The following is a 121,896-nucleotide window of genomic DNA, read 5'->3' as shown; positions in this document are numbered from 1 at the left end:
GAATCAGACATTCATTGACCTATCCAGGGACATCTACATAATTGATGCTTCCTTTACTCCCTTATTTTATGTAAAATGTAGGTTTCTTGGGCCTCAGAAGAATGTAGCCACTACCTCATCAGACCACCCTCCTCCCTGCCTTTTTCCTTCTCTGTATGCCTTTAAAATGCCTAAGGTTTCAGTCTCCCTTTTGGAAAAACAGCCACAGCTTGTCTACAATTTGTGTTTTCCTGGGCGTGTCCTCAAAATCATGGCTTAATAAACCTCTGTTGATTGTGATGTTTTGCCTCAGTCATTTATTTGGAATGATAGGGGATTTGGGGTCTTTAAATTTTTTTTTAATTTCAAAATATTATGGGGGTACAAATGTTTCTGGTTGCATGTTTCAATTTTGTTACGCTTAGTCAGAGTTATAAGTGTGCCCAGCACCTAGATAGTGTTCATTGTACCTGTTAAGTAGGTTTTTTCCCCATCTCCTCCTTCTCCCCCTCCATGCTTGATTTTCGCTGAGTTTTACTTCACTCTATGCACATGTGTGCTCATCCATTAGTTGTAACTTAATAGAAAGTACATGTGGTGTTTGTTTTTCCATTCTTTAGATACTTCACTTACGAAATGGTCTCCAGTTTCATCCTAATTGTTGCAAATGGCATTAAGTCATACTTCTTCATGGCTGAGTAGTACTCCATGGTATACATATACCACATTTTGCTAATCCACTCATGAATTGATGGGCATTCATATTGACTCCACATCTTTGCAATTGTGAATTGTGCTACAATAAATATTCCAGTACAGGTATCTTTTTGATAAAATGACTTATTTTCCTAAATACCCAGTAGTGGGATCACTGGACCAAATGGTAGGTCAACTTGTACTTCTTTGAGGAATTTCCATACTGTTTTCCATAGAGGTTGTACTAATATGCAGTCCCACCAATAGTGTATAAGTGTTCTTTGCTCTCTGCATCCATGGCAGCATCTATTTTTTTTTTTTGGACTTTTTAATAATTGCCATTCTGACAAGGTTAAGGTGGTGTCTCATTGTGGTTTTAATTTGCACTTCCTTGATGATTAGTGATGTTGAGATGTTTTTCATGATTGTTGGCCATTTGTCTATCCTCTCTTGAGAAGCTTCTGTTCATGTCTTTTGCCCACTTTTTAATGGAGTTAGTTTTTTCTTGATTTGCTTAAGTTCTTTGTAGATTCTAGTTGTTAGCACTTTATAAGATATATAGCTTGAGAATATTTTCTCCCATTCAGTAGGTTGTGTTTGCTGTGGTATTTCCTTAGCTGTGCAGAAACTTTTTAATCAAATCCCATTTATTTCATTGTTGCTGTAATTGCCATTGGGGTCTTCTTCATATTAATAAATACTTTGCCTAGGTTGATATCTAGAAGAGTTTTCCCAACATTTTCTTCTAGAATTCTTAGTTTCATGCCTTACATTTAAGTCTTTAATACATCTTGAATTAATTTTTGTGAGTGGTGAGAGATATGGATCCTGTTTCATTCTTCTGCATATGGCTATCTTATTCTCCCAGCACCATTTATTGAATAGAGCTTTTCCCCCCGTGTATATTATTGTCTGCTTTTTCAAAGACCAGTTAGCTGTATGTGGATGGTTTTATATCTGGGTTCTCTGTTCCACTGGTCTGTCTCTATTTTTTGCCAGTATCATGTTATCTTAGTTACTATAGCCTTGCAGTATAGTAACATAGTAGTCTAGTCTGATAATGTGATGCCTCCAGATTCATTCTTTTTGCTTAAGATTGCTTTGGCTAGTCAGGTTCTTCTCTGGTTCCAAACTAAACATGGAATTATTTTTTCTAGATCTGTGAGATATGACATTGGTATTTTGATAGGGATTGCATTGAATCTGTAAATCTCTTTGGGTATTATGGATATTTTAAACAATGTTGATTCTACCAATCCATGAGCATGGTATGTTTTACCATTTGTTTGTGTTGTCGGAAACTCTTTCCTCAGTGTTTTTGTAGTTCTCTTTGTGGAGATCTTTCACCTCCTTGGTTAAGTATATTCCTAGGTATTTTATTTTCTTTGTAGCTATTGTGACTAGTATTGAGTCTTTGATTTGCCTCTCAGCTTGACTTACTGGTGTATAGGAATGCTACTGATTTGTATACATTGATTTTGTAGCCTGAGATTTGGCTGAATTTATCATTTCCAGGAGTCTCTTGATGGAGTCATTGGGGTTTTCTGATGTAAGATCACATCGTCAGCTAAAAGCAACAGTTTGACCTCCTTTTTTCCAATTTGGATACCACTTATTTCTTTCTCTTGCCTGATTGCTCTGGCTAGGACTTCTAGCACTTTGTTTATTCCACTTAATTCTCTATTCTTTTTGACTGATTTTAATTCAAAAGAGTTGTCTTTAAGCTCCGAGATTCTTTCTTTTGCCTGGTTTAGTCCATTCTTAAAACTTCCCACTGTGTTTTGTATACCTTTAAATGAGTATTTCATTTCCAGTTCTATTTTTTTTTTAATATGTCAATCTCTTCAGATAAGTTTTCATGCATTTCCTGAATTGGTTTTCTGGTTTGAGTTGGTTTTCAATTTTCTCTTGGATTTCACTGATTTTCCTTACAAATCATATTTAGAATTCTTTATCTGTCATTTCAATATTTTCATTTTGGTTGATATCCATTGCTAGAGAGCTGGTGTTCCCTTTTGCGGTGCCCTTTTTGATTTTTTATACTTCTGGGAGTTCCTTCACTGATTCCTTTTTATCTGGAGTAGCTGTTGCTTCTAATTTTGGATTTTGTTTAGATGGGGCTTTCCCACCCAATCCCTCACTTGCAAGGGTCTGTAGTATATTCTGGGTAAGAACCTTTCAGCTTGCTTGTGGGTGCTTTGATGGTCATCTAGGTTCTGGATGGATGCCTTGGTTATAGATATCTTTAGTATGGTGGTTTTCTTACTTGCTGGTTGTTTATAGGCTGCAGCAGTGGTGAGCTATGTGTGTGGGGTGATTCTCTGTCTTTGATAAGGTAGAATGGAGGCCTTTGAAATTCTCTTTTCCCAGCCCTTTGTTCTGCCCCTCAAACAGAATTTCTCTTTTCCCCCTTCCCATAAACCATTTTACCAGAAAAAAATATAAGCTTTTCAACCCCACTGGGGAGTGGAATCGTCATTTTCTGGGGGTTCCTGTCTATACATGTTAAATAAATTTGATAACTCTTATTAGTCTATTTTATTGTAAGGTGATTTTTCAGTATACCTTTTGAGGGCAAAGGAGAACTTTTGCCTTCACCCCAACAGTCCCATGCAATAAATGCCCCTTTCTCCCACTGCGAATCTCAGTGTCAGGCTTTAACTGTGCCAGGCACATGGAGCCCAGTTTGGTTTGTTAACAATTGATGTATGGGCACTTATGACACTCCTCGCACTATGTAAGTTTATATAGTAAGCACTCTATAAAACATTAAGCTATCATCATTTTTATGGCCAGTCCGTACCTGGAGGTGCTCCCAGAATACTACTCAGTACAGCATGGAGGAGGGTAACCTGTAAAGTGAAGAAAACCCTGATAGCAGTAAATATTGAGAACTCTTGTTTTTCACACATTATTACATCTGTTAAGTCTCAAAGAGCCAAGCAGAGGTAGGTGAATGATCTGGTCTTAAGTCTGTTCAAGTTGCTATAACAAAGCATCTGAGACTGGGTAATTTATAAAGAATAGACATTTATTTCTCAAAGTTCTGGAGACTGGAAGCCCAAGGTCAAGCCAAGGTTCTGGCAAGTTTGATGTCTGGTGAGAGCCTAGCCTCTGCATCCAAGGTGGCAATTTGTTGCTGCATCCTCACATGACAGAAGGCAGAATGGCAAAAACAGCCTAGCTAGTTCCCTTTTATAAGGGAGTGGGGCAGGTAGGATGGTCAAAAGTTTTAGTTTACAGTTTTCTTGGTCTGAAATAACTCACCCGTAAGTCCATCTGAGACTGATGTTTCTTTGTGAGGAGATTTTAAACTTACCAAATTTCTTGGATTAGCTAAAATATCCTTAGAGGATATGGTCAAGGGAATTCACCCTCTTGCCCTAACCAGGCAGCGGGACTTATTAAGAAGTTATAATGATGACAGTGTGGTACTAACATAGAAATAAAGGAAATGACAGATGAATAACATAGCCCAGAAACACTCAATACTTGATATACAGAGAAGCCTGATTATCTCTAGATAGAGAACTGTGGAAATCACTAAAGCAAAGAACTATTCAATAAATGGGGCTTGAGTAACTGATTATCCACAGGGGAGAAAATTAGATTCTTACCTTACATCTTGTACAAATGCACATAATTCTCAATAAATTAAACACCTAAATGTGAAAAGCAATACAGTTATAACAGGCAAATTTTACAGTGGTGGGAAATGAATGGCAAGCACGAAAAATTACTGACATCATGAGAGGTCAAGAAAATGCAAGTTAAAACTATGAAATACTGTTTTATATATGCTAGAATGACAGTAAGAACACTGTCAAGGGAAATCCTGCTCAAGAGAATATGATCATTTTGGAAAATAACTTGGCATCATTTTGCAAAGTTAAAAATGATAAACCCTATGACCTGACAAGTCGACACATATGTATAAACTCTCTTGCATATGTGTAGCAGGGCACATTCAAGAATGTTTATGGCAGTACAGTTGCTAACAACCAAAATTAAGAAACAAATGTCAACTGACAGGAAAATGAATAAATTGTGGTATACTCACACAGAATACTATACAGGAACTAAACCATACACATAAGCACAAGAATAAATTTTAAACACAAACTCAAAAAAGTAAGTTGAATAAGACTTTTGCATTAAGATACTGTATGTACAAAGCTTTAAAAGTACAACGTGAAACAGTATGTTTGGAGAATATACATGTGTGATACAGGCAAAAAAAATAGTAAAATAATGGTGGGGGAGAAAGGCAAGGAGAGAAAATAGAAAAGAACACACATGTATATGTAACTGGCAATTTTCTAAGTCGTTAGTTGGGTGATAAGTTTATGAGTGTTAATTTTATTATGCTTCATACCTTACATGTTTTATGCAATTTTTCTATGTGTCAATTACTATATAATATAAAAAATTCCTTATTAGAAGCCTATCTCCTAGTGACTCACTGGAATGGTGGGAAAAGTTCATTTTCTGTAGTCTAAGGCAGGGGGTCAGCATACATTTTCTGTGAGGGGCCAGACCGTAAATATGTTAGGCTTATGGGCCATACAGTTTCTGTTGTAATTATTCAACTCTGGGGTTGTACTAGAGAGCAGCCATAGCTAACATGTAAACAAATAGGTATGACAGTGCTCTAATACAACTCTATGAAAACAGGTGGCCACTGGATTTGGCCCATCAGGTATATTTGCAGATGTGAACTAAAAATAAAACCCCAAGAGCTCTGCTAACTGAATGGACTCCTCTTGGTCAATGTGTCCCCAGAAATACCTTAAAACTGAGTTCCCAGACAGGCTGGGATGGAAGAGAGAAAGCACAATTACATGTGTATGATTTCTCTTCATACACATTCCTGGCTCCTCCTATAGATACTTGTTAAATATGTTCATTTGATCACCATGCTCAGTATAAAATACTGTTGTCTTTTGCCTCTCCTTGAAAGTACATGTGCCTGGCTTCTGGCCCAGGATCTGCTTCCCAACCTGTTGGAATGGCCACTCGGCAGGTCGCTAACCTTCATAAGAAATAAAGCTCTCCTTTATTATAAATCTTGTTAATTAATTTTTTTTAGTTAACAATGACCTCTGGTCAAAGGTAACTTTTCTAAAATTTAGGCTCCACTATCTGCCATTCCATTTTGTAAATTTGGCAAAGCAGAAACTGACTGGAAGCTGTTTACCAATTCATTTTTATTTCAATTTTAATAACTAGTACATCATCCATGGCCTTAGGAGAAAGCTCTACCAATTCTATGTGTTCCCAAAATACAAACCCATGGATATATGTGAGGCCAAGCAATTCAGTTTTTTATTCACAAAGTGCATTCTTCAGACAGTTTCAAATAAAGTCTAATAAACTAACAGCCACTAGAGGTTCAGAAATGATTAGAATGGACTACAGCTATCAAAACTAATACCAATTTAATAAAAAAAAGTAAAATGCCATTAGGTATTTACTTACACATATGTAGGTTAAAGGTCTGTGAATATCCTGTCTTCTGCCAAAGTAGAAACTATTATGCTTACCCACCATGGATTAACCTATAGTTTTCACATTCTTTACTTGGATAATGAATAGAACCTTTCCTTTTTAATAACTTATTTGCTTTTAGTATAAATTCCAATGACTGAATCCCAAAAGAAAAATATATTTACCATCAGAAAACGCAATTCTGTTTATGCGTTAGTTTTCACAAAGTTTTAGCCTTTTGGAAAAGGTTACAGAAGCAGATACAGCAAAATAATCTCTTAAAGTATTTTTTTGTCCAATTAAGCTGATAACAAAATCACTTAAAATTTTAGTACCAATCATGCCACCAAATTTCCTAGCTTCTAACAGATCAATACCAGTCTCAATATAAAATCCTTAAAAATCTATTGCATTCATTTTAAATCAAAAAAACCATCTCATTTCCTAATAGGTAAGCTACCAAATAATTTTATAGACTCTCACTGTATTCCTTACCAGTCTCCTCCCTGTTTTTAAGTCTTTTAAAATGTTATCTGAGAATTCTTAAGATCCTAAAGGATTACAGTTTTTGTTTAGCTTATACACTGAAAATTTTGACAAGCATCTAAAAAAAAATCCACAATTAGTGCAAAAAGAGAAGACAATACTTTAAATCATTCCTTCCCAGTATAAATAGAACTAATGTTCCTAAATGCCAAATTTTAAGTAAATATATAATTTCCTACTTGGCTTTCTGAAAGATAGCAGATACAAAAATAGTTTAACATTAGGTTTAATGAGGTTTATAGCACATTGTTAGCTTTAACTGCAAAAATATTTTAGCTACATTTGGAAAAAAATAAACATATTGAGAACATAACTTCATATTTCTAAAAGCTAGATGCAAGAATACCAATTCTTTTCCTTTTAAGTAGAATACATGCCATAAAATTTATAAGTCACTTTGTAGGAATGAATACATTTAAAAAACACTGGTTATATCTGTGGATATTTTCCACATTTGCCTATTTAACAAAATTTCGTCCATCTTATAAGGCTTTGGTATAGGCGATTCCCAAAATTTCCATCATTTATCTTTCTTCTTTGCCTCATTCTTCTTTCTTTCCTTCGTCTGCTCATCCTTCTCCCCTATCACATTTGCATTTGCTGCTCCTTGATTTTCCCTCTTAGAGTTATCAACTATTTGATAGTCCTCAAGAAGAGTGTGTCCTGTTTGCGTTGCAGTTTTCTTCACCATCGCTTTGATACCAATGTTGTTAATGTTATAGGCAGTGACGCCAACATTGACAGCAGAATCCACTGCATTGTGTGTAGCTTCTCCAGCAGTATGCCCATATCTTTAAAACAAATTAAAGAATGTACAATAAAAATACAAATATAAAATGAGGTATTCTTAATTAGTGTTAATTAAGTCAAATGATTACTGTGTTATCCCTGAGAACGAAATCAAAGTTTAGGTTTCAATTTAATTAATAACTTAAAACATAGTAGAGAATGAAGTAACACTGTGACAAAGCTGTATTTTCTCCTTTAGTAAAAACAATGTGAAACTAAATTTAGATTAGCTAAGAATGATATAATAAAGACTGATGAATAAAAATAAAATGTAAATTATAATAAAGATTGTTAATCAGTCATTTCTTTATCTTCTCCTTCCAGAAATATAAGGAAATATAAGGGAAAATAATCACTGAAGCAACTGTAGGACACAAAGAAGCTAGTCATTATACAATAAATGGTTTCAAGCTCTACCTTAACTAGTCTTTTAAACTATGGGAATCTGAGTTTGTCATAAGCAGAGATTCTACGACATTCTCCTCCATATCCCACTCCACTGCAGATTCACTGGCCTCCTTATTGTTCCTTAAGCACACAAAGGCCTTAAGACTTTATACTGGCTGGTTTCTGCCTGAACTTTCAAAGTTCATTGCCTTACCTTCCTCAAGTTGGCTCAACTATTCTCTTCTCAGTTATCTGTTTAAATTGCCTTATCCCACATGCCCCACAACACTGCCAATAAATCCCCCCTTAAATTGCTCTTTCTTCTATAACTTGCTTCTTTCTATGTACTACAGAACTTATTAATGATCATTCTTTATGTCTTGCTGTCTCACTAGAATATAAACCCCACTGGGGAGGGGAATCTTTTGTTTATTAATTTATTAATGTATCCTAAGTATTTAGAACAGTGCCTGTTCTAAATATTTATTGAATGAATGAAATCAGTAATTTCTACCCTATCTACCTTAGAGTTTTCTGAATATCAAATGTATGGCAAAGTGCTTGGCAGTTATACAGCATACACAAAAGTAGTTATTATTGAAAATAAATATCAGTATCTGTATTTAATACTATTTCTACGAGAAAATGTAATTTGAGGTCCTATCTAAGGATACCAAAATATATCTCCCTGTTTTGTTTTACTCTTTACCCCTTTTCTGGTACCAGGCTTTTAAAGCTTTTCTTGCCCACAGTTTTTCCCAACTAGAGAACTGCTAAAACAATAGAGAAAATTTTACATTTTCTCCAGGACACACTGAAGCTTCCTAGGTGCTTTGTGACCTATATCTGGATATCTTATGCTAACACTGGATCTGTCTTATGGATTAACAAGTCCTCTATTACTATTGGCCTGGCCTAGAACAATGGTTTGTGACCCCACTGGCTTGTTTGTGCTTGGCATTTTTCAACCCCAGTGCTTCAAATGTGAAGTAATCTTATTGTGCCCCTGAATGATGATTCTCTTCTGTCTTCTGCCTAATGTTAATAATTATATTAGAGCCAGCACATAGCAGAACCCTTAAGGCTGTACTATTCTTGATTGGGGCCTTCTCACCAGTCATGAGACAGATAAGCCTCCTACAACTGCTTTCTGCCAGTCCCTGTTGTTTTGCAATCCCACAGCACTGCACAGGATTTTCTGATGATGCAGAAGACAGGGGGCCCTAGTCACCATTATCAACCACGCCCTAGTCACAAATACTATTATCAGGTGGCAATGGCTATGGCTGAACTAAAAGAAAGGGGTAACAGCAGTTTCAGCACTGAAAGAATGACCATAACTCTTGGTGTAACAAGTTTCTCTTTGGGTTTACTTCTCTAGGACTATGTGAGCTACAATGAAGTGACATGGTAACTCAAGACTTCTGCCATAGTTATGTTTTCCAGTATAGGAAATCCTCTATATTTATAAACTTCCACCTCTGAGTACATGTAATGTTCCTTTTTCTACTGATATAGTTTGTTACCTCTAACTGCACTCATGATATTTCTATATTTAACACAATTCTAAAAACTACACTGTCTTTAACAATGTACTAGACATGAATTTGTTTTGGAACTCTGTTGACTTTGTTCTTCCATGTTATCTCCACATTTGGCACCAACTCCTATTAATTTGGGGAAAACAGTACCAAACTAGGAGTCAGAAAACTAGATTCTAATACCAACTCTGTCATATGACCTTAGTCAAGTCTCCACCTCTCTGCCTCTCATCAACTTCCTCCTCTTTATCTCATAAAATGATGTGTACATGTGAAAGCAGTCTGAAAGTTCTAAAGTACTAAATATATATTTTAAAAGATCCTAAAAATGGCTTGTTTTCAATTGTGTTTATTTTTTAATATATCCTCACTTACTACCTCTGCTTTCTAATATGCCTTAGAACCAGTTTCCCTAGTAGGCATCTGTTCTTCTCTTCCTAGATAAGTAACTGCTCAGTCCTTTTCTTCAAACTGCACTGCTAAAAACTCCTAGAAAGCATATCTCTGGCAAGAAGATAAAGTTTATTTTTGATCTCTTACTTTTAAATAAATTAACTTTAACTAGAGCTAATTAAGTTGTTTTTTATATACTAACACTACCAATTGAAGAATAAAAAATGAACATGAAGTACACCCTAAATAAGTCAATGGGATTCAATCTCCAATTTGAACCAGACTTTTCTGAAATTTCCCCAGTGTGTTCAGTGATGTCCACAAAGACAACATGCTGGCAGTGATTCTAGAGTTCACTAATTATAGCAGCATTTCCACCATAACAAGTTTCAAATAAATCTGCCTGAAAATCAATTTATAGGCAACCTTCAAAATTATACTCAGAAATATTAACCTGAAATACTTAAGGTAGAAACAGCCTTTTATTAATCTATCCATCAAAGGCAGATGGGTTCTGGCCAATTTATGAAGGACCTTGTAGGTGAAACTAAGGAGTTTAAACCTTACCTTGAAATGAATGAGAAATAAAAAAAAAATTAAGCAAAGGAATGACATGACCAAATTTGTTTTTCAGAAAGATTCCTCTAACTGAAGTTGCACTGTGAACTTTAAGAGTCTCAGACTGGAGGCAAAGGAACCAGGTAGGAAAGCAGCTGTGAGAGGGATGAAAAATGATAAGGGTCTACTCTAAGGTAGTGATAACAAGGCTTAAGGGAAAGGAATGAATATATAAATCAACAGGACATGGTAGCAGATCGTCTATAGCAGTATGAAGTTGGGACGTATGAGCCTAAAGATTAAGACAAAAATTAAAAGAAAACATAGATTTGAGAGTTACTGGTATATAAATCCTAATTGTAGCTACAGGTATAGATGAGATTATCCATGAAGAGATGAGACTAGAACACCAAAAGAGAAAACTGACAGGACACCTTACAAATAATCAATATTTAGCAAATGAATGTGGAAGACAGTAACACTGAGAAATAGTCTGATAAGACAAAATAGAAAGGTGAGTTAAATGAGAATAATGTTAGGAAATTATGTAGACAGCTAAGCCACCAATTTTAATAAGCATGAAATACTGGAACAAGATCAATCAGGAGGAGAGGCTCCAGCAGCCATGTGATTAGACTTTATCCATGAAAATTTCTGGAAAAAAATCTACTCATAAAAAAGACAGGTCTTTCAAATCTATGGATAACACAAACCCGAAGAGTGGCTAATATGACACACTAAGATCAAAAGCACAAATAAAGGACTGATTTAATGACAGGTCAAAAACAACAAAGTGAAGTTAAGCAAGTACCAATGAAAGTTCTTAATTTTATGTACAAATATCAATTGTCCAAAGACAAGATGAAGGTCCAGATTTTAAAGGTTTATTTTTTAAAAGATCAAGTTTGTCCAGGCACAGTGGCTCACCTCTATAATCCCAGTACTTTGGGAAGCTGATGCAGGGCTGCTTGAGGCTAGGAGCTCAAGACCAGCCTGCAACATAGCAAGACTGTCTCTTAAAAAAAAAAAAAAAATCAGTCGGGCATGGTGGCACCAGCCTATAGTCCCAGCTATTTGGAAGGCTGAGGTAAGAGGAATGCTTGAGCCCAGGAGTTTGAGGCTCCTACAATGAGCTATGATTGCACCACTGTACTCCAGCCTGGGCAACAGTGAGACCCTGTCTCCAAAAACAAAAAGTCAAGTTTGATATCACTTAATAAAGAGGATATACTCTTTGTCTTGTGTGTCATATTTATCAAGTGCAAATATGACTAAAACATGGGAGGCAAATCCCACTATATTCAATCTGATCACAACACATCTGGAACATGAGATTCAATGCCAGATGCCATGTATTCAGAAGGGCACTGATAAACTTTAATTTGTCCCAATCAAAATAAAAATAGAGATGACCAGGATGAAGGAACTGGAAACAATACGCTATATAGAATTGATAAAGCAACTGACAGTACTTAGGAGACAAGAAAAAAACCAAGTGATGGTCATAATGATGACTAAATATTTAACTCCTGAGTAGATGTTACATAGAACTAGTTTGGGGTAATATTACATTTGCCAATGGAGTTACCCTTTCATCCAATGCAAATTTAAGGAGAATTTTACTTAAATTTCACTATACAAACCAATAAAATACTGTACCATAAAACAGTACATTTCTGACAGGAAAATATCTATTATTAAGCTTATTTTCCACAAAGATATATTCAAAGATACAATATTGCTAGGGGAAAATAAAAATGGATCTAGTTTACTGAAGTTATATTCTTCTTTAAACAATTTAAAGTGGAACAAAGAAGCTTAAAGGTGAAATTTAGAAGCTATGTAGAAGGGTGATGAATTATTTAATAGGTACTATACTAAAATTAAGTGTAGCAGGTTTAAATTTACATGTTGTTTTTCATTGTTCCTGCAGGCCTTCACGTTTCTAAATCTAAAATAAGACAAAATGGCCGGGCGCTGTGGCTCACGCCTGTAATCCTAGCTCTTGGGAGGCCGAGGCGGGCGGATTGCTCAAGGTCAGGAGTTCAAAACCAGCCTGAACAAGAGCGAGACCCCGTCTCTACTATAAATAGAAAGAAATTAATTGGCCAACTGATATATATATATAAAATTAGCCGGGCATGGTGGCACATGCCTGTAGTCCCAGCTACCTGGGAGGCTGAGGCAGAAGGATCACTCGAGCCCGGGAGTTTGAGGTTGCTGTGAGCTAGGCTGATGCCACGGCACTCACTCTAGCCTGGGCAACAAAGTGAGACTCTGTCTCAAAAAAAAAAAAATAAAAAAAAATAAAATAAAATAAAATAAGACAAAAGCTTTATTGTAACTGACAAAAATAAACTGAGTCCTAACAAATAGTTCTTACACATTGACCTGACAATGTTAAGAGTATAGTTATTTAATCCTCTGTATTAGGTTATACTACCAGAAATCAGATAAGGAATTTTATATAATGCATTTGTTTTTCTCCTTGGCATAATGCATATAATTAATTCAGATTTAAAATAACTACTTTGGAGAGCAATATATCATAGGTAATAAGATCACAAATTTTCTTTCTTTTTTATTCTTTTGGACAGTCCCACTCTGTCATCCCAGCTACACAGCTGTCTGCAATCTCAAACCCTTAGGTCAAGTGATCCTTCTGCTTTAACACGAGTAGCTGTGACTACAGGTGCTCACAGGTGCGTACCACCACACCCAGCTCATTTTTTCTATTTTCAGTAGAGGCAGGGGTCTCGTTCTTGCTCAGGCTGGTCTCAAACTCCTAAGCTCAAGTGATCCTCCTGCCTCGGCCTACCAGAGTGCTAGGATTATAGGTGTGAACTACCACACCTGGCCCCAAATTTTCTTCATTATACCACGATCAGTTGGATTAGTGTAGAACACCACCAATGCTCACTATATCAAATACTTTTTGATAGTATAATAAGTGCAAACAACTAAGAACGTAAATAAATATATTAATAAATGTACATAAATAACTAAATTAAACAAAGGTACAACTATCTTTTCCATTTCTTCAGTTCTGCGACTAAGTTACTACTGGTTCAATACTTTTAGTTTCTTTTCTTAAAGGATACTTTCTATTTCTGGGCCAGATTATCTCCACAGATGAGAAAACAGTATTACCTGGGAAAAATCCTTTATTCCCTGCTGCCTCTCCCATCTTTCCAAGTCTCTAACAGTAGAAATTAAATTACTGCTAAGACAATCATCCTCATGGTTAAAAATACAAAACTACTTTAAATTCTCACTTACATGATTTTTATTTATTCCATGAATCTTTGGAGGAAAGGATAAAAACAGCAATGCATACCATAATAGAAATAAATTAGCTCAGAATCACTGTTAAAATATCCTATTCATCACATTAACTTCTCCTTGCTAAGGACCAGAAATACAAAATTTACATCAAAACCCAGTACTCCCTAGTTATGTGGATCTCAAACTTTTAATATACCCATTGTAGTTAAGTATTTTTTTCATTAGAATAGGTAAAGGGCAAATCCAACTAAGTACTTCCTACTTTCTAATATGATTGCCTAATTATCTGTGCTAACAACAAATGATAATGACAATCTAAAAATAATTCACTTTTGGCCTAAAGGCACTTCTGACTTCCTCCTGCTCTTGCTACAAATAAAGAAACTATTTTTCTAATTATCACTGATCCATCCAGTAACCTCAAGGGCAGAAAAAAATTAATGAATCTCAAACACAGGTCAATGCCACAAGTGGCAAGAAGTGCACTGGAAGACTTGGTTTTACATTTCCATTAAAAGAATTTCAGACATACTCTATATTCTCATTTTCAACTGTTATTGGTAAGACTGACAACTCAAGAAGATGTGCCATGTTGCTTTGATTCAAAGATATGCATACCCAAGCAGAGCAGGTCAAACTAATTTAGGATGGAAATTAAGTCAGTATTTCCTAAGTTAAAGGTAATTTACTGTGGTGGAAGGGAATCTAAAAACATGTTAGATACTGCTGGAAAGTATTAAGCCTGCACAGATTACCCACTATCGGCAGTGGTGGCCCAGCACTTTTCTCTGCACTTCAGAGCACAGGTTCTAATGACAGAAACACCTGGTTTACATGCCAGCTCTACTTCTTACTAGGGGCACAATCTTTAGTAAGTTATTTAAGTCTCTATGCCTTGGTTTCCACATCTATAAAATAGAAATAATAACAGTATTAAAAATTAAATAACATATATGAAAGCATTGAACATAGTCCCTGACACATAAATATGAACTCAGATAAATGTTATCAGTAAGTGGATAATTAACACAAATAACAAAGAATTGTGAACACCAGTAACGTTGCTCTTCTTTTTTCTTTCTAAAGAAACAGTAAGACCCAAACTAAATCAAAGCTAAGAAAGCAACTCAGGTCCATCACACTAGATTTAGTTTTTAGACCTTGATTCTTTTAATACTGTGTAAAGACAGTATTGTTAGGTAGAAAGAACAAAGAGCTAAAAGCAGAAGATCCTATTTTAAATCTCATCTTTAATACTACTTGTCATAAATTTGTATGATATAGTTGCTGCTTAAGCATTCACTTTTTAGGCCTGACATAAATTGTCTCAAACCCAGTTGTATCCCATCACCTTTGGCTTTGTTAAAACTTCCCCCTCCCCATGTGGTTGTTTGCAATAGAACTCACTTGTTCCTCATCTCACTGACTCAAAACTCAACACACCCCACAGCTGCTGATCACGAGAACAGCCAACACCAGAGTCAAGTAAATTAGTTCTTCCCTTCACATGTTTTCTTTAAACTAGTCAATCCACATCTCCCACTGGCAAACCAAAGGGATAACACCCATGGACCTTACTGAGGGCACAGTCCCAACAGTTCCACAGGGCCCCTTCTCCCTCTCATCCATGTATGCTCACTCCCTCCTTCCCCCACTTGCTGACTGAGCACCCTGCTATCTCCAGGAAGTTCCATCGGCCCTCAGTAGGATACCCCTCTTCTCTCATGGATTTTTGTGCTGCTTCCTGTGTTTCACCTGACCAACACACCCAAACCTAACTCTCCTTCTAGTTAGGGGTCTCCTTTAGAATGACTTAGTAGGAACAAACTGGACACAAGTCAGATAACAGCCATAAGAGTGTATTCCAGTATAAACAAATTTCCTGAAAGAGGGACACCTGGTCACAGGTTAGACACTTAGGCATTAGGCTGTCCACCAAGATAAAGAAGTATCCCATGAAAGGCATACTGTAAATATCCACAACCATCTTCTCTAGGGACTCGTAAGGGCAGGACTAGAATTTATAGCCACTCTCTAGAGAGATCTTAAGGCCAAATTAGAAAGAAATCAACACCACTGATCATGTAAGCTTGTGCAATGCATTCATTTACACACCTGTCCATTTCTTAATATATGAAGAAGACATACCATTTGTCCATCCCAATACAAATGTACAGTGGTAATTAGAGTCAAGTAAGATTTGACAAAGTTTTACAATCTTTGTATACAGAACAGGTTAACAGGGGGTATAATAAATTATAATTCAAGTTTTTCAGGCAGATATCACCCACCAAGAACATGTAGTTCAATAAGGTATACAGAAATTCCAGGCTTTTAAAAAAAGTCAAACCTATCCTTTACATTAATGATGAACATTTATAATAATTACTAATACAAAGCCAAGTCACAAGAATTCTGTTTTACCAAAAATATTATTTTCACTATTGAAGAAAAACAATGAGTGAAAAAATTGTTTTATCAGATACCTAATAAAAATAACTACATAATTACCTTTATTTTTAAGATGGGATCTTGCTATGTTGCTCAGGCTGGTCTAGAACTCCTGGCCTCAAGTGATCCTCCCACCTAGGCCTCCCAAAGTGTAGAATCACAGGTGTGAGCCATCCTACTCAGCTTACATAATTATCTTAACTGTCATGAATTTTTACAAATGCTGTAAAAGATTCAGTTATTAAAACGATAAAATTCAACTTACTTGTATTTGACAGTTTGTACAGTTTCTGCTGAGACGTTGTTAACAATGCATCTGGCTGCGCATTCCAATCCCTGCCAGACAGTTGAAAATCCTGAAAATATATTTAAAAGTAAGTAAATCTAGCCAAAAGCAAACAGATCTTTCTAGTTAAAATTCTGGGCCCTTTTGTTACCTTGAACACTACTTGCTGCTACAACCATAGCACCATCCAGGGGAGATTTCCCATCTTTGTCTTTTTTAAGAGATTCTGGAACAAGTTTGCTTCCATGCTTCTTGACATGTGGAGCTAGTTCCTTTCCAACACAATTTGCTACGGTGCAAACTCCATCAACTAATATAATAAAAAAAAGAAAATTTAGAAAAAAATATATTCTTCCCTTGATTTTACCATCCATTGCAAAATTGTTAAGTGAGGATCTAAAATTGTTTTACTCCATAATGTTACCATTTCTACTGAAGGATGAGAAGCTAGACTGGGGCTTTTGTTTTTTGTTTTAAATAGGAGAATCCCACTATGTTGTCCAGCCTGGCCTTGAACTCCTGGGCCCAAGTGATCTTCCTGCCTCAGCCTTCCAAGTAGCTGAAACTACTGGCACATACCACAGACAGGCTATTTTTTTTTAAACAAAGGCTATTGTTTGCTTTAAACATGTGTTTCCAGAGCCTCCTGACAGTTCTAACTTCGCCTCTTAGATGTACATGTTCTTCTTGGCACTTCTGTTTGAGAAAACCATCCACTTTTTCTATCTGACTGCTGCAATGCAAGATTGGTAGGTACACCTTTAGCATTTTCTAGTTATGTGTATTTGTATTTTTCTATCAGTAAATATCTCAGTGAAATAATAAGGTATTTAAGTCTGTAAAAGTAAATAACCCCAAATGTGCTTCAACACATACTAAAAAAGGTAATCTTACTAAATATAATGGTAATCCATTAAGGTCCTATCTGACCATCTTAAAACAGTAAACTTTAGCGCTCTTGATTCTCAAAGGACAAGGGGTTAGAAGTATATTGCTTAGGAATCACTAAGTCAGCTTTTCTCAAACAATACATCCCTCCCTCTTGACCATCAACTTCTATGCAGAGAATTGCTGTTCTTAAAAGAATATGTCATATCCCTCAGATGGATTCAAGAATAACAAATTCAGTCATGCCACATGATGGCATTTTGGTCATGGTCATTTTGTTGTGTATATGACGGTGGTCCCATACGATTAAAATGGAGCTGAAATATTCCTATACCCTAGTGACATCACACTGTAACACTGTAGCACAATTACTTTTTCAAAAAAATAAATTTAGTTTGGCCCAAGTGTACAGTAGTATACAGTAATGTCCCAGGCCTTCACATACACTCCCCACTTACTGACTTCCCAGAACAACTTTGAGTCCTGCAAGCAACATTCACGGTAAGTACCTATACAGGTGTACCATTTTTTCTCTCTCATACTGATTTTCTACTATACCTTTTCCATGTTTGGATACATAAATACTTACCATTATATTCTAATTGCCTACAGTATTTAGTACAGTATCTTGTTGTATAGGTTTGCAGCCTAGAAGCAATAGGCTATACTATATAGTTTGTATAAGTATACTCTAGGATGTTCGCGTAATGATGAAATCACCTAATGAAACATCTCTCAGAATGTATCATTATCATTAGGTGCCACAAGACTGTACATTCTGAACTTCTCTTGCAAGATATACACTGTTCTCTCCGACTAATCAAAACCACCCTTTAACCAGAGTTTCTCAAACTTTAATATGCAAATAACAATCACCTAGGGATCTTGTAAAAATGCAGATTCTGAATCAGCAGGTATGTCTGGGGCCTGAAATTCTGCATTTTTAAGGCTCCCAGATAGCCTGATGTTGCTGGTCTGTCTATAGTTCTCACTGTATGAAGGAGAAACCACTTTGTTTTAGTTCTTTATTCTTGAGATTAAATCATCTAAATAAATATTTGGATTAAGAGATTATTTTAAATTTAACTTTAAAGAAGTCATCTAAAATTACTTTACCCAGGAATTGACTGACTTTTGCTGCTCCTCCTGTAGCCTGCTTCGCTATATAAAGTCCCTTGGTGACAGCTGGACTAACTTCCACTGGTTTTTCTTCTGGTTGAATCCGTTCTCGGAGTTTAGAAGCACCTTTCTGGATTGCTTTGCCAGTAAATTCAGCACCTTTGACTAAACCCCAGCTCACCCAGGAAGCACCTTTTAAAAATAAAATTCAAAATTACACAATATTAGGGCCAACTCTTTGATAAATAACATCAAGAGAAAAATAAAAGGAGTTTGATATTCAGAGCCAAACATGCCATGTCATCAACTTTCATGATAACTTCATACCTATAGTTCCTTCCTGGAATATATACTTTTTCTAACTAAACTCATCTTTCAATACTTAGGGCATATATCACTCAGTGACAGTTCTGCATTACTCTATGCTGACACTGTAACTTATAGGTATCTCTATGTTACTTATCACACTATATTAGTGTTAGGCATTAATTTTGAGTTTTGGTACCTTTAAGATAGTATTTGCCTAGAGGACCCAGATATCCTTATTCTTTTAGCCTCAGTCCAGGAATCACTTTCCCTCATGACATCTTGAGGGAGAAAAACAGAAACAACACAAAATGGAAACCAAAGAACTTATATCTCAAACACTAAGGCAGAAGTAACTCTTGCTTGCTTTAGGCTAAGGTATTAGTCAGGGGGTCCTCTTCCTTCTTCGATTCTAAACTCAAACTCCTGAATCTCAGCACCTTTTAGCTTGCTACATAAACATGAATGACAAAATCATGAGACCCATCAAAGAACACATGACAAAAAAAAAAATCTAAAACAGAAGAGAGGTGTAGATGATTTAGCCATTTCTCATGACAGTAGGCCCTAGCCCTTTGCTCTGCTCATACTTCTTGTAGCATGAATGACAGCAGCAGTTGCCAGAGGAAAAGCAGAATGGCAGGGCCATTTCTAGTGAGGAGAAAAACATCCTTAGCCAGTATGCATGTGAAGAAAAGAGGAGGAGGAAAGATGGGAAAAGCAAGAAAACATACACAAGAGCAGAGTCCCAAAGATAGGAAGGAAAGTGTTATCATCCTCTGTAGAGAGCTCACAATCTAAAATATTTCCTTTTTGGTTAACCCTAAAACAAGGAACTTTTAAGGCTGGACATGTAATACTTAAATATGTTCTCTCAAGGTCTGTGCCATAGTTTTACATAACTCCAGCCCACAAGTAAGCATCCAGCAATCATGCCAAAAACAAGGTTATTTAAAACTGTTAAGTTCCAAGTAATAACTGGTTAGAAAATTTTATGCTTCTTCTCTTATTTCAGGCAATACCTCCACCTCCAGCTCTAATCCTATCCCCCTGTCTTACCAATAACCAACTTTGGGGGATGATCAGGTTTCAAACTCAGGCAAACAGGCTCCCATAAAAATAAAAGTCCTGAAGATGTCCATTTAAAAAAATTATGTTTTTAGAGTTTATTAACTTAATAGTTGAAAAGTTTTTAGTAAAAAACAGCTGAATTTGAAGAAGGAAATCTGAGAAATCATAAAATAAACGATAATGAAACAAAGGAGACTATAATCCCACAATGAAACTCTACAAGAAACAAAATGGATGGAGTCCATTAATGACTAAGAAAAATAAATGGAAATGAGATAAATCAAAAGTCATAGGACTAATAAAGAGAAATACTAGATGCAAATTATTGACAATAAGATATCACCACAGAAGTGCATAGTACAGGTAAATACATTAAAACTGTAGAAATTGTACATAAAAATGTAGTATTTCATCGATAACCATTTAGATTTTTTAAATGGCATGTGCAGGCCAGATATAGATTGATTCTGTTCCCATTTGTGTGCTATGCACTCAGTTAATGCTGAAAAATGGCAGTCAATGAATGTTTGCTGAATAAACAAGAGGCTGGCAGATAACTTATAATTATCTAACGCAAACCTAACCACTGTAGTTTATGGGACACTGTCCACTTTTATTGAACTAAAGAAACTTAGCATTTATATTTGTTATTAAAAATAGAAGCCCCAAATTACAACTTTCCTTCCAGGTAAAAGGCCAGCTGAAATCTAAGATGATATAGATCCTGGCCTTTCTAGTAAGTTTTAATAATTTTATCATAAGAAATATGAAGTTTAGAACATTGGTCTTTCTATATTCAGCTTTTGATATTCTTTACCTCTGCTTCTTTGTGGCTATTCTTTAACAGACTGAATTAACCAAAATGGAAAATTCCTTACCAGAGCCTACCAGCACAGAATGGTAATGAAAAACATATAATCTTGGAGAAACTTTATGGGTACATCATAGTTAGCTCCCTTTTGCTAACTCAGCCTTAGGATGGTATGTTGGAATGGGTGGCCAGAAAGTGGTCATTTCCTCTCACTGCATATCAACTGTTTGCACAGAGACCCTGAGTCTATCTCTACATTAAATTAGAAAGATCTGGGTGTTGAGAAGCTAAGTGAAATGTTAACCAACTAAAGCAGAAAGACATATATCAGTAATGATCATTCTGGTTTTAGAATAATTTATCTGAAGCCCTTTCTCTCTTATTTATTTTTGAGACAGAGTTTCACTATGTTGCCTGGGCTAGAGTGCCATGGCATCAGCCTAGCTCACAGCAACCTCAAACTCCTGGACTCCCACATCCTTCTGTCTCAGCCTCCCGAGTAGTTGGGACTACAGGCATGTGCCACCACACCCGGCTAATTTTTTCTATATATATATTTTTAGTTGTCCAATTAATTTCTTTCTATTTTTAGTAGAGACGGGGTCTTGCTCAGGCTGGTTTCAAACTCCTGACCTTGAGCGATCCTCCCGCCTTGGCCTCCCAGAGTGCTAGGATTATAGGCGTGAGCCACCACACCCAGCCTGAAGCCCTTTCTAACTATACCTAAATAGCAGGGCTTACTTCCCCAAAAGCTTGGCTATAACCCTTAGATCTTCTCATGCCTGCATTGCTGTGTGGTTAGGGAGTGCTGACTTGCTTCCAAAATTGGATAAACATCTCTCTCTTTTTTTTTTTTTTTGATGGGTGTCTTCGTCTATTGATGCTGCTATAACAAAATACCATAAATTGCTGTCTTACAAACAACAAAAATTTATTTCTCACAGTTTTGGAAGCTGGAAGTCCAAGATCAAGGTGCTAGCATATCTGGTGTCTGGAAAGGACCCACTTCCTGGTTCACAGAACGGCTCCTGCTTACTGCCTCCTCACATGATGGAAGGGGCAAGGCAGCTCCCTGGGGCCTCTTTTATAAGGGATTTCAAAGGGGGAAAGGAAAGTAATTTTATGTTCAGAGCCATTCTGACAGGTTAGGGATTCCTGAAGCTTTTTACTACTCACTTTCTCGAAAGTAAAACAGAGACTAGGCCAGGAAGCATTACCTATTATATGACAGTATGTGATGTTTTAAGAGACTAGTTCCTTCTACTTTTGAGTATTTCTAAATTGATTATTTAAAACAAAAATACAAAGTATTATCTTTCTAGGTATCCCTTTATCAGCAGTACCTTTATTGGGTTCCAAGGCTTCCATTATAGTGGGAAAATTTAACATTACTATAATACCTGACAAAATGTTTTGAGCCACTTTCTCACTCCATTCAGGTAATTCTTTTGCTTTTTCTTCTGAAACTGGCTCACAGGGTACGATGTGACTCAGATTAAGTTCTTCACTTGAAGTATCTTTAACCTAAATGGTAAAAATGTTTGAAAATATCAAAGAGTTAGTTAAGTACTAAGAAAGGGTTAAATAGAAGCTTTATATAATAAAATACTAAGCCAATACTAAGCCAAATATTAGATATAATTAATGAAAAATATCTCTAGCCAACCTAGTTATAAATATATCTTATAAAATACAATACCAGAACTTCTATAAAGCTGAATATTGTTCTGGCCTATATAAACCCTCACTGGTAAAATTTAAACATCAACATAAGTCCAATGTAGCATTTATCAAATCATATTTAAATTGACAAACTTTTTTCTTTACTTGACTAGACTATGAGTTCTTTTCATACATATATCATACCTAGAATTAGTATGTGCACTTTACCCAGTAAGGTTAAAAAAGATTTCTGTTAAATGATTCAATCAGTAAGGAAAGCTGTATCCAAAGAAACTGGTTTTGACAGAGATTAAGTAAACATCTAATTTGAAACATGAAAATACAAACACAGAACAATCTGCCATTCCATGGAAATAGAGAACATGGAAATACCTGTACTTTGCTAATTTAACAGTTGCTATGAGAGAGCTAGGGCCAACACACAAACACTCAAAGCTAAATGAATTCATTCTAAGAACTCAGGAGCAGGCTCGGATCTCATAGTATTAAAAATTACTTCAAAACCAAAGTGCCCAACAGAAACACAAAGAACCACTTAAAATATAAAAGCAACATTAAATAAAACAAAAATGTCTACATGGGGAGAAAAGCCACCAACCAATAAGTGAAATCTAAAGACAAACTGGACACATTTTTTGCAATGTTCATCTATGACCATGGGCCAACGCCCCTAATATATAAAGAGCTCCTAGAAACTGAGATGAAAAAGACTCACAGCTCAATAATAAAAATGGACAAAGTGACATTTAACTCAGTGACAAGTTAAAAAAAAAATGGACAAAGGGCATGAATAGACAATATATAGGAAACAAAATTCAAGAGACCATTAAGCCTAGCTACTCAACATTACTCAAAATAAAACCAATGCAACTAAGATTCTATATTCTCATATACCATTTCTCATCTATTAGACTGCCAAAATCCCAAAAAACTGATCACCCACTTTGTTGACCAAGATATGGGGAAATAGGTACTCTTATACACTGCTGGTGGGAGTACTAAATAGTGTAATCCTTAGGAGGGCAATTTAAGAAAATCTATCAATATTACAAATGCACTGATCTTTTATTTAGTAATCCTACTTTTGAGAACTTATCTGATTATCTTCACATGTATAAATCAATGGATCTACAAAGTTATTCATTGATGCATTATTTGTAATAGCAAACAATTTCAATCATGCCAAGTACCTCTCAATAAGAAAATGGTTAAAGAAACTATGACATAGTCACAGAATGAAATACCAGGGTAGCTGCAAAAAAGTCTGAGGAAGTTCTCTATTTATTCACATGTAAAGATCCCCAAAATTTATTATCAAATGAAAAAAAAAAATACAAGACACTCTATATTGTACATTATCTTTTGTATAAGGAAAGCAATTTATATTTGCTTTTGTCTGCCTCAAGAAACCCAGGAAAGTTACACAATGTCCTAATAAAAGTAATTAACTACAGTGGCAGAGGGAATGGTGTGGAAAGGGACAAAGGTAGGAATAAAGCTTTTCACTGTATATACCTTTTAATATAATTTCATTTTTTAAACCAAGAAATAAAATTTCTTGATTCTAGAAGTCAAAATTCTAAATGATATAGAATTTTCAGATATATTAATAAAAAGCCAAGGAGCAAAACAGTATGTTTTATATGCCACCATTTATGTTAAAAATCATATATATGTATGTATATTTGACTATGCATAAAATGTACCTGAAAGGACAATAAGAAGCTAATAACAATGTGTCTGAAGAGGGGAGCTAGATGGCTAGTGGACAAGAAGGGAAGGCAGACTTACTTTTCACCATATTTCTTTTGTACCCTTTGAATTTCATTTTTTATAATTAACTTTTTAAAAATCTTTTAAAATAAAATATATTTATTAGAACCATTTTGGAATCCCAGTGTCCTCATAAAGCTGGTCTAAGATGTTCAACATAAACCACAGTGGCACTTTCCAAGTAAATATAGAATATTCATGTGATACTATTCCAAAGACAATTATTGAGCATTTAACATGTGGAATACAGCAATGAACAATACTGAACTTGAAGTGCCTGTAATATAATACTCACACAATGCTATTTTCTTCATACACCTGCTTATATTACTATTGCCTAAAATCTCCTTCAATTTGTTATTCACATGACCAACTCTTTATCCTTCAAGACTCATCTTAGTCATAATGTCCTCTAGGAGGAGGCTTTTTACTGCTTCCCATACCACCTATCCACCCACACTTACCTATTATATTAGGCTAGGCTGTATCTTCTAATTATCCACCACATTAGATAGAAATTATCTCTTTGCTAATATATCCTTTCCACTAGACAATAAATGCCTTGAGACAAGAAATTTAAACTTTTTCTACTATGTATGCACAATATTCTAGTACTCAATAAAATATATACTGAACTATAATCCAAATTTACCATTTACAGTATATTACATACTCAGAGCTTAAGAAATGAAAGAAACTACTAAATCTATTTTTAAAAAACTACGTCTCTGTCCTGTTGCCCAACCATGAAAAATCAAGGAACTGAATAAAAATGGCAGTGTAAGAAAAAGACAGGAGTATATTTAGCTCCAAGCTCTCGGTGCATATAGGAAGGTGGAGACCACCACAAAGCAAGCAAGAAAGGATGTGCATCATTTAGGTAAACATAAAAATCTTTCAAATGCTTGGGAAAAAATATATTCCCCAAATACAGAATATCTTTAAAATAGTTTAAGAAACAAACACTTAAAAGGGAACTATTAAAGCTGATTCTAGTTGTTTTTACCAGTGTTCACTCTGTCACTCTGTACAATCATATACATACATGAAACTGGTGAAAAGTACCATTAGAAGAGAACACACCTTATTTTATTACTTATTACCTTTTTTCCACGTTTTCCTTTATGACGAACATCCTTATTGCCTTGGTCCAAAGAAGGACCCAACTGTGTCACATCAGTGCCAGAGGCTTCCCTCAATTGGTCAGAGGGGTGTCTAGTTCTTCCAGGGATTTGGAATTCATTTTCTTCTTCTGCTCTGTGCCAGTTGGCCTAAGGAGTAAAGGACTACACTTAAATCAGAATTTGTTTTATATGACTTTCCTCCAGGTACATTATACCATGTTCTAATGATAAACTTGTTTAAATGTCTGTGTTTGACAGTCTATAAATAAAAATTACTTTTGCTGTTCTCTATACTTTTATTTTATCTCATCACCAAACCTCAAACCTCTAAGTTCTTTGGTTTATAACACATGGTCTACAGTAAATTTCAAAAGACAGCAGTTGTTGGTATAAGTTATCTTTAAATCAGATGCAGCTACATTTAAATTTGATAATGAATAAATTTTAGGAAATATATACAAGACAAAATGAGTTTAAAGGCAAATTAACAAAACTCATGTCCACTTTACTAAGCATTGTTGGAAGCCTGATTTTTTTGTTTGTTTTCTGCACTTAATACTAAAGGTATTTTGCTAGTATACACTTTGCTGAATGAATGCTTAAGAGTAAAGGCAATTAAAATTGTGACTAGTAACGAGCTTTTGTTTACGGTTGAAGTTCTGGGACTGTAAAGCCATACAACCAAAAAATAAAACTGAACAGAGAAAATAAGCATATAACCTAAAAGTCCATTTAGTTTCTTTCCTAAAGCCCAGTTATGTATGTCCACTGAATGTAGGAGGTAAGGGAGAAATAGCTCCATATTATTAATAGGTTTGTGAATACTTAGGAGTGTCATTTCAGATAGTAAACAGCAAAGCCAAGCAGAACCTAGATCCATTTGATCAGGTTCCTGCTTTTGTAAACTTTTTCCCATGAGCATATTGACGCTACACACTTCTGTATGGCAAGCATGGGATTTGTTAATATAGCTTAAATAATTGCTGAGTATGCTAAATTGTGTGTTGATCACCAGGTCATTCTCAGGGCTTGGGAACCGGGGCTTTTTTTTTTTTTTTAATCTATCTATCTATCTATCTATCTATCTATCTATCTATCTATCTATCTATCTATCTATCTATCTATCTATCTAGTCTCCTGTTCTCATGCTCTTCCCATCCTATCATTTAACACAGTACACGGGTAAATAATGGATTCTAAAAATCTGCTGGCTGAAGAAAATAAAAGACTATGCTATCATACTGTCAGCCTCATTCGACCCCAGGTAACTGTCAACATCCTTAATCAAAAATATTTTTCCCCTCTTGCCATATATTAGGATGGGCAAGAACACTGGACACCTTTTTAAGCCTCTCCATAATATTCTATTTCAACTCCTTATTAAACAGAAATACTCTACTTCAACAGGTAAGTGTGTAGGCAGAGGAAACAAACTAAATAAGTTCACAGGATGATCACGTTTTAAATCACATTTTATTTTCTATTTGGCCTTCATATACCAAGAGAACAAAGATGACTGTTTCAGAATCAGTTTTTTCCTCAAAATGCCAATCTTGAGGAAGATTAGAATCTTCAACACAAAACTGGAACTAAAGCTAAAATTATCTTCACTTCACCATTTAGTCCCAATAGTCCACTTTCCACCTGAGTAGTAAAACAGTGAAAACAATAGCTAACATTTACAAAGCATTAACCATTTGCTAGTATTGATATAAGTGCTTTAATGTATTAACGTTTAATCTTCACTGTAGCCTAATGAAATGGACATTATTATCATCATCCCCATTTTATGATAACGAAACTAATGTATAGAGGAGCTCAATAACTAATGTATAGAGTGACTTAAGCACTATTATGTGGAAGAGTTCAAATTCAAATCCAGGCCATTTGACTCCACAGTCCATAATCTTAACCAGAATTTACAGCAAATTCTCAAGATGTAGCTGTGAACATACAAATTATATACTTACAGTCTTCTAACTTTGATCACTTAGAGGTTATTGGAATTTCTTTAAAAGCAGAAGTGCTTATGTTAAAGGAGATTTTCATCCTAAAGATGATCATACACATTACCTGGAGACGAAGGTCAGACATTTGTCTTAACAGATCCTCAAAGAGTTCTCTATCATCTTCTGGTAACTCAGAGGACAAGACGACTCCCACAAAGCATCCTGCTGCCTGTAACATTGTATCAGGAAACATGTAGGCTCCCACAGTACATTTCAGAACTGGAGATCTATCAGGAACTAGAGGATATAACCAGTCACAAACCTGAAAGGATTAGACAGAAGAAAAAAAATATATGTATCAATGAATGGAGCTACACTTTCATCTACATTTTAATAAAATGGTTATACCAGAAAATAAACACTCTGAAGTTTGAAATGTATTTTACATGGCTTTATAGAACCATCAACAAATTCCCAATGAAAATTAATCATTTGCCTGTTTGATCTTCCCTTTTTGACACCAGGGACCAGTTTCATGTGGTGGGGTGGGGGAGGGAGTCAAGCTCAGGCCTTGATGCTAGTGATGAGGAGCAGAAGTAAACGCAGATGACTGGTCTGGGGCCACAGTATACAATCTTAAAGTTTATGGCCTTAAATACCCCAGTGTTTACCTACATGATTCTAGCTTTAAATAAATAATGATCAAAGTAAATTAAGGTTTTCTTTATTTTTCAATTTAGATATTCCCTTTGCAGTAATAAACAAACTCAAACTGTTTCCAAGTACTATACATGTATTTACTAATTTAATCCTCACAACAATCCTAGAATTGGTTAGTATTATTGTCATTTTGTGTACAAGAAAACTGATGCACAGAGGTGTCAATTAAGTTGCTTAGGGTCAACAACTAAAAAGTGGGGCTAGGATATGAGCACATGTAGACTGTACCAGAAAAGCCAAACAATTATTTTAATTAGAAATTCAACACTAATGATGTGGAATAATTTTTTTTCACTAAACCCAAGAGAATCTGACATGACATAGCTACTACAACAGATTAAGTTATGTTTATGGATTGACTGTCTATTGTGAAGTCAAAGCAAAATGACGCAAAGTTCTTTTTTTTTTTTTTTGCCAAGTTCTTTTGCAATGTCATCTGAGGTCAGTTTGTCAGTACACGCAGACTTAAACTCACATTCTGGCTATCTAAATTCAGAAAACACTAAATTTAAATGAGAATTTTCAAATGTATTAATTTCTAATGTGATACACATTCTCTGAGTAACCAAAATATAACTATGTCCATCACCCAGAGCATTGTCTTACCGAGAACCATGGGAGGCCAATCTATTAACATAACATTGCATGGTAAATAAGAGTCAAAGAGCATGAGATATTTCATATAAACCACAGAAAATTCTCATATATTTAATACTACAATCATCTTTGACTAGCAGAATATAAATGTTAAAGGATTGAAATACGAAAGTCTGACTTCTTCTTGGAAAGCACTTAGTAAACATTATCAAATTCTTTTTCCTTTAAGGATTCTCTGTTCCATTTGTCTCAACCACTCTACCTTATATAAAAGTCTAACTTCTGACAGGTTACAATAAAACTGATTACTGTGTTTTCCAAAGTATAATAAATACATAAACCATTTGTGGTATGTGAAATGATGTCTGATAATCCACAACTTTTCAAATTTGAGTAGTTATGTATTTTAATATATTAGGGTAAAAATACATTTTCTTTTAATTTCACAGCTGTCACTGGATATAATTAACAAGTGAGAATTTAATAAAAATATGACGAAAGTAACAGTAGGGGGTATAGATTTGACAAAAAAATTGTAAAGGTTATTTTAAATGATTAAAGCTTAGGAAAGTTTTTTTTTTAAACTTTTTTTAAAAAGTTTTTTTTTTCCCCGTGATTTAAGATTAAGTATATTCTGATAACCTTAATTGAACATTCCCAAATCTTCTCAAAAAACCCACAAATATTTATAGACCTTTCTTATCACAGGTTCTTACAGATTAGTGAGCTCATCCACGATAGGCTTATTTCTTCCAGTTTCACTTTCACAGGGTAATTGAATGTCCAAGTTCTATATAAACTGACTATAGATTTTAAGGCGTTTAAAAAGTATATTGAAACTAAAACCAAAAGAAAAATAGTGTTCTGAAGGCCTAGAATTCCAAATCTGCCTATCTAAAACCAAATAATCTTACTTTAATTTCCTAAATAGACTAACAGTGATTTCTGCAGCATAGAAAATTATACATAATTTCTAATATTTAGTTGGTTATTGCCTTTTTTTATGATAAAAACTCAGTAAGTGCATATGATAATTCTTTTTGAGGTCACTTTGCTACAAATACCTGAAAACATGGACATGAAAACCTATTAAAGAGACTCCAGTTAAATTTTGGGTGTAATTTTACTTTTCATTTAGGACCAAAACAGAAGGAATGAGATAGATTAAAAACAAAATTAAAAGCCCTAACGACAAATTTCTACTACAGTACAAATCATTTTAATGGCTGAGTACAAGTCACCAGGTACAGTGTTTCTGACATTCATTGCTCACATCTCCAGTTGCTGAGGACCCAAAGATTTTTGAATTCCACCTTTAGAATGCAACACTGTAACAGATCAGCAGATGCTGTTATAGCTTTTATCAGCCCCTCCCCCAAGCCTACCCTTTTTAACCTTAAGGCTTCTTCCCTAAAATAACCTACAGAATTCACAATAGTCTTCCTGTCCAATAGCAAATCTTTCCTTTCAACAATCCCTTCAAAGTAACTCCTTCACACATCCCTGGTAAGTCTCTGTCTTTCAACAACTTTCAAGCTGACTTCATGTAAAAGCTGCATAACAACTGATGGTAGAGTATACATTAAGAGAAAATGAACATAGATAGCCAGTGCTGTAACTAAACTACATTATCTGGACTTTGGACAAAAGCATCTACTTTGCTTGAACAGTGGTCTCTCTTCAAAGCAAATTCCTTTGTCCAATGAGTCTCAATGTCTAATGAGTCCTCCTTTCAAGAACTCATCTCCCCATACTTACAACCAGCTTTTTAAAACGAGATTTGTCATTAGACCACCACCTTTAGAATATCTCACTAAATCCACAGGAATGGCCTGATGCCAGCATTTTGTTAGCACCAGTTTTTACTCTTAGACCAAGTGCATTCTGATAAATTTTTCTGCTTGAAATGTTGAAATTACATCTTAAATTATCATCATGTCTACTTCTAGAGAGACTTCTAGACTTCAACCCTGGCAGAGTTGAGATTTTGGGCTGGATAAATTTTTCATTGATGAGGGCTGTCCTTGGCAGCATCCCTGGCCTCTACGCAGTATGCCAGGAACAACCAACCCCCAGCTGTGATAACCAAAAATGACTTCAGACATTGTCAAGTGTTCTAAGGGGTAGGGGAGGGTGGTGGTACAAAATTGCACCTGGTTGAGAACTACTGTTCTGGATGGTGGGAATGGGTCTAGCTCAGTTTAGACTCTCAGCTGGGTTGTCACAACATTTGTGGATATTTACAGTTATATATCCACATGAATTACACAAAACCTTTAAAAAATTAAAGCTATTAGGCTTCTTCTTCAGATAAAGAATTAAAAATTTAAGGATGATCACTCTGATCTCCCTCAGGTTCTTTCATCACAAACTTAATACCAAAATACGACTTTGTATCTCAAAAAAAAAGACTATTAAACACAAATATAGATGTTCAAGGCTCATGGATTCCACGGAATATACCTAAAAAGGACATAGTCATCTTTTTGCACTTATTATACTGGACACATTATAAATAGTAACAAATAAAAATGATGTATTCTACACATATTTTAAATTATGTTTACATCTTCCTTTGGCTTACCTGAAGAAACCCAGGAGGACGGTTTAGAACTGTATCAAGAGAATTATCCAAGAATCTCACGATTCGAAGGTACCCAGGATACGAAGGTGCACTAACCTCCCCTGCAGGATTTACAAAAAAAATCTGTACTCCATTTGGTATTAAAATCAACTCGTCTGCATCTAACCCTAAAGTCTCAAGAGGAGGTGGCTGAGAATGATTCCTATAAAAGTCTTCTCCAACTGATGAAAACTCCCCAGAATCTGTTCCATAGGATACAGTGTAGTGACCCTCAGCAGCCTGAGGAGTATAAGCAGGAGGTGCTTCTGCTGGACAACTCTGAGATGGTAAAGACAGAGAAGTAGATGCAACTGCCTCTGCACTTGTAGTTGGAGTGTTTCCATTTATTTCAGCGTGCTGAGGTGGTGAACTAAAGGACTGAGGTTCTGGTGACTTTTCACACGTGTCTTTTGGTGGAAATTCTGGATATAACTTGGGCACCTCCTGAAGATCATTCTGTAGAGAAGTGGCAAGACCTTTCTCTAGAATTTCCAATCTCGTGCGTACATTCTGTAGTGTTTCTTTCATCTTCTGTTGCATCTGTCTGGCAGATTCCCACCCAGGGCCTGTTTGTTCAGGGTCTGTTGATGAAATGCTGATTCCTCTGAGCAGGTGTCCTATTCCTTGCTTATAGTAGTTCTTTGCTTCTTCCTTCTGACCTAATTCATCTGTATTCAGTCCTTTATTAACAAATAAAAAGGCCTTCTTGTATGCTTCCCTGATAAGCTTAATTTCAGCAGGTTCTCCATTTTGTGGCTCTTGCTCCATTTCTGCAAAACAAGAAATATTATCTTTAATTAATCTGTTTAGGTGTTTATTTTACTTATTTATTATTCATCTTTCCTACCTGAATATATTTCAAGAAAACATAAGCCTTACTTGTTTCTGTTTTGTTTACTATGGTACAATTCCCTAAGCCTATTAGGTCTGTCACAAAGTACTACTATGTATTTGATAAATGAATAAATAAAAGAAAACTTTTGGTCCTAAACATCTTGTTAATTACATAAGAGACTAAATCAGAATACAGCTATCAGAATACAGCTAATTTTCTTGTTCCAGTTTCTTGTAATAATTTCCTATATCAATCCTTATGGTCGAAACAAGAGTCTCATTCTAAATTTCATTAAATATAAATCCCGATTATATCCAGCTAATAAAAATGAGTTGATTCACACACCAGAGAGAACAGAAATGAGAAAAAAAAAGTGGATGAAACTGTAACATTACCTGACTTCCATTTAAAGGTAGGAGGTTACCCATAGGCAATTAGCCCTGTTCCCTCCTCAAACCCCACTAAAACGACTTTAGAAAGATTATTAAAAAGGCATAACCATTTATTCTTAATGAGTAAAAGACATGAATAGACACTTCACAAGAGAATATTTAAATGGCATGTGAAAAGATGTTCAACACACTATTCCCTCAGAAAAATGAAACAAAAATCTATAGTGATAGCAACTGTACAGTTATCAGATGGCTAAAATTCAAAAGACTGATCAGTGTAAGAGAAGACAAAAACTAGAACTCTCATACTTTGCTGGTGAAAGCTGAAAGAGGGTACAGCCCTTTTAAAAAACTGACAGTTTCTAGTAAACAGTCACCCACTTGATGACTCAGCAATTCTGATGTATGTAACCAACAGAAATAGATGCATACACATACCAAAAACATGTATAGCAATATTCACAGCAGCTTAGTCACAAAAGCCAAAAACTCAAAACAACCCAAATGCCTACTCATAAGAGAATGGATAAACATTAATATATTCACACATTGCAATAATACACAATTGTTTTTAAATCCTGATGCCTACAACATCAATGAATCCCATCGTTTGAGCAAAAGCCAGATTACAAAAGACTTCATATGGAGAATATGTGATTCTATATAAATGAACTAAAAAACAGGCAAAGTTAGTCTATTATAACAGAAATTAAAGTACTGCTTATAGGTTGAGGGTATAGATTTGAAAGGGACAGGAGCAAAGCATATGGCCTTTGGAAATGTTCTCTCTTCATCTGGGTGATTATCACATGGATGTACAGTAGTCCTCCCTTATCTGCAGTTTCACTTTCTCTGGTTTTAATTACCCATAGTCAGCTGTGATCCAAAAATATTAAATGGAAAATTCTAGAAACAAACAATTCATAAGTTTTAAATGGTATGCCATTCTGAATAATGTGATGAAATCTTGTGTCATTCTGCTGCATCCTACCTGGGGTGTGAACCAATTCTTTGTCCTGGGTCTCCAGCTATGTCCATCAGTCACTTAGTTGGTTATTAGATCTGCTGTTGCAGTTATCTCAGTGCTAAGGTTCAAGTAACCCTTTTTTTCCTTAATAATGGCCTCAAAGTGCAAGAGCAGTGATGCTGGCAATTGAGATATGCCAAAGAGAAGCAGTTAAGTCCTTCCTTTAACATACTGACTGCCACACAAGAAAAAGTTTTTTTTCCTTGGGGCCACAGTGTTTTATTACAAAAATAGAATAAAAACTTCTAAAACAAAACAATCCTTTCTAATTTAATGAAAAATTTGTTACTTTTTGTTTTCTGTGCATGAGTCATATGCAACATGAAAAATAGTTCTCGTGGTTCCCAAGGTGAAAAGACATGTGAGTTACATATGATTCACGAGGCCTTGGGCTCAAAACTAGTGTGAGTTAAATACAACTCATGTGGCAGTTAATGTCTTAAGTGAAACATAAATTCTCGACTTAATAACAAAAAAATCATATGCTGAGGTTGCTAAGATCTATGATAAGAATGAATTTTCTATTTGTGCAATTGTGAGGAAAGAAAAAGAATTGGTGCTCGTTTTGCTATTGCCCTTCAAACTGCAAAACTTACAGCCACAGTGCATGGTAAGTGCTTAGTTAAGATGGAAAAGGCATTAAATTTGTTGGCAGAAAATATGAACAGAAACGTGTTCTGATTGACAGCAATATGGTTCTGTACTATTCTAGGTTTCAGGCATCCACTAGGGTCTTGAACGTATTACGTATTCCCCAAAGATAAGGGAGGACCACTCTGTATTTGTGAGTACATACACAAATCATTAAGCTGTAAATTTAAGATCAGGGTACTATATGTGCTTTATGTTATTGCTCAAAAGATAAATAATAAACCCATAATTCACAAGGACAAAGGAGGATGAAGAGTCAACAGTGCTTTGGTACAAAAAAAAAAAAAAGAGGCAGACAAGATTCCTAAAACAGACTTGAGAAAACAAAAGCCTTTAACTGTCAATGGGGAAATCAGGGAAGCATCCCCATTTATATCACATCACAAAACCTTCAAAGGTATGGGAATGCATGGAATTCAATTTTCCTCTAGAAAGGGAGTAGAGGTGGAGCTGGAAAAAAGAGGACTAGTTGAAAACCTATTTACAAATTAGCATCCTCAGATCTCTCCTACACCAAGTACCCAGGACACTATTTCTCTACGGCCCAAAAGAAGACTGGGTGCTTTAATCTAGAAGAATGTAAAATCAATTCTCTCTGGATAGGGAACTATCGGGTATGATTAAGGGTAAATAACAAAAGCAGGGGATTAAATAAAATATTACATGCCGAATATTAAGACCTTCAGCCTTCTTCCCCACAACCTGGTTCTTAAGAGTACTGACAGCCAGGTACCTCTCCAGAAAGGAGACTGAAGTATCTGGATAATCTGATCATGGCCAAGACAAAAGACTCAAGAGTTTCCTAAGGAAAACTGTCCAAGCAATTCACCCTTGAGAAGCCACAGTTGATAGGTTCTACCCCACAGTCTTAAATCAGCTTTCTAATGCCTAATTCCTAATTCTCTCTCCCTCTTTCACTCTCTCACATACACATGCACACACACACACATGCAAACAGCCAAGGATCACAAAACCTGAGGAAAACATCTAGTATGAAAGATAAAAATAAAAGCAATGTAATTTGGTTGAAATGCACAATACACAGGAAAAATAAAACTTTTAGAAAAACCCTACATTTATATCAACATAAAGAAAAAGAAAATACTGCATCTATAAAATAAAAATAAGATGACACACACTCAAAAAAAGACAAAGAACAGAGCTTTTACAAATTAAATTTAAAAAGCTGGAAAGAAAAAAATTTGAGAAGGATGATAAAGTTGGGAGATTACAAAAATGCCCAGAAAGCAGAGCAAAAAGACAAAGATGACAAATAGTAAAGAATAAATAAGGAGGACCCAATCTATAAGGTATACCATAATAAAACTTCTAGAAATAATAAAACTTCTAGAAATAGAGAATAGAGAAAAAATAAGAAAAGAACTGAAGAAATAATTCACTAGATTTCCTAGAACTATAAAACATGAATATCCAGATTTAAAAAGACCAATGGATGAAAGATGAAAAAAGTCACCAAGGAACACACCATGAAATTTCAGAACACTAGCCTAAAAGGGACCATCTTAAAAGTGCTTATACAAAAAATGAGAAATTTAAGTGCCAAGGAACTTCATAAAGGCCACAGTAGAAATGAGAAGAACATAATATTCAAATTAATAATTCTAAGTAAAATAACTTCTAAACTCAGCCAAGTGACTGCTAGGGTATTAAACTCTCCACCTGCTAGATCCCATATTTAGTGAAAGGAATCCCAAGGCTGATAATGACTTCCCAAGATAACAATTATGAAACCACTCCAGACTGGAACAGGAGGCAGAACTCCAGAAAAGATCTCTTTAAAAAAGTAAAATTGATAGAATACCTAATGTTTTTAAATTTTGAGAAAAGATCTACACAGCTGGAGAATTCAGGATTTAATTAGTGATAAATGTATGGAAAACTAAGGAAATAAAATCAAGACAATTATTAACTCCAGGGAAAACAAGATGCTGAGCCTAGAAACAAAAACTAATCATAATGCACTGCATCTTTCGGTTTTGATTAGCATTACAATAATATATATATTGAATTTTGGTATAAGCAAAATTTTTATATAGCCATATTGAGAAGATAGAAAGATGAATAAAAAGTTTATGTGCATGTGGTATAGGACTAAAGAGTTTAAAAGTTCATCTTTCCTACTAAGAAATTAATGGACAATGCCTAAAACTGAAAAATACAAAGTAGCAATATAAGCGTACTATTTAGAGATATAGAGAGAAAGACCAAAAGAATTGGGTAAGAAAATTGATCCAAGCTGACTTTGGGAGGAAGGGTGAGGTTGGAGTGGTGGGACCTCTGATTTTCACTGCAAGTATTGTAAAAATATTTAACTCTTAAATCTATGTGCATGATAAAAAATGTAATTACTAACTTTAACAAAATAAATGGGAGCTTTAGAGCAGCCATGTTCAATAGAATTATAATGCATGCCACATGTATAATTTCAAATTTTCTAATAACCATATTAGAAAGGTAAAAACCAGGTAAAATTAATTTCAATGATAGTATTTTATTCATCCAAATACATCAAAGATATTATTTCAACATGTAATCAATATAAATATTATTAGTGAAGTATTTTACCTTTTTTTGTATTAAGTTTCTGAAACGCACAGTGTGTTTTACACAGGATTTTTCAATTCCAACTAGCCCTATTGCAAGTGCTCAATAGCTATGTGTGCCTAGTGGCTACCATTATTAGACACTGCAGTTTTTAGAGAATCTCTTCTTGTCATCTCATTAAAACTTATGACAGAGTAATTTAAGTGACACAAGACTGTTTTAGCAGCAGTCTAAACTATAAAGGCATCACAGCAACTGTGGTCTAGCTTCAGATTAAGTAATAATATAACCATACTTTCTAACTTGAAAAATAAAAAAGTAGGCCTTATCATGGTAGCAACTTCATGGTAGTCAACAGAACATATACAGTCTCCAATTTAAAAAATACCATATACAATTGATCACATACAGACCCACCTTATTTGCCCTACCTCAAGTACCCTATCAAAATTGACAATCCCTTTCCCTGGAATTCTATCCTGTTATTGTGTCATTAGAATTCCTCGCCTTTCCAGAGATCCCAATCCCCTTTCCCTCAGACACCATGGGATAGACATTCTGCACTCCACCTTCCTTAGGGTAGAAGAAGGCTCAAAGTTAGACAGTAAAAAGACAGTAGAGGTTAAACAGGCTTTTATGAGCTGATGGGGAACTTAACCAGCATCAAGTTTATCCCGTTCACTTGAACAACACTGTGACTTGGCACCCACTTCTGTACTACATGCTATAGGACACCACTATCACCTGGCACCATTTAAAGTGCTTAACTTATGCTGGACACACCATGCTGGGTATTTATGTCATTATATCCTTACAAACAATTATTGAGGCATTATTGCTATTAGTACTTTAGAGAGAAGAAAATTGAGGTTTGAAGGCATTAACTGCCTTAGATCATCTGTTTCTTGAAAGATCCTGGAGCTAGGATTTTTACATTTTTAAAGGATTATAAAAATAAAGAAGAAATGTGCAACAGAGATCGTGTGTATGGCCCACAAAGCCTAACACACTTACTATCTGAAAAAAAAGTTTACTGAACTCTGTCCTGGATCACAGAATTAAATAGTCTGATTTCAAAACAAATCAAAAAATCAGGGTTTCTCAACCTTGGCATGGTTGACATTTTGGGCTGAATAATTATGTTATTTTAGCGGCATCTCTGATCTCTGTCCACTAGATGCAGTAGCAGCACCCCCAACCCCTAACCCCCAAAATGTCTACAGACATTGACAAAAGTACCTTGGGCAGTAATATTGTCCTCCGCTGAGAATCACTGCTCTAAATGGTCTTCGAACTTCAGGATGTGGATCCCTGGAACACATGAAATCTCCCGTGAGACATGTACCAACAACATGTGTAATTTCAAGATAAAAGCTTCCAGATCCTCTACTTCCATTAGTATTCCTTACTAAAACTGATCTGCATGGGCACATGTCTGCAGTCCAGTTATGCTGGTTTTTCTCTCCCAGGCTCCTTTCATAATCTTCCCACTTTACAAAATAAAGGCATACCTTTCACCCATTCCTATTCTTGTATGGTACATTTCCCCAGGATGGAAAAGCCTCCCTACCGCCAAACAGTAAGTCAAAGGTGTCAAAGAACCTCTTTCAATTTAGGCACAACTCCCACTATCCATCTCATTAAGATATATATCTCCACTGAACTACTCTTCATACTTATTATTTATCAAAATCCACCAGGTATTTATGATGTTCTGATCAACTATTACTACATGCAGTAACTCAATAAAAAGAAATTATAACTCCTAGAATTACAATCATAGGAAATTTTTAAAACTTAGTTTCAATTTATATACATATTTTTATTAAAGAGATGTATGACAGATTAATAAAAAGCTTTTCAAGCATTAAAATAAACTGCATTAAGACAACATTTAATGGTGTTTGGGTGATAAAAATCAAAGTAAAATTTCCAGAAAAAGGAACTGTATAAAATACAATGTTTTTAAAAAATTGAAGGTAAAGGACATAAAACAGCAAACATATGCTCCTTTGGATAAAATTAAAAGAATACCTGTTTTATATTAAAATGTCAATATCAATACCAGGTGGGAAAATGCATCCTTTTCAACTACCTAAAAGTATGATGTAAAATGTTATATAAGGCCGGGCGCTGTGGCTCACGCCTGTAATCCTAGCTCTTGGGAGGCCGAGGCGGGCGGATTGCTCAAGGTCAGGAGTTCAAAACCAGCCTGAGCAAGAGCGAGACCCCGTCTCTACTATAAATAGAAAGAAATTAATTGGCCAACTGATATATATATAAAAAAAAAAAAATTAGCCGGGCATGGTGGCGCATGCCTGTAGTCCCAGCTACTCGGGAGGCTGAGGCAGGAGGATAGCTTGAGCCCAGGAGTTTGAGGTTGCTGTGAGCTAGGCTGACGCCACGGCACTCACTCTAGCCTGGACAACAAAGTGAGACTCTGTCTCAAAAAAAAAAAAAAAAAAAAAAATGTTATATAAGTCAACCTTTAAAGCAGGGGTCCTCAAACTTTTTAAACAGGGGGCCAAGTTCACTGTCCCTCAGACAGACCGCTGGAGGGGCGGACTATTGTTTAAAAAAACTATGAACAAATTCCTATGCACAGTACACATATCTTATTTTGAAGTAAAAAAAACCAAATAGGCAAAAAAACACACGTGGCACGCGGGCCGTAGTTTGAGAATGCCTGCTTTAAAGTGTCCAAAAGGAACAGTTTTACAAAAATTATTTTGGGGGATAAGCAAATTATTAATAAACGTGTTGCTCTAAAACCACTTGCTATTATAATATATTGAAAGATAAAATGCACATGGTCTCTGGCCCTTAGCTAATTCACTACCTTCTATTAAGCTCGATCTATATATGTGTTTGGCAGCCTTCTAACGTTTATCCAATCCTCATAACTCTTGGAAGTTGATATTTGATTTAAAAAATGTTTTACAATATTGAGCAACTTGTCCAAGGACAGAACTAGTCAACAGTAGGGTCATATTCAAATTAATGCATGGCTCAAAAGACATGTCAAGAAAATTAAGTGAAATGTTTGATTGCAAAGCTAAAGCTCCTAGTATGCATACAAGTCAGCAGAGTGAAGAAAGGAGGAAGGAAACCTGGAGTGTTTCGTGGTAGAAAGGCATGTAGCCAAAGCCTTAAAGAACTGGGAGCATCTGAAGGTAGACGGCATAACGAAGGGACTCTTGATAGAAGCAATATTTACCTAGAGTATAATTTATTTCAAAGCTTATATTACATATAGTGTGATGAAAGATTTCCTAAATAATATGTCATTGGAGCAAATGAGCTGGCCATTAGAAAGAAAGAGCTGTATGTGTGTCTGTGTGTCTGTTGTATGTGTGTATTATACAACAGCCCTGTGAGATGTTGTATAATAATTCCACAGGGCTGCTGCTGCTGAATTCAGCCTTCCTTGTTGCATCGCCATCTTGAAGACAAAAAAAAAAAAAGTTTAGCAAGAAGAGCCTGGAAATCTAGCAGGTGAAAAGTAGGTCTAATCGTCAATTTTACTTTATTATGGGAATCACAACACAGGAAAAAAGTTTATATTAAAATATCACATTTGATTTTGTGACGAGGGTTTGCTATATTCTCAGCAGTCAATTTACAGAGATAGTGACTTTAGGGTGGTGACTTTAAAAATAATGCCTATCATACTCCTAAGCACAATTAAGTGCTTATTAAGTGTCTGGAGAAAATAAAAACCGTTATTACATGACTTCAATCTTTTAATTTTCAACTTTGAAAACGAAGTCTTTGAAATGTCAATCTGAAGTATTTAAATAAACATTACCCACACCAACATTATAGTCTTAAATCACAAACCAACGCCTGTTTCCAGATACCATGGTACACTTAAAGTGATAATTTTTTAAACGTTCTAACAAAAGAAAACACGCTTATTTCAAACTATATGTATGTTTTAAAAAAATATTCAGGAGCAAAGGGAAAATTCGGAATCAAAACACTTGGCAAATTAGTTCAGTCCCATAAACACCAAAAGTAGTAACAATCACGCTTACTGGTCAACATCACAAGGAGTCTTGTTAGGGAAACTACATACAACAGAGTTTCAGAAAGTGCCACAGGTGAGAAGCAGACCACAAAGAAAGCATTCCTTTTACAAACGGATCAAGTAAAGCCATCAAATTCAGTCTATTATACAGGAGCGCGACTCATCAAAAGAGTTCCATTTATAACTGGGGACATTCTTATATCCCCTTTTCTTTGGCTTTCGGAAATCTCAAAGAAAAATTGTTAAATTCCCAATTATCTGAGGCCGTTATTTCAGAGGCAAAAACAATCTCGAACACAACAAGTTCATTACATTACAATACAATAAAGCAAACCTGAGGATCCTCAAGCCACTACTAGAGTAGTTCATTACAAAGCACAGAGTGGAAAACTGGGTCAACCCCATGGTAACGCAATAATGCCCGGTCACGGAACTGCGCATTCCAAGACAAACTTTTCTCAGACGGAGAATTAGGCCGGAGCTCAATCCCTAGCAAACATTAACAAAAGTATTCGAGAGAATAAAATCAAACGCTGTCCAACCCAATATAACTGCAGCTGGTCGTGGCCCTTTTTGCAAAGAAAGACTATCGAAGCTGTGCGCGCCGGGGGAGGGCGGGCAGTCGCGGCGACTGTGGAAGCCAAAACAGACAGCGGGGGTGGGGCAGCCAGAGACGCTCCCACCCGAGCGCGACCGCGAGGGGACCGGAGGGTCGCGCGCTCCCTCCCAGAAGTAACCGGGCGTCAGGGGGAGGCCGAAGGGTCCCTACATAAGACATGGAGTTAACTAGAAACAACTTCTCGAAACTCTTCCCTGGTGACAAAGCTCCCGTCAACGAAAACTCCATCTCTGAGATTCGGATGAGGGCCGGCGCCCTTTATCCCGCTCGCCTGCCCGCCCGCCCCGCCAAGTCCGCGGGGCCCGGCGCGCTCCCACCGCCCGCCCGCCCGCCAGAGGGCCGCGCAGGGGCGAGCTACTCCCCGCCACCGCCGGCCCACCTGTGCTGTGCCTTCCGCCGCTCGGGCGCTTCGGCGTCGCCCCGGGACCTCCCCGCCCAGCCGCAGCGCCCAGGACCGGCTCCCTCACGCGCCGCGCTCCGCCTGGGGTGCCCAGTGCCCGCCAGCCAGCCGGCGGCTCCCAAGGCGCGTTCCAGGCCGCGCGCTCCCGAGCGCGCCACGTCACGCGGCCCCGGCGCCCGGGACTGCGCAGAGGCGCGCCCCCGCCGAGCCTCGGGAGAGTGTGCCCACCCAGGCGTCGTCCCCACGGACTCGTCCCGGGCCCGCGCGGCCTGGGTTCTGTCCACGCTGACCTTCTGAATGGATTGTGGGTGGACGTCACTCCGCTTCGAACCCAGGAGTCACTGTAAAACTCTGTAGGGGTAGAAAAGGAGCTAGGGCGGGAGGCCCGAAAAAACTTCGCCAGTCAGCGGCTCCGCGCAGACCCCTTACCAGGGCCTCCGGGGTGGGGGCCAAGGCCACCGCCCCGCGCCTGCGCAATCTTTCTCTCCTCCGCGAAACCCGAGGCCTCAGGAGGGGAGAGAGCGTGGGCCGTGAGAGCCTGTGGCCTCTAGAGGGCGCCCTGGGCGCAATGCACGAGGGAGAACAAAGGCTGACTCTCCCAACTCTTCTGGAACTAACCATTGTGACTACTGTATTTGGAGGACAGTTAGCCTCGAGAAGCCCGCTGACACCGTGTGCTTTAAGTTTCAGTGGTGTGTGAGTGTTAACGATATCGACCGATATCGTAAAAAGTGTTAAAAGTAAGTATGCCTATACCATTTGAGATTATTAAAGGCTAAAAGGGGAACATCAAAGGGAACATAGTTTTCTTCAAAAGTTCTTTAAAATTAGTAAAGTACTATAGATGAGAAATGTATACTCTTAAAGATGCCAGCCTTAAAAGAAAAAAAAAGCTTTATGTAGTGCTCTAAGCATTTCTGACCAGTTAAATGACTTATGTAAGTATCACGTGACTTATTCCAGATGAATTTTTACTTTCCTCAGTCAAAATTAGTTAAAGATGGGGACTGTTGGTCTAGGAGTGAGTCTTACATTCAAAATTGGGAACCATTTGGTAATTCCCTCAATTCTCAGAATGGTAGATCCTCTTAAAAGAGCAAAACCTATTAGGGAGGAATACATTAGGACAGTTGCTTCAAAAACTTTTGCTTTTATACACCCTAAAGCTGTGGTCCCCCAGCCCCGGGCCACAGGAACCTGGCACATCACCGTGTGAGCTCTCAGATAAATCCCCCTTCTCTCCCCCTTCCCCCTCACCCCTCCTTGGCCATGGAAAAATTGTCTTCCATGAAACCAGTCCCTGGTGCCAAAAAGGTTGGGGACCACTGCCCTAAAGAAGTACCCCCAGAACTGTGTACCTTCTCCCACATTTTTAGATTGACTATCAAAATTTTTTACTTGACTTAGTTTTGCAAAAGATGCAATCTCTGTTATATTGTAAATTGACATTTTAAAATGAAACAGTTACATAACTTTTAAATGTAGCCAGTGGAATCTAAATACCAGACAGTTTTACATCCATCATCATCAAGTTTTAAAACCACATGAACAAGCTTTTCTTTAACAGGAGGAATTTTTACATCATCCCTTTACTTCTTGAACTCATATTTCCATTTCATATTGTGAAATTTTATCCCAGTGTATTATTTCTTTATTCTTAAAAATCTTTTATTGATCACCTGTGAGTCTACATAAAAAGAAAAACATAAATTTGAATATAATTTTAACAATTTTCAATAGCCATAAAGATTAAAGTGTTTAGAAATGTAAAATTTCTATAAGCAAAATTATTATATAGAGAAAACTCTAAAGAATTTACTACAAAGCATTAGAACTAATAAATGAGTTCATCAGGGTTGTCCAGCCTGAGCAAGAGTGAGACCTGTCTCTACTAAAAATAGAAAAAATTAGCTGGGCATGGTGGGGTGTGCCTGTAGTCTCAGCTAATCAGGAGGCTGAGGCAGGAGGATCACTTGAGCCCAGGAGTTTGAGGTTACTGTGAGCTAGGCTGATGCCATGGCACTCTAGCCCGGGCAATGGAGTGAGACTCTGTCTCAAGAAAACAAAACAAAACAAAAGGTTGTAGGACAAAATATCAATATACAAAAGTCAATACTATTTCTATACATTAGCAATGAACACTGAAAATGAAATTAAGAATTCCATTCATAATACTATAAAGAAGAATAAATACTTGTGAATAAATTTAACAAAATAAGTGCAAGACTGTACACTAAAAAGTATACAACATTGCTGAAAGAATTAAAAAATCTAAATAAATGGAAAGCCATTCCATGTTCACAGATTGAAGGATTGACTCTTACTCAGATGGCAATACTTCTCAAATGGATCTACAGATTCAACACAATCGCTGTTAAAATCCAAGATGACTTTTTGCAGAAATTGGAAAGTTGATCCTAAAGTTCATAAAATTTGCGGAATACAAAGAACCCAGAATAGCCAAAACAGTCTTTAAAAAGAACAAAGTTGTAGGAATTACACTTGCCAATTTCAAAACTTATTACAAAGCTGCAGTAATCAAGTAAGTGTGGTACTGGCATAAGGACAGACATATATGGAATAGAATTGATCAGTGAAATATAATTAAGAGCCCAGAAATATTCCCTTACATTTACAGTCAACTAACTTTTAGCAAAGGCATGAAGAATATTCAATGGGGAAAAGGTCTTTTCAACAAATGGGACAATTGGATATCCATGCAAAAAAAAAAAAGAGAATTTGGACACCTACAATACACCATACACAAATATGGATCACAGACCTAAACACAAGAGCTAAAACTATAAAACTCTTAGAAGAAAATGTGAGTAAATCTTCATGAACATGGGTAAAGCAATGATTTCTAAGAGCTGACCCCAAAAGCATAAGCAGTAAAAGAAAAAATTGGTAAATTGAACTTCAAGATTAAAACCTTTTGCTCTTCAAAAAATACCATCAGGAAATTGGAAATACAACCCATAGACTGTGAGAAAATATTTTTAAATCAATATATTTAACTTGTATTTAGAATATATAAGGAACTCTCAACACAATAATTAAAAAGTAATATATTTGAAAAAAATGAGCACAAGATTTGAATAGACATTTCTCCAAAGAAGATTTACAAATGTTCAGAAAATACATGAAAATATGATCAATGTCATTAGTCTTTACAGAAATGGAAATCAAACCATTAGGAGATGTGATTTCTTACTCACTAGAATGGCTATAATCCAAAAGATATTAATAGCTATTGGCAAGAATGTGGAGAAACTGGAACTCTCATGCATTGCTGGCAGGAAAAATGATGCAACAATTTTTTGAAAAAAGATTTGGCTTCTTCTTAAAATGTTATACATAGATCTATATCACCTAGCAATTCCACTTCTATGTGGAATTGTGTAGATGCATTTTCATTTCTCTTGATTCAAAGAATTGAATGATGCTGCTGTTAAACTCTTCCAACTCTTATTTATTTTACTTAGGTGGACAGAATTTATTAGCTTTTATAAGTTCTCTCTCTCTCTCTCTCTCTCTCTCTCTCTCTCTCTCTCTCTCTCTCTCTCTCTTTAATTATAACAGGGTCTCTGTTGCTTGGGCTAGAGTACGGTGCATCATCATAGCTCACAGAAATCTCAAACTCCTGGGCTTAAGCGTTTGAAAGAATGAGGATGTACCTTCACACACACACACACACACACAACACACACACCAAAAAAACAAGAAATGTCAAAGTGAAATTTCAGAGATATCAACTGTCAAACTTAGGACTTAGGGAAATTGGACAGACCATACAGTCATGAACTCTCTGCATTTTATACCATATAATTAGATAGCTGGCACTGACATTTTTCAGTGGGCCATTCCATAAAAATCCATAAATTCCAGGTTCATTTACCTTAGGCCATCTGGACAGACAGTAGGTACCCTGCTAAAAGCATTTCATATATAAGGACTATCCATTATCTTTCCACTAGTATCTTGGTCCAATTAGCATGTTTACAAGGAGATTTGACTTGGTTATTTCCACGTAGGCATCTCAGGATAGGAATAATTGGTTACAGACCAGCTGCTAATACTTAACTTCCAATTTGTAATTTGTCTCCCCTGTCTTTTATTCTCACCAGATTCTTCTAAAAAATAATGCATTCTTTAACAACAGTGAAAAATTGGAAGAGGTAGGTGAGATCTTTAAATGGAAATTACTATTATGGTAATGTTACGGTAGTTTAGAGGAGGCTTCACCTCAAATAGTACTTTGAATTGTCCTTTCATTTAGCACTCTTGAGGGTTTCACACCATGGGCAATGCACCAGAATAAAATCTGGAGAGCTGAGGATTATGCATTTCTTATGTAAAGTAGGAAGTATTCTAGTGTGAAAGGAGAACTAGGAAAAGAGATGCTAGGAAATGGCACAAACATAATTAAAGTTCTGGACATTGATTATCTTAAAACTCTTACATCCTTGTAAAGTTTTTGCACACCTCCAGAGGCATGCACACTCCAGTTAAAGGTATGCACACTCCAGTTAGACCCCCATGTACCTGTGGGGGTCTAAGACCACTGGTTCTGGAATTCAAGTGCCTGAGTGTGAATCTACCTTCATCTCAAAGTTGTTATTATTTAACTATTAATACTCTGGGCCTGTTTTCTCATCTGTAATATTGTGATGTGATAATTGAACCTGCCTTTTTTTTTTTTGAGGTATCACTGTGTTGCCCAGGCTAGAGCGATGTGGTATCACCATAGCTCACTGCAGCCTCAAACTTCTGGGCTCAAGGGATCCTCCTGCCTCAGCCTCTCAAGTAGCTGGGACTACAGATGTGTACCACCACTCCTGGATAATTTTTAAAAATTTTTTGTAGAGACAGAGTCTCACTATGTTACTCAGGCTGGTCTCAAACTTCTGGCTTCAGGTGATCTTCCTGCCTCAGCCTCCCAAAGTGCTAGGATTACAGAGATGAGCCACTGTGCCTGGCCAGTTTCCTAAATTAACTGACATAACTCACTTAAAGTCAGTACTCAATAAATATTAATGATTTTTGAATTTCTTCTCTCTTTGATGAAATTTTTTTTTTTTTGAGACAAGAGTCTTACTCTGTTTCCCGGGCTAGAGTGCGGTGGCATTAGCCTAACTCACAGCAACCTCAAACTCCTGGGCTCAAGCAGTCCTTCTGCCTCAGCCTCCCAAGTAGCTGGGACTACAGGCATGTGCCACCATGCCCGACTAATTTTTTTGTGTATATTTTTAGTTGGCCAATTAATTTCTTTCTATTTTTAGTAGAGACGAGGTCTCGTTCTTGCTCAGGCTGGTCTCAAACTCCTGACCTTGAGTGATCTGCCTGCCTCGGCCTCCCAAAGTGCTAGGTTTACAGGTGTGAGCCACCATGCCTGGCCTCTTTGATAACATTTTTAAATATTTGCAAAGAGAAGTTTTGTTCTAAGTAAATCTGAATAATTTTAAGTCTGTCTTCATTAAGATTGATGACATTATTCTTTTAATCAAGAATTTACTTCACAGTACAAAAAAAAGGTAAATGTGAATACTATTTTTAACCCTGTCGTAGTGCCATTAATAAAACAGTAATATTATGTATAACATTATTTTGATAACATAAGTGTCCTCAGAAGAAAAATCTACTTGCTAATGGACTTTAGGAGTGATATATGCCTATTTGGGTATGTGGGCATGTAATCACCATTATAATTACAATTCCTGTGTGATTATGCCAAACACTTTTATGTAGAAGCCTATATTTTAGATGAGTATTCTGAAAGTTTCATTATAAATCATAGATTCAATTTCGTTCAGGTTGTCCAGTTTCTTTTATTCACATGCTGAAAGTATATTGTATCTTTTCCTCTTCATCTATTATATAATATTGTCTATGGGTTTAGAAAACTCAGAGAGTGTATGATATAATGATGAACGCCATTAAAGTGAGAAATGTGTAAATTACTTTAACCATGAATTGAGTTAGATGTCAGGGAATCCATCTCATGACTGATCTAGGTTATCACCAGTGATGTAACTTAATTGCTCCAAGCTCATGTTGAAATCAGTGGGATGACTTGGTGTAAAATAAAACTCCTGGTGAGTACATTATGTTGAAGGCTAATGTGATAATAATGTTCCAAAAGCTCTACATGGGGCAAGGTTTCCGATCTATGATCTTACATTTTTTTTCCCTTGAACTCTTTGTTATGTGAAAAGCATGCATTTGACAAAGATTAATAGTTGTGATGTTCCCTTAGTCCAGTATAATTTTCCTCTTGCAGAGCAAATATCATGGATGATGGACAAATGCAGCTTTTAAAAAAAATTGAATAAAAATAGAAAAAAAATAATTTCTGCCTCATAGAATTAGAGATACATATGTATTTCTATATGAAGTATCCAGTCTTTATTTAAGCAAATGTATATACTCTTTAAAAAAACAATCTATTGTAGAATGTCTTATGCTCTTTTGGGTAGATGCCTAATAATGTTATTGCTGGATCAAATGGTATTTCTATTTTTAGCTCTTTGAGGTATCTCCAAATTCTTTTCCACAAAGATTGCACTAATTTGCAGTCCCACCAGCAGTATAAGAGTGTTCCTGTCTCCATATCCTCGCCAGCATTTCTTGTTTTGGGATTTTTTTGATAGAGGCTAGTTTCACTGGGGTTAGGTGATATCACATTGTGGTTTTGATTTGCATTACTCTAATGATTAGAGATGTTGAGTATTTTTTAATATGTTTGCTGGCCATTATTTTGTCTTGTTTGGAAAAGTTTCTGTTCATTTCCGTTGCCCATTTCTTGATGGGGTTGTTTGATTTTTTCTTATTAATTCTTTTGAGTTCTAGATAGAATCTTGTTATCAGACCTTTATTGGAAGTGTAGAGAGCAAATATTTTCTACCATTGTGTAGGTTGTCTGTCTGCTCTAATGATAGTTTCCTCAGCTGTGCAAAGAGCATAAGACATTCTATAATAATGACATCTGCACCTGAATGTTTATGGCAGCACAATTTACTATTGCAAGGATATGGAAACAACCCAGGTGCCCGTCAATTCATAAGTGGATTTTTAAAATTTGGTATATGTTTACAATGGAATATTTCTCAATTCTAAGAAATGACAGTGATCTAGCACCGCTTATATTATCCTGGATTGAGCTTGAGCCCATTATCCGAAGTGAGGTGACACAAGATCAGAAGAATGGGGGTGACACAAGATCAGAAGAATGGGCTCGACATGTACTCGCCATCAAATTGGTACTGACTGATTAACATTATGGTGCTCAAATGGTGGTGGTGTTCACCAGGGATTTGGGGGTCAGGGGAGTAGACCCACATCTGAGGGATGCGGTGAGAATTGTGGAGGGGAAGGGCATACCTCTAACTCTTGCTAGGGAGAGGCAAAGATATAAAATGCAACCAAAATGTTTGTACTCCCATATTTTCTTAAAATAAAATGAAATTAAAAAACGATCCATTGATTAAAGTATGGAAAACAATTTAATATTATTTTACTCAGCTGATTTGACTTTGTATCAGCCAAATCATGCTTTTTGTATTATGTTAAAAATAGGCTAAGGGCTTAGCTATCTTATGTCCTATTTGTGTGTATAACAGGGTGGTGGGATGGAATTTAAAACCAGACACCCAAATTCTTCTTATAGCAACTGAGTTGCTTTAGGAAAATACTTTCGTAAACCAGCTAGAGTTAAGATGGGTCCCCAAGGACACAGGCAAAAAGAGACAAATAAAGGAAAGAATACCTACAGCATTTTGCATACTGTCACTACATTGCAGATGAGCAAAGATTTGCACAGGTAGAGCAGGGAATGAGGAGCAGTGAAAACAGAGAAGAGAAACCGTGCAACATGACAGATTGACAAAGGACTCAGAACACAGTTTTCAAATTTTGTGTTTAAGGTTGTTTTGCTGTAATAATGTAAGAAGCCTAGACTTCCTGAATTCTTTAGTGCAGTTTGCCAAAAAATGTGGGTTTTTGGTTTTGTTTTGTTTTCTTTTGCTTTGGCTAGAGATTTAGGAAAGAGGCTTGATGTCCATATTTTTTCTGTGATATAGCACAAGACAGATATGTAAGAGGAAGACAAAGAATGATGTTGAGAGAATCCATGAACTGATCTAAATTAGGGAAAGCAAAGGCTCAGAACTAGAGATGTCCTTGAGAATGTAAGCCCCTGGAGAACTTTTGGACATTTTGAAGAGGACATCAGATCTTCTATAGGAGGTAAAGATGGAGGTTCGAAGCAAATGTCAATGCCCTCTGTCAAAGACCACCGAGAATACAGTTGAAGTTTTACTGGATTTATTGCTCATTGAAAGTGAGGGAGAACACATGCCATGGGGAGTTATGAGACATCTCAGTGAAAGGGTGTTAGAAAAGACTCATAGAAGGCCGGGCGCTGTGGCTCACGCCTGTAATCCTAGCTCTTGGGAGGCCGAGGCGGGCGGATTGCTCAAGGTCAGGAGTTCAAAACCAAGCCTGAGCAAGAGCGAGACCCCGTCTCTACTATAAAAACAGAAAGAAATTAATTGGCCAACTGATATATATATATAAAAAAAATTAGCCGGGCATAGTGGCACATGCCTGTAGTCCCAGCTACTCGGGAGGCTGAGGCAGAAGGATCACTCAAGCCCAGGAGTTTGAGGTTGCTGTGAGCTAGGCTGACGCCACGGCACTCACTCTAGCCTGGACAACAAAAGTGAGACTCTGTCTCAAAAAAAAAAAAAAAAAAAGAAAAGACTTGTAGGATTTGGAATTGTGTATGGTGATTTTGGTGTTGGTGTAAGGAAGCGAGGCTTTGCTCTGGATTGGGTACTATCAGGAAGCAGGGGTCATTCTGGGTAGAGGATCTTAAATCTTAGCTAGGAGAGAAGACTAGAGCCACACCAAATCTATAATTAGTAAAGAAGCAGCTCTCCAATTAGCCAGGAGAAGGATGTTTGACCATGTTTTGTGATTTGGACAACAACTATGTTATTTGCAAAAAAGCAAAGTGAATTTACATACATCTGGAAGGAGTGAAATCCTGAGAAGTTTCTGGTAAGCAAGGAAAGGTAAATGGAAGTTAATTGGACAAGTATACATTCTTTACTAAATTGAAATGTGTGAAATATTTTATATGTTATTGATTCAGTATATTAAATGTGTTTTGTTTTATTTGGGGAAGTATAAAAAATATAAATGCTTTTAAAGACTCAGTTTTAATCATCATCACATAAACCTATTTTCCCCACAAACTTTTAAATAATGTAGACTCCTTCTCCTCTAGTTGACGAAGGCAACTGTCCCTTGGTAAAGGCCACGCTTTGCAGGTTCTCAGAGTGTTGATGCTGTTGGGGTCTGAGTCACCATCAAGCTATGATCCGTGTTGCAGTGGGGCAGAGTGTGGACGCTCCTGCTCTTACCACTATGGAGATCTAGTAGTTTTGTTTCCAGGATGGATAGTTGGCCTTATTTGGGACCTGCTTCCTGAGGAGGTAAGTGCATGGATGGGAATTCTGCTATCCAAGCCCGTTGCACAGTGATGGCCATCACTGCTGGGATGACTTGCTGGGAGTGCAGATGAGACCCAACCTGAACAAGTGAGTGTCACCTTTGCTCATACAGAGGTGAGCTGATGAAAGCCTGAGTAGTTTTCTCAGAAGAATGTGAAAGCATGGCCACTTTGAAGAAAGCCCCTCAGCCCCCTGGCAAGGAGATATGCAGCTCTGTAGCAAGTCGCACCCACAGAACTTCTGTTTAAGCACTGCCTGTCTTTTTATAAAAGGAACCTATAAGTGGAATGCGAAAGAACCCCTTGGTAAGACAGCAGAGTGGCTAAGAATTCTACATTATTAAAATGGTGGCTATGTTTAGGTATTCTATGTATACTTGTAAAAGCTTTTGAAGTTCTGTGTAATCAAGGATGACAAGAAGAGAAGAGAATATCTTTAGTGCCAGTTGTCTGCACTACCAGTCAGACAAAAGCCTCTCTCTTTCTCGAGTAGATCACTTGTTGGGACAGCCAAGAAGAAAAACGTGATAAATTGCTGGTAAAATCCACCAAACACCAGAAATTCATTATTGGACATCCTCGATAGTCTTGGGGGGAATTCCCATTCCAGAACAGCTAACATTTTTCTGGCAAGATGCAGGCAGTTTGGATGGAGAGATCAAGGCCCAGAAATTTCATCTGCAGGACTCTTAGTTCTTGGGGCTGGTCCATCCAAGCCTGATTGCCCAAATATACTGCTGTTACAGCTGATGACAAGGAACACAATACTCAACATAACACATGGAAATGCATCTGTTCACAGAGAGTTCATAAGCAAAGACACTATTCCAAAAATAAAAAAGACCCTGCTATTTTATGAAATTTGGTAAAAATACACCAAGAGTCACATATTTACAGTTAAAATTTTCAAACAGTTCTTTCTGGAATTTCCTTTTTATTATTCAATCGTTTTCATTTTCTGAAAAGTCTGTATTTCTTACTCTTTTTTTTTTTTTGCACATTTAGAACTCTAATTGCTATTATTTCTTTTAAAAATAAAGTTCTTTTCCCTGGAGCAATACAAACTTTAATAACTCGTCTCCCTAACACAGCTGCAAAGACTTGTTGTTGCCATGACTAAGATATGAAGATGAGTAATCAAATTTGAATTTGAATTTACCTATTTTTTTCTCATAGTTCCAATTTGGCTTAAACAAACGCTGCTATATTACTATTATCAGCAAAAAGAAGCTATTGGCTATGTAAAAAGTTCACATTTAGGACAGAAGTAGGTCTTGAAAATCTCTGTTTCTTTCAAGAGAGCCAGTTTTCCCTTCCAAAATATTTCCTTAGTTTACTTTATATTAGACACTTGTCAGATCACAGCATAGCTGAGCATCACTGAACTATGTTTAGTTGCAAGTCTTGATTATAACAGCGGGGTGCTTCTTGTGCAGTCTGAAGAAGAAGAAATTAAAATGCTAACAAAATCCAGTTTTAAGCAGCCCACAGAAACTACATATATATTAAGCCTACTTGCCAAGTCCATAAATTACTCCATCAGAATAAGTTGAAGACTTTGGAATTTGATGGACTCCTTCAGATAAAAATAGTTTTCATTAAATTTTCTGAAAAATTAAATTGGGGACAGTAGTAATACATATTATTTTTTGGACCCAAGTGGAAAGTCCTACTGACTGTTTTAACTCATCATTTTATTTCACCCCTCAATGAACGAAAAAGGTAGCTATCTTAGATGAAGAAATGGAAGCTCATAAAGTTTATATAATATGTTCCAAACCACATAGCAAGTACCTGACAAAGGCAAGATTCCCAAAGCTTGTTTTGGGAATTATTATTTTATTGAAATTAACATTCTGTTGAATATTGTATGCTCAGCATGAATAGTTTCCATACCATACATTATTCCCTCCAAAGCCATATGGAATGGGGTTTATTGAAATTAAATAATATGGTCAGGGTCTTGTAGCTAGTAAGTCGTAAAGCTGTAATTTAAATTGAAGTCTTTGACTTTAAAACCTTTACATATTTTTTTAATGTCACAATTGTCTTGTTGTTTATCTAGGTTCCAACAGTTAATATACTGTGGAAAAATCTGAAATATCTTAGAAAAGAGAGTAATTTTGCCAAGGCTAAAGGTGCTTTTTCAGTTTAGCTCTAAAAACAAACATATACTTAACATCATGGACTATCAAATGGAACTGTGTTTGAATCCTAGAAGTCTGATCTACACCTATATGAGCTTAGTAGGTAAGTCACTGATTTTCAAAGCTTCAGTTCTCAACTTTATATAATATAATTGGGATAGCAATAACAACTTCATGGGATTGTGTTTAGGATTAAATAAGATAAGATGTGCAAAGCTCTGAACCCCAGGAGAGAGAGCAGATTGGAGTGGCCAAAAGCACAGTTCCTGGAGCCAGCTGTTCAAATTCAGAGTTCAAGTTCTAGGTCTGCCACTGACCAGCTTACTGAGCTTGAGCACATTTGGTTTATTCATCTGTGCTACCCGGTTCCTCCTGGTAAAACAGAGTAATGATTGTAACTGCTTTATGAGTCAGTATGTATAAAGTACTTAGGGTATTGCTGGCACATTGTACACACTATGTAAGAGGCTTGTTAGATTAAAAAAACCATACTCTTTGAACATAGTAGATGCTGAATTTTACCCTGCAACCACTTGGGTGAATTAAAGATTTTTTTCCCTGAATTTAGATTTTTGATCTTTGAAGAAAATTCCTACATTGCCAATAGGGAAACATGTAAAACTAAATCAGCAGTTCCAGGATGATGAGTCTTACAGCTACCCTAGTAAATTCACTGCAGTTAGGAGGGAGGGAGAGGTACAGAGGAAGATGTTAAGAGTGTCTTTCAGAATCAGGGATTAAGCAAGTGGGTGTGACACTAGGCACTGTTTCCTGAGATGGGAGGATTATGCAAATAGGAAAAGGAAGAAGAAAGAGAACTAACATTTTTTTTGGTATCTTCCAAGTACCAAGCATTGTATGAGTGTTTTTTATACAGAGTACTTTCATTTTACTCTCAGAACCACTCTTTGAGTTTTATTGTCTATGGTTTACAGATGTGCCAGAATCTTTGAAAGTGTGTGTTTTGCCAAATCAAAGTTATTGCATGAATGTGATAAGAATTCTTCTCCTGCCACCTTCCCCTGCCAAATTCTGAATTTTCACATAAGTACTTGTATTGGTTAGTCACCTCTTTCAACAGAAAGTGACTCTTTCCTATTCTTGGTAATCTTTTAATACCTCCATAGACAAAGAACCTTTTGAGATGCCATGCAGGCTCTAAAAGTTCCATAATAACTTGAGAATCTATAATTGTTAGACAATTCTGTCCAGAAATGTCATGGGAGTTGTTGTAATTTCTCTAATACTCACATTAGGCACAGACACACTGTCAACGGAGCTAACTTTCAAATTCACAGTGTAACAATATTGTACATTAATCTAGTAATGCTGCCTATATCAATTTCAACAGTAATATCATGTAACTATTTCCAGTTGGAAACAAACCAAAGTATATACAAAGTATATTCCAATTTTCTGAATAATTCATGCCATTTGTATTACCTCAAACTTTTGGAAACAAAATGCATTAAATTAAAGCAGAACCACAAATAGTGAAATGAATTTGAGTCCTCTGTGAGGATGATATTTCTGAACTCTTTCACACACAAAAAAACAAGTTCTGAATCATAGAACCCATGAATTTTTCAAATAAAATCACTACTAGAAGAAACTGCCATTCATTTTAAAAATTTACTGTTATGCAAATATTAGATGGAACCTTATGAACATACAAGTATCAGCACTTTCATATGGCTCCTCCTAATAGGTCATAAAGAGAGTAGAAGAATGGAAAAACAAACACCACAGGTACTCTCTAATAAGTTGGAACTAATCAATGGGCACATCTGGGCACAGAGGGAAGTAAAAAGTCATTGGAAATCAAGAAGGGGAAGAGGGGGGACAGGGGAGGGGTAAAAACTTACCTAACAGGTACGATGAACACTATTCGGGTGATGGGCCCTGACTCAAGCATTATAAAAGCGATCCATGTAACAATATTTGTATCCCCCTAATATTTTGAAATAAAAACATTTAAAAATTTAAAAAATAAATAAGTAGGTACTACCCCCCCTTCTTAGATCTCCAGTGCCACAGAGAAATGCTGAGGTGCTGCCTCTTGGTTCTCCCTCTTCTCTGAATTTTCCCATCTAGTCTTCTCTGCTTCTATTTGGTTCTTTCTTTCCACCTATAAAGATTTAGGGTTTTTAATTCACCGGAGACTAATAGTAGCATGAATGCCTCACTTGTTTTAGCTTGTGCAGTTGGTCACATTCTTTTGAAATTAGCCTGAAATTAGATCACTGCTCAAGATAGCCATAAAATAATATCAGTACACAGTCTCTGACTCTAAATTATCAGGCAACTTTGAGTCAGCTTTGTCTAACTGGGCATATCCCAGGGTATCAGCAGGAATATTGTTGCAGCCTGGATTTAAAAATTTTTTTATTTTGAAATAAATACTATAAGAAGATGCAAAAATAATATTTTTGTGTACACTTCTTCCGGCTTTACTTAAACATGACATCTTACATAACCATAGTACATTACCGAAACCAGGAAATTTGCCTTGGTAGAGTACTATTAACTAAACTAAAGACCTTATTTGGATCTTACCAGTTTTTACACATACTTGTTTTTTGAGAGGGATGCAGTATACAGCAGTACTGTGAAATTGTATTCATGTAACCACCATCACAATCTGCCTGATTATTAAGGTTAATGTTCCACAGGATTCTTTCATGAGCCCTATTCGGTTTTCACTCTCCACACTTTCCCTGGCCCCTGTCATCCATAATGGTGTCTTTAATTATCTTTTGTATTTGGGTAATTCCCAAATTTATAACCCTAACCTCCCTCTTGAACTTTATACCGAAACCATTTCATGGCCAACCTCTGAATATTTTATCTGCACCTTCAGATTCAACATATCCAAAATTAAACCTGTATTCCTTCATTTTTAAACTAAATAGTCTCTTTTGTGGGGAATAACACTTAGTGGCCCAAACCAGAACACCCAGGGATGCTTCTAGCCCCACATATTATACCCTCACGTAATAAAAACAGCCAACACTCCTAGAGCACATGCCATGTGCTGGATACAGTCCCACACACCACAGTAGATCAGCTCATTTCATGCTAATAGCAATCCTACACTTTGTCAGAAGTGGATCTAAGTTTCATGAGGCCTAAAACTTGTACAGTTTAGGGGCCCTTTTTAAAAAAAAAATAGAAAATCACAGATATCAAAGTTAGTATTTGCAAAAGTAAATGCTTGGACTGGTGCAAGTAAGGGGTCCTGAAAATTGACCTTCACTAGATTAATGATACATCCGCCTTTTAGGTAGATGCTATTTTTCTTGCTGTTTTGCAGAGAAGCGGAGGCACAGACAGGTTGTGATGGGATCTTGACCAAGGTCCTCCTGCCACAGGGGTCCGATTACCTCTGGGCTATGCTTTAATAGAAGCCTCCTATGTGCCCTCTCTGCCACTAACCAGCCCCCTTCAGCTATTCTCTGCCCTGGCCCCAGAGGCATCTGCACATGGGACATGTGTCACTCCTAATCTGAGCCAGCTGTCACTGGTTCCCTCTCACTTTTAACTCTTTCCCAGGACTGCCTAGCTGTCCCCTCTGGCACTTGACACTGTGTGATGCTGAACTGCTAGGGGTTCACACACGCTCCACCCTTCCTATTCCTTTCCACGTGCCAGGACTGCTCTCTTCCCACCCCCTCTCCACTCAGTGCTCTTTATCATTTTTCCCAATGTAGAAATATTATTATTGGTTATTTTTAGCTTATAGGAACAACATATAGTTAAAGTAAAAATATATATACAATATAAAGAAAAGCACAAAGAATTAAGTAAAAACCACTGGCTCTGTAACCTCATTGTCCAGGAAGAACCACTATTTACAGTTTGGTGTGTACACTTCCCTTTTGTCCTGCTGTCAGCATGTGTGTCTGTGTATGTGTTCTAGTTTATAAAAATGGGATATGTTACTATGTTATTATTATTCTCTTTCATTTTTATCAGTCTTCTAGAATCTCCCCTGAAATGTTTTTTTGTTTTGTTTTGTTTTATTTTAATGCCAAGCCTCTCTACATGTATTTCTTCTCCCATAAACTGCCTATTGACATCTACCTACTTCTATGTTGAGCACAAATGAAAGATACTGGTCATACATGTGCAATATTTTCCCACCTTTTTCCAAAGTCTTTTGACTTTGTAATGATGAGTATTTTAATTTGTATGTATACTGTAGGCACCTTTAGAACAATGACCATATCTTTTTATCTCTGTAGCTCCAGAATCCAGTACAGTGCCTACAGTAGAATCAGTGGGCAATGAATGCATGAATGGACTAAAGACATTCCACCTTACTCTAGAGTGCCCAGTGAGTTAGGGGTAAGAGCTCTCTCCTCTGGTCTCCTTACCCCATCTCACACAGACCCAACAGCCAAATCCTGTGAATTTAACCTTCAAAATGTCTTTAAACATCCCACTGCCACCACTCTATCAGACTTGTCATTTCTCACGTGGATTCTTATAGTAGCCTCCTTTCTCTGGACACTCTAAGCTAGTCCTTTGTCTGTGACCAGAGTTTTCTAAAACACTATCTGTTCACTTCACTCACTCCCTTGCTTAAGAATACTTAATGACTCCATATGGCCTGGAGAAAAAATTTAAATGATTTCAAAATGTGTTCAAAGCCCTCCATAAAATCTGATCTGACTTCCCTACTCAGCTTTGTATCTCCTCTTTCTGTCTCTTTATGTCTTCTCTGTTCTAGCCGTGCCACACTTCCAGCTCTTCTGGAACAGACCTTGCATTCTGCAACCCTTTGCTTTCTAGATCCATCTCAAATGCCACAACTTCCATGGAATCTTGTCCTATCTCTCTATCAAAATTATCACACTACTATCACTGCCTCCACCACCACCCTTACCTGGCACACCTCCCTCTAGTTGCTAAGCCTCCTCATTATTTTAAAGATAATCTTATATTTCTCTCCCCATTCCAACTTCTTGCCCACATAGAATGATTTTATGGATCAGCAATTTTAATGAATCCATCAAATATCTGGGTACCTGTTATGTGCAAAGTATTGACTCCATTTATGACACTGAACCTAGTTTCTAGCTGAAATTTTGAGTGCAGCTGAGTTCTGAAAATGTATTAGTTATAAAAGGCTGAAAATATACTGTAAGCTCTTCTTAGAGCAGGGGATCTGAGAGCAGATGGAGAGGTAGATGGCAGTGTATTCCCAGCTTTGTTAGCTATGCAAGCAAAGGAGAAGCAGGGTTTCTCCTTCACCAGTGATTTCTTTTCACTTACGAATGTGATAATAGTCATCTGGTACAGAATTCCACTTCAATTAAGAAATGTCAGAAAGAATTTTTGTTCCAAATGTAATAATACACATAAATATTAAAATTATTTTCCCTAAGCTCTTAAAATAATATATTCTCAGAATAAGGAAGAATAATCATTTGCCTCTGCAAATTTTAAGGCACATAATTTTTTGTGTGTGTTCCCTATTCTCATTGCAACATGCTTTAGGTCTAAATATTATAAACAAGAAAAGTATTCAATACATATATATTAATGTTTGTACACCTTTGCCCCTAGTGAAATGATCATAACTAGAAAACTTTAAGGCTTATTATCACTTTTCTTTCAAGGAAGTGATCAATCAGAAATATTTAACACATGTCAACAAAAAATAAAGACTATTTTTTGTTCTTTCCTTCCCCCTTCCATTTTTCCAACATGTTAGGCACTTTATAAGCTGCTGAGGATACAGGAATAAACAACACAGGCATATCCTCTGCCCTTACCAGGTTTATATGAGCTTCCAATTGAACATAAAACAATTGGGCAAGCTTTTGAGGAAGAAAGATTATCAAAAATGGCACAGAGAGAACGTACTGAGATCATGTTTATCAATCACTGTAACAAAATATTTCTTTTTCACAATTTCCATAATTCTCTGGCCAATATATTTACCACTCCTTACAAAAAACAAAAACAAAAACAAAACAAAAAGGAAACTGCCAGTAGAAAACTGCCTTTCCTAACAGAGTTGCATGCCATAGTGTTAGAACTTAAAACATGGATGTAATGTTGTTGATTTAGTCAGTTAGTTACTGTGTGTTAAATTCAATATTAAGAGAAGTCAAGCTATCTATAATTATATATGTTTGTTTCACGTTTCCAATTAGTCATTACTAAAGGTAAAATTAAAAATCTTAGTACATTACACCATACATTTTTGAGCATATTTTTTATTTAAAAAATAAATTACAGAATATTTTCTTTAAATATTGTTATTTTTCTCAAAATTAAATTGGCTAATGATTTTTTTTCCAAAGTCATTTGCCCCCCATCTTTTGTCCTCCAAGTGTCAACATCTTGTCCACATCTCTCTTTACTAAGGCTTTATACAGCAAAAGGCCCGGGCAGAAAGAAAAAACATACCTTGTATTAATTCATTTGGTCCCTTAAAAGCTACAGCAGAAGCTGTAGTAAAAAAAAAAAAAAAAGTAGAATTATTAGGAGTATTACCATTTACTCCTAAATGTCCTATAACTGACATTTTAGTTTTATGCTCTTCATGATTGCAGGTAATGATCTCTTAGTACTCATGGACACCTGAGTTCTGTGATGCCATGTAACACAATTTTGTCTCCAAATCTTGCTGTGGTTCCGTCAAAGGCTTTTTGTTAGCTCTGAGTTTTAATTTCCATTTGGAACCATAACTGACTTATCCCAACTGCTAGCTGCTGCCTAGATGCTGGTTTGGAGTGTTTCCAAGCCCAACACACTTTGCTCCAAGAAAATATGGGGCTATCTCTCTGCCCAGACTTGGAAATACATAAGGATCTGGTTTGCTATCATTTACTTCAGGGTGACTTTAACATGATTCCATGTCCTCTCACTGTCTTTACTCCTACAAGTAAAATAACAAACAAAACAGTCAACTCTCAGGGAGTTCCTCTTGTCTGACAACCAGCAAACTTTTCCTATGCATTATATTGCCATTTTCCCTCACTGCTCTCTCACATTCTCTCAGTAATTCAGCAAATATTTATGGCGCCCTTGTGTGCAAAGCAGTGAACTCAGCACTGTCGAAAGAACAAAAACATGGACCCAATGAGGACATGACTCTCTAGACCTTTGCCTTCTGCAGACGTTGAGGCCAGGTAGGGGATGGGACAGATAATAAGCCCTCAAAAATGAACCCCACCCCCTGTACCTTCTGAAAGAAGGAGAGCTATAGAGCATACATAAAACAATAATGATTAATAATTATAATAAAGTTTACGCCTTTACTCACTCAAGAGCGATCCTCTTCGGGCAAGTCGTTTACGATTTCCTTCCAGAATTGAAGAAAGTGTTCACAGACGGAAGGTGGGGGTGGGGGCTGGTGCTGAGCCTGGCATGGGGGAGGGAGGAAACGGAGTGAAAAGGCTCTTTCATTTCCCTGGCAAAGGCAGCCTTGCAGCTGGAGCCATGGTCTGCTGTGTTGATCCATCTGTTGGGCCACCGCCCCCTGAGAGAGCATGTGTTCCTCCATCAATTTGTGTCTTAGCACCAGTCTCTAGGAGGAGCCAGGATGATCCATATAATTTCATAAAATGTGGATAAGCACTTTATTCACAACACCCCCCAATCAAGAATATCTACTCAATTTAAACTTACCTGAGATCTCTTCTCCTCAGCTCCGGGATCATAAACTTGCTGTTTTACTTGGGCATGTCAGTAAAACCTCACCCCGTTCAGGTTCCACATCTGTAAAATGAGAAGGTGGCAACAGATGTTCCTAAGATTGCTCCCAAATGAAAACAAATATGATTTTTGCATCAGTAGAATTTCAAGGTACTCACGCTCGACTGTTAAGAAATAGAAAATAAAAAACTACTTGTATATTTTCCACTATTGGCCTTTTTCTGTCATTATAGATTACTTATTGCTGTTTATTGACCACACTTTTGTGTTTATTATTGCCTCCACTAACAACACTGGATTAAAATAAGCAAAAATGTAAAGGTTAATATCCTTTTTAAAATTCTAGACATGCACCATGGATGATGTGGCATGGAAATGAAAGCCTACTTGAAGTGTAACTCCAGCGGTTCTCAAACTTTAGCAGGCGTTAGAATCACCTTGAAGATTTGTTAAAATGTACATTTCTGGACCTCATCCCAGAATTTTTAATTCACTAGTTAAGGCGGAGCCCAAGAGTTAATATTTCTTTTCTTTTTCTTTTCTTTCAAAATATTAAGGGAGTACAAATGTTTTTGTTATGTGGATAGCTTTTGTTATGCTTGAGTCAGGGCTATAAGTGTGCCTATCACCCGAGTAGTGTTCATTGTACCCAGTAGGTAGGCTTTTGCCCCTCCCCTTCCCTCCCTTCCCCCTGCTTGTTTTCCAATGACTTCTATTCCCTCTGTGCCCACGTGTACCCATCAGTTAGTTCCAATTTATTAGAGAGTACATGTGGTGTTTGTTTTTTGATCCTTGAGGTACTTTCCTTAGGATAATAGTCTCCAGTTCCTTCCACATCACTGCAAAAGGCATTAATTAATCCTTTTTTATGGCTGAGTAGTACTCCATAGTGTACATATATATATATATATATATACACATACATATACATACATATATATATACACACATACATATCACATTTTGTTAATCTACTCATGAATTGATGGGCACTTGAGTTGATTCCAGATCTTTGCAGCTGTGAATTGTGCTTCAATAACCAGGTGTCTTTATGATAAAATATGGTTTATTTTCCTTTGGATAGATACCCAGTAGTGGGATTGCTGGATCAAATGGTAGGTCTACTTTTAGCTCTTTGAGAAATCCCCATACTGTTTTCCATAGAGGTGTACTAATTTGCAGTACCACTAACAAGGTATAAGCATTGTTTTCTCTTAGCATTCATGCCAGCATCAACTGTTTTTGGACTTTTAAATAAAAGCCATTCTAATAGGAGTAAGGTGAGATCTCGTGAAGAGTTAGTATTTCTAACAGGTTCCTGTGATACTGATGCTGCTGGTCTGGGACTACACTTTGCAGCCCACTGCTTTTTATCATCATTCCCAAAGGGATGTGTCCTCAGTGTATGCTCTCTTCAAATCCTGAAAGTCATGATGTGCCTCAGGCAATAGTTTCTCCTCTCTATTTGTTAATTGTGAGCAAGTTGTGATTATAATGGTGTTTTGTTCTCTTTTTTTCATGTCAAAGCACTTTCCACATATTCCTAATTGATTACCCACTGATTTCTCTGTTCCCTTGACTATTTCCTTGCAAGGATTTCAAGCCACTGTGAAACTGGCATTTTAATAGCTGGCATGACATTTTCCTCTTTGTTTTGTTTTATTTTTGCAGCAGATTAAGAACTCCCACTGGAACACATTCCCTTTTAATCCCCCAGACATTGTGGTCCAAAACCCTTTGCCAGAAAATTCTGTGTTGCCCAGAACACAAAATAGATGGATAACAGGCAGAACATTTGCAATGCAGTTAGCTAATGCTCATAGAGGTACAGTATTATGTCTGCTGTACAAGTTTTCATCTTTGCCTTAAGCAGGATATGAGCCTAAGATTGTGGAAGGAAGGATTCTGTTAAGAAATTTATTTTGTGGTATTTGGGTAGATGGTTTTTGGTAACATAGAAACACTTTATACCCCTAACTTCAAGAAAGACTCTTCCATTAATGCTCCTTTATAATCAATGTGTTCTTAGGTTTCTGTCTTCTAAGAGGGATCTATGGAGTAAATTATTCTGGAAAGTTTGTGGTATTGCACATAAAGAGGAAGGAGTGGTTTTAAGTATGAAATAAAAACTATAACTGTGTTTTAAAGGTACTTATATGACTTAATTTCTTAAAAGACTGCTATCCCCATGCCAGAGGGAGAGGCATATCCTACTCTCCATCTGCCAATATAAGGAATGAAGCACAATGTTCTATTAGAGTGCCAGCATTATAACTAATTAACAATGCTATAGGCTTATTAGCAGTCCTCTTTTAAGGTGATGAAACAAGATCTGTCCTTGAACACTGCCTTCTGTTACCTGCTTGCCCCTCCTTCCCTACCCAGAAAGAGGGTCTTGGCATTTAGCAGGAAGAGAAATGACTCCAGAGAAAGAGAAACCAAAGGGCTGCTGCTGTTGGTGCTCCTGCTGGTGATTGATGTGTTGGGGTAATATCATCTCTGGTGCTAAAAAGATCTAAATTTCATTTCCAACCAGCTAGCTGAAGCCAGTTACCCATCCCAGTCCCACCAAGTTCATTGCACCCATGGCTCTTCAGGCATTAAAGCATTTCTTTTCCATTCAGGGTGTTTATGATATTTGTAAAGCTTTCCTGTATATTTGTAGTCTGTGCATGTGTGCATCCCTGTGTGTGTGTATCTGTGGTGAGGGTGACTCTGCTTCAGGCCTCACTTACCCTGGATGTTGTCCCCTTCTCAAGGTTCCAATGTGAACATTTGGTTTCTCCCACCAAACCGAGGTGGGAGAATCACCTGAGCTTCAGAGCTTGAGCCCATCCTGAACAAGAGCAAGACCCCGTCTCTACTAAAATAGAAAAAATTAGCTAGTCATGGTGGGGTGTGTCTATAGTCCCAGCTGCTTGGGAGGCAGAGGCAGGAGGATAGCCTGAGCCTGGGAGTTTGAGGTTGCAGTGAGCTAGGTTGACACCAAGGCACTCTTGCCGGGGCAACAAGAGTGAGACTGTCAAAAACAAAACCAAACAAAACCAAACCCCTTCCTTCATTCTCTAATTTTCATGTATGCTCCAGAACCTCTCATATATCAATGTTGTAAAACTATCCCCCTAAATTCTGCCTTATGTGGAACTTTCTCTCTACTTTCCTGTGCTTACTGTGGTAGATACCCTGGCTTTTATTCCAGCAATCAAAAAACATCCTCTTTAAGTGGAAAAGAGATGGGGGAAGTGGAGGATCCGGGAAAGCTCTGGACATCTTACTTGATAACTTTCACTGCAGCACAATAGCTGCCCTTCATTATGCTATGACCACATCGCAACTGCATGTTAGATGCTGTGTTTGTGTTTTCTCATTTGAGACTTATTAGCCTATTCTAAAGAGGCATCTGAGCGTCAGACGAGATAATTAACATTCTCAAGGGCACATTGCCTAAAAGTGTCAAAGTGGGGTTCTGAGCTCAAATCTTTCTTCCTCCAAGGCCTTTACATCTGCCACTAGTCAGCCACCATGCCTGTTATCTCAAAGAATTAATTAAAGGGAAACAAATAAATGGTTTCTATGTGTCATTTAGATTAAATATTGATAAAAGCTCCAAGGTCCAAAAACATGAACATGACTAAGTAAATTATTATCCAGTAACTTCTATGTAGATTACATAGACTTCTGTGTAATCATTTAAAATGATAAAGAAGCATACAAAATAATGATTGGTAAAAAAATCCAATGTTTAATGTGTGCAGAGCGTACTGTATGGGGGATGGGCACACTTGTAGCTATGGATTGGGCCATACAAAGGCATTATATGTAACCAAAATGTTTGTACCCCCATAATATTCTGATTTTTAAAAAAAAAATAAATAAATTTTAAAAATAAAATGTTTAGTATGTATAAAATTATAATCATTTAAAACTAAGCATATACAGAAATAAAAATCAGAAAAGTCATAGTGATAAAAATTATGTCTATTAAGGTGAAAGAGAGGAGTTGCATTTTTCTCTAAAGTTATTTATACTTTGGCTCTTGTTTGTCTTTTGGAAGAAAGAAAGATTGTCAGTCCTGGGAGTACTTGTTCTGCTGACTTCAAGCTTCACAAACCCAAGTTCAAGCTGGTGAACCTAAACTCCCATTAATCTGATAGATTGAGATCATTCATATTCTTCATCTTTTTATCCTGTTTCTGTCAAAATAGTACTACTTACGGCACTTGACAGTAGAACAACTTAAAAGAAAATCAACCAAAATGCTTGCTATCCTGCCCTGCAGGGGGCACGGTGGACTTTTTTAAATCCAAGGCTGGTGGTGCCAGACCCTGCAGAGTGGTGAGTTGGCAGTTTGATGCTCAGGCCCATCCCTCCACGAGCAGACACTGAGCCTTTCTTATTCCCCCTTTCCCTGCTCCGCCCAGCTGCTCCCATGGTCAGTCGCCTACAAATGACTGGTACGGTACCATTTGAAGTGTGGCTTCTCTTGGGGAGATTTGTGTCAAGTCTCTAAGCCTTGCTCTCTGAAGGAAATGGGGACTCCAAGCCAAAGGGAATTTGAGGCACGCTGGGAAGTCAGGGAACACACCCGGAAAGCCAGCCTCACTCTGTAGCTCAAGGTCAGCTTTTGGCTGGTGGTCAGACTGCCTTCTTGAGGGCTGCATCCTTGGAGGAAAGGGTTCTCTTTTATTTCATTTTTAAAGTAACAATTCTGTGTTTATGACTTTCATGAAAAAGTGAATATTTAAAAGGAGACTCACCAGGCACATGTCAGTTCATGCATTTTCTCTGAAGAAGTACTACCCCTTTCTTCTGAAGGTGCACGTGGATTCTCACTAGAAAACTGATGAGAAAGCTCAGTATTGCACAACTCTACCCTTCTCTCTGGGAGATTTATTTTAAATTCCGTTATGTCTTTGATAATTCATCATAGGATGCTTCACTTTGTTCCAAATGTCAGGCTTTGTTTCAGGCTCTGAGCTCCTAGAAGGCAAGCCTTCCTGTATTCCTGCTGAGGGGCTGTGATTGATGGTGTATGATTTGAGGATCTATTTCATAAGCAATACTTTTCCTCTTGTGCTACCCTCTGTGCATTTCTATCTCATTTTTATGCCCCTTGTATTGAAAAAGGTGCCTAACAACAAAGAGCCCATAACCCCGCTCTCCCACCCCATCACTTGCACCTTCTGCTTCATTTCATGCATATGACTTTTGTGCAGAGCCACTGCATGGTCCTGGGTCTACACTTTGGTCCAGATAATGGCTTAGAGATATTTTTCATAATGAATAACTGGTTTATAGTCCAGGGCACTGCACTATACATATGGAATTTAAATTGGGCAGCACTGAGCTCCTATAAATCTGGAAGATAATATAAATCATATTTTACTCCTCTCTTTCTCCTGCTTCCTGACAGGCTGCTGTGGTCTAGAAGGACCTTTTCTCTGAGCTTCTGGAAAAATAAAATAGAACTCCCCTCTGGAACTCATTAGCTGTGTCAGGATCTTGAACAAGTTTCTTATTCATTCTGAGTCTTTTATGCAATGTAGTAATAATAATAGCTATGTTTCAGGGTGCTATAACGATTATAGGAAGTAATTGTGTGGAAACCATTTGTGCTTTGTCAACCACAAATGTCTGTTATTGTTACACCCCAAAGCTGTCCTGGCCCAAGGTTTCCTGGATCCATACTGTTTTAGAGGCTGGCAGCCGACCAAGGTCTCTCAGAATTGTCTCCAACTCTTCTTCTCACTTCTATATCTGTGTCTGTAGAATCCACCTCTCTGTCTTCCTTTCTTCTACCTCTGTTTTCCTTTTCAGGTACTCACGGGTGTTCCAACAGCCCCCTCTTTGTTGGATCTCCTGGAAATCAACAAAGTCAGACTTTCTTACCCTTACCTTCTTTTCTATGTCTTTCTTACTTGTGCATACACCAGTGTCTCTCTTGGATCTAACATGCTGACATTGAAAGGAAAGCCTCCTGGCTTCACTTCCTTCCCCCATATTTCAGACTGTCAATAGTCATCTTTCTAAAACCCATCCATAATCATGCCACGCCTCTGCCTAAGAGCCATCTTTGAATTCCTGCTACCTGAAGATCGAGCGACCAATTTCTTAACATGTCCTACAAAGGCTCTTCACGTCTAGTCCCAGCCAAGCATGATTCAATGCTCACATTCCTATACCCAGTGACTAGCCGCACTGAACTAAGCACATTTCCCTACGTAGGCCATGCATTTCCAACTCTCTTTACTCTTGATCTTTCTCTTTTCTTTGGCCTGGATTTCCTACACACTTCTTATATGCCTGATAGACTCATACTGCTCTTTCAAGACCCAGTTCAGAAATGTCACCTTCTCTGTGACATCTTACTCAATTCTTCCAGACAAACTTCGTCCCTCTCCTTGGTCCACATTCCATGGCTGGCATTTATTAAATGCTTACTATACAGCTCAATGTGCTCAGATTGGTATTACTAGGCCCACTGTAAGAGACATAACTTGTCACATTGCTAGCAAGCGGCCATGCCAAGCCTGCATGTATCTCTGTCTTAATCACTCTGCCATTCTCATACTGTCTGGAATAGGCTTTTATTGTGTATTAATAATTTATCATACTGAGTCTACAACACAGCTATTTATTTCCACATCGTTTTCTTTCAACCTAAGTTCCTGGACTTTTCCATCTCTGTGCCCTCCCCTGGGCTAGTAACTGGCACCCAGTAGGTTCTCAGGAATTGCTCACTGAAATTGAAAGCAGGAAATTGGACTGTAGCCAGCCTCCTCCAAGACAGCAGGGCCCCTGTGAGTGCTCTCATCATTAATGTGGCCAGATCTTTTGCTTACCTAACTTGGCTCTTCAGCACAACTGACACATCCATCACTCTCTCCTGGGCCACTTTCCTTCCTCAGCTTCCATGACATCACACTCACATCACTTTCCTCCTCCCTGTTTTCTCAGTTTCTTTTGTTGATGTTTCAGTCTCTGCTCAATCTCTAAATATTGAAGTGCTCTAGGGCTCTGTCCTGGGTGCTATTCTCTTCTCTAACAACACACTCTCTTGCAGTAACTTCACTTAGACGCCTATGGCTTTGAACACCACCTGTGCAGACCTCCATACTCACATATTCTACTGCCTGATGGATGTGTCCACTTAGTGTCTAACTAGCAACACCATCACAACATGGCTGTGATGAGACTCTTGCTGTCTACCTCAAACCCACTTCTCCCACACACACCCCCATCTCAGTGAATGGTGCCACCCAGCTGCTCAAGCCAAAAATCTTGGTGTCATCCTTGACTCCTCTCTTTCCCACATATCATTTAATTCACCAGCAGAAGCTGTTGCCACAGCCTCTAGGCACATCTTAAGTCTCTCCCTTCTCTGCTGTCATTTCTGCTCTATCCTTGCCCAAGCTGTCAGGATCTCTTTCCTAGACTGCCACACTGGTCTTCCCCTAGGTATCCTTGCCTCTACTCTTGCCTCCTATCTTCTCTAAAGTATCCCCACTTATCTTTTTAAAATGTAAATCAGATCAAGTCCTTTCCTTGCTTAAAACTTTCACCGAGCTTTCCATTATATTCACAGTGAAATCCAAACAACAGAGCTTACATAGGGACCTCCCCTTAGTACCCTACCCAAAGCAGTTACCCTTTTACTCTCTTTTTACACTACCCTGTAATAAAATTTATCACCATCTCATTTTTGATTTATTAAAACAAACATTTTCTATTTTCCTGGTTAAAAATACATTTAACCAGAGCAGGAACTTTGTCTGTCTTGTACATTACTGTGTTTCCTGTACCTAAGACATAGATCTTAGAGATTTGTTGAATGGCTGCATTGGTCTAGTTCAGTCCAAAATTCCTCAGCCACCATGGCCCAGAAGAACAATAATAAGTTCAACTTTTTAAGTCATCAGGTTAGAGAACCAGGCTCCTAAATATTACTAAAATGTATACATATGTGAAATATAACTGAAATTTATATAAGAGTCACAAACGCTTTTAACTCTTAAAATCATTTCTTTTTTAAGACATAAAAAGGAAATAAAGTGAAGCACTCTGTATAGTCCCCCCAAAATATTTGTTACACATCGTCGCCCGGGGAAAAATTGCTTTCATCACCGTCATAGTTAAAATGCTGCAATACCATTCAGTCATAACTCACTTGTTCTGCTTTTCATATTTGAATCATTATCCAGATGGCACACCTGTATCAAACACAAACACAGATCACCACCTTGTTAGGTAGTGCATTCTTGTGTGAAATAATTTTCCCCAAAGTTTAATAAAATCTTCTAGGCATGAGCAGAATACAACAAAACTGTTTTGCTGTCTGGTATAAACCTGAAGTTAGTGCAAATGTTCAAATCCAAATTTTATTTTAAAAATGCTCACAAATTCTGATGATCAAAGTCAGGTATTTAGTTTTCAATTCAGTTAAACAATTATTTACAAATTTATGCCCAATGATGCAGACCTGTTCCTCAAATCCATTTTGAGAGCATCTAATGCAGTCTTTAGGAAAAATGATTTTTTTTGCATCTTTACGTATAAAGATGTATATAAGGAACATATAAGTTCCTTATAGTGAAAGTTTTCCTTTTACTGTCAGGGTGTTACATCCTATAGAAAAATTGTTAAATGTAAGTAAGAAAGACATTGAAAATAAATAAGGCTTATTACATTTTACAAATAGGATCTTTAAAACTTAAAACGTATTGTCTCCTCCTACAATGACCTTTACTTTTTTCCTTTAAGAAGCAGCCTTGGTCAAACTGGAGACTTTCCAGTGTCTGTAGCATCTATTTAGACATCATTCTTAGCAGCAGAAGGATTTTCTCTCGTGATATGGAGCTGTTAGCTAGAGATTAGTGTGGTCACTCACAGAGCACTCAGTTTCAGGCCCGAATGTGATTTCATCCAGTGTACACATTCCATGCAGTTAAGATAGATTTGTTTACCCTCAGTTCTCTCCAGAGATTCTCTAAAGGGTGAAACTGGCAAAAACCAACTCAACACAGATGAGGTTATCAATATGCAGAAATAATTTACTCTATCATCTACGGGTGCAGAAATAATTTACTCTATCATCTACGTTGCTTTGGTTACAAGAAACAGAAACTGACTCTAACTTATGAAAAAGGGAGTTTATTAGAGTGATAGTAGAGGCTCTTAGCATCAGTTAAAACTGGGGGTTAGAAATGGACAAGAACCAAGTTCATTCCAGAGGCTAGGAAGCCAGAAACATAATCATGTCATAACCAAGGTAGACTGGTAAGGATGGAATAGAATGAAACTCCAAGATTTTTTAGTCTATCTCTGCTTAAGAGTCAAATACTTGTGAAAAAAACATCTGCTTGGTGAGCTCCTTGGCTAGGGGATAGTGAAGCCTCTGATTACCTACCTAACGAGGAGGAGGTCCCAGTGAGAAAAGAAACTGGAGGGTGGGCAGCGAATAACAGCAGCATCTAGTACAGCTGCCCTAAAAAATAGTACATTTATTGATTATGAAGACTGGGGAACTGCTCAGGACCGAAAGAGGTGACCAGGTTGAATACCTAGGATTGAAAGAAATCAGTAACAATTTTATTTTATACCATCAATGGATAGTAGTCCATACAACACCCCAAAGTGGAGTGAGGGGAGGGAAAAATTGCTTTTTATGTCTGCATAACTGTCCAGAGGGGAACACTCTAAACATATAATCCTTATGGTATCATTGAAGTTATGAAGTGCTCCATGGCTTTGTTTCGAGCATAGTTGCTGGGGAAAGTACACATGGCCAGCATAATTGATGCTTTTAATTTATTTAACATTGCAATATTCCCTGCACATACTGAAATCTGAGATGCTTACAATTTTGGTTTTTTAATCAGTTTTATATGAATTTGGTTATTGTGAATCAGTTCCTGACTGGGCCTGTAAACTCTAGGAGGCTAGAAATCTGAATTCTTGTACCTGCAAAGCTGAGAGACAACTCTAGGGTTGTGTACTGTGGTCCTTCATCTTCTTCAATACCATTTATTTTGTCTTATAATTATTCCCTGAATGTTGACATTTGTATAATATATAAAACATACACTTCTCAAAGGCAGAGTCCTGTTTTCTCTGTTGCTCTCAAAGTCGAAACTATCATTTATTATAGTTTCTTAAAGAATATTCCAGTGATTTTAATAAACTCAGTGATTTTAATAAGCATGTTGTGGGAGGGAGGAGGAATTTATGGTTAAAGTTGTTTGGGAAGCAAAGATCAGTAAGTTTCTTTGCTGCAAGTCTAGAAACACCGTGGACACTTACTGGGCAATAACTCTGTTGCCCCCTAGTGAGTAAGTGCTTAACTTCCAGCTTTCCTTCCTTTATGGGACTGTTTTAACAGCCTTCTTGTAGTTTTCCCTGCCCTCAGCTCTATCTAAGCCACACTGCTGGTGACTTTATTTACCTTCCTCAAACACAGATCTGATTGTGTTCCTTCTCAGCTCAAAGGATTTTTATGGTCCCATCATAATAAATGACTCAATTAACTCAAGAAGGAAAATGACAAGTATTGCTTGAGTAGTAATTCCTTCTCAGCTAGATATTCTCCTGAAATTTTTATTAGTTATTACTGAAGAAGTAGATGGGGTGTTTGTGCTTGATCTTAAGAAGAGGGGCTACCACATTGCCCACAATGCTAGGACAAGCTGCACAGAGAGTGGAGCTCAATACATGCTTGGAGTTGAATGCAATTTCACGCAACTTACGATGATACCATGTTCTACTTCTCTACGACCAGGCCCTGTCCAATGGGGAGACAAGGTATCAGGGCCGAGTGAGAAATCACTGGGAGTATAAGATACTGTTGCAGCGAGAAAAATCCCCTGGCTTCTATTTAAACCTCAACTTGATCAGATAGCCCAGAATAAATTTTTGTTCTTGCCATTACAATATGCCAGTAGTTTAAAATCAGCAGCAGTTGATCTAGTTTGGAGATATGAGGGTAGATGTAACAGAGTGGAATAAAGAGACATATAGGTGAAGGAGAGGGTGCTGAAAAGGGTGTGTGGGTTGGGGAAGGAATTAAAGGATTGTGAGGTACAGACCAACTGGTTTTTGCTAATTAATACTATAGTTGTGAAATAAGAAAGGAGAGAAAAATGTGATAACATGTTAGTGATTATTTTGGGATGAAAAACTTATTAGTACAATTTATTATTTGTTTTAAACATTGGTTTTTTTTTAAATATCATGCTCATCAACAACTTTAAAAAGTGAGAAGATTCACATACAGTCTAAATCTGATAATTAGTTAGCACCATATAGATCCTGTAATATAACTAAAAAAAAGGGTGAACTTAGCTCTTGAAATGTGATTATTAATACACACAAAGGTTGCAATTTCTTTTGGGAGGTTGTCTTATGGAGTTTAAAATGCTTCCAATCATTTTTAAAAATCTTCTTTTTGATACAATATGACAAGCATGAGGATATTTAAAAGTAAATGTTAAAATTTTTTGAAAATATGGGTCAATGGAAATTTTTAAACTGCTTCATGAACATTTTATTAAAACCTGTGGAACGCTAATGTACGGTTATCCCAGACCATGGTTAATGAACAGACATTATCAAGATGAACCTGGTCCAATTTATTTTAAAGCCATCAGATCCAAAACCCATAGATCTACAACTGACTGTTCAACTAAGCAATATTTGAGCAAAGTACTTTGGGAATGGAAGTTCAGAGAACTACCACTTAATGCTTTTCTTTATGCTATGTAGTTTAATAGAGCCTGGAGGTTCTCATAGTAGGATGAGTGTTTCTTAGGACATTTAGATGATAATACCAAGGCCAAGGAGAAACTTGCTGGCAGATGAGCACCATCTTGGATGAATCCACAGAGTGAGATTTGGTCCTCAGCTCTGTTAGGCTTAGAAATCAATATTACCAGTTCTTTTGAAGTTGATGAAATCCTGGGAGGCTGATTTATTCAAACAAAAAGAGAGACTAATTAATAAACCTGAAAACCAAGCTATTAATTTAAAATGGGAGCAATAACTGACAGGATCATTTGATACCTGCCATTTGTCATGTGCTCAAGGCACTCTGTCCTGGAATCCACTCGAAAGACTGAATCAGAGGCTAAGCAGAGAGGCAAAATCAATGGAGTAAAGTCTTGATGAATGACTAATGGAGAGAAACATCCTTGTCCAAATATTGGCATGTCTTCATTAACCTACTGTTACCTGACACAGCTTAAGGAACTGTCCGGTCTTCTCACTATATGTCCATTAAATCCCTTCATTAAGCTTGTTTGGCTGATTAACAATAAATATTTAAATTACTCTGTCATTCCCATTTAGCTCCCACTTATAAGTGAGAATATGTGGCATTTGTCTTTCCATTCCTGAAATATTTCACTTAGGATAATTGTTTCCAGTTTCATTCAAGTTGCTGCAAAGCCATTATTTCATTCCTTTTTATAGCTGAGTAGTACTTAATTATACATATATATATATATCATGACATATATATATGCACACACACACCACATTTTCTTTATCCATTTATCAGTTGATGGGCACTTAGGTTGATTCCATATCTTTGCAATTGTGAATTGTGCCTCAATAAGCATGGTGGGTGCAGATGTCTTTTTATAAAATGACTTCTTTTCCTTTGGGTAGATACCCAGTAGAGGAATTGCTGGATTGAATGGTAAGTCTACTTTTAGCTCTTTGAGGAATTTCCATACTGTTTTATACAGAGGTTGTATTTGTTTACATCCCTATCAACAATTTTTAAGTATTTCCTTTTCATTTCATCCACACCAACATCTATTGATTTTGACTTTTTAATAGTAGCCATTCTGACAGGGTTAAGGTGGTATCTCATTGTGGTTTTAATTTATATATCCCTGATGATTAATGATGTTGAGCATTTTTTCATGTTTGCTGGCCATTTGTTTATCTTCCTTTGAAAAAAAATCTATTCATGTCTTTTACCCACTTTTTGATAGGGTTATTTGTTTTTTCTTGCTGAATTGAGTTCTTTGTAGATTATGGATACTAGCCCTTTGAGAATATCTTTTCCCATGCTATAGGTTGTCTATTTACTCTGTTGATTATTTCTTTCCATGCAGAAACTTTTAAGTTTAATTAAGTCCCATTTATTTAGTTTTGTTGTTGCTGTATTTGCCTTCAGAGTCTTAGTCATAAATTCTTTGCTAGACCAACCTTCAGAGGAGTTTCTCCTATGTTTTCTTCTAGTATTTTTATGGTTTCAGGTCTTAAATTTAAGTCTTTAATCTATCTTGAGTTAATTTTTGTATGTGATGAGAGATAGGGGTCCTGCTTCATTCTTCTGTATGTGGCTCTCCAGGTTTCCCAGCACCATTTATTGAATAGGGCTTCCTTTCCCCAGTGCATGTTATTGTCTGATTTGTCAAAAATCAGTTTGTTGTAGCGACATGGTTTTATTTCAGGGTTCTTTAGTCTATTCCATTGGTCTATGTGTTTACCTTTATACCAGTTGTTATGCTGTTTTGGTTACGATGGCATTGTAGTAAAATTTGAAGTCAGGTAGTGTAATGCCTCCAGATTTGTTCCTTTTGCTTAGAATTGCTTTGGCTATTCATGCTCTTTTTATTCCTTATGGATTTTAGGATTATTTTTTCTAGATCTGTGAAAAATGATGTTGGCATTTTGATAGGAATTGCATTGAATCTATGAATTACTTTGGGCAGTACGTACATTTTAACAATGTTAATTATTCTAATCTGTGAGCATGGGATATTTTTCCATTTGTTTGTGTCATCTATGATTTCTTTCATTGGTGTTTTGTTAAGATCTTTCACCTCCTTAGGTAAGTATATTCGTAGGTATTTTGTTTTCTTTGGAGCTATTGTAAATGGTGTTGAGTTCTCTCTGATTGACTATTAGTATACAGAAATTTGTGTACTTTAATTTTGTAACCTGAGACTTCCCTGAATTTATTTATCAAATCTAGGAGTCTTTTGGTGGAGTCTTTAGGGTTTTCTAGATATAAGATTATATCATTGGCAAACAGGAATAGTTTGACTTTTTCTTTCCCAAATTTGGATACTCTTTATTTCTTTCTGTTGCCTGATTGCTCTGGCTAGGACTTCCAGCACTATGTTGAATAAAAGTGGTGACTGTGAGCATCCTTGTATTGTTGCAGTTCTTAAGGGGAATGCTTTCAACATTTCCCCATTCAATATGATGGTGGCTATGGGCTTCTCATATATGGCTTTTATTATTTTGAGGTATGTTCCTTCTATGCCTAGCTTATTGAGGGTTTTTATCATGAAAGGGTGTTGGATTTTATTGAATGCTTTTTCAGCACCTATTGAGATGATCATATGGTTTTTAAAATTCTGTTTATGTGATGAATCAAATTTATTTATTTGCATGTGTTGATCCATCCTTACTTCCCTGAGATGAAACCCACTTGATCATGGTGAATTATCTTTCTGATGTGCTGGTGGATTTGGTTTGCTAGTATTTTGTTGAGTGATTTTGCATCTATGTTCATGAGGGATATTGGTCTGTAGTTTTCTTTTTTTGTTGTATCCTTTCCTTGCTTTGGTCTCAGGGTGATACTGGCTTCATAGAAAGAGTTAGGAAGGATTCCTTTCTTCTCGATATTATGGAACAGTTTCTGTAGGATAGATGTCAGTTCTTCTTTGTAGGCCTGGAAGAATTTGGCTGTGAATCCATCTGGTCTGGGGCTTTTTTTGTTGGGAGTTTTTTTTTTAAATTACTGTTTCAATCTCTTGAAACAGTATCCAATAAATTCAGAAAAATCAGATTCAAGGAATTAGATATCTTTTTCTAATTCTTCATTATTGGTCTCTTTAGGATTTCTATTTATTCTCAAATTAAAGCTTGTATTTCAAAATATAGTAGAAAGTTTAAACAACAGACTAGATGAATTAGAAAAAGGAATTTCAGTGTTTGAAGACAAGGCTTTCAAATTAACCCAGTCAATCAAAAATGTAGAAAAAAGAATCAAGTTAGATCATGTAAGGCCACAAAACAAGTCATAGCAAATTCAGAAAAATTGAAGTCATATCGTATATCTTCTCAGATTACAGTGGAATAAAACTAAAATCAGTTACAATAGGAACTCTCAAAACTACACAAATACATGAAAATTGAACAACCTTCTACTATACAATTCTTGAGTCAATGACAAAATCAAGACAGAAATCAAGAGTTTTTGAATTGAACAACAAAGATGACACAAGTTTCCAAAAATCTATGAGATACAGAAAAAGCAGTACTAAGAGGGAAGTCCATAGCCTTAAATGCCTACATCAATAAGACAGAAAGATCACAAATTAATCTAATGTCACACCTAAAGGAAATAGAAAAAGAAGAGGAAACCAAACTCCAAGTTAGCAGAAGAAAAGAAATAAGTATCAGAGAAGAACTAAATGAAATGGAAACCATAAAAACAATAGAAAGGATCAACAAAACAAAAAGTTAGTTCTTTGAAAAGATAAAGAAAATTGATAGAGCAACAGCTAGATTAACCAGAAATAGAAGAGAAAGCATAAGCACGTTCATCTAATCATTGTTAAAAACGAAAGTGGTGAGAGAAATACTATTAGCTTCTTTTCTGAGCAGTGATTTATCCCAAATACACGTGTTTCATTAGCTAACCTTTTTTGTCCATAATATGGCTTTGGGATTTCAAGAAGACCATATACTTAAGAGAAATAATATCAGAACAGCTCTACATATCCTTTTAATTTTCTCTCCAAAGCAAATTAGATAATATGTTACTGTTTGTAACTTGGTACTTTTTCTAGAATGGTTTTCTTTGCCTTAGCAGCAAATAACAAGAAGCCTCTAAATATTCTATTTTTCCTGGAGTTTCTATGAGATCTCCTTGGCATAAGTGAATCTGAAAATCTTTTGCAGATAAGTGTTTAAAAATGAATTTTATATCACTTCTAAAATCTGGCAAGGAAAATTATCTCTAAAGACATTAATCTCATTGATTTGGCAGCTTTATTAAACTTTAATCACCTTTTCAATATTTTCATTGTTGAAGAGTGCATGTTCCCATAAGGTAAAGATTCAGGCACCCAGAGCTTGAAGGATAAATACATAATTGTCACAAAAGTCTTGTGCACCTTAGACATTGGTTGAGTAATGACACACAATTAAATAGGGCTGTCAGCACTGAATCTACCAGCGAGACCAACAAGAATCATAGAGGGTGGGATATTTCAATAAATAGTATCAGCAGAATATCTTAAGATTTGCAATAATTGGGAAGACTAAGCTTCATATCTAATTAATCCTGAAATATTATTTCATTACTGAAATCAACTGTCACATTAATTTGTGTTCCTTGTTTCACAGGGAAAGAAGACCAATTCTAAAGACATCTTAGTCTAGCCTTTTAAAAGTTACAGTCCCAATACCTAAGGAAGTTCCTAGCACACAGTTAGGTACCCAAAAAATGTTTGCTGAAAATGAGAGGATGAACACAAGTAGAAAGGAATAATAAAACTGTATAGCTTCATGTCATTCTCATTCCCATCCTAGAACCTTTCCATGAGTCCAAACTCTACTGCGCTTACAGCATAATGAGAGGAGAGGTCTGAGAATTTGTTAGCAAGAAAATAACAATCATTATTTCACTTTAATTATACATAAGTTTAAAAGAAATGTTATATAGGCATCCCAACATAAATAAATATCAGGTTAATTTTAAAAATCAGATATAAAAATGTAAACCAAAGTGTTTGGTAATATTATTTTCTGAAACATCCTGACAACTATAACAAAATGACAAATTTACAAATTACATTTCAAACTTATCATAGTAAGATATTATATGAAAGAATACAGTGTTTATTCATTCAAACTTTTAAAAAATTCTACAGATAAGCTAAACAACTCAAAGATTGTATTAGGATATAGATTTGGTGGTATTTTAGAGGCATATCCAGAAAGCCATTAGAAAAATCAGAATTTGGGGGGAATTTTATACTTATTTCTGTTTTGAAAAATGGTGTTTAATAACAGTAAAAAAATTCCTATTAATTGTATATAGGGCATAATAAATTTCAATTGTTAAGTTATAAGACTTTCCAAAGATAACATGTAGTGTATGATTTTTTTTTTCCTGGAAGAACATAAGAATGTTCAGAAAAAACTGCTGTACAATTTTGTTTTTATACAATTTAGATCCCTATCTTTCCCCTCAGTGCAAAGTTTCAAAGTTAAAAATGAAGAGAGGGTGATATATGGCTTGTAGAAAAAATGATTAAACAAAGTATTTCTGATTAATGATCTAAGTCAAAGTTTAAATGAATATTTTAAATCAGTTCCTCTTTGAAACACTCTTGGAATACACTGCTACAGATTATTAATTCACTGATATAGCTCAGAAATTGCATTTTACATCACATAGAAATCATTGCCATTGTAGAACTGACAGATGGTTAACCCACAACATATTACATTTTATTAATGTTAGAAGGAGAGCAGAGCATTGCACCCTACCATATTTGGGGGGACGTGCCCAGCCTAAGAAGGTCTTCTGTTTTATTTCTTTTGGTTGAGTTCCATTCTTCTGTAGTGCTTCTCTTTCACTATTGCTGGGGTCTTAGTGTGAAATCAATAGAAACTTTAATTAGGATTTCAGAAGTTTCCATGTTGGTTATTCCTCTTGACTTATCAATAAAGCGAATTTCTACCTTGTTTTTCTCTATTTCTTCAGTAAGAGGATCAAAGTCCAGCTTCTTAAAACACAAAGACAACTTAAACATGGTTCAATATCTGCTTCTGGTGGTATAAAATATTGATTGTGGATTCAAAGCAAGCAAACAGAAACAAAGAAAATATTTATTTTTTGATCATCTCAGATATTGCTCAGAGTATGGCCCTATTTCCAAATCCCATTTGTAAAGTACACATTATTTCATCACAATTTATTTGAACTTATTTTCATTGACTAGGTAAATAAGTTTTCAGATTATTTCCCCAAAGGATTGATATAGCAACAAGCTGTTAAACTGATCTCTCTAGCTCACAAGCTTCCTTCTGCTCCCTCTAGCCTGAATTGCAAACTCTATTTTTCTTCCTCTTTTAGCAAAGATTCCTGCCAGGTTCAGAAAAAAAAAATTGTAATTTGTTCTAAATGAATTCTCTTGGATTTGAAAGGCAAAAAAGTCATAATTCTAACTGTATATCTTCTATATTAATTGTTAAGATTTGTCCCAGAAAATTTATACTTGAAAAACTTATCATCTTAGTAATATACTTAATGTGATTCCCACCACAACTCCAGGATAGTATGCTTGCTTTAGAGATAAACAGACATATGAAGGAAGGCACTCTGGAATATATTAAAAAGCAACCCTACTCAATTAAGGAAACTAGTGATGGAAATTTTTTTCTCATAATTTCAAGGAGTATGATTGTGACCACACTGCTGCATAAATGATCTACTTCATATTTTCTGGAAAGCAGATGGGCAGCTCTTGTCCAGTAAGGTTCATTCATACAGAGAGCAGGTCTCCTTAGTCAATACACAAGAAACAAAGCAATGTATCCTAAATAAGGACTTATCTTGGGTACTTAAAGAATTGGATGAGGGGGTGAGGACTTCACAAACAGGTATCAGTCTGTGAGGTAAATTCTTAAATTAGAGGAAGAGAGTATGAATTTGTTCACAATATTCAACATACGACTTTAGTAACAAAAATGAAGCTTATGCTACAAGTTACATGGACTATTATTAATATATACGTCTAGCATTCAGCAGATCTAAGTAAATAGTATTAATATATTTGCATAATTAAATGATAAAAGTTTGGGTAATTAACCAGCTTAACGGAATCCAACTTGATCTTTCAGTTGTTTTTGTTCTTCTTCTAGATTGTCTGATCCTGGAAAATGATGTGCATTTCTTTTTGTTTTTCTTTTTTTTTGAGACAGAGTCTCACTCTCTTGCCTGGGCTAGAGTGACATGGTGTCAGCCTCGCTCACAGCAACCTGAAACTTCTGGGCTCCAGCCATCCTCTTGCCTCAGCCTCCCAGGGAGCTGGGACTATAGGCATGTGCCACCATGCCCAGTTAATTTTTTCTATTTTTAATTGTTTGGCTAATTTCTTTCTATTTACAGCAGAGACAGGATCTTGCTCTTGCTCAGACTGGTCTCGAACTCTTGAGCTCAAGCAATCCTCCAGCTTCGGCCTCCCAGAGTGCTAGGATTATAGGCATGAGCTACCGCACCCAGCCATGCATTTCTTTTTAACAAGGAAAATGTAACTTCTGTATAAACTCTCCTTGTTCACTTATAAATGGGTTTTCTTTATGAATCACGTGGTGAAGTAATTGTTTCTTAAAGAACCTACACTAAATAGGTGGTTTCATGTCATTTTTTATTGGTTTATTTTATCTCAAATTATGATATGAGAATTACTTAGGAGGAAGCTAGTCAAGAAAAACATGCACATTTGCATACATAGTAGCAGATCTAGACTGATCCATAATCTCTCTTATTGTGCTGACTATTTTCAATCACAATATTCTATCCCGTGCTAACCATATGATAGCTGCTAGCTACATGTGACTACACAAATTAAATAAAAAATTCAGTTATTCAGTTGCACTGGCTACATTTCAAATGTTCAATAGCCATATATGGTCAGTCATCACTGTATTGGACAATGCAGATATAGAAGATTTTTTCCTCATTGCAGAAAGTTCTGTTGAATAACACTGTCAGTATAATCCTATAACTTGCCATAATAATTTACTTCTTTAATAATGTTTTTTTCATAGCAATTGATTTTTTATTATAGAAAATTTAGAAACTATAGATAAGCCAAATAAATTCAACTATAATCAGCTAACCCTATGATGCACAGATAACTACCTAGTATTTGGTATTTATATTTGATGCTTATTCTAAGTACATAAAAATTTTAGATGAAAATGCAACAAACTAAACTTACTATTTTATACTTTATCTCATAAAATACGAACATTTCTGTGTGTCATTTTTTCCTCTACATTATTTTACATGGTTACATGATAGTCAGATTGTTACTGCATGATTGTCAATATATACTATTCCTTCATTTAACAAATTCCTTATTTAAGACTTATCAGTAGATAATTTTTAATTTCTCTATTATAAAAATTCTGTAGGAAAATCTTTGAATCTATTTATAATTACTTTCTTAGTAAAAATCCTAAAATTAGAATTCATGAGTCTTAATTTACTTTGGAAACGTCACTTTTGGGAGTTGAATTTGATAGAAGCAAGTCTGAACCCAGGTTTCCTCGCTTATTAGGACAGATTTTAATGAAATGATCTTCAAGCACCCTGCTAGCTTTCCACATCTAAGAATTTTTTCAATGAGTGGCAAAATCTACAGTTACTAAAAAGGAAGATAAAAATAAATAAACACATAGGCTTGAGAATGCAATTTAATACATCAGATTTCCTCTCTTGTCTACAAGAGTAGTTGTAGCGTAGTGTTGTAGTGAAATCCGGAATTTTGAGCTGATCAGTGGAAAGGTAGGACCACCAGGTGGCAGTAGCACACAAAGCGCTTTCTTTGGGTGGTGCTTTGACAGGTTTGTATGCAAAGGTGGAGGTGAAGTTGAGGGTGAGGGTCAAGTCCCTTGACCCATGAGACCTTTCAGAGACCACCCAAAAGGGGAAGAGAGTAAGGGATCTCCCTGGGGATAGGGAAATCAGAGAGAGGAGGTTACCTGGCTAGGTGATGTCAATCAGCCACACCACACTGTGGGGAAGTTTCTGGGTCAGAGAGCTAGGAAAGGCTTGTATAACCTCGAGGTTTGTCTTATCTAAGGCTGACAGATGTCCGGTGCAGTTTCTAGGGTAAACAAAACAGGCGGGCTCTAAATGACTTAAAAAATATGCTTATTTGGGTTGTATTTAAAACCACTGGATGTGCAAGAATTTGGGTTGGGTGCCGCTGAGTTTTTGACAAATAGTCCTGGCCTGCAGTAAAGAAGTAAACATAGGGCCAATATGCAGGGGCCATCTTTGTAACAAGTATAACTTACACCTTATTATTCAATCACTTAATCAACAAACATTTATTACGTGTCTACCATGTCCTGGGCACTGTGCAAGGAAGTGTGCTTACAAAGTCGAGGAAGATGCAGTCCCTGATGTTAAGGGACTTAAGGGAACTGGAAAAGGCTTCTTGAATAGCAGAGTGGGACTCTCAAGCAGTATACCTGAACTTATTGATCTTTTCCTTTCCATGGGTTTTCCTAGACTAGCCATCTAACTGATAATAATTTTACACTGGGGATACTAAACACATTTGAAAAATGTGTTACAATCAACCTACTTTTACCTCCAATTCCATCTCCAATCAACCTCTGAAAACAAGTTCAATTCATTATTATCATAATTAAAACATACACAGGGATGGAGGTGGAGGGAAAAGTTGGCAGTCTTGAGTAGTTATTAGGAAATTAGGATATCATTATGATATCCAAAGTTGAGCTCATTTTTCATTCCCTTTTCCCTCAGAATTTAGCTTAACTTTGGCATTTCTACTTGTTTGTTTGTTTTTGAGACAGGGTCTCGCTCTGTCTCCCAGGCAGGAGTGCAGTGGAGCAGTCACAGCTCTCTGTACCCTCAAACTCCTGGGCTCAAGCCATCCTCCTGCCTCAGCCTCCAAAGTACTGGGATTACAGGTGTGAAGCTTTGCACCTGGCCTGGCATTTCTACTTTTGTTAACTCCACTATTCTCCCACCAAGCCGACGTAGAAATTGTAAAACTATGTTTGTTTCCATCTGCTCCTTCAAACCCACATACAATGGGTTGCCAAGCCATCTAGATTCCATGGTTATAATGCCTTTATTAAGCCTCCTTTCCTTTCTGTGCCCCTGGCATGATCCTGGTTTAAGTCTTCATTTCCTCTAGCAATTATTTCCTAAAGCATCTCCCTCTCCCAAATCTTGCAACACATTGCTCTCTATAAGAGATTGTTCTTCTATAAGCATAATTCTAACTTCATCATTCCTCTGTTCAAAAGTGCCTTAGCAGACTTCTTACTCTGGCATTCAAAAACTCTATAGGACAACCATCCTTCTCTTGGGGTAGCGCTACTGTCCAATGAATGAGTAGTGAGGGCAGTACTGCTAACGCCTACACAACACGCCCGCATCAAAAATAAATAAATTAAAAAAACCAACCCTACAGGCCATTATCCCAATATTCCTAATTGCTCAAAGTGTATCTTATACTATAATCTTAGATGTTATAGAACACTAGCATTCCCCAGCAAGTGTTTTGCAATTTTCTTCTCAGTGTCTTTACTCATAAAGAACTCTTTTCTTAAAATAGGTTCCCCAAATCAGATCCAAATTCAAGGCTACACACATAACCGCCGTTTTCAAAAAACCTTTCCTGATTTCCTTAATTTGCCGAAAATATACCTGTTTTTTAACCAGAACTTTCTCTGGATTTCTTAGTGTTTATCTTACTCTACCTTGTGGCCAATCATTTGTGTGTATTTTTCTTCCTCTATAAGACTGAACTTGGTGTAAGAGTCTTTCATACTCATTTATGCAACTTCTATGGCTACTGTTAGAATGCATTAAAATGTGTTGTGCTCTTTATATGCAGAGCACAATGCTCTTTAGGTGGACACACTTTTGAGTAGGTAAAATGTTCAGTAACTGTAATAAACAATTCTGGTATTATGGACAGAATCATGAAACTGTCTCATGAAGTTACAAAAAATATTAAATTCCAAAAAAGAACAAATACCCATGCACACACTTTTATGATTCATTGTTGCTATTAAAAAGTTATATGTGTTTGTGATTTCTTTTACCCAAATAGAATTTTCACAAGTGAGGACTATATAAATTCTTTAGGTTACATAGCACTGATAGGAATCAAAAAGGCCTAACAAGTCTGCACAACTCTGGGTTAGGATTTTTTTCTTTGTCCTTAGCATCAAAAAAATTTGTATTTTAAAAATCTAAATTTTAGAATGGGAGCTAAATGTTATTTGTTTAACCAATGTTGATATTATTAATTTCTAGATGAAAAATAAAAGTAATGAGGCAGCACAATACAAGTTTTATAAATATTTTGTGACTTAGTGGCAACAGGATTTAGTTAATGAAAAACAGGCAGATAATATCACTTAATAAACAGTTGCTGGAGTTAGCAGGGCATGAGCCTGTTCTTGGATATGGTATTTGTCTATATCTAATCAAAGACACAGGCAGGTGATGTGGAAATTACATAGCATTTTCAATTAGAGATAAACAGAAATACAAAACACAGGAAATCTATTTTATGGAATCAACTTTGTCATAGAACTGATGGCTGAATAATTGATTTTCACAGAAAAACTAGTGAAAACAGGACAATTAGTTAAAAACACATAACCAATGTGTTATGGTTATACATAACCAATGACAGCTAACTTTGAAGATGCCATTACCTCATATCAAGATATGATTCATCAGATAAATTTCAGATCTATGAAAGAATGTGTAAAAATCAAGTTCTTTATTTCCACTGACGATAGATTGATTTTCAGTAAAGGTCTGACAATTAAAATTTTTTTCAATTATTTATAATAGCAAATGGCTTTGTCATCCACTGAAATTATTTTTTCCTTGGTGCAGAATCTTGGAAAGGCCTCAACTCTGCATTATGGGAATCTGATTCTAATGGTATGAATGCATCTCTAGCTGAGCACATTATTAGGGACTAACTCATGGTAACTGGTCACCAAAACCTTCTTCCTTTCACCAAGTTCCTGGGAGGTTGAATTCTTCATGAGATATTAGATAGTTGCTCATGGAGTCTGTACCAGAGCCAGTAGAGACAGCCTTGAGGGATTTGGGGATATCGTAATTTACTCCTCTTTCTTGGAAGGTACTGGATAAGCACTGCCCAAAACCCTGTTCTTTGGGTGCCCCCTTTCTAGGCTATATGTAGACTATTACTCCTTCCTGGTCAGTTATTTTTTTAAACATGCTAATCATCTTAATGATCAGATCTGGATACTGCTTCCAACCCTTCCCAGCAACATGCCTTGTTCCTTTTCTCTAAGCTCCAAATCGATGCCTGTTTATACATCTGTATCCCCCATGATGAAATAAACACTAATTATACCACACCATAGATATCTGATACCTCTCCTTGCCTGGAACAAAAGCTCCTTGAGGACAGGATCATTTTTGATTGTAGTACCCATACCCAGAAACTCCCTGGCATATGATGGGTGCACAAAAAATTGTATGTGAAATGAATGAACAATAGACTTTGTTAAATCTCATGTATGTATTCACACTGTTTTCTCTCAGAGAAGGTGGTCTTTTAAAAGTTTTAATGAAAACTTATTTCACCCATTATGTACCAAGAGATCCACTTTTTATAACCTGATGAAATATGCTTTGTAAAGCTGTAAATTTTTGGCTCTTTCTCATGCTGGACTTGATTCATCCTTTGGTCATCTTCCATGGAGCTGTCACAAATTGCAGCTGGCTCCTTTGTCTTTCATCTCACCATAGAGCTATGTTCTTAAATTAAATATATACCTGAGAATGACAGAAGTATGTCCATGAAGTAGACAAAATATGTCCCTAAATGGACCTCTGTCCTTAAATAAAATTTTCTCTACCTTTCTCATCTCTTTTTCAGGCCCATCAACTTGCTTTCATACAAATTATTAAACTATAATGTTTGAACAGGAAGTTACCGGTAATTACTAGTTACAATGAGCAAATGTAAGAGAAGTAACACCTGCTTCTGAAATGCCAGGTAATTGCTGGCAAACAGAAAAGATTATCTAAACTGTAACTTGGAGGGAGCAGTCAAATGTTAGTAGGACTTTTGGGTTTTAAAAATCTCTAGTAAAGAATTCAGCAGTTATCCTTATTTTGGAAGGTAATCCTACAGTGAAAGCCAGATGAACACTCACTATCAGGAAGTGCTGACCAGTAACTTTTTAAGTTAAAAAAGGTGTTATATTAGTATTTAAGTTATGCCAAATATTTTAGATGTTAATGTTTTATTTAGAATTAAATGCATTTTTTACTTTGCAATAAAATTTATAACCAAATATTGACTTTATGTAAAACAAGGAAAATTTAAAATCTACTTATCTTTGAGTTCTAATGCTGATTTGGCTATAAAAGCAAAATTATAATTATGCTTCTTATTAAAACTGCATAATTTGTGAGAAAGTCTTTTTGATTCCCTCTGCTCCTGTTGTTCTTCATGCTAAGGTCAAATTTTTAGTTTAGATTTTTTACATAAAAATTGTGCGCCTATTCATTAATTGAATGTTTTTATGTCATAAATCATTACTCACTGAACTGCATATTTAGTGAAGATATTTTTGAAAGCCAAGAAAGCCATAAGTATTGCACAAATTAAAGAAGTATCTGAATTTCCACCTACACTACCACACATATGTATAAGTACCAGCTCACCTGGCTCACTCTCCAGTCTAAGATATGACCAGAGGATTATGATTTAATGTGGAATTCTAAGACAGCACAAGAAGAAAATGATCATAAGCTACACAATCATTTCTTTGTCAAGGTTAGCAAAGTGGATGGAGAGTGAAGAAAGGTGGTGTTTACATGTAACAATAGTAATATTTTGGAGGTATTAATGTTGGAGTAGGCTGCAGCCATTCAAATGAACAGAGGCAGTAGGGAAGGGGTATGAAATAATCCGAGGGCACCATTTAGTTGAATTATTTTCTTTTTAAAAGGCGTTTTTCAGGCTAAAGAGGGCTAAGAGACACTAGACACCTCCGTAGCCTTCGTCATCTGGTCTTGACCAGATGTGCAATGACAGCACGCATCCTCAAAGAGCTGCCTCTGCAGAAGCCTCCCTCCCTCCCCCCCCCCCCCCAGCTTCAATCCTAAAAAGGGAGATCAAAACGTCAGGTTCCAGGAACAAACATTACATCAGCTCTTTTGTTCTGGAGTGTGAGGTTTCCGTAATCTTTGTCAGAGGAAATCAGATCAAAAGGGACATACAGAGTTGTGAACACAGCCAATCTTGCCCCCTCCCAAGGGACCCGGGCTCTTGGCTCCTCTTGCAGGCGAGTCTGGGTGGAGTTAATCCCTGAGGCCCTCAGCGTCCCAAGCAATCACAAGTGTGGCCAAGTGGGGAGGGCTCCCCGGGCAGAAATGCTCCTTTCCATCACTGGAAAAAGAGCCACCTTGCAAAACAGAGCATTTGGTCCTCTTTGGCATCTGACTTAACTGTTGCGGCGATCAAGACACTACCAGAGTCCCATTAAGACGGTGCACACCCCGTGCGCTGGGTGGAAACATTAACAACTCATACTTAGGGAGACGGTGGTAACTAATCAGTGGTAACTAATCGTTGCCTGAAGTGGCCATTTGAATGGCCTTCGGATCTGCTTTAGAGATTTAGGGATAGATGTTTAAAAAACAGCGAAAGTGGTAACAGATTATCCTATAGGTATTGTGTGTGTATATGTATGCATACACACACACACACACATATATATATATATATATACATTTTTTCCCAAATAAAGTTATAGGTTCACTTGGCTTGCCAAGTGCCAGTCACCTGTACAGTGCCAGGGGTCCCGGGTGTCCAGGACCCTGCCTCGCCTCGCCCCCGTAGAATGCCGTCTTCTTCCCTCCCTCCCGGGCCGTGGGCCCCCGGCTTTCCCTCCCTCGCGGCCAGGCCACCCGCCCAGGTCCCAGTTCGGAGCCCGGCCACTGTCCCCTCAACGCCCCAAGCCCCATTGCTGCTGCCCACGTTCCTTCCTCTTCCTGGGCCACAAGCTCGGCGTTCCCGGGCCGGATTCCCGCAGTGGCGACAGGAACCCCGTCGGGGAAGGCCTCTCGTGGGGACCTCGAGCACCACGTGCGACCCGAAGAGCCCAGGTCTCTCTCCCGCCTCGCCGGGACACATGCACCGGGAGCAGGGCCGGCCGGGCGCGGCCTGCGGCGCTCCGAGACCCCCGATGACCGAGGGGCCGTCGCCGCTGCGGACCCGCAGGTCCCGCCTCACGCCCGGGACCACCCCGCCGCGCCTCGGCCGCCGCCCGGCGGGAAGCGCAGGTGTGTGGGCCGGGAGGGAGCGAGCCGCGCCCTCGGGCCGGCGTGGCGGGGCGCCGCGGCCTGCGCAGCCCCGAGAGCCCCGCGTCGCCCTCCCGAGCCAGGGTTCTCAGGAGCGGGCCGCGCAGAAGACGTTGGCGGGCAGTTCGCGGCTGTTGGGGAACCGGCTCCGGGGAACAGCCCGGCGCTCTCGGCCGGCCGCCTGCCTCCCTCCCGGGCCGGGCGCCCGCCGCAGGGGCGCGAGTGCCGACGGCGGCCGCCCGCCCTGGCACGCCCGGGCAGGGCCCCGCAGCGGCAGCCGGAGGCCGGGCGGTCGCCCGTTGGCCCCGCCGGGCCCCGAACGCCCGGGGGTCGCGGCGCGTCGGCCCGGAGCGAGTCAGGTGCGGGGGTCGCCATGGCGATGCGCCCCCGGCGCGCACGCCCGCTGCGGTTGGCATGGGAGCGGGCCCGGGGAGCGCCGCTGATTGGCCGATTCAACAGACGCGGGTGGGCGGAAAGAGATTAGAGCGCAGCGCTCAGGCCGCGGCCGCAGGGTGCCGGCGCCCCGGCTGGAATCTCTCGACACCGCGGCCACCTCCCGCCCCGCCCCGCCCGCCCCGCCCCCTCGGCGGCCCCTCGGCCCGTCCTCGAGTGCACTTGCTAGTTGCTGCAGACACACGCAAAGATACAACGCCGAGGGCAGGGGGGCCCGGCTGTGGGCTCCACGCAGGTTTTGGGGCCTTCTGTCTGGTGGGAGGAGGGCCGCGGGCAGCACCCTGACTGTCACTTGGGAAGGGGACATACTCTCCCACAGTAATGTGTCTTGGATCCTTTGTTTGGGGTCAGGGGAGATGACTGTCACAGCAGGGAGAGAGGCTCATAGATTTGAACTCCCAGAGTCAACGTGCGTCTTGGTATCTCTCGGTGGAGGTCTGTCAAGATGTCTCTCTCCTTCCAGCCCTCAAGCAGGTCCTGGACTAGAGATTCCAATCACTGTTCTGGTTCAGAGCAGCTCTGGTCGCTGGTGCTGTCGCTCGCGCCCTCTCAGCCCTAGTAATTACTGGAAAGATCAGCAATTGGTGCTGATCCGGAGGCCTGCTGCTCTCTCCGGCCTAGAGAGTCCTTGGAGCCCCCGTTGGAGGGGGCTTGGCTAACCTGCTTGTCTGTTTGTCTTTCCCTGGTGGCAGCAGCTTCTGGAGTCTGAGACGATGCGTCGCAGCAGCTCCAAGAGCGGAGTCGTCGTGGCCCCAGTGGCTGGAGGTCCCGATGCTTGTCAGATGCTCACCAGAGCCCAGCTGGGCCAGGATCCCCCACAAAGAACAGTGCTAGGGTTGCTAACTGAAAACGGGCAGTTCAGGAAGACCTGTGGCCAGGTAATGATTCAGAAGGACTGGGGAAGATGCTGGCGGAGAATGACTCCCCTGATATGGTGGGAGCCTATGGCTCTTCTCTTTCCGTCGTGGTGTGTGCAGTGCCCCTTAGGTATTAGACCCCTGGAATCTGGACTGTAGGGAAGCCGATTTTTAAAGGTCACCTTGACTGATCCTGTTTTCCACTTAGAAACAGTGATTAATTTTCTTGCTTATTTTTCCAATATCAAGGAAATCGGTATAAGAACTGTTTGGATTAAGCATATGTAAAGTGATTAAAGTGCTGGGCCTAAAGGAAATGTGAATGCCCCCAAATAAACTATGAAACTGAGGTTCCTCCAGGTCAGAGTGCTGTTTAGACTGATGTAGGCCATGCCTGAAGCAATACTGGGTAACCTTCGCTGTGCCCATTGGGTAGAGTGTTAGAATCAGGATTGGGTCAGGCTAGAATAGATTACTCCAAAAAGGATGCTTTGAAAGCAAACATCTCTCCAGTACTAAGCAGCTGGGCTGACGGGTAACGGGCCCTCACATATCAGTTGTATGAGCTTAACTGATCATGGATCCCTTCCCTAACAGATTAAAACTAGTACATTCCCATGTTAGAGGTGAGAAATTTTGAAGGGTTTAAGCCCTCACTGAAAGAAAGTTACGGTGGAAGCTAGATTAGGAGCCCCTCATCTACTGACTCTTCAAGTGATCTCCTAAAAGCTTTGGAGAAAATTGAGTGAAAGTGGTTTTAACAAATGTTTATTTGCTTAGCAATGTTTACTTTGTAAAATTTAAAGCCTAAGACTTGACTCATGAATTTTCAGTTGTGCCTATGCAGAAAGGTCTCATTTTAAATTCCTCTTATGTTGCCTGGCACCACCTCTGCATTTCCTGGCTCCACTCCTCTACAACCTTCTTAGAAATCTGTTTCCTACCTTTCCTTCTCTCTTTAAGCCTCCAAACCCTTCTTCTGCATCCTTACTCTCAGCTGATGACTTTGCATCCTATTTTCTTAAAAATATAGAAGCAACCAGAAGAGCATCTCCACGTGCCCCATATAGTCTGCCATCCCCTTCCTGTTACGTGACTGCTGTGTCCCTGCTCTTAATGCGAGGTGATCCTCCCATGTGTACAGTATACCTCATGTCCTCTTACTTCTTCAAGGATATCAATCTAGCAACTCTTCTCTCATCAGTTTTTCCTTCTCTACTGGGTTAAACCCATAAGCATACAAATATGTTGTATTTTTTTCTATCCTAAAAACCTTTCAACTACATGCTCTTTGTAGCTTCTGTCCCATTTTTTTTTTTTTTTTTGAGACAGAGTCTCGCTTGTTGACCAGGCTAGAGTGAGTGCCGTGGCGTCAGCCTAGCTCACAGCAACCTCAAACTCCTGGGCTCAAGCAATCCTACTGCCTCAGCCTCCCGAGTAGCTGGGACTACAGGCATGCGCCACTATGCCCGGCTAATTTTATATATATATTAGTTGGCCAATTAATTTCTTTCTATTTATAGTAGAGACGGGGTCTTGCTCTTGCTCAGGCTGGTTTCGAACTCCTGACCTCGAGCAATCCGCCCGCCTCAGCCTCCCAAAGTGCTAGGATTACAGGCGTGAGCCACCGCGCCCGGCTCTTCTGTCCCATTTATTGAAACATTCCCTTAAGAGTTTGTCTCCCACTAGCATGTAATCCAGATGAGGATTTGGGATGTTATGTTTTCTTTTGTATGCTCATTGCTTAGAATGATAGGGTACCACGTAAATATTTTTTGGATGAATGTTGTCCATAGTTCTTCTTTTGCTCTCTTTTTACTCAAATCCTATTCCTTTTCTTACTTGACTGATCAGCAGTATTTGACATAGTTAAACATTTTTTATTCCTTAACATGATTTCTTCCCACTCAGCTTGGAGAACACCACTCTCTTGAGGTTTTCTACCTAGCTTATACTCCTCAATATCCTAGTTCTTCTTATAACTATATTCTCTAAAGGTTAGAGTGTCCCAGGGCTTAGTCTTTGGTCTGAATCTTGCACTCACTCCCTTAGTAATCTCTTCAAGTCTCCCAGCATTAAATACCATCTGTTTGTTGATGACTCATTTTTATCTCGGGCCTGGGCCTGCGAGCTGCATTGTGGGTTCACCTACTGGGAGCCTACTTGACACCTCCACTTAGATCTTATAATAGGTACCTCATACTATGCAAAACCAAGCACCAGCCTTTTTCCCTACTCCAAGCCTGCTCTTCACGAAGTCTTCCTTGTCTCAGTAAATGGAATGTCCATCCTTCCTGTGATTCAACCTCAAGACCTTTGTCATCCTTGACTCTTCTTTTTTTCTCGCCCCACATCCAATCTAGTGAGAAATTACTATTGACTCTACTTTTTGAAATGTCTAGAACTTCTTCACTTCTCATTTTTAACTGTTAACTTCCCTGATTCAAAGCCCTGTTATGTCTCACCTAGAATTTACAAGATTCATAATGGTCATCTTACTCTTGCTCTCCATATCTATACACAGCCAGAATGATCCTTTCAGACATAAAAGAATCATTCCACTCTTCTGCCTAAAATCTTTCAGTGGCTTCCATCTCTGAATAAAAGCCAGTCCTTAGATGGCCTTTGGTAAGGCCTGCATAATCTGGGCTCTTCCTTCTTTCTGGCTTATGTACTACACAACTCTGCCTCACTGTGCTCTGTCTGCTCCTACTATATCTTTTCTTCTTTGTTTCCTCTGCCCTGCCCCTCTCCAGGACTAGAATATAAATCCCATGAGGGTAGTCTTTTTTGAACGTTTTGTTCACTGCTAAATTCTGGGCACCTAGAACAGCAACTGGCACATTAGTTCAGTAAATGTTTGTTTAATGAATATGTGTTTCCACCTAGCTACATGTATCTATATAGCAAGAGTCAAACTTGGCAGTAACTTGGAGTCATGGTTATCTGGTTATAGTAACTTGTGATTATGCCCTTTATAGTCTTTGTTATTTTTTTTTCCTGTACTATCATAAAGGTTTTTTTCTTTATAGACATAAGGCATGTATTTAACTTGATCAAAGCAAGGGAAAGTTACAGAACCACATATTAACTTAGAAGTAACCTTCAACAGTAAACACCAAGATAAATTATATAAACAATGTTAATGCAGTAGATAGAGCTAGCATTTGCATAAATATAGCTCAGGTTCATAAAGCGTGCCCACCTGCCCTGGTTCAACTGACTTGCATACCATCTAACATGACTCACCATAAGAAGCAATAGTGTTTGATGCATTATACTTGTTCACTGTGGTGACACCAAACTTGTTCCCATGGTTAACGTTATAAGAATATATAAAAGGAAGCAGTGATTGAGAAATTTCCTTGATAGTAATTGCATTAAGTCATACAAAAATGTTCTATGGCTTGTAAGAGAATTTAGTAGTATGGGTTTCCAAAATCATGTTTCTAAATAACTGGGTATAAAATGGGAACTTTATAGAATACTGCTGGTAAAAAGTCACTATTTAAGGAGGAAGACTATAGGAACTCAGTAAATAAGGGTCAAGAGCTATTCTGACTACTTATAATATCCCATGATGCTATAAACATAAAAGCCAATTTACAAACTTCCCCCTTAATATGTGGTATTTGTTTCATTTTTGGAGAAGAGCTATAGCTTTTCTTTTTTATATATTCATGAGTTCTCTTTGATACCTATGTGAGGCAGATGACAAATTTTAGGTAGCTCTTTCCCCATATGTCAATTGTTGACAAAGATAAGGGAAAAGTTATAGTTTTGAAGCTTCTTTTTCTGGAATTAAATTGGCAACATAGATATTTCAGTTGGGGATTCATCTTACCTTCTCAGGTTGCTGGTTTGAGTCACACAGGTTCATATTGATCTATATGATCTTTGAGGTGGCTTCTAATAAAAGATTTAACTCTTTTTTAGGGGATCACAGCCATCAGGTGTTTTTCTGGATCCGAAAATGCCTTCCCTCCAGCTGGAAAGAAAGCGCTGTCTGACTGCGGGGTCCATGAGCCCCCCAAGCAAGGGTTTGACATCTATATGGATGAACCTGAACAGGGGGACAGAGAGAGCTGCTCAGGCAGAGAGGGGATGGCGTTTGAGGATGTATATGAAGTAGACACCAGCACACTCAAGTCAGACCTTCACTTCCTGCTGGATTTCAGCTCAGGTAATCTGACTCGCCTACGACTGATGGTGCCCTGTGTTCATAACTGCGTGCAGTGTTCAATAGCAAGTAACTAGCAAGAGAAAAACAGGAAGTAATGACTATATTCACAACTGCCTGTGGAGGGTTAGTGGATGGAACAAGTTTTTAAATTAAATGACTTATCTGACAATGTTGAACCCCTGCAGTTTCCCCTATGCTGGTAGATTCATCTCTCCATTCCCAGTCTGAAGATGCATCAGATTTTGGCACAGATGTGATAAATGTGACTGAATATGCTGAAGAAATTCATCAGTACCTTAGAGAAGCTGAAGTGAGTCTTCCCAACTTCTATTATAATCTCCGGGACCCCAAGCTCTTAATATTTAGATAAGTTATAAACTCTTGGTCATAACCATTAGTGAATGGCACTCTTGTGACAGCTAAATGTAAGAATATCTATGAAAAATAATAGCTGTGATGGTGAGTGGCAATAACTTGGATTATTTCTTGGATTATTATTATGACTCAAATATTTAAGTATTTCACTCGGGAATAACTCATATTGCCATTTCCCCCCTTCCCCTAAGTTACTTGTTAACCAATGACTATAGAACCAGGATTTCATACTTTCTTCCTCATCATGGTAAAGATTTATTCGGCTCTGAATCAGGATCCTCCTAACCTTTGCCCATGAGATTTTTAAAAATAGCAGCTGTACTATGGAGTGATCTTTCTGATACTGCCACTACTTAAATTTCAAAACTTTCCCCCCAAACAGATAAGGTACAGACCCAAAGCTCACTACATGAGAAAGCAGCCAGACATCACAGAAGGCATGCGTACGATTCTGGTGGACTGGCTGGTGGAGGTTGGTGAAGAGTATAAGCTTCGAGCAGAGACTCTGTACCTGGCTGTCAACTTCCTGGACAGATTCCTTTCATGTATGTCTGTTCTGAGAGGGAAATTGCAGCTTGTAGGAACAGCAGCTATTCTTTTGGCTTCGTAAGTGTTCTTTCAGCTTGAATAATGTGAAACTATTGCCTGTCAAAACAACTTAATTTTTATTTCCTATTTATTGAAGAAACTCAGTGCTTGATAATTAAAAACTATCCATGTCTCCTTTGATAAAAGATCATCATCTTCACAGGATTTACTGAGAAACTGAATCTTACCAAATGTTCACTCTTTGCTTCATATGTTTAAGATTTATAGCAGCAAGTTCAATATCTATCACGGACTTGTTGAAGCAGCCAACAGCTCAAATTCAGGATCTAATTTAATTCATTTGCAGTGTGGCCTTTTGGCTGTATTCTCAATAAAAGTAAAAGAGATTTTACTTACATGAAGGCTGTCTTAATGATCTAGCAAATGACCCATAATAACACAGTTTGTTTATTTGGTTACAGTGAACTATTATAGCTGGTTCCTGTTACTGTCAGTTATTCATACCTGTTACTGTCAGTTATTCATAAGACTACCCCATTGTGTGGGAAAAGAGAGTTGGGTTATGAGAACTGCCTTTAAGTGACCTGGTGCTGAGGGGGTAGCTTCCTTTCTGTTCCCCTGGTCCCATACATTCTATTACTAATGCATAAAAACTTGCCAAAATTCCCCTAAAGAAAATAGAAAAAAAAGCTGAAGGAAAAAAATTGATAATAGTGAAATTATATCATTATCTTCCTCTTTGCTATACAGTATCATTTGCTAATTCAGTAGAAAAGGTTAAACGTGATCTTTTTAAAAATTAAAGGCCTATGGATTCTTTTTCTATCATTGTTTTCATCATAACATTCTTTTTCCCCAAATGACTTGAGGGCTATGGAATTAATAGGAATTTGCCTATAGTGTCTGCCATTCAGAATCTTTCAGTGTATCAGAGGCCAAACCTAAAATTCTCAGTTGGAAATTGTTTCTGTTACAACTCCTATTAGTAAGCACAACATATCCTTGTAATACACATGTTCTTGGTCTGGAAACAAGCTAATATTTTCATAACCCCGTGCCATTTAGTGGTATTTAAGTAGATATGTGGGTACAAAGTAAAGAAGTCTGCAAGGGTGTGTTGTAGCATGGGAGGTAGAGCCATAGCTTCCAAAACTTTTTACCTTCTAAAACTTTTACTTGTAAAAACTTTTTACCTTTCGCAGGAAATACGAAGAGATATATCCACCCGGAGTAGATGAGTTTGTCTATATAACGGATGATACTTACACTAAGCGACAACTGTTAAGAATGGAACACCTGCTCCTGAAAGTCTTAGCTTTTGATCTGACGGTGCCAACCACCAACCAGTTTCTCCTTCAGTACTTGAGGCGGCAAGGAGTGTGTGTCAGAACCGAGAACCTGGCCAAGGTATCTGTGCCACCTACGTGACTTCCAGGAGCTCCTGGTGCCAGTCCTTCCCAGTTATCCTTCCATTCTTCCTTCCTTTTCAGTTTTATTTCATGCGCCCAGAAAAACTTCTTAGTAATGGAAGAGAGCTAATTTTAAGAATACAGCTTCTGGTTACAAGACAGTACTACTGACTACATTTGGCAGGCACAGATTGTCTAATTACCCAACTATTAAAGAAATTTGAACTTGGAGACTGTTCCCTTCTTGGATACGGACCACATGCAAAAAGCAACTCTTAAGTTTACAGAATGGGAACAAAGTAAATGTAGTTTAATTTGGTTCTCCTCTCATCCTAACATATTAAGCAATGAAGCATTATTTGATGATTTGGAGTTATAGAAATTTAGTTGAAGACATTAAAGTATTGGTTGGTCAACTTGGTTTCCAACCACTGTGATCTAGGATATGTGGTATTTATATGCTATACAAAGGTAATAAGGATGTCTACATAAATTTCCCAGTATGTTTCTTCTAATCTGATGTGTCCCCACTTGTACTGTTCTAGCCTCTGAACTGCATGTATCTGCTTGGTAAATTAATAGCTTTAATATAGTCTTATTTTTGCCTTTTATCTAAAGACTATTCCCATTCCAGCTGCTAGAGTAATGCTACTTGATCTGACCAACTTAAAACTGCACTTCTGGGATAAGAAAAGTAACTTATCACATATTCTATGTGGATAAGCCAAATACTTGTGTATTGAAATTTTATTACAATGTAAATATTATTCTCATTATGGACAGGCATACCAATTACAATCCCAGTGAATAATTTTGAGTTCCTATTTCTGTACTCTTTACTAGATGCCGGTTGAACAAAGATAAGACACGATTTCTTCCCTTGCTATTTCTAGGTTTACTTGTGACTGTTGTCAAATTTCTAATTCCAATGAGATTTTCTCTCTTGTGCTCATTTAGTACGTAGCAGAACTGAGTCTACTTGAAGCTGACCCATTCTTGAAATATCTTCCTTCATTGATAGCTGCAGCAGCTTATTGCCTGGCAAACTATACTGTGAACAGGCACTTCTGGGTAAGATTCTAACTTCTTCTTTCTAGATGAAATTCAAGACCTATCTAAAATCTGTTCAATGACTCTCAAGGCTTAAAATAGACTTGCCTCTTATGAGGGAAAGTTAGTGTAATAAGGAACTGGTTGTCTTGACTGCAAACTACAATGCTACTGAGTCTTGTGGGTCAACCTTCATGACTTTGACTCAATGGCTTTATTCTATGAGGACTGAGATTACAGGAAGACAAGGAGATAACATCTCATGCTCCTTCAACAGAAGCAGGCCTGGAAACCTCAATACCCACTATTAGGCATGCAGGGCCCTAGAAGTACAATCATTGACCACTTCAAGCAAAAGTTGTTGACCTTTTCTATCTGTGTTAAAAAACAAAACAAAACAAAACAAACCCTGGATCTAATTAGGATGGCCAGAAGATTGCACCAGGCTTTCAAGAGAACAGGGCAGTTAGTGTTTCCTCTTGCCCAAGAAGGTGGCAAGATCAGAAATGGGCCCCTAGGTTTGGTTCTCCAGGCTCATTGTAGTGCTAGAAGAAGTTGAGTGTCTACCTTTAGTTTCTGAAATACTTATTTTTTTCTCTTGCATTTTAACTAAGAATCTTTCATATTCTATACAAATAGGATGGTCAGGCAAGGGGGCTCTTTAAGGACCAGTGAAAATCCCACTCATGAGGGAACAGGGAAAGTGATCTGCCCCCAAATTGAGCATTATCAATATACAGTATGAGCACATTTAGAACTCTGGCTGTTCTGCCTAATATTTTGTATCTAAAGTCTCTGAAGGAGGTTATGGTTTCTTTTGAGATGAATGAGATTACTTACTAAGAGATTAATTCTCTTTATTTCACAATCGGTTATCTTCAGATTTCTAATGTCTTACAAAGTTATGTGAAGCAATTTTTTTCTTTTGTCTCAATTAGCCAGAAACTCTTGCTGCATTTACAGGCTATTCATTAAGTGAAATTGTGCCTTGCCTCAGCGAGCTACATAAGGCGTGCCTTGATATGCCCCATCGACCTCAGCAGGCAATTAGGGAGAAGTATAAGACTTCAAAGTAAGTCACTGACATTCTCTTATCTTGGCTCTCTATTTAAAGCTTAGCGGGTTATAGTAATGTCAGAATCAAAAATAGAACAAATCATGTATCTGGTACTAGGTAGGAAGAGTAAGGTTACATGTTAAATCAAGAAAATCACTTTGGAGAGGCCTAGATTTATAATTTGTCAGGCTGTAGTACTGTAGTCAGCCAGCTTCCTTCCATTCTGTTAAAACTGCTAGAAAGTTTTCTGTGGCCCAACTGAGATTGTACAGAACTGAAGTCCTTGGCTTCTTCTGACCTTGCCTTGGGTCTCATTTCAGGTACATGCATGTGTCCCTCATGGAACCACCTACAGTTCTTCCTCTACAATAAGTTGCAGAACTGAAGCACCTGCAGAACTTAACCTCCAGATCAACAGAATTGCTCTTAATATTCATAGATTTCCTGCAGGTTGGGTCAACTAATGTTGCTAAAATGTAGATGACTTTTTTTTTTTTTATTGTAAATTTATTTAGGTTCCCTTAGACTTTAGTAGCTTGTAATATAGTCTAACATTTTTTAAAGAATAAACAACTTGCCTTATGACCACGTGTTAGGCTTATTTACTAATTAACATGGCTGCAGTTTTAGTTGATAGTAGTAAAAGTGTCATCTCTGTTTTCTAAGTTCATTTTACAAATGTGGCATGTTATTAGGATTAAGTGTTCTGAGCTTCCAGAGAGTTTCATGTTTGGTAAATGAGTACCCTCAGGCTTTTTCCCTCCTATCTCTTTACTCCCCAGATAGCTCTCCATAGATTGGCAAATGAAGGAAAGGCTGACCCAGGTAGGCTGGTAAAGGAATATGAATAATCACTGCTCAGTCTAGCTTCCTTCTCAAACTCAAGTCAGTAAGAGGCCTGGGGGTGAGGGAAGGTGGGAAGGAGGTTGTGGGTAGAGTCAAAACATAATGAGTGTGATGGGCACCATCTGGGAGATGGACACGCTTGAAGCTCTGAGGGGGGTAGGGGGGCAAGGGCAATACATGTAACCTAAACATCTGTACCCCTATAATATTCTGAAATAAAAAAAAAGAAAAGAAAAAAAACAGGGTCTGTGGATGGAATATGGAATGTCCTTGGAGAAGATGAAGTTTCTAAGGCAGGTAAGTTGGCTGACTGGGCAGATGGACCCATTCACTTGCCAGGCTAAGGTGTCTGTCCCCGCCCAAGTTGTCTCCTCCCCTTCACTCTGGCTGGGTTTCCTGCTGAGCATCTCCAGGTGTTTGCTTACATCTGTCCGGACACTACTGTTTGCACCAACTTGTTTGCTACCTACAAGTTTGATTGGCTAGCTAACTGGTAAAGGAGAGAGCTATACAGAATGGAATGTTGGCTGGATATTGTGGATTTTTAGTCACATGCTGCAGGGAGCATGAATATTCTCAACTGATTCATGGTCATATTAACTTTTTACCCTAAATATCCTCCCACTTCCCCCTGTGTTTACTTTTCACATTGGCTGCTCATTCCCTGCATTATCAAGAGTTATCTGTAGGAGCAGGGACATATGTCCACGCTGAAATCCCATCTTTATTTTCAGTGTAGGGGCTATCACATTCAAAGACAAAACCAACTTTTTCTCACTCCTCACCACCCCCAGTTTGTAAGCAAAGGAAGAAAGAGGATATCAAAAGCTACAATCCCAGTAGGGAATCTGATGTTGGGCTGCAGTTGAAATGTATATGCCCCTGCCCTTGTACTAAATGGAATTCCTTTTAATTGCATGGACAGTTGCAAAGTTGCACAGTACCTAAGGCTGGGAAGGCAGCTGAACCTGACCCTTTGTCAAACCCAGACTGAACTAATGGAGACAGTGGGTCAGGACACTCACATTCAAGCTCAGAATGGGAGCCTGTATTCTGCAACTACCAGCTGCAGGGCTGTACTTAGGCGCCTCCTTGCTTCTACGAGCAGCTCGTGCTGGAGTTGGACTCAAGCATAAAAAGGAAAGTACTATCAGGCTGCCTGCTTTACTGTCCCAGCCTCAAACTGAACTAGAGATGAGACATTGGGTAAAGATGTGGGTCAGGTGCTGGAGGAGGGAATGAGGTCAACTTAGACTTACCAACTAAGCTCAACCCTACTGGAATGGATTTTCTCTCCCTGCTTTAGTGTGCAGTGAAAACAGAGTAACATCTGGATATCAACCTGTGGAGTTGAGCGTCTCAAATCATCACAGTACTGATTTTAAACTTCTGTCATCTAGAATATGCTTTCTGTAATTTGGGTGATTTTCAGCAGCTCATTCTTTTAAGGGAATTGAAACGGAGAGGCAAATACAGTGGAAGGCCAGTACTGCCTTTCTCTTCCACCCAGAAATTTATCCTTATCAGAGACCCTTAGACGGGAGACCAGGGTCCTAATTCCAGCTTGGCTATTAATTGTGTGGCGCTGGTTGCTGTCAGGTGAGCTAAATTGCCTTGGCCATCCCCAATGTCTGGCTTACCACCTTGACAGATCTCTCCTGTCACTCTCCAGTGTATGGTGGGGAAAAGGAGCTTTTGTTTCCACATGACCATCCTTCCCTCGGAGCCCACCCCTGTATTCTTGTATCTGGCAGGTGAAGAAAGAGAAGGAATATGGGGAAAGCACACTCATTCTTACTGTGAGGGGCTGAGAAATGTAATTTGGCTGGAAGCTCTGAGAGGAAAGGGGAATCCAGTGTCGATAAACAATCAGTCTTTGCCACAGTGGGCATCTCACCTAGTGTCCTGAACTTCAATCTCTTCGTGAATGATGGGTTTGATTGGGTCAGTGTTTGTCTCTTTTGAGTTACATACCCATTTTCACCATTTCTGCCATACTTAGGTATCACTTTTAAAATGACTTTTTTTTTAAACTTAACCTCTTCTTAGCAGCAAATATTCCTGAAATAATGGATGTGAAATGCTAGTCAAACGTTTTCTAATACATGTTAGAATATATAACTACTGAATGTGTGTCACTTAAGATTCCGTGCTCTATCAGGTACAAAATATCACCCCATGGGAATTCAATGATCTGAGATTCTGTCCAATTCTGTGGAAAATTTTTAATGCTTCAAATAATAAATGTCAACAAGAATTCATTTTATTATGTGTCTTAAATTTAAGAGTACTTGGGCAAGAAGTTTGAAGGAGTCACAAGCTGCATTCTCTCTTGAGAATGGCACTATCTTAGGTTGATTAAGGGCAACAAAAGGAGGTCACAGGGATTAAGGCCTTTAAAATAGTGGGATAAATATCTTGTTTCATCCTTATTTCTCCTCTCTTCCCCTCCCCTTCAAGCACTAAAAGCAAGAGCCGGGGAAGTGGGAAGATTGACATACTGTTTGGGATGGACAATTTGATGCGGCAGTTCTGACAACTTAGGGCAAGAGCAGGGCTGGGGAAGGTGCTTGAAGGTGAGATGAAACGTCAAACTAGAATTTCTCCTAGAAATAGAGCATGGCGGGAGTTATGCCCCTGATGCCAGAATCCATCTCTGTCTCACATCCTGCTGTCTCTGCCCTGCCATGTCTTACCTGCTTCAGTGTCTGTGGCAGCAACCTCATGGCCCTTCAGTTTCCATTTCCCTGTTTCTAGAGTTTCTGAAATGAAATGGATGACATCCCTTTCCTACATTGCATTTCTCAATGTGTCACCATAAAATATGGGCCACAATATGGCCCTTCCTGACCCAGACCCCACCACCCACCGCAGCAGCTCTGCTTTAGTTCGTCGGCCGTCCCTGAAGGGGTCATGTCACCCACGCCCTAGTCCCTCCCGCACACTGCTCTCTTTCTGCAAAGCAGGTCCCACGTCCCTATACCACTTGGCTACCTCTGAGGTTATTTGTCTGAACTAATCTTTGGCTTCAACTCCCCCATCAGCTTTAGGTAAGAGTCCCTCAGGACAACTGGCTGCCACTTGCCTGCCGTCCCATCATACAGTGCTGAAGTGTGTTCCCCTGTGCTCCCAGCATTGGCTTGATGCTAGAGATTCAATGATATTTTGTTGAATGAATGAATGGATTATACTTTTTACAGACGATCAATAGACCTTGATTTAATCAATCACAAAGTAGGAAGTGTAACACTTTTCAAAATACATTGGGATAAAATGAGGTTAAAAGAAAAAAATTGCAATTGAAGGTGTGAGTACATGATATCAGTATACTGTACAAAGTTCATTCTCCTCATACGTAGTACATTTATTGTTGTATAAGAAGCTAGAAGATAAAGGAAAACTGTCATGAGAGTGTTGGAACAAAAGGAGTTTCCTAGATGAGCACTGGGAATACAGCGATGATTTGAGAGACAGATCCTGGCCTTTACTGTCTGTTGCCTTTACATATTTCTTTACCCGATTTAGAGGGAGGATTTTTGCCTTTAAAAGAGAAGTCTTCTTGAGCTGCCATTTAATAAGCAATAACACCTTTATTTTGCATGTACTCTGATGTGTCATAAATCATACTTGCTTTTGAAATGCATAAACAAAAGCCTTTTCAGTGGAATGATTTATTCTTCAATCCCTGAAAAAAAAAATTCACTTCATGATGACATAAAGGCCCAAAGCTTTGGCTGTACATGAGAATGGTAGTGGGGGGATACCTTCATCAAACGCCCCTAGAAATAGAATGACGAATGCAAGGTTGTTTGTGCTCATGGAGCAGTTAAGCAGGCAAAGCCAACCAATCAGACTGAGCTCAGCCCAGGGACCAAAGGTGGTGAGGCCACAGAAGGGAGGACAGGAAACAGCTGCAGAGAAAGGGACTTTTGAGTTGTAGGAAAGACTCTTGCAGGGCTCATACAGGATGGAAGATACTCACTCTGTTCTGGCCTAAATTCGGAGAGATTAAGAAAGGCCACCTCATAACAGCATGGAGCTAAGCTTTTGGGTTTTTGAAAAAAGCTTTTCGTAATTCACAACTCCCTATGGATCCTGTGTTGTATGAGTTGTTCTATTAGTCAGTCTAGGCTAGGCTTTGCCAAGATAACAAATTAGGCCCAAATCCTGGTGACTTAAAACAGTTTGGCCAGCTTGCCTGCTCACCTTTCTTTAAATAGTGATTCAGAAGCCCGGGTTTCCATCTTTCAACTCTGCCAACTTGGAAACCTTTGTTTTCAGATATGTTAATGAATAAGAGAACATACAAAAAGCATCTTGGAATTTAACCACCTCAGACTGGAACTGTACATATTTCTGTTTCTGTAGTGGCTGGGAAAAGTAGCTTGACTTTTTGCACAGGAAAAAGAAATGGTTAGATGAACACATACCATGGGCTGCAACAGTTAACATCTCTCTGTGGATTCTCTTGTGAATCAGTTTGAGAGTTAAGAATTAGAAACAGAAATAGCCAAGGCAGGAAAATGGTATTTGCTGAACTGCAGTTAAGGTAGAAAGACTATCCTTCAAGCACTGACCTTTGAACAATTGCAGACAGGGACAGTAGGCAAGAACAATGAAAGAAAAGTATCAGAACAAGAATGGAGCTACTACCTAGGGCAGTGCTTTCCCAGCCATGCGCTGGCTTCCTTGGGCTCCCTGAGGTGCTAAGTGTTCTACTATGGGAGAGAAGAGAGAAGAAAAGACTCAGAAACACAAGTCTTGGAGTTGCTGTGAGGCATTTTGCAGTCAAATAAGTCTGGATTAAAGCAGATTGATAACTCTACTAGTATCAGGACTTTCGCAGCATTGAGATGGCTGACAGGCTGCCGTGGGCATGGAAATGCACCCTTCAGATCTCCTGCTGAGGACTTAGAGACCAGGCAGCCAGCTGTTGTGCTCTGAAAGCCCTCCTAGTGTTTTCACTAAGGAAGACATGCTTCCCTCAGGAGTCCCTGATGGCTGGGGGCTGGAGTCCCCATTCCAAAGAAAGGTGGGATTCCTCTGACTGGTGACTTTGGACTTGAGGACTCCTGGGTAGCCTTTCTTTCTAAGCCTGAATCTCTTCATATCCAAACCTCCTTTCTCTCTTCTCTCCTTCCCAGGAGCCAGACCTCCATCATGGTCCAGAGGATTGTCCCTGCCCCCTCCAGCTCCCTCTGCTCCTTAGTCACAGGCAGCTCCCCCAGCAAATCTCTGGCACATCTACTCCCATCTTGGTGCCTTCTTCTGGGAAGCCCCAAGCTAATGTGTAGCCCTGTAAACCCTAAGAGGGGGGAATAAACAGTGTTTCCCAAATGTACCTCTGACCAGAGAAAATGTTCTTGATGCAAAACCTACTGATGTGTAAAAGGTCATTGGAGGAACACAGGTTGGAAATGCCCCCCTAGGGAAAATGGATTAATTCGTAATTACCTAAAATTGATCTATACTTAAATTTCTATGTTATTATATTTATAGTTTGATTTGTACAGATATGTTTAAATTACCTATTAGTAAATTTTGTATAATCTGTTCATAGTCTTATCCAATTCTTTTACTGTTTTGAATTTAAAAGAACTCTTCAGCTGTTATTAAGGAAGATTCCTACCTATTTAGACCCAGTCGGCATTATGGTTATTGTTCTCGTGCGCAGATGAGGCAATCCAGGCAAGCAGCAGCCTTCTTCCTCATGTCCCCTGGGGGTCATTTGTTGAATGCTGTTAATGCAAATCACCAAGTTAGTGACTGACTGCATATTAAATATTGACACAAGAGAAATCTCTGGAATGCTTAAAAATGTCTGTGATTAAGCAGTTAGTGATTTTATTATATTATCACTTTCAGGAAAAACTAAAGTTTTTATCTGACAATATGGAATGTTAAACTTCTAACTCCATAACATTGGCCTTTGAGAAACAATTGATCCACCAAAGTATATATAAATGCTCCTTGTAGGGAGAATCCTGTATGCTATGTGTTAAAAATTATTCAAAGCTTCTTAAAATTATCTGAAAAGGAGACCAGACCAGACAAGACCAGACAGGGAAGAGGAGACGAGACCAGAAGAGGAACGGGAGACCAGACGGGAAGAGAAGACAAGACCAGACCGGAAGAGGAGACAAGACTGGACAAGGAAGAGGAGACCAGACCAGACAAGACCAGAGGAGGAAGAGAGTGCTAAGTTCTTAATATGCGATACCTCATTCAGACTTCATGAACCACCCTATAAGATAGGTATTGTTCTTTACCTTGTTTATAGATGAGGAAGCTAAGGCTTAGAGAAGTTATATAATCTGCCCAAGGTAACACCTTAACTCATGAAACTGAGAATCAAAACCAGGCCTGACTCAGAGTCTCTACTCTTAGCCATTATGCAAGTCAGATACTTTCTTTCTGCCCATACGGTTGTTCCCACAGCTTCCTCCAAAGGTGTTCTCAGGCTGGCCCTGCGGCTGAGCCACAGCTGCTGTCCCGGTGATTTTCAACCCCAGATTTTATTTTTACTATGGATGGGGCGAGGAGCACAGTCCTGGGCTGGAGGGCAGAAATTGGGCTTCTTATGCTCTTCCATCTCTGGACAAAGAGGGTGAACTCTCAGCAGGCATCTCTTGCACTAGGCCTCACTTGCCCCATCGGTAACATGGGAAGAATAATCCTACTCCAGGTGCCTGCCCAAATTACTCTTTTTTGAGATCATAATTGGAAGATACCTGCATAAAGGATTAGCACTTATTAACTATGTATAGATCTAGCCCCCAATCAAAGTTCCAGACTTAATTCCCAAAAGTTCTCAGTAAATTTGGAAAACCTCCAGAGGATCCTCACCTCCCTGCCTTTGTTCATGCCTTTTCACGTATCTGAAAGGCCTCATCTTCATCTACCATGATCCTACCTATCCAAAACTCCTAGTTCATAGGCTTCTTCCCAGAAGGTGTTGGTGGACAGTTGTCCTTAAGTAATGCATTTCTCCTACCTAATCTTTGGCTGTAAGTACTTAAGACAGGCATCACTCCTAGCCTTACCATGTAATTACTGATATATAGGATGTATAGAACACCTTCTCTAAGGAGGACATGTGTTGGTTTTTGCTTGCCTAATATCTTCTCCCTCTTTTAGTAACAGCAACTTTATTTTCCTCTGGAAAAAAACCTTCCCTTACTTTTAATCCATATGATTTGGATGGATGCTCTTCACTTCCAAATCCAGAGGTAGGCATGTGATGTAGGCCTATTCAGAGTTACTATAATGGGTTCAGTGAAGGGCAGGTGACTCAATTAAAAACATTGAGAATTACTCCTAGGACTTTTGCTAGGACCATTCGCATAAAAAGCTCTATTTTTGCTACAATTGGATGTAAACATGGAGCTGTGAGGGACTTTCACATGGAAAAAAAATTCCTGAGGATGAAGCCACCTAAGAGCAGGTTACAGAAAGAGACCTAATCTGGAGGATAACATTGTTGGAAGCCCTTGGATCTTAGATTCAGCTCTTCCTGAAACTATTAATAGAAGTAACCTGCCTAGGACAAATAAATTCTGGCCCCTAGCATCAGGCTAGCTCATAGCAACTTCAAACTCCTGGGCTTGAGCAATCCTCCTGCCTCAGCCTCCTGAGTAGCTGGGACTACAGGCATGAACCACCACACCCGGTTAATTTTTTCTATTTTTGGTAGAGACAGGGTCTTGTTCTTACTCAGGCTGGTCTCAAGCTCCTGAGCTCAAGTGATCCTCCCACCTTGGCCTCCCAGAGTGCTAGGATTACAGGTGTGCAGGCTGGTACTTTCAAGCAATTGTTATTAGTCAATCTCGTGACAAAAATACAAGCTCTATTTTTTATTTGTACATCCTTTCCATCCTTGCCGTTCAAAGTGCGGCCAGCAGCATCAGCATTGTCTGGGAGCTTGTTGGAAATATACAACCTCGAGCCCCATCCTAGACATACTGAATCTGAGACCTGCACTTCAAATAAGGCAGCCAGGAAATTTGCATGCACCGTCAAGCTTGGAAAGCACTGGCTTAAAGAACCCAACTCAGTTCTAGAGATATGATATAGGGCTTAATAAAATTTGGCTGGTGTTTGCAGACTAGAACCTTCAAGTAGTGATACTGGTTTCAATATCTCTGCTCCAACGATTGCTGTGGCCCCTAGCTCTCACTGTCACACATCTTCTAGAAATAAACACTGAGGCAAAATCCAAATAATTTTAAAGTGGGATTTTAAAAAATCCACAAATTCTATTTGGTTTTCCATCCTGCACTCAGAACTTGAAGGAGTCATCCCTGTACCCCTCCTGCTAGTGACCTCTATGTGGCAGTATAGGTCTGAGAAATGTGCAGCAAGTCAGCATTTAGTCTCTAGTTACCATTTCTCTGCTCTGAGCTGTCTGTCTCGCAATGGCATAGGGGAAAGGGTCCACGGGCTGGTAGGCCTCTGCTTGCAGTTGGGAAGGACTCAAATGTTTTCTCTCCTCTTTCCCTTTCTCTCTCCCATTAAACTAAAGAGACCAAACATCTCAGATCTAGCCATATCACAGTCCTATCAACTCCCCCTCTACCTCAGCCTGGTATGTTTAACTAGAAAGGAGCTCCAGAAACTGTAGAAGGGCCAAATTCTGGATCCAGGAGCAACATCTGGGCTTAGATCAGAGGGAGTTGGCAGATGAATAGGCCTCAGATGGAATCCTCCAGAAGGAATCCTCAAGCAGCACCCTTGTGGTGGTGTTTTCTGTGACTAACGTGAGCTCCAGGTATCATAATGTTTGCCATGTTGAGAGTAGGGGTGGGGGAAAGGGCTGGGAAAGACTGGTTTGTATCCATGGACACATGTTTCATGGGTGGTTAAGCAAAGCATTAGTATACACTCTGGGTATTGAGCACACTGTCACAAACAGCTTTTGTAGCTCCAGGCTGAAGAGAATAGTCATAGCACATGTTGATATAGCAACAGTGCATGGCCATTCAATGCTACAGTAGCTGGAAAAAGAATTAGTGTCTTGTATTTTTATTGCATTTGCATTTTTCACTGTACTTTTAACTACATTGTTTCATTTGATCCCCACAAGATTTTGTGAGGTTAGATAGGACAGACATTATTTAGCTCCATTTTACAGGTAAGAAAACTAACTCACTTGGCAAGTTTAGAGTTTGCAGTAGTAGTTGATGGCAGTGGCTCCAACCCACTTCTTTCATGCATTCCTTGACCTCAAGCAAGTAACTTAATGTCTCTGTGATACAGTTTCCTCATCTGTAAATGGAGAGGAAAATAACTGGGTCTCACCCACATGCTGGTTGACACATGCAAAGTTTTTAGCCTAGTGGCTGCCTGCACCCAATAAGAGATGACAACTGTTGGCTACTATGATTACGTCACCAGCCCTCACCACGTTGTGTATAAATCCACTAGACTCTAAGCTACCTCAGTGCTGCACCATGTCTCATTCCTCTCGGTATTCCCAGAGCTAGATGATTGCCAGCAGATAGTAAGCACACTAAGTGTTTGTTAACCTGAACGGCAGTAGGACTCACCGATGTGAATTTCGATAGGAAGCAGTCTCACATTCGGTCCTTGCAGCTGAGGCCACACTGTATCTCTCTACCTGTGCTTCTTTATTCTGCTAGACCTCCTTTGGTCTTTTATCTCTTCTCCTGGAGGTGTATTTATTATCTATGCCTCTAGTTCTCCCATCCTCATGCAGAGTCTGAATAAAATCACAGTTCAGCTCCAGCTGTGTAGATTTCTACAGCCCAATATGAAGCTCCTGCCTGCTGCTGAGAAAACACACAGATGTGATTTATAATCAGATTTTGGGGGAATGTGGCACGTTGTCAAGGTTTCATTTCTGGCCAAACAGGAGGGAGGAACTGAAAATGGGGCCTTCAGAACAAGAAGAAAATGTCAGGTGCTTGAAGGAAGGCACAAAACTCGGATTCTAAACAGTCAGATGATGCCGCAATAGCCTTTTGTCTTTGGCTTTATCTAATTCAGGAAAAGTGAATTATACTTGAATAAAACAAATTCATTGCAGGTTTTACATATATGAATGCATATCTGTAAGCCTATAGATGCATGCATATATGGATGTTCATGTACATATGTCTTTGTTTGGTTTCTGGAACTAGAAATCTTCACCCTGTGTAGCCAAGCCTCAGTATACAATGTCATATTCTCATTTAACAATCAGTTTTACTAATATAAATTTTTTTAATTCTTCTTATTATAATATCATGAAAATTGTAATCATAACCCATTATCAAGCATTAGCTATTGCTATTGTGTACGACACATTGAATGGTGTGACTGTTAGCCATGAAGAATTTGTGATTTTACTAAAATGGATATTCATTCTAATAAACAGTTTTAAGGAGGAGTTGTATAGGCCTAGGGGAGTATTTTGGGGCAGCAATTAATTTACTAAATATAAGTAATCTTTTTCTTACATAATAGGAATCATGTTGCTTTGGGCAACCTATTAAAAAATAGTTTTTACTATTTTTGCAAAGTCATCCATGAGGAAGGAAAAGACAGTGATTGCTTAATTTGAAACTTCCAAAAAGATGGAATATGATATTTAGAGCTACTTTAACATATGAAATACGAATAAGAGCTTTCTTGGTTGGTACAAACTATTTTTAAGTTTTTCCATACCTATGAGAAGAACAACCTTGCTTAATTTAAAACATTACACCCCCTGTTTTTCCTTAGTTTGAGAAAACATAAGCAGATTTCACTTCACATTTTTTTCAGCACAAACATAGTTAGCTGATGGAAGGTGGGGTGTGACCTGAGAGTCAATGACAGGTCCAAGCTAACTGTGAGATCGTCAGCGTAGACTTATAATCAATTGGTAACACGGACCCACGGCGAAGTTGAGTCATAATTTTCTCAGACACCTAATGTTTCAAAAAAATGTCACGCTATGAATTTTGATTATGGTTGTAATCTAAACTGGCTCTCCAATTTTAAAATGATTACATAAAAGCATTGATTTGGTGCCTAAAACACATTTGCTCAGGAAGCACATTTGGGTGAAATGAGAGGTTTTTAAATGAGCAGCATACATTTCCTTCACTCTAGAAAATACGCAGATAATATGGTCTTCTCTTCAAGAATTCTACTAACCTAGAGATTTGATTTATCTCTCTTTACATAAACATATTATCACCTAATTTCTGATGCTGGATTAGCTGCGCTACTTCGTTTTCTGTGAGTGACCCCAACAATCTCAGCCTTCACAAATACAGGGAGGAAGGAATGTCTGAAGCATTAACACTGAAGTTCTGCAGGGAGTTCTCGAACGTTCCCTTCTCTCTCTGCGTTGTTAGAGAAAGAAACTTACAGTGAGAACAAGGAGTGCTTGTGATCCTTTCAGTTGTCTTTTATTTACTGTTTGCCTGGAAGTTGGGTTTAATTTGGGTGAGGTGTTTCCGGGGTCTCAGTTTGTGTAACATTGAGGCAAAGGAAGGAAGGAAGGAAAAAGCATTCTACCTGGCAGGTTTAGGAGATGTCCAAGCTTTTGTGTCACATGGGGGACTTTTATTATTCAGAGGTCCTAGATGGCAGGATTCTAGGCCAATTTGGAAAAAATGAGAACAAGGAAATAAAAAACAATTCCAAATGACAACATTCTAAGCCAAACTTTGATGAGAAGTCAAGGGTAGACTACAGGAATTCCATTTAAAGTGTGAATAATAGGTTGTTTTTAAGCCTGGTCTTAAGAAAAAGTACCTCAGAGAGATCCTGATCCAAGCTTCATTTTAGACTCGCCTTGTTCCTAGACTCATGAGTTGTTGTCATTGTGGAAAACCAGAATGATATTGCTACAGAAGAAATGGTCATCAATTCTCTGAATCAACTGGGAGTTTTCCATTTCCTAGGGGAGGTAAAAATACAAAAAGGTGAAGGAAGAACTTAGCGATATGCTACTAAATATTTAACAACTGGCTTTCTGGGAGGAAAAAAGTATACCTATATATGAACATAAGTTTATTATAAATTGTACAGATGTAAAGAGTATGTGGCTCACAAATTATAAATAATAAAAAATACATAATACTCTTCTTTATAAATTCCATATAGCAAGTTGATTCTTACAGAATACTTTTGTTAATTTTTGATGAACTCATATCTATAGCCAATCTTTGGTTGCAATTGAGAAACAAATGTAGTTCTCACATGAATATTAGTTGATATTTTCATTTAAGTCAATGAATAAGTAAAACATCAAAGATGTATGTTGAAAATCACTTGTTGGCCAATGACTTTGAACATTGGAAGAATACTGGAAGAATATTTCCCCAATTTTTAAGTACTATTTACAATGTAATGGCCAGAGACATGACACATTTAAAAAGTTTAATCTGCATTATTTACATTTTTTCTACTACTTTCTTAAGTCCAAATAAGGAATTGGCAACCTATTTGTTTATTTCAAAGACAGGATCTCACTCTATCACACAGGCTGGAGTGCAGTGGCCTGATCATAGCTCACTGCAGCCTCGAACTCCTGGAATCAAGAAAATCAATTCTCCTGCTTCAGACACCCAAGTACCTACCATGTACCACCATGCCTGGCTATTTTTTAAAAATTTTTTCTAGAGATAGTGCCTTGCTATGTTGCCTAGGCTGGTCTTGAACTCCTGGCCTCAAGCAATCCTTCCACCTCAGCCTCCCAGAGTGCTGAGATTATAGGCATGAGCCAATTTACAGAGCCATCAAACTTTTTCTGTGAAGGGCCAGATTGTAAATATTTTAGTCTTCGCAGGCCATATGGTCTCTATCCCAACTATCTTTGTCTATACAACTCCACCACGTAGCACAAATCAGTCATAGACAGTATGTAAACAAATGACTATATTCCAACAAAGTGTTATTTATGAACTCTGAAATTTGCATTTTATATAATTTTTATGGAGTATTATTTTTCCTTCAAAGTTTTCAACAATTAAATATATAAAATCCATTTTAGCTCATAAGTCACACAAAAATGGGCAGTGAGCTGGATTAGGTCTATGGGCTATATATAGCTTGCCATTCTGTCCTTTAGATGCTCAACAAAACAATAAGCCAATGTGTAGCATTTGCCAAGTTCTGTGATATAAATATTCCCACCATGGCCAATTTCAAGCTACCAATGTGACATCATTGAGTGTTGGGAAGAGATGTGGTGTAGCATATCATTTTATAGTATTTCTACCTTGCAGGCATAATAGATAAGAATAACCCCAAAAACATAGATAATATTAAAATGTAGTAAAATAATTGAAATTATGAATCTTGAGCATGTAGTACCTTATTTCTAGTATGTTTTAATTATTTGTAAGCATATAATTTACTTTTTAATAATGGCTGTGTTCAACAACCAACTTGTGAGAATTTCAAACATTTAACAGTTGAGAGTTGGTACAAACTGGCTCCACCTACTGTGTTTCCACGAAAATAAGACAGGGTCTTATATTTATTTTTTCTCAAGAAGACACCCTAGGGATTATTTTCAGGGAATGTGTTATTTTTTTTTTAAGAACGGTACAACAATCTACATTTATTCAAATATAGTTAAGTCGTCTTTTTCTGGAACATCATCATAACTCTCCAAAACCCGAATTCCATCCTGAATTTCTTGAGACTCTATTTCCTTTAGAAGCATTGGCCCCAATCTCTCATGTAGAGCAATAGAGCTCTCATGGGGCAGATGAGAAGGGCTGCTTCCACGACATGCATGGGTTGTGCAGACACGCTGCGTAGCCAAGCCCATCAGTAAGTCTTATTTTCAGGGTAGGGTTTATATTGTGCAAATGCTTAGAAATCCTGGTAGGGCTTATTTTATGGGTAGGTCTTATTTTCAGGGAAACACAGTAACCACTAAACTTAGCACTTATTCTGGAGCATATTGCATCTACTGACTCTGAGATTCCCACATCAAACACAGACACAGAACTGCCCTCCAGAGCTGCCCGCAAAGTAGAGAGAGTTCTGAGAATCTTAGACCCTAAGTCACCTAGGAAGCTCTTGCTGACTCTGCCTCCCATGTAGAAGGGAGATGAACCCTTCATCACCACAGGCACAAGTGGGTTTTGACAGATGCCCTAGCGGAAAAATTATTGCAATCATAATAATAGTATTAATATCTAGCGTTTCTTGAGTATTTATGTTAGGTTTATCTGCGTGGATGTTCCCTGGTCCCCGAGTTCCTAGAGTGAAGACTGAGCCCTGGTACAGAGTCGAATTGATGACAGAGTGATCACCGACACAGAGCAATTGTATACAAACAGTGTCTCACATAAAAGAAGGGACGAAAGTACAGAAGGAAGCTACCCAAAGTGAGAGTGGAGGGGGTCAATCTTCAGGAGCTGAGAAAGACCCAGGAGGCTGAGCACATGCTGTCTTTTGTAAGCCCGCTCGTTTGTCCCGCCTTTGCCCTGGCAGGATTGGTTGCTGTTTCCCGCCTTTGGGATTCATGCGTTGGAAGCTAATACCCAGTGTATTAAGATGTGGGGGCCTTTGGGGAAGAGATTGACTTGTGAGCACTCTGCCCTCATGAATGGGATAAGTGCTCTTATAAAAGGGTGAAGGGAGCACCCTAGTCCCATTTGCACCTTGTAAGGATGGAGCTACAAGGCACCATCTTAGAAGCAGAGAGAAAGCCTCACCAGACACCAAATCAGCACAGTACAGGGGCTTTGCCCAAGGCCTGCAGCCACGACTGCCTGGCTGTTGCTGATGCTTGTTCAAGCCCTACGGCCACTTTAGTTAGCAGATGGTGAAGCCTGGTTGGATTCAGTCTATCCCACTAGTGCAATAGATTCCCTCTGGTCTGGGGTAGGTCTAGAAATTCCATCCAAGAGCAAAGATCTTTAATCAGGGGCTTCAGGATTCTGCCCAGTGCTTTATTTTACTGTGGCTGAGCTGGTACCCAGTTACAAGACAAAGTTCCCATACTCTTCCCTTTTGCTCCCTCCACATGGAAGGAATCTCTCTCTGCACTGCACTGCTTGGAGTTGAGGGATGGGGGTTGGGGGATATGGATGCTCCCATGCCTGCCACAGTTGGTGTCATGTGGGTGGCACCCTGAGCCCACAGCCTCCAAGACCAGCATAGCACTGGGGCTCACCCAAGAACTGCAGTCACTATGGCCTGGCTGCCACTCAAATTTATTTGGGGCTCCAGGCCACTTTAGTCAGCTGGTGGTGAAGTGGGATGGGACTCAGTTTTATCCTGCTGGGGTAGTGGATTCCTCTTTTGCCTAGGGGTTGTCTAAATGCACCCCTCAAGGGCACTGGTGGAACCATGCCCAGTGTTGTGTTCTACTGTGACAAAGTGGTACTGAGTTCCAATACAAAGTCTCACACTATAGGCTGGGTGTGGTGGCTCACACCTGTAATCCTAGCACTCTGGGAGGCCGAGGTGGGCAGATCCCTCAAGGTCAGGAGTTTGAAACCAGCCTGACAAAAAGCGAGACCCCATATCTACTAAAAATAGAAAGAAATTAATTGGCCAACTAAAAATGCATAGAAAAAATTAGCCAGGCATGGTGGTGTGTGCTTGTAGTCCCAGCTACTCAGGAGGCTGAGTCAGGAGGATTGCCTGAGCTCAGGAGTTTGAGGTTGCTGTGAGCAAGGCTGATGCCATGGCACTCTAGCCCAGGAAACAGAGTGAGACTCTATTTCAAAAAAAAGAAAACAACAACAACAACAACAACAAAAAAAAACAAAGTCCTACACTTACTTCATTCTGCTTCCTCCAAGCACAGAGATTCTCTCCCCTGGCTGCACTGCCTGGGGTTGAGGGTGGGGTGGTATAGGCAATAAGAGATTGTCCTTCCTACCCTCTACAATGTGTCTTTCCTTCTTATTATTCTAAAACCAGGTACTGTGATACGTCACCTGATTTTTTGGTTCTTCTGAAGATGCTTTCTTGCATAGATAATTACTCAATTTGGTGTTCCTGTGGGAGGATGATCACCGGAGGGTTTTATTCAGCCATCTTGCCCTGCCTCCAATCAGACACTACATCTATGTTGAGATGTGAACGGTGCATGAGTGTTACCAAGGCAAGGAGTGAGTTTGGGGTTGGAGGAAGTATATCCAGGTGGCATGAATAATTTGGATACTTGGCTGAGTTTAGAAACTGAAAGTTGTTATGTTTGATTGGAGTGGAGAGGCAACAATTAAGACCAACTATTAGGCAGATGCCAAATGGCAAAGCATTTTAAATCTGTGTTAAAGAATTTGGACTTTATACTGAGGACCATGAATAATTTTAAACTGGATATTGACATGATTACATTTGTTTAGAAATCTCATCCAGGCTGCAGTGTAGAGAATGGATTGAATGGCCAGGGGTTAAAGTTGATGTTACTTACTCTGGCATTTTCATACCCATACAAAATGGGCAAGGGAAAAATGTACGTAAGTTTATTCTTCTCTGTCTATAATTATTGTCTGTAATCTTGACCCAAGATTATGATCTTTATCCTCAGGGGCATGAGATTCTGATTCTCAGTAGTCATAGGAAGGTTTTTTAATTCTACCAGGATCCACAATAAATGCCTGTTCAAATATCTGCCTGCTGAAATCCTACTCTGGTACCAAAAGAAGACATTTTCTAACACACATAACAGTCATATAATTCAGCACCAGGAACTGGGAAGGGAATAACACCAGAGAATTGCAGTAATTCAATTTAAAGTCTGCTGAAAGCTTTGGTAAAGACTTATGTGGCTGTTCAGAGAAATTGCATGAGGTAAGAAAGCCATTGTCATGGTCATAGAATGGTTGGTATTTTGACACAATTAAAATGCTCTCTCAGGAAAGGTTCTACCAACCCTTTAAATAACATTTTAGATCTTAAGATAAAAGAAAGGCAAGATATATGCGTGATAAGGCATTATGTCCAGGTTATTTATAGAGCTTCGCTTGTATTTCAGGAGCTCCAAGTCCTTTTGTTCTTTTCTTTTTTAACCTTAGGCAATATAAGAGCAAAATTGATCTAACTTCACAAACTGTACTTTCAGTAAGTTCTAAAAGAACTTGAAATGTTGTCCTTGAAAATGAGACAACAAAAGGGGACAGCTGTGCATTCTTTTTACTTTAGGATTCTAAGTAGTAAGAATTCCAGCAGCATCCCAGGTAGTAGAATCTATGTGTGATTGCAGTTGTTCAATATGCATAATTAATTAAATGCTGATCCCAATCATCATGCTGCCAAGACATAAATACCACCTGGGAAGAGTTGTCTTATGATAAGACTAACAGTGCAAATGTTGCAATGCCATTCTGGAGTTTGCTAAAAATAGAATGCTTGTACTGCAAAAGGGAAATTAGAAGTGCTTCATTCTAGCCGTCAAAGTTGTCCATCCATTCCATTTCAAAGAGTAACACTCACTTCCAAACTTTGCTTCCCTTTAAGATAAAAGGAGGTTGATTTGAGGAAGAAAAAAAATCAATAGACCTTTTGTTATTGGTACAAACGGTCCTTTCTTCCTCTCTTCCATGCAATTGTACAAATTTAATTGAATAAATAAGAAACTAATGGAATTAATAAATATTAATAAGAGGGTCTAAGCATAAGAAACAAATGTTTCATTCTGCAATATTTAATATGTTTCCTAAAGCTGATAAACACACACTTAATCTTGCTCTAGAACAGATTGTTTTCAGCTGCATATTGAGAATTGTATTATTGTTTTGATTCATTACTTTTAGGTCGTATTCCAGTTGTGTAGAAGTATTTAAACAGAAATTGAAGTCATTTCAATTTAAAAATTGTGGCTTAGAAGTGAGCTGGTTTCAATCCTCCCACAGAAAATCAAAAACAAATACATAGTGGCAAGATCATCACCAGCATTATTCCAGAAATCAAGTATGAGGATTTCTGTGTTCCTGGGCACACAGAAAAGTAAAAAAAAATCTTTAAGCAGACAGTAAGAAATTTGGACTTTCATATCTGCAGTACCCCTTCCCCTGATTTGCCTGGCACCAAGCATATGGGAAGTTTCACCCCATCTCAAGATTTCTACATTGGAAAAAGTGCGAGTGAGGTGGACAACCAGATTCTGCACTATATTGGGTTCCATGGTAGGAGACTTGTCCCTGCCTCAACCTATGAAAAGTATCAGATGTACCTGAAGGGAGAAATATCCCAGAGGATAGCTAGAGAAAAAGGGGGAGAGGCAGAACTACCAACCTCAGTGCTGGAAACTCTGCTTTGGGACTTGGTTAAAGGAGATGCCAGATCAGAGTGGCTGTTCAACAGCACCATGCGGTAAGAGGTATGATGCCAGGTTCCCTGGGCACGAACCCTTAGTTAGACTTCCCACACTGATAGGATATCCCCCTTTGGGAGGGAGCAGCACTCTAATTTTTTATTAGAGCCAAAGCAAATCTTGGCTTGAGGAGCCATCTAGTGCCAAAAAGTACGCCCTAGCAGGGAAAAAAAGAGATTCAATGTATAAATTACAAAGAATTTCCAAGCAAACATGTCCAATAAAGAAACAAAACAAACAAGATAAAGAAAACTGGAAAAAATATTAACAACTAACACTTCAATGCAAAGACATGGACATACACTCACAAGAAACAAGAGAAAACTGAGGGCCAGGACATCCCCAAATGGACAAAGGAAGGAGGTAGTGACTGATCCTAGTGACACAATGATACATGAACTCTCTTGCCAAGAATTCTTGGTTAGTCTAGCTAACAATTTATCGATTTTGTTTATCTTTTCCAAAAACCAACATTTAGTTTCATTGATCTTTTTTATTTTTTTAAAGTCTATATTTGGTTTATTTCTTCTCCAATCTTTATTATTTATTTCCTACTAATTTTCTTTCCTACCAATTATTTCTACTAATTTCAGGTTTGGACTGCTCATTCTTTTCTGGTTCCTTGAAATGCATTGTTAGGTTGTTTCTTGGAATCTTTTCATTTTTCTGACATAGATGGTTTTGCTATAAATTTCCCTCTTGGTACTGCTTTTTCTGGGTCACATAGGTTTCGGTATATTGTGTTTTTATTTTCATTTGTTTTAAGAAATTTTAAAATTTCCTTACTAATTTCTTCATCGACCTATTGGTCATTCAGGAGCATGTTGTTTAATTTCTATGTTGTTGTAAGTTCCAAAGTTCTTCTTTTCATCAATTTATATTTTTATTATACTGAGTTCAGAAAAGAACACATGGTTTCTGTTTTTAAAAATTTCTTGAGGATTGTTTTGTGGCCTAACATATGGTCAGTCCTGTAGCTTGTTCCATGTGGCAATGATAAGAGTGTGTATTCTATAGCTATTAGATAAAATGTTCTATAAATGTATGTGAAGACCATTTGGTCTATAGTGTAGTTTAAATACAACATTTATTTATTTATTTTTCTGTTTAGATAAGCTGTCCACTGCTGAAAGTGGGATGTTGAACTCCTGATATATTATTGTATCAGAGTTTATCTCCCCCTTTAGATCTATTAATATTTCCTTTATATATCTGGGTGCTTCAGTGTTGGGTGAATATATATTTATAATTGTTATAGCCTCTTTCTGAGTTGATATCTTTATCATGCCCCTTTTTGGCTCTTTTCTTAGTATATAGTTGGGTATTTAAAAAATTTGCTCAGTTGTTTAAATCTTTTAATTTGGGAATTTAATATGTTTACATTCAACGTTATTTTTGATGGGAGAGAACTTACTCCTGCCATTTAAAAAATTGTTTTCTGGTGGTTTTGTATTAATATATTCCTTGTTTCTTTCTTCCTCTCTTATTGTTTATATTTGAAGTTTGGTAGTTTTCTGTAGTGATAAGGTTTAATTACTTTTTCTTTCTCATTTGTGATCTACTCTATCAGTGAGTTTTATATACTTTTGTGTGTTTTCATTATGATAATTATTGTCCTTTCAGTTCCAGATGTAGGACTCCTTTAAGCCTTTCTTGTAAGACTAGTCTAGTGGTGATGAATGCTCTCAGTTTTTGCTTGTCTGTGAAAAACTTTATTTCTACTTCATTTCTGTAGGATAGCTTTGTTGGGTATAGTATTCCTGACTGACAGGTTTCATTTTTTTCTTTCAGTACTTTGACTATATCTTCCCATTCTCTCTTGGCCTGTAAGGTTTCTGCTGAAAAATCTGCTGTTGGTCTAGTGGGGATTCCCTTATATGTGACCTGATGCTTTTCTCTTGCTATTTTAAAAATTCTTTGCTTGTATTTGACTTTGACAGTTTGACAATAATGAGTCTGGGAGAGGAACTTTATGGGTTGAATATATTTGGGGATTTTTGAGCATTCTAGATCTGGATGTCCATATCGCTCCCAAGACATGGGAAGTTTTCAGCTACTATTTTACTAAATAAGTTGCATATGTCTTTTTCCATCTTTTCTCCTTCAGGAATTCTCATAATGATAATATTGATTTGTTTAACGGTGTCCCATAAGTCCTGTAGACTTTTTGCATTTTTTAAATCCTTTTCCCTTTGGTTTATTTCTAAAGACATGTCTCCAAGTTCATGGTGGTTCTGAAAAGAGCCTTTGGCTTAGAAGTTGGTGCTATTAATTATACCTTACTTGCCCTTGGTCTTGTGGTGACTCTCAGTGTTCTTGGTCAGTAGCATAGCCTGGAAGTTGAGCAGGACACTTTCCTATATGATGGAGACTTTATTCATCAACGTCTTGTAAGTCTTTGTCATTGTGAGTAACCAGCTTCAGGTGGTGGGGGATGATGTGTGTCTTGTTTTCAGGGACCATGTTGCCTACAAGCTCTAGAATGTTAGTGGACAGGCACTACACGCTGTCCCTAGGTGCACAGGTACACCTGCCTTACTCCCTTGGATTACTTTCCCTTGAGGAGCAGGCAGTGTACACAGCTCACTGGGTCTGGAGCCTGGCCTGGGATGACTGAGTCTTAGCCTTCCTTGCCACCCTGCTTGCTGTGTCCAGACATGGTGAAATAGTAATTGTTGGTATGAATATAGCCTCAACAGGAATCTTATTAACCAATTGATCAAAGCTAAAATATGACAAAATGTCAGACAAACTCAAATTAAAGGATATTCTACAAAATGATCTGCCTATAACCTTAGGCAATTCATGCAAGTGAGGAAAGACTGAAGAACTGTTTCTCACTGAAAGAGACTACAGCGATGTGGCACCTTGCTTCAACATTTGATCCTGGATTGAATTATTTTGCTATGAAAGACATCATTGGGAAATTTGGGAAAATGTGAGTGGAAATTTTGAGTGTAGGGTATTCAGGAGCTCTTTTTTTTTTTATGAAAGAATTTTTTTTTATTTCGGCATATTATGGGGGTACAGATTTTAAGGTGTCAATAAGTGCCCATTCCCCCCCCTCCCCCCACAAGTCTGAGTCTCCATCATGACCATCCCCCTGGAGCTCTTTATATTCTTCATGAGACTATTCTTTAACTTTAAGTTGTTTAAAAATTAAAAGTAAAAAAAAAAGTTCTATTTTAACAGGGTATATTTGAGATAGTCAGAAATGTGTTCTACTAAGTGACATGGCAGAATCAGAAAAGGTTGATTTAGCTTGCCCTGACTCACTCAAACTTCCTGAAAACATTAACTGTGGCAAAATTTGACCTGAGCTGGTTTATCTCTTTGGAATGGGTGTAGGTTGTGAATAATGGGTTTACCTTTGCAGCCAAGGTCAATGAGAATAGAACTGACCTGAAATTGTAGTACAAGAATTATTGCATATAAAAAAATCAACAGAAACCCAATGTTATAGTAAAAACAAAAAGATGAAAAATGATCATATTATAAAACTTAATAGGCTTCATGTGTTAGAATTGCTTTGTAAATGTTGGAAAGGCTTGGTTCTCTACTTTGTAAGCTATTTAACAAATCTGTATAATATGGTAGTTTAAAACTTGGTTTTTGAAATCTAACATAACTAAAAAAATAATGTTTAAATACATTGTAACTGTAACCATTAATAAAAGGAAATAAGAATAGTTCTCTTAAGCAATTTCCATTGAACCGACACATTGGATTAAAAGGTACTCTCCATTCCCTGTAAAACACACTGACCAGTACCCTTGGCCAACTCACATGCTGATCACTCACGAGTAGAAATTAAGCCTCTAAAAAAGTGCTGTTGAACCTGATGGCAGATTCATAAGATGATTCTTAAGACTTCTGCTCAGAAGTGGCAGGTGCTCCTTCCTCTCACTTTTTATTGGCCATCATAAGTCACATGGCAAACCCTGATGCCAATAGAGAGAGAATAGTATAATCCTCCCATAGAAAGGGTCAAGGCAGGGAGTGGGACAGGGTATGGCACACCTGTTTCTGTGGAATCTCTGGAAAATACTGAAGAGCCTTGGTATAAACCTTTCTTCTTTAACCTGATGTGTCCAGAGACCCCAGGCTTGACATTCATGCTCTGGGAGAGGGCATAGCTGCATCTGTCCGGGGCCCAGGAAGGTGGGCTCAGTAGGAAGGGGCCACAGTAATGCTAACAAATAGCATGAAACGTAACACAGAGAACAAGTTATCTCTCTCTGGCTGAAAATTTGTGGGCCTTTCCCTATGTCATTTTCCTTCAATCCTTCAGTTGGTTTAATAGTACAGAACAAAATTTTTTTTCAAGTTTTCCATTAAAATGCAATTCTTATCCAGAAGGAGAGACTTATCAGATTAATAACAGCCAATATTTTAATTTGATATAATTTATTCTTTTCCTAAGTTTGATAAATGCACTACCATTGGTACATAAGATTATTTTAGTAGTATATGGATGAATGTTGTTTTATTTTAATAGTTCTAATATACATTAAAATAAATCACACATCAAATCTATAATTTCACAGATATTATTGATTAGAATTGAATTAAAATAATGATTTACATTTAAAAAGTGAGTCAATTTAAATTGAATATTAGGTTAATAGCTGCTCAGGTGGTTTGTTTCCTCATAATAGCAAAAATTATGAGGATGGCTGACAAATGACAAAAGTTTGGGAGATACCAATTTTGTTTATCAGATTAACTAGTTATTTGCCCATTGAGAGTAAAGGCACATAGGAAAACCATGTTTGTGTGGTAGTAGGGGTTCAGTTGAGAGACTTTGGG

At 38.0% G+C, this 121,896-nt stretch overlaps 2 protein-coding genes and 1 pseudogene across 7 annotated transcripts; 2 read left to right on the top strand and 1 right to left on the bottom strand.

The window, feature by feature from the left end:
• Positions 1 to 2,941: 2,941 nt before the first annotated feature.
• SPART (spartin) lies at positions 2,942 to 60,542 on the bottom strand. Of its 3 annotated transcripts, none has more exons than XM_012748126.2 (10): positions 60,522 to 60,542; positions 37,772 to 37,843; positions 31,024 to 31,832; positions 27,247 to 27,444; positions 25,153 to 25,320; positions 21,994 to 22,117; positions 18,403 to 18,597; positions 16,550 to 16,708; positions 16,378 to 16,468; positions 2,942 to 7,499 (listed from the first exon to the last, which is right to left on the bottom strand). In XM_012748126.2, the coding sequence occupies exons 3-10, from the start codon at positions 31,828 to 31,830 to the stop codon at positions 7,229 to 7,231; spliced, it is 2,013 nt and encodes a 670-aa protein (XP_012603580.2). In that variant the 5' UTR covers positions 31,831 to 31,832; positions 37,772 to 37,843; positions 60,522 to 60,542; the 3' UTR covers positions 2,942 to 7,228. The 3 variants fall into 3 exon arrangements, with proteins under 3 accessions (XP_012603580.2, XP_012603578.2, XP_012603579.2); XM_012748124.3 differs by lacking the exon at positions 60,522 to 60,542 and adding an exon at positions 41,872 to 42,066; XM_012748125.3 differs by lacking the exon at positions 60,522 to 60,542 and adding an exon at positions 41,561 to 41,722.
• A 22,465-nt stretch (positions 60,543 to 83,007) lies between these two features.
• Positions 83,008 to 83,113, top strand: LOC142875340 (uncharacterized; annotated as a pseudogene).
• Positions 83,114 to 88,087: 4,974 nt separating this feature from the next.
• CCNA1 (cyclin A1) lies at positions 88,088 to 98,543 on the top strand. Of its 4 annotated transcripts, none has more exons than XM_076009633.1 (9): positions 88,088 to 88,387; positions 89,174 to 89,359; positions 93,275 to 93,521; positions 93,707 to 93,831; positions 94,279 to 94,502; positions 95,648 to 95,852; positions 96,812 to 96,925; positions 97,843 to 97,976; positions 98,282 to 98,543. In XM_076009633.1, exons 2-9 carry the CDS (start codon positions 89,195 to 89,197, stop codon positions 98,331 to 98,333), a joined length of 1,266 nt encoding a protein of 421 aa, XP_075865748.1. In that variant the 5' UTR covers positions 88,088 to 88,387; positions 89,174 to 89,194; the 3' UTR covers positions 98,334 to 98,543. The 4 variants fall into 4 exon arrangements, with proteins under 4 accessions (XP_075865748.1, XP_012603585.2, XP_012603584.2 ...); XM_012748131.3 differs by having other exon boundaries at positions 88,307 to 88,387; positions 89,177 to 89,359; XM_012748130.3 differs by lacking the exon at positions 88,088 to 88,387 and adding an exon at positions 88,498 to 88,716 and having other exon boundaries at positions 89,177 to 89,359.
• Positions 98,544 to 121,896: the final 23,353 nt, after the last annotated feature.

This window comes from Microcebus murinus, chromosome 13 (assembly GCF_040939455.1).
Source record: "Microcebus murinus isolate Inina chromosome 13, M.murinus_Inina_mat1.0, whole genome shotgun sequence".
Classification (NCBI taxonomy): domain Eukaryota; kingdom Metazoa; phylum Chordata; class Mammalia; order Primates; family Cheirogaleidae; genus Microcebus; species Microcebus murinus.
The sequence above is the reverse complement of the archived record's forward strand: the minus strand, read 5'-3'. Positions and strand labels throughout refer to the sequence as shown.

Coding starts and splice junctions, on each gene's coding strand:
- SPART (XM_012748126.2), bottom strand. CDS start 31,830: ATGGAGCAAGAGCCACAAAATGGAGAACCTGCTGAAATTAAGCTTATC. Junction 27,445..31,023: donor GTCCTCCTGGGTTTCTTCAG/GTAAGCCAAAGG, acceptor TAATCCTTTCAG/GTTTGTGACTGGTTATATCC. Junction 16,469..16,549: donor AGCAGCAAGTAGTGTTCAAG/GTAACAAAAGGG, acceptor ATATATTTTCAG/GATTTTCAACTGTCTGGCAG.
- CCNA1 (XM_076009633.1), top strand. CDS start 89,195: ATGCGTCGCAGCAGCTCCAAGAGCGGAGTCGTCGTGGCCCCAGTGGCT. Junction 93,832..94,278: donor AGTACCTTAGAGAAGCTGAA/GTGAGTCTTCCC, acceptor CCCCCCAAACAG/ATAAGGTACAGACCCAAAGC. Junction 97,977..98,281: donor GAGAAGTATAAGACTTCAAA/GTAAGTCACTGA, acceptor GTCTCATTTCAG/GTACATGCATGTGTCCCTCA.